The sequence below is a fragment of the Periophthalmus magnuspinnatus genome, chromosome 17 (genome assembly GCF_009829125.3).
Source record: "Periophthalmus magnuspinnatus isolate fPerMag1 chromosome 17, fPerMag1.2.pri, whole genome shotgun sequence".
NCBI lineage: Eukaryota > Metazoa > Chordata > Actinopteri > Gobiiformes > Gobiidae > Periophthalmus > Periophthalmus magnuspinnatus.
Window position 1 is genome coordinate 31085745 of NC_047142.1, and position 121896 is coordinate 31207640.

At 42.9% G+C, this 121896-nt stretch overlaps 4 protein-coding genes across 6 annotated transcripts; 1 reads left to right on the forward strand and 3 right to left on the reverse strand.

Annotated features, from left to right (window-relative positions):
* Positions 1-20312: 20312 nt before the first annotated feature.
* Positions 20313-41685, forward strand: pitrm1 (pitrilysin metallopeptidase 1). The gene is made up of 27 exons (XM_033982911.2): positions 20313-20495; positions 21503-21614; positions 21824-21930; positions 22285-22436; positions 23185-23299; positions 23519-23615; positions 24063-24223; positions 24650-24776; positions 26908-26996; positions 27151-27279; positions 28350-28463; positions 28568-28664; positions 29796-29930; positions 31193-31331; positions 32647-32763; positions 33698-33827; positions 34586-34706; positions 34984-35060; positions 35712-35877; positions 36533-36633; positions 36724-36844; positions 37167-37217; positions 37297-37409; positions 37886-38008; positions 38514-38659; positions 39452-39554; positions 40447-41685. Exons 1-27 carry the CDS (start codon positions 20455-20457, stop codon positions 40538-40540), a joined length of 3078 nt encoding a protein of 1025 aa, XP_033838802.2. The 5' UTR covers positions 20313-20454; the 3' UTR covers positions 40541-41685.
* A 2576-nt stretch (positions 41686-44261) lies between these two features.
* On the reverse strand, positions 44262-72979 carry LOC117385602 (ATP-dependent 6-phosphofructokinase, platelet type-like). Of its 3 annotated transcripts, XM_055228579.1 has the most exons (23): positions 72713-72979; positions 70151-70224; positions 69476-69553; positions 68365-68554; positions 67420-67585; positions 65938-65982; positions 65714-65822; positions 64637-64732; positions 63895-63987; positions 63370-63495; positions 63212-63276; positions 62821-62890; positions 60096-60242; positions 57849-57919; positions 57650-57737; positions 54498-54650; positions 51466-51618; positions 49244-49408; positions 48792-48853; positions 46803-46914; positions 44905-45004; positions 44701-44806; positions 44262-44587 (listed from the first exon to the last, which is right to left on the reverse strand). In XM_055228579.1, the coding sequence occupies exons 1-23, from the start codon at positions 72819-72821 to the stop codon at positions 44431-44433; spliced, it is 2535 nt and encodes an 844-aa protein (XP_055084554.1). In that variant the 5' UTR covers positions 72822-72979; the 3' UTR covers positions 44262-44430. The 3 variants fall into 3 exon arrangements, with proteins under 3 accessions (XP_055084554.1, XP_033838784.1, XP_055084552.1); XM_033982893.2 differs by lacking the exon at positions 51466-51618; XM_055228577.1 differs by lacking the exon at positions 51466-51618 and having other exon boundaries at positions 62815-62890.
* Positions 72980-76097: 3118 nt separating this feature from the next.
* LOC117385218 (nuclear receptor coactivator 2-like) lies at positions 76098-110781 on the reverse strand. Its single transcript, XM_033982488.2, has 22 exons — positions 110562-110781; positions 100971-101073; positions 100531-100703; positions 99262-99368; positions 98230-98407; positions 97426-97677; positions 95295-95537; positions 93467-93614; positions 92158-93116; positions 91586-91827; positions 87750-87942; positions 87185-87397; positions 86391-86606; positions 86118-86190; positions 85828-85984; positions 85207-85449; positions 84231-84308; positions 83855-84140; positions 82679-82898; positions 81830-81914; positions 81653-81727; positions 76098-79555 (listed from the first exon to the last, which is right to left on the reverse strand). The coding sequence occupies exons 2-22, from the start codon at positions 101054-101056 to the stop codon at positions 79544-79546; spliced, it is 4239 nt and encodes a 1412-aa protein (XP_033838379.1). The 5' UTR covers positions 101057-101073; positions 110562-110781; the 3' UTR covers positions 76098-79543.
* A 1613-nt stretch (positions 110782-112394) lies between these two features.
* Positions 112395-119476, reverse strand: lactb2 (lactamase, beta 2). Its single transcript, XM_033982489.2, has 7 exons — positions 119199-119476; positions 118936-119096; positions 118573-118693; positions 116806-116984; positions 115258-115403; positions 112731-112818; positions 112395-112629 (listed from the first exon to the last, which is right to left on the reverse strand). Exons 1-7 carry the CDS (start codon positions 119318-119320, stop codon positions 112586-112588), a joined length of 861 nt encoding a protein of 286 aa, XP_033838380.1. The 5' UTR covers positions 119321-119476; the 3' UTR covers positions 112395-112585.
* Between the last annotated feature and the right edge of the window lie 2420 nt (positions 119477-121896).

Genomic DNA, 121896 nt, shown 5'->3' on the forward strand with positions numbered 1-121896 from the left:
CTCAAGGGGGCCGGACCAGAAAACTCACAGCATAAATACTAGCAATAAGTAGAAACATTTGTGCAGAGAAACATGTAAAATATTTTTAGTTAAGAGAACTGTTCCTTTATAAAATATTAAGAACAACCTGAACCTGTCTCATTTTTGTGCAGTACAACTTAATACAGTACTTAAAAAAAAAAAAAAGATTTTATTAGAGCATGTGCAAAATAATACAGAAATGATTGGACCTCAACATTCTGCACATAAAAACAAAAACAAAAAAGATCCAGACCTAAAATCATCAGCATTTTACCTTTTTATTTTACCGGATTTAGTCATGCTTTGTTTTTGATCCAGAAACGTGGCATCTTTTTCGAAGATGATGCTATTTTGCTAGCAATCAGGAAAAAAAAAATAAAAAATTCAATTTTTGCTGAGTATATTTTTATTACAAATCAGCTGAGGGCCGGATCAAATCTGTAGGCGGGCCGGATCCGGCCCCCGGGCTGCATGATTGACACCCCTGTTTTAGAGGCTTGTGGATGTGAAATGGACGATCCAGATAGAGCAGTGGAGTGACTGGGGCAGTCAGGAGCCCCTGAGTTTATGAAACAACAGCAGCCAAGGAATAATGGAACCATTACAAACGTGTGGAGGAAAATTTGTCTGTTCTGGACCAACTCCACATCAGGGACATATAGCACATTTCTTCAGGAGAGACGTCTTGATTCACATCTGAGACGCTGTTCTAACGTAGGGCTGCTTTTAGGGGGATGTTTGTCACACATTAAGCTTTTAATACAGGTGCACCTGTCTGACCCGTGCACCTGTCTGACCCGTGCACCTGTCTGACCCGTGCACCTGTCTGACCCGTGCACCTGTCTGACCCGTACACTTGTCTGACCCGTGCACTTGTCTGACTCGTGCACCTGTCTGACCCGTGCACCTGTCTGACCCATGCACCTGTCTGATCTGTTCATCTGTCTGACCCGTGCACCTGTCTGACCCGTGCACCTGTCTGACCCGTGCACTTGTCTGACCCGTGCACTTGTCTGACCTGTGCACCTGTCTGCCCTGTGCACCTGTCTGACCTGTGCACCTGTCTGATCTGTTCATCTGTCTGACCCGTGCACCTGTCTGACCCGTGCACTTGTCTGACCCGTGCACTTGTCTGACCTGTGCACCTGTCTGCCCTGTGCACTTGTCTGACCTGTGCACCTGTCTGACCTGTGCAGCTGTCTGATCTGTGCACCTGTCTGACCCGTGCACCTGTCTGACCTGTGCACCTGTCTGACCTGTGCACTCTCATGAATGTACATTTTGTGAAGTAAGTGCATTACATATTTGTAGAGCTGCCATATGTCACCTATTATGGTTTGTAGATGCATTATAATAATATAGATATACAAGATAAATATAGATAATATACGGTGACTGAGAAGGACACATTTGTAAGGAAAGAGAAAATCCAGACCAATACTAATAGGTTTTGGATTAGTTTGACTCCAAAATAACTCAAATTATATGTCAGTAAGAAATAAATATAATTAAAACTGCAAGTATTGATAAATGGCCCTTGTAACCCTTGTGATGATGGGAGAGCAGTGAGAGGGCTGCCTGTCAACCTTGGCTTGAAATGTCATTCACTATGTCCAGTGTCACATTGGAAATAAATATTTATGGTCCATTTTAACTGCTGGAGAGACATTTTTGAAGATAAAATTTTAACTGACTGAAACTGATGTAAATGTTTTAAAAACGTTTGATCCCAGATATGTCTTGATGGGGCTGCCTTAGTTTGAGGTTAGGACAAGTTTGTTAAAGTACAAGGTCTAGATTTGTATATTTTGTCTGTATATTTTGATTGCCTGCCTTCACGTTGGAAATAGGGTGTGGTCCCAATAGAATCGTTTGCTCATAAAGAATGAGAGTACCAAATTTCATTGGATTATGACAAACAGATTTTTTTTTAAATTTACTTTTTTTTTTTTTTTACAAATGTAGATAAGGTGTGCTCTTCAGAATCATATAAAGGGCGTTTAACAACTTTTGACCCCAGATGTGTCCTGATGGTACTGCTTCACTTTGGAGTCTGTTAGATCAAAACCCATACTTACTTTACTTTTTACTTGCCTACACATAACAGTCACTACATGTTCTGTGTCCATGTTTAAAAAGAATTTGCTAAGCCTAACCCTAGTCACCTGAGAATCTTCAGTCTGCAGGTGGCGCTCTTTAGTCCAGAACATAGCATCTCCACTCCTAGGCTTTGGTGGAGGCTTTGGTGGAGGCTTTGGTGGAGGCTTTGGTGGAGGCTTTGGTGGAGGCTTTGGCCACTGGCAGCAGATTCAGAAGAGCTGTCTCTGAGGCCTGGTATTTCTGCAGGACAAACTCCTCCAGGTCTGAGTCTGACGACAGTAAGAGGAAAGACAGGACTGACCAGACTGAGCAGATGATTTTAACCCACACATCCATTTTTCTAGAGGTTTTTTCTTGTTGAAATATGAATCTTAGAGGACTGTGATGGTGACAGCAGGTTGACTCCAGACTCTGTGAAGGTCTGATGGACATGAAGCCAGAATCTCCTGCACACTCAGATGGATGAAGCAGTAGACTTTGTCCTGGTACACTCACAGAAGATCAGGTTTCCTTTCTGCAGCTGCTAAAAGGCCAGTTTTCCCACCATCTCCCTGGTCTCTGGAGTCCAGTGAAGGTCCAGCCCTGATCCCTGGTGAAGTCCAGGACAGAACAGAACCTCATCACACCTCATGCTCATGACTAATCAAACCCAAATGTATGTTTAATATTTTTGTGCAAAATATTCACACAAACTTCCTGCATCAAGGTCAGTTTTTTTTTAATTTTGTATTTTTCTCCCACATTTTATTTAGATTATTCCCACATTTTTCCCTTTACTTTTTAAAACGAGCATTTCTAACATTTTTTAGATGTTTATTTGTCACCAACTTTTACACCTTTTTAAATATTTTTCCTAAATTTCTCCTTTTTTTTCCTTTAATTTTGTTATAGTTTTTCTGCATGTTTTTTTTTTCTTTTTTTCCTATTGTTTGTATTATTGTATCTTTGGTAACAAGGAGTGGAAAGTTCATCTGCAAAGAAAGTCAGATTTGCGATACTTGAGTGAGTTGACAAAAACAAAGCCGACCTCTGAAGATGCGAGACTGCAAGTGGTGGTTCCTGTGTGTGGTTCCAAGATTGTTGTCATAGGTCTGTGGTCTGTTAAAAGAATAAAACTTCCTTCCAGACAAATATTGGTGGATCTTTCGCTCTCTAAAGATGATGCTAAATGCCTCTCGTTCCAGCTGAGCATAGTTAGACTCTGCCTTGTTTATTGTGCTTGAGACAATCGTATTCTTCTCGCCATTTGGAAACACATGTGAGATAACAGCACCCACTCCACAGGGTGACACGTCGCAGGCCAGCTGGATTGGAAGTGGAAGTTCAAGTGTGTGAGAACCTCTGATGTGTTGAGTGTGTTTTTGGCACTATAGAAAGCTTTTATCATTTGTCCATTTCCATTTCTTGTCTTGACATAGCAGTGATGCAAAGCTAGTTATAAAGTCACTGTCTTTGTACAAGCTGTGTGCAGGCCTTTTTCATCAATCACGTGTCCTCGGTACTCCACAGATGGTTTCAGGAACTCACATTACTCCTTGTGAACTCTGAGGCTGTACTGTCGTAGCCTTTGCAGTGTGGCATCCAGGTTGTGAAGATACTCTGTCACTTTCACCTTTTTTGTGTTTTTTTTTTTTTTTTTTGTCTAGGATGGCTTGTAGTTGTGATGAACAGATTAATTCAAAAACAATAATAAGTTACAAAGAAATAAATGGAATCTTGGTGTGAGAATCATGAACCAAATCTACAGTTGCAGTTACAATGAAGACACACGGAGGTGAGGAAACAGCCAGTCCCCAGTGTGAAAGGTGAAAGGCTGTTTTCCTTTGGATTTACCCCCAAAGAAAGAGCATCATCAAGATCAGAGACTCAAAACAGAAGAAACACCAAGTCCTGAAGCTCTACTGTGTCTGTGCTTCAGGAGATGTTCTACACTGGACCATCACTGAAGAACTGCAAACATTTGAAATCAATATTTATGTGAGCATCAGTGTAAGATGAGTGCTTTTATTCCCTTTCCCTTGATATCGAAGTCACATTTTGAGATAAAGTTACATTCAAACAGGCTCAACTCTGAAGATGTTTTGTGTTGTTTTTTATTGTGAGTGTCATAGCCCTGTGTGTGCAAAGACATGACCAGAGCACATCTATACAAGCCAAAGCTAAGACTATGTCCTGTTATTTCAGCTATGTCCTAACACTGACTCTAGTTTATTTACAACCAACATTTGAGCTTAGTGTTTTCACTTTCTAGAGCTCATTTCTCTGTTATATGGGCTTGTATTTGCCAATGAGCTGCTTTATAATTCTGTTTACTCTGAGTGACCTTATCTGTGCATTTGTTCATCTGTGTTTACCATTAGGAGGAACATAGATTAACATGAAAACAAGAAAAAATTAAGATGGCAGAACTTTTATTTGTGCCATAAAGGGGAAACATCAGTGTTGTAACAGCAAAGTACAAGAACAGTAGTAGAACTGAATCACACACCAACTAAGTCCAGGTCAGTGTAAAATGACTTGTGTTTGTTTAGTTTTGTCTTTATTTGAAGGGACAGTGTACAGAGACATTAAGATGATAAAAACAGAGATGTTCCACACCAGATTAGAGCTAAACAGTGAGTTTCCATCTGCAGTCCCTGATTTACACAAATCAATGATACATTGCAGTTACATTGAGTGAACAGTAAGCACAGTTCACACTGTCCACTGTCTGAGCCACACACACAGTATCACACATTAACAAAGTGAAGTATGAGCGATTTACAAACTCAGGAGATCCTCTTATAACAGACACATTAACCACTTGTACAGTTCACTGTTACATCAGTCCATAGATACAAAAACACAATATATCAGTGGTACACACATGTGGCAGTGTGAGGTACTGCACTCTCTTTATCAGCTGCACGTTTGGTTATTCCATTCACACTTTTTAAGATACATCCAAAATGTTGCATAGTTTGTTTGTCTTTTTAGTTCAGTCGGGAGATTGTTCCACTCCTTCAGTGCATTATAACAGAAGGCTGTTTGTGCAGATGAAGTTTTGTGTTTTGGTGTGATACACTGCCCCCTGGTGGAGGCATGTGTGGCTGTGTTTGTCACTACAGATGTGGCTTGAACAAAGAGGCTTGTTTGCTGCTCATTCAGAGATCTTAAATGACAGTAAAACTGTATGAAAAAAGGATTTCCCAAATAGATATATAATATACAATATCATAAAAAATGATGATAGTGTGACTTTGTTATTTGTATTTCAGTCTTGTATTATATCATGTTATTCCTATTCCTGCTCTGAAGATTTAAGCTGATCTTACAGTGTGTGGTTTAATTGATGAACGTACATCACCACCAGAGGGCAGTGGCACACGTCAAGTAAAAGTACTTTGTGAGAGTATTTCTGAAACATACTTTTACTTGTCTCCTGTTATTGACTAACTACTTTAATTCCTCTCAGTTTTGAAGAATCACAGGTGTGAGGCTAAAAAAAGAAAGAGTCAGAAGTCTCTCCTCAGATCCAGCACAGACACAGTCACCTTCAAACAGCACTCCAAACCCAGGAAACAGAGGCTCAGTGAAGGAGGAGCTGAAGGTGCGAAGGTGGAACAGTTCTCCATCTGAGCGGACCTCATAGAAGGACAGAGATCCAGTCTCAGAGTCCAGGAACACAGACACTCGACCTGAGTGACGTAAGGAGGAGAAAGAGGAGAAGGAGGAGGAGAGGGCTGTATGTCTGTTGTTGTGATAGAGAGAGTAACCTCCATCTAAGACCATCAGATTCCAGGACTGATCATTGCCTCCAAACCAACACTCCTCTCTCTCTCTCCTCTCCGTCTGATTCCTTTGTAACTCAGTGCTATTTCAGCACACCCCCTCCATTGCACCTCCCAGTAACAGCGCCCCCTCAGGCCAGTGCAGCTCAGGACCTGATAGTTATTTGTAAATCTGTCCTCATGATCTGGATACTGCTGCTCCTCTCTCACACAGGTCACTGTCTGTTTGTCCTCAGACAGTTTGAGTTTTCTGTGAGCTGTGTTTGGATCCAGAGAAAACTCACAGGAATCTGAGGACACAAACACATGACATCACTTCCTGTTCCTGTGAATCTGAAAAGTTGTATTTTCCTCACATTTTAAGCTGTAATAATGCATATGAAAGGCTATAGAGCAACTAGATGTTACGCAATTCCAGCAAACATCACCTAACTCCACACTGGTGTAAAGGAGAATGAACAAAGTTTATTGGAGTTTCAGAGATTGTGGCCAGGGCCTTGGATTTACAAAACTCCAGATTAATGAGAGAAGTGGATTTTTCTTTTGTAGGCCACAGTGGTTCCCTCTTATTCTCTGTCACAGACCTGGGTGTCCGTTTTGACCCTGACCTGGTTTGGTCCAGGAATCTCTTGAACCTCCGAGACTGGCCTCCAGCTGGGGCCCACAGTTAGGTTATGTTTTTATTTGCTTGTATTGTGCTTTTATTGTCTTTCTTATTCTGTAAAGCACTTTGTTTTATGTTGTGTACCACATGAAACAGTTTGAATAATTGGCTGCTGAGAAATGTCAACTGTAGAAAAACAGTTAAATCAATGATTTGTAGATGTTTATGACATTGACAAAAATGATTTATAATTTGTGGTCTGTAAACCATCTGCACATTAGTTAGAGCAGAGTTTTCAACCCTTTTCAGTCGTGACCCACATAATAACAACCAATGATGTTGATGAAAAATGTGTCCCTGCAAAATGGTAAAGTGGCCTTATGTCTAATGTTTGATTTTATTTTCAGGACATACACACATGGAAGCAATTGTTGGTACGCTTCAGTTAATGAAAGAAAAACTCACAATGGTCACAAAAATAACTAAAATCTGACAAAAATAATAATAAATAAAACTTCTATGAAATTTAACCAATTTTCAACCATCCTTGAACAGAATTATTTAAAAAAATAAACTCATGAAACAGACCTGGACAAAAATTATGGTACCCCTAGAACAGACTGAAAAAAATGTGACCAGAAGGACACATTAATCCAAGATATGTCCACTAATTCACATCACAGGTGTCTACAGTCTTGTAATCAGTCAGTGGGATTATATATAGGGCTACAGGTCGTCACTGTGCTGTTTGGTGACATGCACCACACTCAACATGGACCAGAGGAAGGAAAGAGTTTTCTCAGGAGATTAGAAAGAAAATTGTAGACAAGCATGTTAAAGGTAAAGGCTATAAGACCATCTCCAAGCAGCTTGATGTTCCTGTGACTACAGTTGCACATATTATTCAGAAATTTAAGATCCATGGGACTGTAGCCAACCTCCCTGGACATGGCCACAGGAGGAAAATTGATGACAAATCAAAGAGACGGATAATACGAATGGAAACAAAAGAGCCCAGAAAAGCTTCTGAAGAGATTAAAGGTGAACTTCAAGCTCAAGGAACATCAGTGTCAGATCACACCATCCATCAATGTTTGAGCCCAAGTGGACTTAATGGAGATGACCAAGGAGGACACCATTGAAAACAAATCATAAAAAAAAAAAAAAACAGATTGGAATTTGCTAAACTACATGTTGACAAGCCACAAAGCTTCTGGGAGAATGTCCTATGGACAGATGAGACAAAAATTGAACTTTTTGCCAAGGCACATCAGCTCTATGTTCACAGATGGAAAAATGAAGCATATCAAGAAAAGAACACTGTCCCTACTGTGAAACATGGAGGAGGCTCTGTTATGTTCTTTGCTGCATCTGGCACAGGGTGTCTTGAATCTGTGCAGGTACAACGAAATCTCAAGACTATCAAGGGATTCTAGAGAGAAATGTGCTGGCCAGTGTCAGAAAGCTTGGTCTCAGTGGCAGGTCATGGGTCTTGCAACAGGACAATGATCCAAAACACACAGATAAAAACACCCAAGAATGGCTAAGAGGAAAATATTGGACTATTCTAAAGTGGCCTTCTATGAGCCCTGACCTAAATCCTATTGAGCATCTTTGGAAGGAGCTGAAACATGCCGTCTGGAAAAGGCACCCTTCAAACCTGAGACAACTGGAGTAGTTTGCTCATGAGGAGTGGGACAAAACACCTGCTGAGAGGTACAGAAGTCTCATGGACAGTTACAGGAATCGTTTGATTGCAGTGATCGCCTCAAAAGGTGCAACAAAATATTATGTTAAGGGTACCATCATTTTTGTCCAGGCCTGTTTCATTTAGTATATATATATATATATATATATATATATATATATATATATATATATATATAAAACTGTTGAAGCATGGTTGAAAAGCAATGTATGACTTCCATTGGTTAAATTTCATTTAATTTTTATTTATTATTACTTTTGTCAGATTCAAGTCATTTCTGACCATTGTGAGTTTTTCTTTCATTAACCGATGGGTACCAACATTTTTGTCCACATGTGTAGGGCTGGTACATTAAGCTCATGTTAATCTGATTAGTTGCCAAACCTCCTTGTCAAAGCCTGATCTTGTCAGATCTCAGTCAGCAGGACTGGGTCTGGTTAGTACTTGGATGGGAGACCGCTGGGAATACCAGGTGCAACAGTGGGGCGCAAGTGGCAAAAATGGCCTAGTATTGCCTAGTATGAATATGGTGTATGAGTGTTGGTGGTGGCCGGAGGGTCTACCCCAGGGCAACTGGAGCTACCATAGTATTTTATCACTGAGTGTGGAGTGAATGAACAATGCACTCAATTATAAAGCAATGCTGAACATCTGGAAAAGCACTAAATAAGACTAATGCATTATTCACTGTTATTAGTTTTAAAATAAATCTTTGTTTAAATGTATTTGCCACTCCAAAAATGAACTTGCCGCAAATTTTCCCCTGCCAATGTAGTGTCCATTGCAAATTTAGTTGAGCTGGTGCAGGAGCTCTGTATATCCATGTTGTTCAAATCACTCACAGATTTTTCCTCTACAACTGTGAAGACTTGAAGCCTGATAAAGTTACATAATGTTAATGCCCTCATGAACTGAATGAAATACAGAGACTCACACTTCCTCAGACCTGGGACCATCCACTGTTCTCCAGCACGATCCAACCTGAAACACACAAGTCCAGTTTAGACCAGAGACCAAGACCTGGACCAAGCATGGACCAGAGACCCACTGAACCAGGACCCACACCTGAGAGACTGCAGGGGGCAGTGTGGGTCGTCCCGTAGAGCGGTCAGGAGCTCAGCTGAGGGTCCTGGATGGTTGTAGCTCAGGTCTAACTCTCTCAGATGGGAGGAGGCGGAGCTCAGAGCTGAGGCCAGAGCAGCCCCGCCCCTCTCTGTGACCAGACATCCAGACAACCTAGAGATACACAGGATTATACTCATATGGACAAAAGGGGCAGAGTGCATCTTACCTAAGAGTCTCCAAACTGCAGGCCACAAAGACTGAGGAGAGAGAGGAACATTAGACACTAGAACCATGACAAAAGAGTTTAAATACAGTCTGGACTCACAGGGCTTTGGTGGAGGCTTTGACCACTGGCAGCAGTTTCAGGAGAGCTGTCTCTGAGGCCTGGTATTTCCTCAGGTCAAACTCCTCCAGGTCTGAGTCTGAGGACAGTAAGAGTGATGGATTCAAAATATATATTCAAGTTATATGATGTTATCTCACTGTTCATTTTAAAGGTACTGTAGGTACTGTACTGTAACTGTAGTTACTATAATCATTATATTCATTTCAACTATGTAAACTATGTAATCTGCACTAATGTTTGTTCTTGTCATGATGTCAGTTTCCCTGTCCTCCCGTGCTCTCTCCCCCTCCCCTACCTGTGTGTCTGGAGCTGGGTGGAGTGCCTGACTCCTCCCGTGCACACCTGGGGTGCATCAGCCTAATCACCACCACCTGCTGCTGAGTACAAGAAGGCTTGGCAGTCTACACTCGGTGCCAGACCGTCCGCGTGTAAACGTGAATGTTTCTAGCTAAGCTTTGTTATTTGGTACTCTCCTGCAAATGCTCATTTGGATTTATGCACCCTCCAGATTCCTGCCTCCACTCGCCCAGCTCCTGCCGTCACGTTCCAGTCCCGGTATCGCCTCCTGCTCGTCTCGTCTCCGGCTCGTCTCGTCTCCTGCTCGTCTCGTCTCCTGCTCGTCTCGTCTCCTGCTCGTCTCGTCTCCTGTCCGGTCCTGGTCTCTGGTTTGTCGCCCGCTCCCCGCTCTGGTCTTCGTCTGCTCCGCCCGCCCTGGTACCGCACCTGCTTCTATCCCCGTTCTGGTCCTGTCCTGCCCGCCTCTACCTGCACCGCACCCGCCTGACCCGTCTCCCGCTCCCCGGTTCCTGTACCTGCTCTTGTGACCTGTTTAAAGACTGCATTTTCACCGCTGTAAATAAACACTGTTAAAACTGCTCTGGTCTGCATCCTTTGGTCCTATCCGCACCGTTACGACAGAACGGTCTGGCCACTATGGACCAAGCAGGCTCAGATCCGGACCAGACGCGCCGCCTCACGCACTCTCACCCCGAGGCGGTGCTGGGTCAGCATGAACAATCCATTCGAACTCTATTGGAGCTAAATCAGACATTGTCCCAGCAGGTGGCACAGCTTAACCACCAGGTGGCCGCGCTCCTCGTCACCCCGCCTGCTGCAGCCGGAGCGCCGCCACGCCTCCCGGAGCCGAGAGGCACGGATCCGGAGCCGTATGCTGGACAACCTCACCTCTGTCGCGGATTCCTGTTCCAGTGCGAGTTCATGTTCCAGCAATGCCCTTCTCGTTTCAGCTCGGGGGCCACCAAGATCCGATATATATGTGGATTACTCCGGGGCAGAGCTCTCCAGTGGGCAGAGGCGCGCCTAATGAAGACGTCTGTGGATAGCCTGGATTTTAATGAATTTGTGTCCACGTTTAAGCTGGTGTTTGACCACCCGCACTACCAGGACAATGCTGCCTCCCGGTTATTGACTCTCAGCCAGGGCTCCAGGACGGTAGCGGATTATTCCATTGAATTCTGGACACATGCGGCGGAGCTGGACTGGACGGACAGCGCGCTGCGGGCTGTGTTTGTGCGGGGCCTGAACGAGACTTTGAAAGATGAATTGGTTTCCCGGGACGAACCCCCCGACCTGCGGACCCTCATCTCCCTCACTCACCGTATAGACAACCGCCTACGGGCTCGTCGCCGAGAGAGACGCCGGTCACCGGTCCCGCCGGAGCCACGCGCTGCCCCGCCCCCGCCGGATGAGCCCATGCAACTCGACAGGACCCTTGTGTCGGCCGAGGAGCGTCAACGGAGGCGTCGTCTGGCCGGGGCTTGCCTCTACTGCGGTGAGCGCGGACATTATGTGGTCACTTGCCCGGTTCGGCCAAAAGGGGGGGCCCACCAGTAGCACTGGGAGTACTGGTGGGCGAGCAACACATCCTGGACTCTTCTAATAGACTGCGGCTCAGCGCCACCCTGTGCGTTCGCACAGAGACCTTATGCGTTTCCGCCCTTATCGACTCCGGGGCTGAGAGGGACTTTATTGATGCCCAAGTCGCGGAGCAGCTCGGGGTCTACCTGGAGCCCCTCGAACGCCCCTTAAATGCCCAGGGGCTCAATGGACGTTTTCTGGGGCACATCACTCACATCACAGAACCTGTCACCGTGATTCTGTCCGGCAACCACCAAGAGAACCGTCAGTTTCATGTCCTGTCCTCCTCCGCTTCTCCTCTGGTCCTTGGTTACCCCTGGCTACGCGCCCACAACCCTGTTTTCGATTGGGCCAGGGGCGGAGTTTCGGGCTGGAGTCCCGATTGCCACGCCAAGTGCCTTCGGTCCGCCCTCCCTCCGGCCGGGAGGTCCGTTCCTGTCGCTGATCCGTCCCCAGACACCCCCAATCTGTCCTCGGTGCCTGCTGAATATCACGACCTGGGGGAGGTTTTTAGCAAGAGCAAGGCCCTCTCTTTACCGCCCCACCGCCCATATGACTGCGCCATTGACCTCCTGCCGGGTGCCCCACTACCATCTAGCAGGCTATATAACCTGTCTAAACCTGAACGCGAGTCAATGGAGGACTATATCCGTGGGTCCCTGGCTGCCGGAATCATCCGCCCGTCCACTTCACCCGTGGGAGCGGGGTTCTTCTTTGTGGCTAAGAAGGACAAATCCCTGCGGCCTTGCATTGATTACCGGGGTCTGAACAATATAACTGTAAAGAATAAATACCCGCTTCCCTTACTGGACTCGGCATTTACGCCCCTCCACGGTGCGACCATCTTCTCCAAGTTGGATTTGCGGAATGCGTACCACCTGGTGCGCATCAGGGAGGGAGACGAATGGAAGACGGCCTTCAAGACACCCCTGGGACATTTCGAATACTTGGTTATGCCCTTCGGTCTCACCAACGCCCCTGCCGTATTCCAAGCCCTCATCAACGATGTGCTCCGTGATTTCCTTAACCGATTCGTCTTTGTTTACTTGGATGACATCTTGATTTTCTCGCGGTCCCCCCAGGAGCATCATCAGCACGTTCGCCAGGTTCTCCAGCGCCTCCTCGAGAATAAACTGTTCGTGAAAGCTGAGAAATGCGAGTTTCACGCAGAGGAGGTCAGCTTTTTGGGCTTCATTGTGGGGCGGGGCCAAGTAAGAGCTGACCCTGAAAAGATCCAGGCTGTCACTGAGTGGCCCGTTCCTACCAGCCGGAGACAGCTCCAGAGATTTATCGGCTTTGCCAATTTTTATAGACGTTTCATCCGGGATTTTAGTAGGGTTATCTCGCCCTTAACTAAACTCACCTCTCCTGCTTTGCAGTTTGCCTGGTCTCCTGAGGCGCAGACAGCCTTCGAGAAGCTTAAGAGACTATTTACCTCCGCTCCCATCCTGCACCAGCCCGACCCTTCACGGCAATTCATCGTGGAGGTCGACGCCTCCGACTCGGGAGTGGGGGCCGTGCTTTCGCAGAGGTTCGACCCCCACAACCGCCTCTGTCCCTGCGCCTTCTTTTCCCGGCGATTGTCCTCGGCCGAGGTCAATTATGACGTGGGGGATCGGGAGCTCCTTGCCGTAAAGCTGGCCTTGGAGGAGTGGCGCCACTGGCTCGAAGGGGCGGAGCAACCATTCATCGTCTGGACCGACCATAAAAACTTGGAGTACATCCAGTCCGCCAGGCGCCTCAATCCCCGTCAAGCTCGTTGGTCCCTCTTCTTCAGCCGCTTCAACTTTCTCCTCACCTACCGCCCCGGATCTCGGAACGTCAAACCCGATGCCCTCTCCCGCCAGTTCGCCCTGGAGGATAGCCCGGTCACCGCAGAAACAATTATTCCCTCCTCGTGTGTGGTGGCCGCGGTCCATTGGGATATCGAGGACACCGTCCGAGAGGCCCAGACCAACGACCCCGACCCAGGTAACGGCCCTCCAGGTAAACTGTTTGTTCCCGATTCTGTCCGGTCTCAGGTGCTCCAGTGGGTCCATGCCTCCCGTTTCGCCTGCCATCCTGGTGCCGGTCGCTCTCTCTCCCTCCTCAGGAGACGCTTCTGGTGGCCCACGATGGACACAGACACCCGGGCTTATGTCGCCGCCTGCCAGGTATGTGCTCGGGCCAAGGCCTCCCACTCACCCCCTTCTGGTCTCTTGCATCCTCTCCCAGTTCCTCGTCGCCCTTGGTCCCACATCGCCTTGGACTTCGTGACGGGCCTTCCCCCTTCCCAGGGGAACACGGTGGTTCTCACCATTGTGGACCGCTTCTCCAAGGCCGCCCATTTCGTTGCCCTGCCTAAGCTCCCCACAGCCAAAGAAACTGCCGACCAGCTGACCAGTCATGTCTTCCGACTCCACGGCATCCCGGTGGACATCGTGTCCGACAGAGGGACCCAATTCACCTCTCAGGTATGGCGGTCTTTCTGCGACGGTTTGGGGGCCACGGTTAGCCTCACGTCCGGGTTCCATCCACAATCTAATGGGCAGACGGAGCGGGCCAACCAAGACCTGGAGTCGGCCCTACGGTGCACAGCCTCCGCCAACCCCGCGACCTGGAGTACTCACCTGCCCTGGATAGAGTATGCTCACAACTCCCTCGTGAGTTCCGCCACTGGTATGTCCCCCTTCGAGGCATCGCTGGGATATCAACCCCCTCTCTTTCCCACGGAGGAGAGGGACCTCGCCGTCCCGTCTGTTCAGCGCCATCTCCAGCGCTGTCGCCGGATCTGGAAGAAGGCCAGGGCGGCCCTTCTTCGGGCTGGAGCGCGCACTAAGGCGACGGCCGATCGCCACCGTGTCCCGGCGCCCGTATACCAACCTGGCCAGATGGTTTGGCTCTCCGCCAAGACGGTCCCGCTGAAGACGGACTCCCGTAAGCTGTCCCCCCGATTCCTGGGACCGTTTAAGATCATGAGGATCATAAATCCATCGGCGGTGCGCCTCCAGTTACCCCCGTCTCTCCGGATTCATCCGACCTTTCACGTCTCCCAGGTTAAACCAGTCCGGACCAGCGACCTGTGCCCTCCGGCCGATCCCCCACCGCCCGCCCGAGTCATTGACGGCCACCCGGCGTTCACCGTCCGCCGCCTGATTGACGTTCGTCGCCGTGGTAGGGGCCTCCAGTACCTCGTCGATTGGGAGGGTTACGGTCCGGAGGAGCGATCCTGGGTGCCCAGGGCACGCATTCTGGACCCCGACATGGTGAGAGACTTCCACCGCGCTCATCCTGACAAGCCTGGGGGTCCACCAGGAGGTGGACCTTAGGGGGGGGGTACTGTCATGATGTCAGTTTCCCTGTCCTCCCGTGCTCTCTCCCCCTCCCCTACCTGTGTGTCTGGAGCTGGGTGGAGTGCCTGACTCCTCCCGTGCACACCTGGGGTGCATCAGCCTAATCACCACCACCTGCTGCTGAGTACAAGAAGGCTTGGCAGTCTACACTCGGTGCCAGACCGTCCGCGTGTAAACGTGAATGTTTCTAGCTAAGCTTTGTTATTTGGTACTCTCCTGCAAATGCTCATTTGGATTTATGCACCCTCCAGATTCCTGCCTCCACTCGCCCAGCTCCTGCCGTCACGTTCCAGTCCCGGTATCGCCTCCTGCTCGTCTCGTCTCCGGCTCGTCTCGTCTCCTGCTCGTCTCGTCTCCTGCTCGTCTCGTCTCCTGCTCGTCTCGTCTCCTGTCCGGTCCTGGTCTCTGGTTTGTCGCCCGCTCCCCGCTCTGGTCTTCGTCTGCTCCGCCCGCCCTGGTACCGCACCTGCTTCTATCCCCGTTCTGGTCCTGTCCTGCCCGCCTCTACCTGCACCGCACCCGCCTGACCCGTCTCCCGCTCCCCGGTTCCTGTACCTGCTCTTGTGACCTGTTTAAAGACTGCATTTTCACCGCTGTAAATAAACACTGTTAAAACTGCTCTGGTCTGCATCCTTTGGTCCTATCCGCACCGTTACGACAGTTCTTGAGTCTTGCAGAAGTTATCTTTTGAAAGTTGCAGGATCCCACGGGAAGAAGGTCACTCTGAATGTGTGAAACAGAAACATCTTGGGAATGACCTTTGGAGATGCGAAAACAAAATGTATTTCTCTGTGAATCTCGTCATATGTTTTTATTCTGCTTGCAAAGTATGTAAACTATGTCCCCCATCCCTTGAGAATGCATTTGTAACTAGGGTCCCTAACTAAATAAAAGGAGGAGAAAGACGGTGGAGACTTCAGAAAGGAGTGAGGTTGTAAACTGAAGGTTTTGCCTCCCCGCTCTTTCTCCTCAATATTGAGACAAAATAATCTCTCTTGTCTTCTCTTCTCTTTTGAACTGTAATATAGGTTAAAAAGGTGAACCTATCAAAGAGGAAGGACAGAGCTGCCCACAGAGCAGGAGAATTTAACCTAGAGATCTGTTCTCTCATGAGCTCTTGTATCTCCTTCAGCAGACTGTGGTTGTTCAGCTCATTCAGACAGTAGAGCAGGTTCAGGCGTCTCTCTGCAGACAGAGCCTCTTCATTCAACTTTTTTTGATATACTCTACTGTCTCCTGATTGGTCCGTTCACTTCTTCTCTGACTCAGCAGACCCTGCAGCAGGCTCTGATTGGTCGGCAGAGACAGTCCAAGGAGGAAGTGCAGGAACAGGTTCAGGTGTCTGTTTGAACTCTGTAAGGCCTGGTCCATAGCAGAGCAGTAGACGGTTTCCTCAGCCTCAGGACTCTCAGAGAAGTAAGGTGGTGTCAACAGATTCTCTCCAAAGCTGAAGAAGGTCTGATGGACGTGAAGAGCAGTCAGAAACTCCTGCACACTCAGATGGATGAAGCAGTAGACCTTGTCCTGGTACAGGCCTGGCTCCTCTCTAAAGACCTGTGTGAACATTCCAGAGTACACTGAGGCCGCTGCAGCGTCCAGCCCACACTCACTCAGGTCACACTCATTGAAGATCTCGTTTCCTTTCTGCAGCTGCTCAAAGGCCAGTTTTACCAAAGACAGCACCATCTCCCTGGTGTCTGGACTCCAGTGAAGGTCTGTTCCAGATCCCTGTTGATACTTGATGTTCTGGCCTGAACCACCAGGAAGTGGATGTACATCTGTGTGAGAGTCCGGGGCAGCTCTGGTTGTTCTGTTTGTTCCAGAAGTTTCTGTATAACTGTGTAACTGTGGCACATGATGGAGGCTGCGGATGCTCTTGATGTGGGAGATGACGGCTGTGGCCTGGTCTCTGAACCTTGTCCTGAAGTACTGCTCCTTCTGTGGGTTGGCAAACCCTCGTATTTCTGTCACCAAGGAGACACACTCATCAGGCATCGTGTTTATCCAGAAGTGAGCAGAGGGAAGCAGGCTCTCCCTGATGAGGTTTACCAGCAGCACATGCACTGAGGCAGACTCTGTAGGGTTGGTCAGGACACGAGTTCGGCTGAACTCCAGAGGAAGTCTGCACTCGTCCAGACCGTCAAAGATGAAGAGCACCTGGAGCTGTTGGAAGCTGCAGAGATTTTGGATGGACTGAAGAAGTGGTGCATCAGTCCCACCAGGCTGAACTGTGTGTCTCTGAGCACATTGAGATCTCTGAAAGTGAACGGGAACAGCAGCTGGAGGTCCTGGTTGGCTCTGCCTTCAGCCCAGTCCAGACTGAACTTATGAGTCAGCACTGTTTTCCCTACACCGGCCACGCCCTTTCTCAGCACTGTCTGGATTGGCTCTGGTCAATGTGGGTGGGCTTTAAAGAGGTCTTCACATGTGATGATGGTCTCTGAAGTGGCCGGTCTCCTGGAAGCACTCTCCTTATGTCTGACCTCATGTTCCTGGTTGACCTCTGAGGCTCCGCCCTCTCTGGGTCAGGGAGCGGAGTCTCCTGCTTTAGCCACACCCTCAAACACTTGGCTGAACCTCTGCCGCAGATTCCTCTTCAGTTTATCTTTACAAACTCCAACAGTGATTCCTGAATAAAGACATAAAATAGGATGTACACCAGGGAGAAAAAAAAAAGATCGCTCAGTAACACTGGCTGAAGAAGAGAGATGGAGATGTGGATGCTTATCTGGAAAGAGTCATGAACCAACTCAGAAAGCCCAAGAAGAAGAAGAAAAAGAAGAAGCCTGGATCGGGCTCACTGGCTTTTATGTTTAAATACTGAAACCCCTCACACTGAGACTGAGCCAGGTTTCAGTCCTGGTTTCAACTTGGTTTAGTCTGAGTTTGAATCTTGATTAAACCTTTACTTTAAGCCTAAATTTTATTAAATGAAGACTAAACAAGGGCTAGCACAGTGAAGAATGGTGACTTAAACAACAGCAAATACATTTCAAAATCTTTTTATTGATCACCAATCTAAAATGAGTAATTAATCAAATTTTGCAGCGACATGGCGTTCAACCAACATTGCTCACAGATCTTGAGGATTCTGAGTCTGAAGAGGCTGGAGGAACCCTGAAGGTGGATGTGCAGATGTTGGTGCAGAAGCAAACCACGTCCAGAGGAGGAGAAACAGGAGGAGCCAGGACTGTGGAGCTTCTCACACGTCCAAAATGAACATCTAATAAATAAACGTTTGAGCTGCACATACCTGTTGTACTGGTGATTTGATTTAGGCTTACAGGTAGAGACATTTTTCTGACAAGAATTATGATTGAGATTTGATTTGCAATTTCTGTTTTACAAAGAGCATTCTGTTCAGATTTCACATTTTACAAGACATATCAAACATTTACAGTTTCAGTGGAACTTCCAATCTTCTCTGTTTAACTTGCAGATTCTATGAAACTTAAACCAAAAAATAATGAGGTCACCTGTCAGTTTTCAACACTGGGTTGTGTTGATGTGAGATGAGTCATTAGAACAAAGAGTGTTTAGAACAAAGACAGTGGCATCAGATCAGAGCTGATCACCATTAGTTCTTATTTAAACCTGGTTTGGGAAAGTCTGGCCCATGTTTTAGTCTGGTATAGTCCTGGATTGTCCCAGTTTAGTCCTGGTGTTGTAATTATTTCATAGGAATGGGACAATATAGATTTTTTGAGCCAATATAATATCTAATGTTAATATTCTATACTCTATATTTCCAGTGTTTTTTCATGAGTCTGTTCAAAAAGACTCATGAGGACAAACTAGCTATGACTGACAGAATGGGGAATATCTGTATCTATCTATGTGGTACACACATGATGCACAAGGGAGGAAGCCCAGGTAGCACAGGTGTGAATCTGTTATGATGGGGAAAAAATCAAGTCAATAAAAGGAGTTATTTTTTTCATATCAATTTGGATTAATGCAGTAATTTCAGTGTCATGGATGTGATATGACACCCTATTGACCAACAAAATTTATAAGCATATTTTTAGGTAACTTGTATGTATTTAACAGCATTTACACCTATTACAAATATTACAATCATCTAGCATGATCATAAAATATAATACATTAGCCTGAAACTAAATAAAAGATACAAGTTACTCCATGCCCACAGAGCATGATGACTTTGCTGCTCCCTCTCTGCCTCTGACTCATCCGATTCTCCTGCATCTTCTTCCTCTCCTTCATCATCATCTTCACCTATCACAGGCTGATACTCCTCATTCTCATCCTTTTCCTCATCTGAAAGCTCCAAATCTGAATCTCCCTCTACTATCCAGTATGGAATCCTCTCTCCTTCACTTCTTTCACCTGCAACAATGTGCAGTCATTAAATACATTAAAATGGTCCTGGTGTCCACTACAGTTGACATTCATTAAATGTCTGTTATTTCAAAACAGAAGTAATGAAACTGTTTTCAGATGTAAAAATGTTGTTCTTAACATGTTTATGAACAAGAAAATATATAATTATCATGGTAAAAATAGCAATAGATAAAGAATATTTGACTTACTTCTCCTCTTTCCATAAAATGTTGTTGTTGGTATGGCAGCCATCTTGATAGAGGAAAACAGTTCCCAGCATGCAAACCCATCACATGACACATCACTGGAAAGCCCAGGATGTCCCCTACAGAATACTGTAGGACTTGGGAGGGTTACTCCAAACACTTAAGAAAGATACAGGTGAACAAAATGTCCATTGTAAAGGACACAAATGAATGGGCCGGGTCTCAGGAGGCTAGATGTGGCATGTGAAATCTGAGCTCATTGGACCAAAAACCTGGGAGGAGATACGTTTTGAAAACATGCAGCGAAAAAAATTGGCGAATTTTCGATTCAATATGGCCGACTTCCTTTCCACCCTAGGATTAGCTTTTTTGCTTGTCTCCATGAGCTCTATCACTGGTGTGAATTTCGTCGAGCTAGGGCCAAAAATGCGTGTCGGCTCCCAATTCATTTGAAAATTTTGAATTTTCTAGGTGGCGCTGTCGAGTCGGTGTGCGTGGGTCAATTTCGTGATGCATATTTTATCGCATATATTATGCATATTTTTTGCCAAGCCGGTCGATTTGATACCCCTATGTGAGACTTTTCGTCGACGTTCAGGGGGTGAAAATTGCGATCCCAGAGGGGGGGGGGACACAATGCCCCTCGCCAGAAGTGGCGTTGAGCAGGTCAAACCACAAACGACATTAAATGTCGCCATCTGTTGGAGAAAGTACTAAACTTCATATATGCAATATTTAATTCCATAATTGCAATGTAATCTAATTTAATTTAACCTTCTCTCCACATTCCATCGTTTTTGTCCACTAAGAAGAGAATTTTTTGGATAAACAATACTTCTCAACGTGTGGTTTAAAATTTGTGAAGGTCAATTCTTTCAGCCAATTATATCTATTCTACTCAGCCCTGTAACCAATCATAACGAAGAATGAGCCTGTGGGGGCGGGTCTTCCTGCGCAGTGCTTCCGGGTTCATTTCAAACACATGACTTTACCATTCCCCCGAAAATGTGTAATATTTGAGCTAAAAACTTTATAATATTATAATTTTATTTTGTAATTTAACTCGAAATAAAAGAAAACATGTGGCGACAGACGAAAACCGCGATCCACAAAGTCTTACGGTGAGTTTTAGCAGGTTTTTGAATGACAGAGTTAACATCAGAGATACAGAGGGATGGAATAGTCAGGACATATGCGAATTAAACATTAAAGTAACAATACAACAGGGTCAAACAGTAATATTGTTTGTCTATGTTTAGATGGAATAGTTTAATTTTATGAATGACAACATGAGTTCAGTGCACGTGGGGTGACATTGCAAATTGCAAAATACATAATAAAGGTCCTAAATTACACAAAATGTATTCTTGTGGACTTTTAGCCATATTATAATGCTGTTACCTCCTCAAAAATATATTTGGAGTTGTGTTTGACTTTTACTTGATATTTACACGTTTGAATAATCCTGCATTATTAGACTCTTCTTCAAAGCTCAAAATGTTTTTTGGTTTGGTTTTTTTTTTTTTATAAGGAAACCACATTATAACATAGCGTAATATGGGCCTTTTAAATTTACTTCAATGTAATGTCATTCTGTATTGGTTGTTGTCAGACTGTAGAATGCGGTGGAAAGGAAGGAAAATACACAGATGTTTTTTACCTGACCATTTCTGTTAGTCCTGGTTTAGTCCTGGTTTAGTTCTAGTTCAGTCCTGTTTCTGTACGGGTTCAGTCCTGGTTTAGACCTTATTTAGACCTGGTTTAGTCTTTGTTAAGCCCTGGTTTAGGCCTAGTTTAGTCTGAATTTAGAACTAGTTGGTACAAGTTTAGGTTTAGTCCTGGTTTAGACCTGGTTTATATAGTCTATGGCTTGTCCTGGGCTGCTGGCCCATAATCCCTGTTATATTTATCCTGCCGCACCACAACATCTGCAGATTAATAAAGCCACAGTTGGGTTTTAAATGGCCATAGTGATAGTGCAGTGTATTTGTCATATGCTTTTACTGTTTCAAAATAATCTCTTATAAATCAGTTTGAAATGAACAACATCACCTTTAAAATTATTTGGTACTATATTAAACTATTATTTGTAATACCTCTTTATTCACTGTTTTTATTGTGTTCCCAGATTAAATGTCCTCCATAGACACACATGCAGAGCACTGCAGAGCACCTCAGCTCCAGAGAGGGCGCTGCAGTACACGCCTGGACAGAACATTCATGGGTTCACCATCAAAGAGGTGCAGGAGTTTAAACTTTACATGTGTCTGTATGTGTCTCCATGGTTTCTTATTCTGTTAAAGCTTCTAGCCCTGTAGTTTAGACCTCTACAAACATGTTATGAAATGTCCCTGTATGTCAGATGCCCTCCCTGTGTGTCCGATGCCCTCTCTGTGTCTCCATGGGGTCTTATTCTGTGTAAAAGCTGTTAACATTGTTGGTATTTCAGGTGGTGTCTGTCCCGGACCTGTTTCTCACTGCGGTCAAACTCACTCACGATCAAACAGGAGCTCACTATCTGCACGCAGCCAGAGATGACTCCAACAATCTGTTCAGGTCAGGACCAACTCATTCTGTGTGTGTAGTTTGATGTGATGTAACTGCAGACAGTGAGTCTTGCAAAACCTTGGTAAGCCGACCCCTTTTTATGTTTTGTTTGGAGAGCCCATGTTGTGTTCAAATGTCTATTTAACCTTGGTGGAACAGTAAACGGTGCAAGTTAGAAGAATTTAGAATTGAGCATGATACCTCTTAAAACACTCACTATAGTTGGGTATCATTGATTAAAGATGCACTCTCTCTCCCTCTGCCCCCTCCCTCTTTCTCCCTCTCTCTCTTTTCTCTCTCTCTCTCTCCCTTCTTCTCTCCCCTCCATCTCCCCACCTCCCCCTCTCCCCTTCCCACTCTCAGTGTACAGTTCAGGACCACTCCCATGGACAGCACTGGGGTACCTCACATCCTGGAGCACACGGTTCTTTGTGGATCTCAGAGGTTTCCGGTTCGAGATCCGTTCTTTAAGATGCTGAACCGCTCCCTCTCCACGTTTATGAATGCCTTCACAGGTACCAGCAGTGTGTGGGATTCTCTGGACACTTTACCATAGGCTGTGTATGTCCATGGGTTTCAGAAGGAACAGAAATGTATTATTATTATTATTACATAGCACTTTTCCAGATAAAAAGTAGCTTTACAATTCTATGCATTATTCATTTACTTCTGCCAGTCTGTACCATCAGACCCTCCCACCAACACGCACACATCACATTCATACTAGGCAAAGTGGGTGAGGTGTCTTGCCTAAGGACACAACAGCACTTTTTTATTTTTAAATCAAGACTGTTGCCATATCGGTGAACTGAATAAGAGAAAATCCTCAACATGTTCACATCACAGAAAACTGAACCCCATAAATATACAGTCTGTGGATTTGCATATATTTATTTACATGTTGGTATTGCTAAAAATACCTTGAAAACATTTATTCTTAAATATGTTAATGTGGTTGCCTATCCAGAGATCTTACCTGTAACTTGGCCTAGTGGCATGACTTGGCTTTTCATGAATATTTAGTTTAATGCCATATTGCAAAATGTTCTAGTTCCAGGCAAAGGAAAATCATCTCTATGGAGACAAGCAGGTCCACTAGAAATGTTACTACAAATCTATGTTAATTTTGCCAGTTAATTATGTTTTGTTTCATTTTGTCTGCATAAATGATACAGAATCAGAAACTCGTCACATAATGGAGCTCTGTGTAAATGTGTCTTTGATGAGCAGATATTGATAGTCTGCTGCGTGTTTCCTCTGCAGCGAGCGACTACACCATGTATCCGTTCTCTACACAAAACTCCAAGGACTTCAAGAACCTTCTGTCCGTGTATCTGGACGCTGTGTTTTTCCCCTGTTTAAGAGAGCAGGACTTCTGGTAAAGCCAAGCATAGTCTTTTAAGTCCCTTCAGGCATAAATATGGTTAAATGTTTTTATTCTGAGCATTTCTGAGAATGTTTGGTGGTATCAGACAGAAGTATTGTATATATTGTATAAATAAGATGTGTAAATGTATATGCGTGTGCCTATTGTTAGGCAGGAGTATTGTTGAAATAATGTGTATATATACTTAGTTTTGTGTATCTTGTATTTCAGGCAGGAAGGCTGGAGGCTGGAGAATGAAGACCCCTCTAACCCAAAGTCTCCTCTGGTTTTTAAAGGAGTCGTCTTCAATGAAATGAAGGGAGCTTTTGTGAGTTACACGGACATATCTTACTAGTATCTTACTAGTACTACTACTACTACTATTACTATTGCCAGCAGTATAACTACAACTATTTCTTCTATCACTACTATTACATCCTAGGGGTGTAAAATATTATTTGGTTAGGGAAAAATAAGCCATAATACAACATATCTCACATTAACTTGACTTTTTCATTCATAAAGTGTGATTTGATTAAGCTGATCTTAGACAGAGTAATGCTGTTCTGTTCTATTTTCAGACCACAGTGTGAGGGGCATCACGTTTACATGCAAAGTTTCAGTCTATTTCAGAAAATTGTATTGATTCCAGAGGGCATATTTCCATGTTGTTTGGTCACGGGGCCAATAATCGTGAATAATCATACAATTGTGATTTTTTTTCCGCACGATAATCCCAAATTTGTCTGAAGACTCCTTTTGTTTCTATCTGCAGTCTGATAACGAGCGGTTGTACGCGCAGTACCTGCAGAATAAGCTGTTCCCCGACCACACATACTCTGTGGTGTCTGGAGGAGAGCCGCTGTGTATCCCAGATCTGACCTGGAACCAGCTCAAACAGTTCCATGCTACTCACTACCACCCAAGTAATGCCAGGTAATAACATACTAATAACACCCGGCAATGCATGGTAATAAAGAATAAAACTTAATTTCATATGTTTTACTCTAGTAATGCAGTTGCCAGGTGACTCAGTCCTTCCATTATATTTGAATTCAGAAGGGTCTGGCACTAGACTGTCCAATCACAGGCTCTTATTTGTGTCACATGTCTCTCCTCTGCTCAAACATCTCCTCTGAATATTCATGGTTTCGTAACATTCAGGACCAAATCTATAAATCTGTGAGACTGGATCCAGACCCATAACCTCTTTTATAAATATATAAAAATATATAAATATAATCACTTACATAAATGCACCTTTAAAATTGTTTACAAACTGAAAATATAATTATAATTTTGCTTTGGGGTCAGTTATTTGGTATTTTGGGGCTGGTTGTCACTGGTCAGTTTGTGTCATAGGTTCTTCACATACGGAGACCTGCCTCTGGAGCAGCACCTGCAGCAGATCCACCAGGAGGCGCTGTCCAAGTTTGAGCGAATCGACCCCAAAACAGAAGTGCCCCCCCAGCCGCATTGGCCCTACCCCGTGAGTCTTACTCACACAGATGACTTCATCTAAAGGAGTTACAAGAGCTAGGCTAGGGTTCTGACTTGCATCATGTGCTTTTATCTCAGAAAGTTTGGATTTTAGGGTGACCAGAAACAATCATTAAGTTTGCTCTTTAACAGCATTTTATGGTCCTATATTACACAGAATTGATTCTTGTGAGCTTTAAGCCTTTAGGCTTTTATTTATTTATTTATTTATAGCGGACAGTGCATGTTGACCAACAGTAACTGTTTAACATGCCAGAATTAGCCAAGAGGCTAGTTTTCATCTGTTGTCCGTTGCCATGATGTACAGATGGCTCCTTGCAAATTTAAATAATTTACAGAGGACACATAGAACAAAATAAAAATAAATGTGCATTTACAGGTGTGGTAAAAAGGTAGAAAAGCATTAAGTCTTGAGCAGTGAATCATAGCAAAGACAAGCGAAGTGAATCATAGCGAAGACAAACGAAATAATTAAAACAGACAGGTTATTAAAAACAGCATGCAATTAATAACAGTAAAAGATTATGTTAAAAAAGCACAAGAAAATAAACAGAGGGCCAATAAAAAGATTTGTTGAAGCAGAATTACAGAGGCGCACATGCAAGGGGACAAACACTAGATGGCAGCAGCAGGAGTTTGGTGTTGACGGTCTGATTTGTTAAAAGCCAACGTTTAAATTGAGACTTAAAAGAGTTGTATGTGGAGCTCTCCCTGATAGTTGTACAGATGCTGTTCCACCCTTTAGAAGCTCTAACAGAATAGGCTGATTGACCAAATGCTGTCTTTCTGAATGGAATCTCCTCTTGAGGCTCCTCTAGTGATGCGGGTTGAGCTTGATCTAAGGCTAACAAAGTCATTGAGCGGTGGAGGGGCGAGTCCATGTAAGATTTTATAAACAAAGCAGGCATCTGTGAATCTTATCAGATTCTCCCAACTTAAAATATTATATTTAAATAAAATGCTGCAGTGATGGATGTGGCGTGGTTTTTTGTCTAGAACTTTGAGTGTCTGTTTATACAGTGATTGTAGTGGTCTGAGTGTGGTATGGTTGGCCTGGGAGAAGCTCGTCAGGCAGTAAGTCAGGTGCGAGAAAATCATGGCGTGCATGTAAATATTGGCTGCTTGTGTGGACATAGAATTTCGGATGAATCTGAAATTTGATAAATTGAATTTGACCCTTTTGATGGTTTGTTTAACATGTGACTTAAAATTAATATGTGAGTCGATTACGATGCCAAGGTACTTACATTCTTCCACCAATTGGCTTTGTTGTCATTTAGTGGTAGTTTTCACCTTTTACCTTTTGTAGAAAAGAGATTGATAATTGCTGGAATTAAATGATTCGAGTGAAGGTGTGTGGAGTTTAAAAACACAGTGGAGTATTACCACATGACATCACAAGGTGGAACAGAGTGTTTTCTGTTTGAGAGAAGAACTCAGGCTAAATATGCAGGGTTTGTGTGTTAAACAAGTGTGAATGAAACAAACACAACTCCAGGTCTGTTTGTGAAGAGGAAATAACATTATACGACACTGGTCAGAGAATAGCGTAATATGGGCCCTTTAACAGACCTAGGTTAGTTAGAGTAAGCTCTGTTGTTGTTAGCCTACTCAAAAGCTCTTCAGCTTATAAGGTTGAGTTGGTAATTTGTTAAGCAGTTGTAGTGGCAGGTCTTTTTTATAAAGCAGATGAAATGGATAACTGATGTTAACCCTGTAAATGTAATAACCTTTAGTCAAAGAGCTCAAATGACAAATGAGCTTTTGCTTGTGTCCAAACGGCAGTTGACGATAGGACGTTTGCAGTCAGCTGAGTTCCCAAGATGTTTTCTGACTTGTACTGCGTTGAGGTGCATTTTTCCCCCCCAAAAAACCCCCCCAAAAAACAGAAATCATTTGGCACAAGGACATTTGAATGCAGCATCTGACTTAGAAACAGTCGAGTCCTGAGTTCTCCCAATCTAAGTGTTAAGTTCCTCTGAAAGTGTTTCTTATTTGAATATCTACATAAAAGATAGATGCACCTTCCTCCCAGAGTCCTCTGTGAGAAACGCTAATCTACTGTATTTAAACGACAGTGATTCTATCTTGACTTCTGTATGTTGTCTTTTTGTGTCCAGAGGGAGGCGCATGTGAGCTGTGGTCCTGATGCCCTGGCTCCAGATCAGACTCGACAGAACACTCTCTGTGTCAGCTTCCTCCTGCCAGAGTGAGGAGCTATTTTACAATAAAAACACAAAACATTCAACTAGTAGAAACAGGGCTGCAGCGATTCATCTACTCGTCATGACCAGTCACCTATAGAAATAATCATAGTCGTATTTTGTAATAATCAGGTAATATATCTGTTGTTTATGTTTCAGGATCACAGACTGTTTTGAAGGCTTCACTCTCAGTCTGCTGTCCTCGCTCATGGTCTCTGGTCCAAACTCTCCGTTTTACAAAGCGCTCATCGAACCCAAGATCGGAACAGACTTCTCCTCTGTCGTTGGGTACGGACTGTTATATATTACACAAGTGCTTTACTGTTATGTTCTTATATTTAGTATTTTTGTTGGTTTTGTATCCTGCAATTTATTCACCTGCACCACAACATCTGCAGATTATCTAGAGACATCTTAACTACAGCCTTGCCTCCATCTCAGTCTAACACTACAGGGATATAGGAGGATGGGAGAGCTTCTGACACACAGGTGTAGTGAGATTGAATGGCCTCTCACCAGGGCACCAAAATGTAGTATGAATGAATGGGCATAGGGCCACCAATTTAGTGGTTATATATATTTTTATTATGTGAGGGTTAAGTGTAGCGTCTAATGTTTTAATTTTGATTTGAATAAGTGGAGCACCAGGACTTCGAAAGTTCAACAAAAGATCTACTATCTCTCTCTCTCTTGTCTCTCGTCTTTCTGTATCTTTTCGTCTCTCTCTCATCTCTCTCTGAAGGTGGAATTCTTGATACAGGGGACCAATCATTTAACTCTAAAAATCACCTAAATACCAAAATTCTTTTGTGGTTTATTGGTAAAAAAAAAAAATCTAATAAAAAAAGGGAAAAAAGATAATTTCACCAGAATTTGCATGAAACCTTCTTCTTACTCTTCTTAGAGTAAACACTGTTATAATTGGGAGTACATATTAGATTTATTTTGTCTTCTAATGAATCTAAATGGAAAATTGTATCTCCCTTTTAAGTCTGCATATTCCACCACAAGGTTAAGTCTTACACAGGGCCAGACTGTGCAGCTCTCTGACCAGGAGGCAGTCTACAGAAGGCTCCTCTGGTCGCAGCTCTTGGTTCAGGTGGCAGTCTGCAGGCGGCTCCTCCCGCCGTAGGGGTGTAGCTCATAGAGCAGAATTGTAGCAAGTTAGACGGCAAGTTAGGAGCAAAAGATCCTGTTTATTTTAATCCTTTTGTAATGGTTGTAAACTTGGGAATGTGTTTTTTTCACTGCTGACAATCTCCAGATAGTTTTTTGGAACAAGTTCAGGTAGTATCATTACACGAGGATATAGGAGGATGGGAGGGCATCTGTTGTATTAATATTTGTTGTTTCCTCAGATATGATGGCAGCACCAGAGAGGCTTCGTTCAGTGTGGGTCTGCAGGGCATGTCTGAGCAGGACATGGAGAGAGTGAAGCACATCATAAACCAGACCATAGACCACATTATTCAGTCAGTTTGCAATTTCAATTAGTATTTTTTTCCATATGTTAAAATAAAGTTAAACATGGATAACTTATTATATATATATATATATATATAATCTTTTATTTCAGGGTTGGATTTGAGGAGGAGAGAATCGAGGCCTTGCTCCATAAAATCGAGATTCAGATGAAACACCAGTCGACCAACTTTGGACTGGCTCTGGCCTCGGTGAGTCCAGTGTTTTTAGTTCTTCAGAATTAGTTTAATGTAATACTGTATGTGTATATTGACTATTATGTGTCTGAAATGTTAGAGTTGATGGGCCTTAGTCCACTTAAAGTCAGTGTGTAACTTTTTGCTAAAAAATAGACTAAAATAAAAGCATATTTTTTCATTATGGGAGTTTATTGGACTGAAAAAAATGCATCCTTACGGTGAGCGGGCTTGCATCTCCACAAACCTAACTCCAAGTTTGTGGAGATGCAAACCTGGACTCAGGAATATCCATGGAAAAGTTGCTCCTTTGACTATAATCTTCCATGGAATCATGGATTTGACTTTCCACTCAGAAAGTTACATACTATTAGTTTAACCAAATAAAAATATTGTCTGTGAGTTCATCTGTTATTAAGTTACTAAGTGCACAGAATATCCAAAATTCTGGTTGAACTCTTGAATAAATTGTTATAGTTGGCCATAGCAACAGTGGTTCAGGTTGTACAGCTGTTGCTTCATAACATGAAAGCTGGTGGGACCCATAGACTGCATATATAAGTGACATAGCTAACCCGCTAGCCGTAGCATTCCAAATAGGAAGTGAGCATGGGCGTGCTTCCATTGACTCTGGCTCCAATTCATTTTCTGTTAAATAACAGTCCCTCCACTCTCCATAAATGCTCCTGTCAGGCTCATATTTTTTGTTTTAAAATGTTCGTATTAACCCTCTACATGACCCTGATGTTTTTATTTCGCTTTTGTGTCTGTAAATGAAGATATAAACATTAATAACACACAAATCAGACACCTTCTTTCCCCTAGGTCACTCCCACTAGCATTGATTGACAGCGTTGCTAAGCTCCTGCTCCCTTTTAAACCAGCGGTGTGGGCGGGAAGGAAGGTTACCTTCAACAGCCTCGCTCCGGATTACTTCTTTAGTTCCTATGATACTAGCGGACGGAATTCCTAATATGGAACTCGGCTTCAAATTGTCCCTTATAACTTCTATCCTCATTGAGCTTCATTTGACTGGAACCGAACTCTATGGGTGATGTCACACTCCTTAAGTCCACTTCTTTATACAGTCTATGGTGGGTAGTAGCAGTAGTAGTGCTAGTATTTAAATACTCCCCCTGTCTGCAGTACATAGCGTCCTCTTGGAACCATGATGGAGACCCAGTGGAGCTGCTGCAGATCAGTGACAGTGTGAACAGGTTCAAACAGGCTCTGAAGGACAACCCCCGATACCTGCAGGAGAAGGTCCAGGAATACTTTAAAGTAAGTCCTCCTCCGCATCCTCTGCTCCATCTGACACTCTCCTCTGCTCCATCTGACACTCTCCTCTGCTCCATCTGACACTCTCCTCTGCTCCATCTGACACTCTCCTCTGCTCCATCTGACACTCTCCTCTTCTCCATCTGACACTCTCCTCTGCTCCATCTGACACTCTCCTCTGCTCCATCTGACACTCTCCTCTGCTCCATCTGACACTCTCCTCTGCTCCATCTGACACTCTCCTCTGCTCCATCTGACACTCTCCTCTGCTCCATCTGACACTCTCCTCTGCTCCATCTGACACTCTCCTCTGCTCCATCTGACACTCTCCTCTGCTCCATCTGACACTCCCCTCTGCTCCATCTGACACTCTCCTCTGCTCCATCTGACACTCTTTTTTTTTTTTTTTTTTTTTTTTTTTTTTTGTTTATTTGAGCATTATAAAAAAACAAACAAAAAACAAAACAGTGTACACCCAGATCCCAAGTTTGTGCTCAAAAGGAGTAAGCCGAAGTAAAATACTTGTGTGCGCTTACCCCCCATATTTAACTAAATAACACCATTTAGATTACATTGCAGTGGCAAACCTTCACCAAACCTTCACCATCTGTGCGTGTGTATGTGTGTGTGTGTATGTATGTAGTGTGTACGTGTACAACATCCATACACATGCACACACACTCTCCTCTGCATCCTCTGCTCCATCTGACAATCTCCTCTGCTCCATCTGACCCTCTCCTCTTCTCCATCTGACACTCTCCTCTGCTCCATCTGACACTCTCCTCTGCTCCATATGACACTCTCCTCTGCTCCATCTGACCCTCTCCTCTTCTCCATCTGACACTCTCCTCTGCTCCATATGACACTCTCCTCTGCATCCTCTGCTCCATATGACACTCTCCTCTGCATCCTCTGCTCCATCTGACCCTCTCCTCTGCATCCTCTGCTCCATCTGACCCTCTCCTCTGCTTCATCTGACACTCCCCTCTGCTCCATCTGACCCTCTCCTCTTCTCCATCTGACACTCTCCTCTGCTCCATCTGACACTCTCCTCTGCATCCTCTGCTCCATCTGACCCTCTCCTCTGCTCCATCTGACCCTCTCCTCTGCTCCATCTGACCCTCTCCTCTGCTCCATCTGACCCTCTCCTCTGCTTCATCTGACACTCGCCGCTGCATCCTCTGCTCCATCTGACACTCTCCTCTGCATCCTCTGCTTCATCTGACACTCTCCTCTGCTTCACCTGACACTTGCCGCTGCTCCAGGATAATACCCACAGACTGACCCTGTCCATGAGTCCAGATGAGCAGTATCTGGATAAACAGGCTAAATCTGAGGAGGAGAAACTTCAGCAGAAGGTCCAGGTTCTGACAGAGGAGGACCGGAAGGAGATCTACGATAAAGGTGACGGAAACGAAAATAGAACTGCTGCTAAGCACTTATCCACTCTTAACCCAATCCATCATTGAACTCCATAACAACAATACATTTGAACTAACTATGAAAAAAAATATATGGACAAATATGGACATCAAAATCACATTCTTTTGTAAACAGAATAGAGACAGTGTAATCCCTCATTTGTCCAGGAGTGGTTTAATGTAAAGACATTCCAGCAGTGGTCAGCTGGACAGAGTTTTTGTGATCAAGACCTTTCAGCTTCAACCAGAAGGCATTTTACATTTGATGGAACTGGCCTGAAGCTCTGGGCTTTATCCTGACCTTTGGGAGTCCCCAAAGGGAGGAGTTTTAAAGTGAAACTGCCCTGCTCATGTTTACAGCTAACATCATTATGGGTCCTTATACCCCTGCCTCCCTTGTGTACTGACAGTCTCACCTTCAACATTGTTAAATACTTTACCAGTCAAAAGTTTGGACACACCTTCTTATTCAGTGTTTTTTTTCTCTTTATGTTTACCTGCATCTGCATTTTATATAAACATAGAAGACATCAAATATATAAAGTGAGATGTGTGGAATTATGTTCCAAGGGAATAAAAGTTAAATAAGTCAATACAATATTAAATACAATAAGCAATATATTTTATATTTTAAAATAAAATCCTCAGAGTTTCCACCCTTTTCTTTGTGGACAGTGCTGTAAACCTTTGTCCTTCTCTCTTAGCTTCATGATGAAGTCTCCTGAAATGGTCTTCACTTCACAGCTGTGTTGCATCAGGGTCAAGAAATGCCAAAAGTGCAAACCAGGGTTTAAAGCAAAGGGTGGCTATTTTGTATTTTATTTTTTAAATCTAAAACAAGCTGAGTTATTTTGTGTTTATTTTTTGTTTGCTACATCCCACATGCTCAAATCATATTTTTGATTACCATGTGATTGGCTTGTTGTGGTCTTTATCCTTGATCTTCTGTAAACAGCTGGTAGAATAAACCCCAGAACATCATTTCTGTTTATAGAGGCATTTTCTTTCTTCAGAAAATAGCTTCCTTCACCCCCCTGTAAACCAATTTTTCTCTCTGTAAAAATTTGCAACCTACCACCTTAAGGCTTAAGGCCAGTTCTGTCAAAATGTTCAGATGACCACTGTTGAAACAGTGTCTACATGTTAGAATGGAGTTTGAAGTGTAGGGATACACCGATCCAGGTTTTTCAGTTCCGATACCAATTTTCGATACTAGTACCAGTATCGGATTGGTGCATGCTCTGGTGTAGTCCTTTTTCTCCATACCAGCTCCTGTTTGACCTGTGTTTTTCTTCCAGGTCTGGAGCTGCTCTCTGCTCAGTCGGCCCCTCAGGACGCCTCGTGTCTCCCAGCTCTAAAAGTGTCAGACATCGACCCGGTCACCACAAGGACTCCGGTTCAAATCTCCTCTGTCGGTACGTCATTACAACTTTAGGCAACTTTGTTTATTATATACACTGTTTTATGGCTGAAAGATTGAAACATATTTAACCGCTTTATCTATTTTTTTCTGACAAGCGATTGTAATTTGTGATTTATTTTTAATAATTGGATTTTGTTCAGATTACAGGTACAGATACAGATCTTAGCCAAAGAAAAGAAATAATTTGAGAGGAGAGTTAAAGAAGCAGATTTTGTTAGGAAAGAAGATTCTTCTTTGAACAGGAATGGGGGCCTTAGACATCATCTATCTCTTATTTATAACTCCATCCTCAGACCTATAGCTAAACAAGGAAAACAACTGTGCTAGCCAGTGTGCTAATAGGTGCATCCATTATTAGTACCTATTGGGCTTGAATGATTATGCTAAATATGACTCAGGCACATTTCACATTTGGTGTAGCTCAATAGGGATAGCCGAACAGAAACTGTAAATAAACAGGCACGCTAGTTTCAATGTAGTTAGCTCCTCCCTTCAGACAGATATAAGGCAGAGTCCACCAATAATCTGAACAGAACTGAAGAAGCGGCTTGGATGAGCGCCTTCACTCCAACTTGGTTCAGGGTTCATATTTTAATCACGGCCAGAAGAGTTGGCAAAAAGACTGAATTTTGAACTGACAAACTAATGCGAGAATCACATTTCAGAACGTGTTGGTGCAGATCTAAACTACAGGGCTAGCAGTTTCTTTGCAGAATAAGACAATAGATTTTGTTGTTTGTAGAATAAATTATGGTACTTCAGAAGTGCAATCTTGAGATTTGCTAATTGCCAGTTTAATAAGATTCAGATTAATCCTGCAACCCTACTGTTTCATTTATTTTGAGCTACTGTGTCATAATAACTCGTATCACTAAAGCTTGTCGTTAACTCATCCTTTTCTCCCTGTGGCCTGTGCCTGCCTGTAGGGGGCGTGCCAGTGCAGTTGTGTGAGCAGCCCACTAATGGCCTGGTGTACTTCAGAGCTCTGTGTAACCTCAACACTCTGTCCGAAGACCTGCGCCCCCTAGTGCCCCTCTTCTGCTCCGTCATCACCAAGTATGGGCCCATATCTAATGTTGAGATGTTTGGGTCAAATGTTGTGGTTGTTATTTACCTGTATCTGAGATGTCGCTAGTCCAAAAATCCCTGTTTTTCCTGTGGACTTGTTTTTTTTATTATGTCCCTTTAGATCAATATTGCGATTTAAAATGTGCAAATTATTACATGATGATCTACAGGTGTCATAGATCATAACTATAGAGCAGACACAAGCACAACATGTTTACTTAAAATGTTTGTTTACCTGTAGAATGGGCTATAGCAGACTCAACAGATGGATTAGTTTATTACAATAAATTGTCAGCGCTTAGCACAGTCTGAATATGTTTTGGACAACAGTGGTTGTGGATATTCAGAGTAGCTCATGTTCCATGTGCACTGAAAACTGGTTGGGTCAAATTTTATTTTATTTAACCTTTATTTTACTAGGCAAAACATTAAGAACAAATTCTTATTTACAATGATGGCCTGGGCATGCCAGAGCAGCCAAGGGAAGGGGAGTTAACACAATTAGACTCACATCATTTCATTAAAATATAAAACAAACATTTACATCTGTCACTAAAACTCTCCTTTCGTATCATTAGTAAAACATTTACACATGTCTTTAAAAATTACCTTCAGTTTACATTTAAAAGCAGAAAGAGAAATGGAGGAGTCCAGTTTAAGTGAGCTTTGAGCCCTGCAGCTTGCCCTGCCTCACGTCACCTCTGCAGATGTGTGCAGGGGCTGATCTCATCTATGTTGTTCTGTAGGATGGGCTGTGGTTCGTTGGACTACAGACAGCAGGCTCAGGAGATGGAGCTGAGGACTGGAGGCATGTCTGTGTCTGCTCAGGTCATCCCCGACTCCTCCCACCTCGACATGTACGAGCAGGTACTGTGTTAGACACAGGGAGAACATGCAAAAAAAAAAAGTTGGAGTGGGTCTCCTCCAGGCACTGAAGTTTCCCCCATCATCCCAAAACATGCACAACAGGTCAAATCCTCCAGCTCACATAGTCCTGATCAAGACTATCTCAAGATCTGGAGATGGGTCCCACTGCTCCTGTCAGGTTTAACCCAGAGACTCTGAAGGATGGGTCAAATGCAGATGATTAATTTGTGTGTATTAGCATGCCCTGATCTTAACTGTATGTGCTCTGTGTGTCCAGGGGATGGTGCTGTCATCGTCGTGTCTGGAGAGAAACCTGCCGCACATGTTTGGCCTCTGGAGAGACGTCTTCAACAGGTGACCTCTTTAGATCACGTTATGTTATTTACTTAATTAGTATAGACACTTCGTGTTTATGCCCCAAATAAACAGTTTCTGTTTTAACTGTCTGTTTTTTATTTATTTTAAGTACAATTTGCCCCATGTTACTAAGCAATGGGAGATGTTATTGCTTAGCCTAGAATATTCCACAATTTGGCATTAATTGTAACTGCATGTATTAGATTACAGGTGTTTTTCATTCTCAAAAATATCTTGGAAAAACTTGTATTCATACTGTGAACAAGGTCTCCTCTCCACAGACCTGTAACTTGGCCTGGTGGGTCACCTGCTTGACTCCATGGAGATAGATACATTTTGGAAGATTCCAGGTAAAGCAGTCTTCATGGAGACAAGCATGTGGCAGAACCTCTGACAGAAATGTTATAGTGCAATTTGTTTCTATCCAGAGCGAGTGTGTGTCCTCAGAGCTCAGACGGGTGTGATTGAGGATCCTACAGAGGATTTCAGTCAAGATCCCAAGCTACAGTTTAAGAGTCCATCTTTACAATAATGAAAAGGGGAAAAGTCTTTAAACAACTAAATTATCTGATGATAATATGGATGTGTATAGTTATTTTCTTAGAGTAGCTCTCTCTTTAACTGTAAATGTTCTTCTGTGTGTCTCAGGCCTCACTTTGATAATGAGGAGCGGCTGCGTGTGCTGGTGATGATGTCTGCACAGGAGCTGGCCAATGGGATCTCATACTCGGGTCACATGTATGCCATGACCCGAGCTGCGCGCCATCTGACACCCGCAGGAGATCTGCACGAAACATTTGGGGGCATGGAGCAGGTACAGGACCTGGAATACACACGGACCACACACAGAGTACCCATGAAATACACATGGAATACTTTACTAAACTCTGTTTCAATTGGCTCACTTTGGCATATCTGTTAAGTGTCTGAAGTGAGACGTAATACCCCATTTGAGGGAAGTGGACCCTTGGGGGTGCTTGCTTTCGATCGTTTTAGCTTAAGGAGGAACTGTACACACAGCAGTGTGATTGGATGAGAGAGCATGCACACAAAAGACTGTAAAATACAGATATACAGGCATCATCATCAAAATCATAATTTCTTCTGCAACTTGTATGTTGAGCTGACATGCTTAGCAAAACAAAGCTAGCACATGTTAGCAGCAGCTGTTTCCTGCTTTTTGATGCAGGGCACTCTTATAAACACCAAACCCCCTGCATTACATTTACATGCTGTGTAGAGGTACAGAGAAGTGAAATAAATGCAGAAAAAGCTGACAATAAACCAAAAGTAGTTTAGTTCATGCTAGCTTTAGCCACCTCTCATAGCACCAATGGAATTGCTAAACGTCTTTTTGTGAATTGCTGCACCAAACTGACCCGCGCCAAGGCCCCGAGCGTACTGTGCCAGTGGAAAAGGGCTTATTTAGGCTTATTTAGTATTTAGTTATTTTATTTTTTAATCTCTAGGTGAAGTTCATGAAGAGGGTGGCCGAGATGCAAGACCTGAACCATGTGATCAGAACTCTGCCCCGACTCAAGAAGCACCTGTTTAACCCACACAACATGAGGTACTGAACCAGAACTGAACCAGGACTGAACCATGACAAGTTTTATATTTCCATAATAATTAACAATGCATTCGTAAATGTGTGTCCAAGATGTGCGATCAACGCCACTCCACAGAAGATGTCCGACTCTACTAAACACCTGGAGACTTTTCTGAAGGAGGTCTCAGGAAACAGGAAGGACCGAAAGCCTGTCAGACCCAACACCATCCTGGTACTGTACACATCTATAATAGAACGTTACCATACCATAACCATACTTCGGATAGATATGTTTTGTGCCATACTATGGAAGATTATAAGTTAAGAATTATATAAGGAACAACATTTCTATGGAAACAAATAGGAATAGGCCATCCTCCAGGCCAAATAAGAGTCAGTTATGTGGAGATACAAGTCTGCTCATAGTAAGGACACATGTTATACAAGACTATAAACACAACCAAAATGAAAAACCATGTTTTTTTCCTAGTCAATTTTTTCCCTAAAAAGTTGCAGACTGTGGCTGCGGTTTTAATCTTTTATTGTTTTAACAGAAACCCATCGACCCACGGCTCGAATCAGGACCCACCAAGACTCTCATAGACGTATATCCAGTATTAAATAATCATTCTTTATAATACCCACGTGTATTTTTACTAACCTCTTCTCTATTCTCATCTCCAGGACTCAAACTACCAACCCTGTCACATGAAGACTTTCTTCCAGATGCCCTTCCCTGTGAACTTTGTCAGTCAAAGCATTCGCACTGTTCCATTCACACATCAGGACTATGCCAGGTAAACAATCTTTTTTTTTACACACGGTAATGCCAGGTGAACACTACACACCTTTATCACCATGGTAACTGCAGGTGAACATGCCTCACTCTTAATGCTATGGCACACTTTTATAGTAATGAATAGATATAATATTGTTAGAGACTGACTCACTCTAAGCCATAAGATTCATATCGCAACAATTATCCCTTTTGAAGAGAATAATAGCATCACTTTCTGAAGCTGTTGCGAGAAAATAGTTTAACTTTGATTCATGTGGATAGGCCCAGTAATTACACTAATATTAACCATACACCAGGTCAACACACCTGCACCTGACAGTTACACAGTGAACTCCACCTGAGAGTTCTGACCTGTCTCCAGCTCAGGTTAAACTAGACGGACTCTACATTGTGCTGACACATGAACACAGCCTACGTTATGCTGTAGTATTTATTATGTAAATATAATGTATTGTTTTGTGTCTTGTGCTGTAGCCTGTCTGTTCTGGCGAGGATGATGACGGCCAAGTACCTTCACGGAGAGATCCGAGAGAAGGGCGGAGCTTATGGGGGTGGGGCAAGGATGGGGAGCGGGCTCTTCACATTCTACTCGTACAGGTATTTTATGAAATTCATTGTACTTTGTCTTCCAACATAGTTACTCTATAAACATTATCCATGGAAATTGATATGTTTTATGCATTAATGTGGAATATTATAGCCAAATGAACATATCCAATAAAACATCCATCATCTCTCTCTCTCTCCCTCCCTTCTTTACATACATGTATCTCTTTCTCTCTCTCTTAGGGGCAGTCAGTGCAGATCTTAACCTCGTTCCACAAATATTTCTTGTTTCTCTCCTTCTCCTAGTTTTGGCCCCGTGTCCCTCGCCTTAGGGACCCTCAGTCAGTCCAAACCTCAGCCCCATTCCACTGAGGAGCTAAAGCATTTTTAAGATGTGTCTCCTCCCTCTTCTTCACACATTCTTGTCTCTTTGTTTCTTTAGGGACTCTCAGTCAGTCGAGACATTAGCAGTGTCCCACAGAGGAGCAGACTGGACTAAAGCCACACTCTTCTCTCTCCATCTCATAGTCTTGTCTCTATGTCTCTCTCTCCTTAGGGACCCTCAGTCAGCTCAGACCTTAGCGGCGTTCCGCAGAGGTGTAGACTGGGCTAAAGCCGGACTTTTCTCTCAGCAGGACATCGACGAGGCCAAACTCTCCGTGTTCTCTGCCGTGGATGCTCCAGTGGCTCCTTCTGATAAAGGTGAGACACAAACATGAGCTGTGGCTGTACAAGGAGCTCCGGGAAGGAAAGAAGGAACCTGATTTGTCTGTTATTAATGTTCCTATCTACAGATTTACAGACACAATAGTGAAATAAAAATACCAGTGTAGATACCAGTCATGTAGAGCGGGTTAATACGAACATTTTAAGACCAAAATTATGAACTTGACAGCAGCAGTTACACAAAGAGGTGACGGTTTTTCAGCAGAAAGTGAATTGAAGACAGAGTCAAGACTATATATATAAATGCTCGATGTATATGCCCTTAGATAATTGTGGCTACAGGTAGTGGATAAAATATTGCAAAACTAGAGATCGACCGATATGTGTTTTTTCATGGCCGATGTTGATACTGATTGTTTAGAATCCAGAGCAACCGATGGTCGATAAACTGCTGACATTTTTGGGCCAATTTTAATTATTTTCCCCAGATGATGTAACTTAAGACTCCCTCCAAGCACGTTTTTACCACAGACCTATAAGAGAGCTGTAGTCACGTTTTGTGCAGTTGTCTCTCTGTATTAACGTGTCCATATAAAGCTTTGTGTGTATTTTGAAGGCAGCAGATCGTGTGATTTAAGGCGATAGCCCATACGCTAAAACATCCAAATATTGTTCCGATATATTGGCCAACTGATATATCTCTAATCCAAAGTCGCTCCGCTGACTTTATTACATAGCAGAGGTTTGTTTATGAGCTGGTCTTCCTGCTCAGGTGCCGGCACAGAGACCCTTTGAGACTCTGTGTTAATCCTGTTGTTTGTGTCTCAGGGATGAGTCTGTTTTTAAATGGAGTGACCGACGACATGAGGGACGCTCACAGACAGAGACTGTTCAGAGTGTCTCATCAAGACCTGTTGGACGTGGCCGAGAGGTACAAAACTAAACATATCAGGATTTTTCACATGATAAAGTACCGGTATGATAACTAAAAATCATTCATTTAAAGAGGAGGTATTCTGCTTTCTACCATGTTATAACATTGTTCCCTCATCAAAAACATGCCTGAAAAGGTTTTAGATGTCATTCTTGCATGTTTAGTGATCTCTCTGAAGCCCTAGTCGAACCCTCCTTATGGTTAGCTGTAAGATTCTGTGCATTTCTCTGCCCACAAGCCTACGTCACCCATGTTCCACACGACAATTTTTCACAAAAGCAGGATACAAAACTACACAGCAGCTCGATAAACCTGATGTTTGTGTTGTGATAGTGCTCTGAAGGTAGAGTGATTTAGCAGAGGGAGCAGAGGGAGGGAGGAAAAGTGAAAATTCTTAAACATGTTTACATATTATTTTGTGGGAATACAGCATTGTCAAAACAATTAAAGGTAACATGGTGATCTATATATGTTATGTGTTAGCATTTAATATAGAAGTGTAATACCCCCTTTTCTTAATAGTTTAGTTTGGAGGTTTATTGTTTTAGGGTTAGGGTTAGATATTGTTTATATTTTAATTTTAGGCCAGTGCAGTTTATCAGTGTTTCGTTCTAGCTCCATCAGGTTAAAGTTTTTATAATTTAGATTCAAATACAGAAACCTATTTGACAGTATATTTTGACCATATCTTTGTAGTAAAATAATTATTCAGTGTCTCTGTGAATGTAAATACTGCACTATATCTGACACAGAAGCACATGTGATCTTGTAAAATGACAGTTGCTCATGTAATATGCATATACTACATAAATAACATGGTAGTTCATCAGATAGACTCCCCATAACCATGACTCTGTTCACCATTATGCTGTTCTGTTGTTTTGTGCAGGTACTTGAGCGTGGGCCGGTGCACAGACGGAGCGGCCATTTTGGGTCCAGAGAATGAGGTCATCAGGAAAGACCCCTCCTGGATCATCAAATAATTGTAATAATAATAATGATGATGTTACTTACTGTTTAGTATTTAATATTTGAGGCGTTTTCAGTGGCCAAAACTCTGGTTTTGTTTCATTAAGAGTCGTGTTTTTTTGCTGCTCAAATCTCCACTCAAACAAAATGACTTCAATTGAGAATATTAATTAATTTCAAAGTGGATGACAGTGACTAAAGTGAATATGTGAGTATTTATATGAGTATTTTTTGGAGTATCCTGATAATGATATTAAGAAATTGAAAGCCATACGGAACATTCTCCATGGCTATAGATACGTTTTATGCCTTAAAAGGAACATTTTCATAGAAACAAACAGGAGGAGGCCCTTCTGCTTTTTTCTATATTTTGGCTAAAAAGTTACATGCTATGACTTTAAGATTCTACAAATGTGAAATGACTATAAAATTACCAACAGTAGTGCAAAGATCTCACTTTATACTCTGTCTGGACGTTTGCAACAACCACATTTTTTTGTTTTTGTTTTTTTTTTACAATTTATATCAGCTCTTTCTGTTACATTTTCTATTATGAATGATCTACATAATATTTAAATTTGTCATATCTTCAGAACAACAATAATCTGCCCACCTCTGGACAGTTCTGACCATTTCAATTTTACTTATATTATACTTTGAATTTAAACGTAAATCAGAGACTTGTTTTATAATGTCTCTGACTGTTTTGGCCCAGGGCAGCTGAGGTAACGAATTTGTGGAGTGAAATTATAATGACGTACTGCTGGAGGAAACTTGTCAAGGGTAATATTACAGTGTCTACTCTACAAATGTTAATTAAAGAGGGGGTACTATGCTAAATCAATTGTGTGTCTTTCTTCCAAGTTCTAATGTTGTTCCCTCATCAAAAACATGCGTAAAGAGGTTTTAGATGTCATCCATGCATGTTTGAGTAATTTAGCGATCTCTCCTGATTTCATTAGAGAGAAGCGCAATAAAAGGAAACCATGGTGATCTAAATACATTATGTTTTAGCAGTCGATATGCCATAGAAGTGAAATACCCCTCTTTAAGATTCTGAATTGAAGTCATTTTATTTCCTGTAGATATTAGTTTTTGCTGTTACTTTTGTGTAAATACTGTATGTACAATGTGCGATATTATATTGTGATACAAACCTGCTGTGTCTGTCCTTTTTGTGTCTTTATCTGAGTATGTGCTGATCAAACGCCAAACACGTCTCCACCTCCTTAGGTGTGGCTTTTATAAGACAAGTTTACAGTTTTTCATTTCAGCAGATAACACTTTTATTTAGTAGTAACAGTGGCCGCAGGTGTCGTAGTAGCACTAGCAGTAATAGTAGTTGAACTAGTAGTAGTAATAGTAGCACTAGCAGTGGTAGTAGTAGTAATGGCACTAGTAATGGTAGTAGTAGTAGTTATAGCACTAGTAGCATCACTGTAATGGTAGTAGTAGCACTAATTATAGCGACAGTAGTAGTAGTAATAGTACTAGCTATAGCGACAGTAGTAGTCGTAATAGCACCAGTAGTAGTAGTGTTAGTAATAGTAGCACTAGTAGTAGTAGTAGTAGTGTTAGTAATAGTACCACTAGTAGTAGTAGTAGTAATAGCACTAATTATAGCAACAGTAGTAGTAGTAATAGTACTAGTTATAGCGACAGTAGTAGTCATAATAGCACCAGTAGTAGTAGTAGTGTTAGTAAGAGTAGTACTAATAGTAGTAGTAGCAGTAGTTATAGCGACAGTAGTAGTAGTAGTAGCACTAATTATAGCGACAGTAGTAGTAGTAATAGTACTAGTTATAGCGACAGTAGTAGTCGTAATAGCACCAGTAGTAGTAGTGTTAGTAATAGTAGCACTAGTAGTAGTAGTAGTAGCACTAGTTATAGCGACAGTAGTAGTAGTAGTAATAGCACTAGTAGTAGCACTCGTAATGGTAGTAGTAGTAGCAGTAGAAGTACTTGTAATTGTTTTTCAGGATCAGTGCCTCCATAAACTTCATACTTTAGTCCAGTCACACATTAAACAAACAGCAGCCTCAGATTCTCCAGATACTTTTAATGGCGTGAGCACCAAACACAAGGTCCACAACAATCCCTTTGTTTGATAGAAATTTCAAGTGTCAGAATCTCTTTATATAGAGCTACATTTAAATATCACATCTGTCGTTACATATTCATCTTTATCAGTGCCATGGCTGCAGAAACACAAGTACTGCACACAAGTCAATAGTCACACAGATACAGACAGCCAAACGCACAAGGGTGTCACGAAAACAGCAATACAATCCAGAGCTCCCTGAAAACATGAAACTAATGATGTCATGGGTAAGTAGTAGTTTGATATGAGCAGTGTGGTAGTAACATAGTCCATTAGCTCCCTGTTTAAACTATAGGCAGGTTATGGCTTAAAGACACAGAAGCGATGGTTGGTACTTTGTTTGGCCTTAAAACTGTTCTTTCACAAACACATCAGATGCACCTGTCTGAGCTCATTACAGACAAAATAAGTTGAACAGGAAAAGTGAAGGGGAAATTATTTAAACATTAAAATGATTAGGAACTGTTCTAATCAACAAACATCAAGGAAATTAGTCTTTAATTTTATAATTTCAAAATTTGCTGAATATAATATTATGTACTTAAAGAGGAGGTATTTTATTTCTATGGGGTATTAACTGCACATAATATTAATATCATCGTGTTGCCTTATATTGTTTTGAAAATGCTATATTTGAGTTTTCCATCTCTCTGCTCCCCACGCTAAGTCACTACCCCATCAGAGCGCTATCAGAATACAATCTGCGTGCACCCGCTAATGAAACTACTGCACATCACATCAGGTTTGTCAAGTTGCTGTGTAGTTTTATACCATGTTTTTGTATATTTATGCAGAGTTGTCGTGCGGGAGCATGGGTGATGTAGGATTGTGGGCGGAGCCTTGTACAGAATCTTACAGCAAACCATAAGAAGGGTTTGAATAAAACATCGCAAATCTCTTCAGGGATGTTTTTGATCAGGGAACAACGTTATAACATGGTAGCAATCGGCAAAACATCTAATTTGCATAATACCCCCTCTTTAAAGGAACTGTATGTAAGATTTTGATTTTAAATTTCATGAACTTGACCTCTCCCCAGATACGAGGTGAGGAAACATGTTCAAATCAAATGAAGCTTTTACTGTTAACAATTATAATGCTGATTTATTCTTAATTACAAAAACATTGGACATGATGGCACATTTATTTATGTTATACTTTGGTGTTTTGGTTCAAGATGGTTATCCAATCAGAAAGCAGGATGAGCCTCACATGACTCTTATTTGTGTTGTCAAGTTTAATGCAGAAATCCAGTTGTTTTAACGGTCACTGCCTAAAATTAAATATAACAGACTTGTGGTGAATGAGTTGCTGCTTGCTTAAAATGACAAAATGATTACAGTAATTAATTAAAAGTGTTCAAACATACACAAAGTAACGAGTCTTCTCAAAATAACATAACTCCTGTTCAAATCCAAATGTCTAAAACAGAGAGAGACCCCTGGCTGTGAGAGGGGGCAGAAGGCAGTGTGGGCGGGGCAGTTTTCTTGGCTGAGGGTTCTTAGATTTTATATATATATATATATATATATATATATATATATATATATATATATATATATATATATATATATATATATATATATATATATATATATAAACTCTATTTTTATATATATAACTCAATTATTTTTGTCAAATAATTGTCAGGAAAATCCATAAACTCTTAATCTTTTTTGTTAGAAATTGAGCTCACAAATTTGTCATTTTAACTTTAAGCTAATCCCCTCAGTTTCAGATGGCGGCAGAGGTGTGGGTGTCCTTGGATCTGACCCGGGTCAAATGCTCCAGTAGGGGGTGGTCTCAGATGGCGGCAGAGGTGTGGGTGTCCTTGGGTCTGACCCGGGCCAAATGCTCTAGTTGACCCGAGTCGGAAACGTCGTAACTTGTTTTGTATTTGGCCAAAATCTTCATCAGGGGGCGGAGCTTCAGCCACCACTGCTCCTTAGGGATACGGTGACTACGGAGAGAGAGAGACAGGAGAGGATGTTTTTAGTAAGTGTAGTAAGTAAGTTTAGTTTAGTGTCTTTGCTTTTTGAATGTATTTTTTGTGGGTTTTCGAGAGTTCCTTACACAAAGTCGGTTTCCTTCTGCAGGTGAGACAGAGGTTGGAACACCAGAGCCCTGCGCCGCATCCCCAACAGACAAGCCGTGTCCTCTGAGTTGGCAAACACACGCCCTGAAAGAGATAAGAGAGTAAACAACCACTGAGAGGGCATCTGACACACAGGGAGGGCATCTGATACAGAGGGGGAATACAGGGGGCATCTGACTCACCTCCCTTGTAGGACTCCTGCAGGCTGCGGGTGATCCACTGCATGGCCTTAGCAGCGATTTTGGTGCTAAAGTTTCTGTCAAACGGAGACGGCGCGCCCCCCTGTGGACACAAACAGCATGAGCACCACAAGTGCTCCTTTGTGTTTTAAAGTGGACCTATTCTGTAAAATCGACTCTTCAGAGCCTTTCACATGTGCCTTGTTAAGAGAAACGTGTGAAGATACATTCATCGTGATAACTCTGTCTGTGGTTGTTACAATGCTATGAAAATTCACACAGATACAGGTTTTTAGACGTGTGAGTTTCATCCTGATCAGACCAATTTTGGCAACGTGAGACGTTTGTACTCTCCTGTATTCAAAATGTCATATTAAAAGGAAAACAAATCTGCAACTCGCTAATGCAGTGGTTCTTAACCTTGTTGGAGGTACTGAACCCCACCAGTTTCATATGCACATTCACCGAACCCTTGATTATTGAAAAATACATTTTTTTTTTTTTCAAATTCAAGACATATGTTTGTTTTACTGGTGCACAAAATGAATCGTGCATTAACATCACTGTGTTCAAAGAATAAAACCAATACAATGCATGAACTCACAACAAATTACATACATACCTTTTTACAAAGACGTGACCTTTTTAATACTACCACACTGAAATTATTTTAATTTTTAACCTGATGTACTTCAATAATGAACTTATTGTATTTATGCTATTTATCATTTTTAACATTTTAACACACACCCATCCATCCATCCATCCATTTTCTTCCGCTTATCCGGGGCCGGGTCGCGGGGGCAGCAGTCTAAGCAGGGACTCCCAGACTTCCCTCACCCCGGACACGTCCTCCAGCTCCTCCGACTGACTCACCAAACCCCTAGGGTTCGATCGAACCCAGGTTAAGAACCAGTGCGCTAATGTGATGTGCAGCTATCCACAGGGGGCGTCGACAACATGTGGGGCTTTGTTGTGATGATATTTACGGCGACATCAGCTCCCAGTCGCAGTTTTCTAACACAGAAGTCAGTGGATTTGTTTCTTTTATTAAGTCATTTTAGATCAATATTTAAAATGTGCAAATTATAACATAAGCGCCCTCTGCTGGTTTTTATGTGAATGTGTCTGAGCAGTTTGAACACCTTACTACAGAAACATGACCTTTAAAAGTCCTCGTCTAAACTCCACTGTTGGAGCCTCCAGCTGCTACAGAGTTTTTCAAAATAAGTCACGTTTGCACAATCTAAAAACAAAGAAACTCCTTTTATCAGCGGAAATAAAACTGGGTCAAATTGTTCATCAGCTCAAACACACCGCTGTGTCGCCTTAAGAGCGGAGGGCTCACTCACGCTTCACAGCAAGAAGATTCCGGTTTCCCTCATAAACCCAAACCATGTTCTAGCTCCAGATCTGGAGATGGTGAGGAGAGGACCCAGCAGCACGGTGGATTCATCAGATACATGGTAACTAATGACCACAAGACCTAACAGTTTTTAAAAATCTGTTTGTGAAACTTTATAAATGGCGATGTTATTAAAATATTTCAAATAGTCTTGTTTTAAACACTCTGGACTTAAAACCGTCGTGTTATGGACATTAGTTAGCATGTAACTGGTTGGCCTCCACAGTGTCTTATATTTGCCAAATATTTGAATTTTTTGAAAAGTGTATGGAAAAAATGTATGGACAAATTTCCCAAAGTGTACCTTAACCTCAACAGCTGCAGAATGTTGGGCCCTAGAGCAAGGCACTTGGATGTGCTTTGAGTGAATGGTGTTGGTTGGAGGTGCTACTGTCACACGCACCACATTCAAGGTGGTATGGCAATGTGGCAATGGCAAACAGTAGTAGTAGCAGTATTAGCAGCAGTAGTAGTAGTAGTAGTAGTAGTGTAGTACCTGCTGCATGTGGCCCAGAATGTTCTTGCGGCAGTCAAACACGCCCTTGCCTTCCTCGCTGTACAGCTGGTACATGAAGTCTGTGGTGAAGTTCTCGTTACAGTTTTCATTCCTAAAAATACACAAACATAACAGTGACATGAGCACATTGTAGAGTCCCTCTAGTTCAGGGGTGTCAAACACATTTTCACCAAGGGCCACATTAACAAAATGGCTGCCCTCAAAGGGCCAGATGTACTACTTTTTTAAATTGTTAATTAACTGTTTCTCTATTTATTACTTATTCAAATTACAAATATTACATATGCATTTACCTAGATGTAAAAAATATAGATGTGTAACTGCGTATCTCCTGACAAAATGACATTTTAATACCATGTTACTTTTTAATTTACCCCGTTTAATTTACCACATTTGGCCCCCGGGCCTTGAGTTTGACATATGTGCTCTAGTTTATCCTGAGCCGGAGACAGGTCAGAAGTGGAGTTTGCTATGTAACTGTCTGACTGCAGATGTGAATATCTCTGTACTGGACCTATCCACATGAAACACTGTTTTCTCTGTCAGTGTAAATAAACAAAAGTCAAATGATGTTGACACATTAGCTTCAGAAAGTTTTGCCATTATTCAAACCCAAAGGCGTGATTGTTGTCAGTTGAAAGGACTTTAAGCCATAAGGTTAATATGACCAGTACGGTAGCCCTTGTGTTCAGACCAAACCACAAGAAATTAGACGTACTTCATCAGCCCTTTCATCAGAACACATTGGTGTCAGAAGTGGGATATGACAAATTGTTTATTTTCTGAAGTGCTACTGTAAGTCATAACCCACACCAAAATAAGAGCAAAACAACAGCAGTTTCAACCCACTAGAGCCAGTCTCCAAAACACACTAGTAACCATAGACTGTATAAAGAAGTGAACTAAGTGAGTGTGATGTCACCCACAGTGTTCAGCTCCAGACAAATGAAGCTCATTGAGGCTCGCGGTTCTATGGAGCCAACTGCAAGTGTCATTGCAACCAAACAACCAATCCGGAGCCAGGCTGTTGAAGGCAACACCCCTTCCCGCCTGTACCACTGTTTTAGCAGGGAGTGGGCGCTTAGCAACAACATCAGTTTAACCTGTTGCTAACGATAGCGGGAGCGGCCTCAGGGAAAGAAGGCCCCTGATTTGCCTGTTATTAATGTTCATAGATCTTGATTTACAGACACAATAGAGAAATAAAAATATCAAGATCATGCAGAGCGGGTTAAGACAAACATTTTAACACCAAAATAATGAGGCTCATTGGTGCAGTTACAGAGAGAGGGATGACAATGGAGCCGGAAGCATGCCAATGCGCACTTCCTGTTTGGTATGCGCTAGCATGTCAGCTATGTCCGTTTATATTTACAGTCTGTGCCAGTAACCGACGAATACAACCTTTACATCAACATGTCGTTATAGCAACCAAGTGTCACATACAAAAGCAGTTACATTAACAACAACACTTAAACGAAAGCTGTCAGCTCTGAACTAAACACACAATATCAGATTATTACACAACAAAAGTTACACAGTGAACCTTTAATTGAATGTATCCTCCTCTAGGTAACCACACAGACACATTAGAAAATCATTGCCTAATTAAAGGTAGCTGATACTCCTATTACCATAATTAACAATATACTTTTAAATATATCAAAATCATAATCATACATAAAAGTTGCATTCACTCTTGTAGGTTTGTAGTTTCCATAGAGACGCAATAAAGTCCTTGTTTAATGCGTCTAAAATAAGGTGACTCACTGCAAAGTCACTGTCCACTCTGTCCTATTTATAATACTACATCCAACCACCGGCAGAGACCCAGATAGTAACGTGCTGCTTCAAACGCTGGCTAATCATGAACTACCAACAAATACATTCAAATACATAGATTGTCCTTATTCAAAGCAGACATCTGTTTAAAGTCCTGTTATGTTTAAATATGAGCCCGCTTCTCACCGCAGCACGATCCCTCGCTGTATACTCGTCTTCATCTTCTCCGTCAGATGCTCTACGTTTGCCTGAATAAACAAAAGCACAAAGACGAAGAGGAGAGGTGAGACGAGATGTACAAACACTCTCTCTCTCTCCATTTCTTATCTCAGTGTCTCTGTATCACCATCAGAGGGAGCTGTTGCACACACTGCAGTAGTCAGATTTTGGCCTGTACAAGCTTGTTTTTGAGGTGGGAAATGTGGTAAAAAAAAAAAAGAAAAATTGTAAAGTAAGAGTGCCATTACTTCAATCTAACATCACTTAAGTACAAGTAAAGTAGTGATCCAGGAAAGCAAGCCTCCAATAGGTTAGACTACTGTAACGGCCTGCTAAGACAACTGCAGTATAAAATGTGCTATATAAATAAACTTGGATTAAATTAGATTTATGGTTCATCCCTATGTGAAGTGCGCCACCTGCAGGTCGCGGATGTCAAACGGCTCCTCGTAGATGTAGACTGAGTCCGCGCCCGCCGCCAGACCGCCCACGGTTGCCAGGTAACCGCAGTACCCGCCCATGGTCTCGATGATGAAGACTCTGCGTTTGGTCCCACTTGCCGACTGCTTGATCCGATCACATGTCTGAGTAGGTCAAAGGTCAGGTCACAGGCAAAAAGCAGGTCAGAAGAATATACATGGGTCATTTTAAAGGTCCTATATTACGCAAAATTGACTCTTGTGGGATTTAACCCATGGTAATGCTGTTACTTCATTAAAAACCCTTTATTATGAGTCTATCCACGTGTCCAAACCTCAAAATGCTCTGTTCCACCATGTGATGTCATGAAGTGGTAGTTAATAGCTACCATTTACCTTTACTTCAGTAGAGATTGGCAATTCCAGGGCTAAAATTATCCAAATGATTCTAATGACGGTGTGTGGAGTTTAAAAACACAGTGGAGCACTTCCTGTATTACCACATGACATCACAAGGTGGAGCAGAGAGTTTCTATGTTCAGTACTCCTAGAAATATTTAGGCTTTGTGTGTTTTTAATCACTCAGAAGAATCAATTTTGTTGTCATATAGGACATTAAAATAATCAATCAAACATGCCCCAAACCACAGACCATGCAGCTGTTCATGCTTCAAGCTCAGCAAAATATTACATGTTAAAGCTTTATGAGATCCCTGGTAATACAATAACTTATATATGCATAAAGTTGATCTCTAACTGCACGTACACAGAACAGACACAGCACTGCAAACCCTATAATAAAAACCATAGCTATTTTACACGGAGCATGATATTGTGCTTAATGAAGTAGGTTTAATGTCAAATCAGGTGTGACTAGTTAATACTTTGCAGCTGATGTAATCAACATTCCCTGGGGGTGTGGTGCTAACTGTAGGTACTGCTCTGTCTGAAGCTCTGTAAGACTGTAATATGATCCTATAAATTTAATGCACTCTGAGCACAAAGGTTTAGTTTAGATGGAACTGCAACAGGCGAGTGGATTTTTACTGTTAAACAAGTTTGTCAGACATAACATCACAGTCACAAGCTAGCTAGCATTAGCCAATAGTTTTTCAGTTGGTCAGAGTTTTCAGACAATCTTAAAATGTTTTTGATTGTGTTTGCTAATGTGTGTATTGTGTCACCATGGTAACTGATGAACATTCCTCCATAGAGATACATGTAAAATACCCCCAGTGTGATGTCACTGTAAAGTATCAAAACAGCTAATGTTTTTTATACTTTTAGAACATCAAACCGGCCGTGGTTCACTTTAGCATTTTAATGATTTCAATTTTAATTTTACTTCTAGTTTTTCGTATTAAACACAATATCACGAGTCACCAGTATAAATTACATCACAGTAACTCCATAAAGCCATGCACAGGTCCAAGGACTGGCACCACACATGTAGCTGTGTTTCAGATTCATACAGACCTGGAAGGTGAGCAGAACTCCACCCGTGAGGCTAGAACTTTCACCTGACATGAAAACTATTGTGATGATGATTTGATTGTGACTATAGGTGCAGGACTAGATCATTTTGGTCTACACTACCAGTCAAAGGTTTGTTCACACTTTTCATTTAAACAGGGGGTATTCTGAAAAATCAGCTTTGTGGAGCTCCCACATGACATTTCTCCATAAATATACAAAAACATGATACAAAACTTCACAAACCTAATGGGACGTGCAGTAGTTTCATTCCCGGGATACATGCTGATTGTGTTTGATAGTGCTCTGAAGGGGGAGTGACTTAACACAGAGAGCAAAGGAAGGAGGAACTCAGAGTGAAATTTATAAAGCATGTTAATACACCGTTTTTGGTGACTACAGCATTTTCAAAACAATAAAATGAAACATGGTGATCTAAACATGTTATGTGTTAGCAGTTAATATCCCATAGAAGTAAAATACCCCCTCTTTAATGCTTTTTCTTTATTTCTCACTGAAGGCATCAAAACTACAAATGACGCATATGGGATGTAGTAAACATAAAAATCTGAAATAACTATTAATATATTTTCTCTTTGCTATAATTCCATATATCTTGCTTCAAATACAGTAGTGAACAAACAGACAGAACATGGTGTGGCCAAACTTTTGACTGGTCGTGTACATGTTTTAATTTTGTCTCTGATTTATATTTTAGTTTCATCTCTCTCTCCACTCTGGGGTCTTACCTGGACGATGGCGTTGAGGGCAGTGTCCGCGCCCAAGCACAGATCTGTCCCGGGGATGTTACTGCTGATGGTGAAGGGTAACATGCACATGGGAATACACAGCTCCTGGTACTGAGAGCGAGCCGCATACAACTGCAGCAGCGACTCAAAGGCCTGCACAGACACCGGGGGGCGCTACACTCAGAGAGGAGCGCCTGCACAGACACCGGGGGGCGCTACACTCAGAGAGGAGCGCCTGCACAGGCACCGGGGGGCGCTACACTCAGAGAGGAGCGCCTGCACAGACACCGGGTGGCGCTACACTCAGAGAGGAGCGCCTGCACAGACACCGGGGGCGCTACACTCAGAGAGGAGCGCCTGCACAGACACCGGGGGGTGCTGTACTCAGTGGAGAGCGCCCGTACAGACACCGGGGGGCGCTACACTCAGAGAGGAGCGCCCGTACAGACACCGGGGGGTGCTGTACTCAGTGGGGAGTGCCCGTACAGACACCAGGGGGCGCTATATTCAGAGACGAGCGCCCGCACAGACACAGGGGGGTGCTACACTTGGAGAAAAGCACCTGCATAGACACTGAGGGGCACTGCACTCAGAGAGGAGCACCTGTAGAGACACCAGGGGACGCTGCACTGAGAGGAGAGCGCCTGCACAGACACCGGGGCCCCTACACTCAGAGACGAGTGCGTGTACAGACACCAGGGGGCACTACACTCAGAGACGAGTGCCTGTAGAGACTCCAGGGGGCACTGTACTCAGAGGAGAGCACCTGTAGAGACACCAGGGGGTGCTACACTGCCTAGTACATGTACAACAGGTCAGGTCAGAGACAGGAGGGGGCGCTAGACTCTGAGATGGGCTGTAATAAGCTTCACTGCTTCATGTGCAGTGGGACATCGGCTGGACTCACCCAGTTTTTATTCATTTATAGAATAGAATAGATCACTAGACTTGAGCTCAGCTGTTCCGTTCCGCACTATCTGAAGCCCGCTGTGTTTGCCAAAGTAAATTCCCTATTAATTTTTCTCATTTTTTCCAAAAATGTTACGCTTTTTAAGAACTGAAAGGCATGACGGACACAAACAAGCTATATGGTATCTAATTTGTAAATAAAATTATAGGTCTTGTGGTCATTACTTAGCACATACCTGATTAGCCTCCAGCGCTTTTTAAATGCACAACTTTCAGAGGGCAGAGTTTTGTTATGATGGCAAAGGTAACAACAACTAACTATTTTGCTCATTTAGGACCTACATGGAAAAAATGAGTATATGTAATATTTAGAATTCAATGTTGTGAGCATAAAACAGCTTAGAGCTGTATCAATTTGTTGACCCCTCAAAAAATAGTCAAATGCTCAAGTCTGCTTCCAACTGTCTAATTAATGACCTGTTCTAGCATTGTTGCTGCTCTTGTCCTGTTGGTGGTGCTGTGTTGTAAACAGAGCCAAAATCCCCTTTAAGCTGTGCACATAGAAGCCTCAGCAGGTGTTATCAGCTGACAGGGGCTGGCTCTCTTCAGGCTTCCCATTGGCCGGGAGGGTTTGTGGGCGGGGCATAGAGGAGACAGGGGCGTGGTCATGACGGGACGGGGCGGGGCTGCTGTTTTTCCATTGGCTGATATGATTCGGCCTCGTGTTGACGTGTGGTGTGATTGGTGCCAGATCCTCAGAAACACAGCCACTTCACAGGGCAGACCACAGGGCGAGCGGAGTTGTGAAAAACACAGCATGCTGCTACTTACCTGACAACACCAAAACCAACCACTGAACCAACCAAACCAAACACCAAAACAACCTCAACAACAAGCAGTAAAGAAAACTTTGTACTGGAGTAAAAATACAAACATCTGGCTAAAAATGTACTCAGTAACAAGTACAGGGTTTAAAATGATGAGTATTAAGAATGAGTAACTTTTCAATACTGACAACAAGTAGCAAAGTAGTGATGGAAGAAGTACTCAAGTTTGTTACTTAAGTAAAAGTACAGATACTGGAGCAAAAATATATTCCAGTAAAAATATCACGTTAACAATCTACTTAAGTAAAAGTATTAAAGTACTTGTTTAAAAATGTACATAAAGAGTTAAATTTTCTTATAAAGCTTCAAATGTAGTGACTTTGATAAATATTTGAGCTGAATTTTGTTCTTAATCAATCGTTGTTGTTTTGTTTTTTTCTGTCTGTCTGTTTTTATTTGTATATTTTTGTTTGTTCAAATTATGAATGTGTTCAAAATAAACCTTCAGGCTTTTCAACAGGTCCCAAACTATAATAAAAAATACTTTTACTTTTCAGTCCTGTTCAAAAATGTAGTGGAGTAGAAAGTACAGATACTGCTCTCAAATGTAGTGAAGAAAAAGTAAAACGTATCCACTGTAAAATTTACTTAAGTAAAGTACAGATACCTATACTAATACTTTTACTTTGTTACGTTCCATCACTGTACTAAAGTATGTGTTGGTTGTACTTGTAAATGTTATATTGATTAATTGCAGTCCAACTTCAGTCAGCACATTTGAATTTACTCAAACCTAAGAGTAATTTTCAACACGAAACTTATTAGTATCCAGATATATTCCCCATGGAGGCTAAGTGCAGTGTTCTGTTATCAGGGCCCACACCACAGCAGAGGGGCCCTTCGTGATTCCATATAAACATGTGACAGGAACTCTACTTCTACTTGGTGATGGGAGATACCAGGGATTTTTGTTTCACTCCAAGTATCAAAGTAATACAATGACATGTATTCTGATATCAGTCCAATACTGATACCAATGGGCTTATTAAATTAAATATATATAGAGATAAAAAAAAGAAAATAGCATTTTTGGTGAAATTTTTGATAATTTTTGACATTTGTTCATGAGAATACTTCAGAATATGCATTTTTAAGTTTGTGTTGTCCTTGTGGTTATAACATTAGCCCTATTTACATTCTGCTTGTTGTGGAGGGGGCGTGGTCAGCAAGGCTCAGCTCTGATTGGTCGTTCACTCCCGCGCAGCGCTCTGATTGGCCGTTGCCCCTGTCACTCACATGTGTAATAGCGTTGAGGGCGGTGTCGGAGCCGATGCTCAGGTCGGACCCTGGAATGTTGTTGGATACGGTTGCCGGGACCATCACCATGGGAACGCAAAGCTCCTCGTGTGCGTCCCGAGCGGCGGCCAGCTCTGATAGGCCGACGTAGGCCTGGGTGCCATAGCGACGGGTTTAAAGGGAAGTTTAGAGCAGGTTTAACATGGGGTGTGACATGGGGGTTTAGAATGAGGCTTTATAATGGAGTTTATCATGGGGTCTTAAATGGAGAGAGATATTATGGAAAAGGGGGATAGGGGTGGGAGGAGGTGACATGGAGGACAGAGGAATGTCTAGAGAGGCTTCAATGTGTTTATTAAAGAAGCACTGTGTAACTTTTTAGGTGGTGGCTCTGAAAACATTTATTCTCAAGGGAAATGTTGTTTTGCCTGGAATGTTCCACAAAATGGTACGAAACTTAGCAACCTCCAAAAAGACTCCACCAAACTAAGTATTTTTGTGAATAAAAATGTCTGGGGTTGAATCAATGAAAGGTAGACACTAGAGATGCAGCTGATATCTCATTTTGGTTGATAAATTGCTGTAAAAAGACAATTAACTACTATTACTTCTACTACTACTACTACTACTACTGCTATTATAAAACTTGTTTTTTTCAACGCAATATCAGGTACAACAGATACTTAAAGACAAAGTATCTGTATCAGTACTGGAACAGAAAAGGGATTGGTGGATCTTTCATAAATACTGATACCAAAGTTTGGGACATTCCAGGTAAAGCAGGTGAAGGACCGTCCACCCTCCGCTAGAAAAGTGACATAGTGAAGCTTTAAAGATGAAGTGCTCCATTCAGAGGAAGGACAGAGCAGGGTCTCAGGCTCATGTTCACATTTGGCACTTTCAGATTAGCTCCTCCAGTCTGTTGCCCTGTCATTGTTTAAAGGTTCACTACGTAACTTTTCTGGCGCTTCTTGTCTCTATGAAGATGTTACACAGCATGGCATTAAACTTATCTGTTCGAGTTGCAGGTCAAATCTGTGGAGAAGTGACCACGCTTAAAGAATGTGTTTTCGTGATAATATATATGTTTAACTGAATAAATGCAAGGTAGATAGGTTTAATGCCATACTGTGGAACATTCTAGACAACGCAGCAAAGATCTTCAAACAGAAAAAGTGACGTAGTGCACCTTTAAATGTGTGTCCTTGAGATGGAGGACAGCTGATGGAACAAGCCTAACAACACTACACCTGCTGCTTCACTTCCTCTGCTGATCAGACCCAATGTTTACAGTAAACACAGAGAGAGGGGGAGGATTTAAAGGACAGGAAGAGGGAGAGAGAGAGAGGTAGGAGGAGGGGACAGACACAGAGAGAAAGAGGAATAAAGGACAGAGAGATGGACAGAAAGAGAGAGAGGAGAGAAAGATGATAGAGATGAAGAGGAAAGACATAGGAGGAGGGAAAAGAGATAAAGAGAGAGAAAAAGGGATAAAGGACAGAAAGAGGGACAGAGAGAGGGAGAGAGAAGGAGAGACAGACAGGTGGGGGAGAGGGACAGACAGAGAAAGACAGATAGGAGGAGGGAAAGAGAGAGAAAGACAGACAGAGGGGGAAGGAAAGAGGGGAGAGACGGGGACAGACAGAGAGAACAATAGAGAGAGGGAAGGAAAGAGAGGGGAGAGACGGGGACAGACAGAGAGAACAATAGAGAGAGAGGGAAGGAAAGAGAGGGGAGAGACGGGGACAGACAGAGAGAACAATAGAGAGAGAGGGAAGGAAAGAGAGGGGAGAGACGGGGACAGACAGAGAGAACAATAGAGAGAGAGGGAAGGAAAGAGAGGGGAGAGACGGGGACAGACAGAGAGAACAATAGAGAGAGAGGGAAGGAAAGAGAGGGGAGAGACAGGGAGAGAGACTGGGAGAAACAGAAAGAATAATAGAGGGAGAAAGAGAGAGGGAAGGAAAGAGGGGAGAGACAGGAAGAAGAGAGACAGGGACAGATAGAGAGAATGAGAGAGAGAGAGAGGGAAGGAAAGAGGGGAGAGACAGGGAGAGAGAGAGACAGGGGCAGATAGAGAGAATGATAAAGACAGAGAGAGAGGGGGAAGGAAAGAGGAGAGTGACAGGAAGAAGAGAGACAGGAACAGATAGAATGATAAAGAGAGAGAGAGACAGAAGAGGAGAGGAAGAGAGGAGAGACAGAGATAGAGCACATTTGGCTGTGGAGGGGGTGTCCGAGGAGGTCAGAGGGATGCATTATAGGAAACCCTCCCCCGTTTCAGATGGACTAGTAGGTATGGGTGGGTCCCATGTGGGAGGGGTCAGAGTGGGAGGGGTCAGGGGTCAGCATGGGCTTAGCCAATGGGAGAGAACCAAGGGTAAATGTAACAGAACTAAACACAACAGCCGTTTAACAGAAAGACAAATTATGAATGATGTGTATAATGTGAAATAAAAGAGTTAAACATCGACACTGATTTTAAAGACAAAAGACAACTGTCAGAGCTGAGATGAGTGATAATGATGGTAATGGATGAGTTTGTTTCCATAGTAACAGTAGCAACAGTAAGTTTTAAAATGTAACCTATTGGACCAGGTTTGGAGTTGAGGACATTTCACCTCCTGGATGAGATTATCTGAATTTACGCAATTTGTGTCCTTTAGCATAAATATGAATTATGACCAATATTGTGGAGTTAGATTTGGGTCAAAGCTGCGTTACCCGATTTTAAAACTGCAAAACAGAGGAAGTAGATGTCTAAAGCTACCATCTTTCTTTTTTTTTTCACCAGCACATGATAGACTCCCATCCTCTAGCCCCCTCCCCCCTCCTGTTACCTGGCTCCTCCCCCTCCCTTCACCTGGCGCCTTCCCCCTTCCCATCACCTGGCCATCTCCCGTTACCTGGCCCCCCTCCCCCCGCATGTCACCTGGCCGCCTCCTGTCCTCTGACCGCCACCCCCGTCCAGTCACCTGGCTCCTCCCCCTCCCTTCACCTGGTGCCATAGCACATTAGCGATGTCCATTTATTTATACCGTCTATGGTTCAGACTAACGCCCTGAGATGTGGGGAAATGTCTCCAAACCCAAACCTTTGTGACTACAGAGTGCTTCTAGTGGATGACTGGGGGATGACACCTATTTCTGTACCTCAAATCCTCCAATGACGAGCAGCGCATTGATGTTGTGAAGCTTCATCTGGTGTGCGATTTGAGCCAGATGCTTCCCTGGGAGAGTCCTGCAGGTTTAACACAAAAGATTGTTACATTTATATCAGGGTCGAACAAAATGCCAAAAAAAATGAATCACTGAAATTTGAAGTTTGTGATAAACAGGTCAGAGCTCTCACCTCTTGGTCCCCAGCAGAGAGCCTCCCTGACCGGTCCACCCCCCCACGTCGCCCCAGGTGATCTCTTTAATCTGAAAAACACAAAAGACCGACTTCAGTTCAGGGCAGGACAGATGTGGTGGCTTTGACTAGAATGTTCTTCACTATGGTATTAAATGTATGCATCTCCATGGAGACAAGCGGACAACTCCACCAGGTCAAATTACCGGTCAGACCTGTGGAGAGCAGTAGGAATCCATGTTTTTTGCAATAAAAAATACACTTATTATTTAATAAATGTAAAATAGAAATGTTTAATGCCATGCGGTGGAACATTTCAAGCAAAGCAATAACACCTTCATGGAAACGCAGGTGGCTGGACCCTAACCAGAAAAGAGAAGCTATGTTCTATTGTCTATCCACACCCCGCTGTAACCTTGTCCTGTTCCCTGAGGGGCTGGACAGGAGGTCGGGATTTAGCCAGAGTGGCATTCTATTCACCCGCCACCTGTGGGTGGATAGGAGGACAGAGCGGCGACTGAGGGCCTCAGCATTTTCCACGGCAACCACACCTCCTGCACAAAGGGGGACAAACCTGTCCAGCCTGTGCAGTGCAGACATCCTCTGTCCCGGTGTCTCTCTGTCCCATTATCTCCTCTGTCTCTCTGTCCCATTATCTCCTCTGTCCCCTTATCTCCTCCCTCCCTGTGTCTCTGTCCCTGTGTCTCTCTGTCCCCTTGTCTCCTCTGCCCCAGTGTCTCTCTGTCTGTGCGTTATTTCCAGAACCATTGTTTCTGGTTTTAGGGCTGTGTCCTGCTGAGAATAAACCTGCAGCTGTGTGCTCTTAGAAACACCTCTCAGATTGAGATGTGCTCTTTACACGACACTCACTGTCATCATGATACCACAACAGAATGTAAATATCTTTCAGTACTTTCAGTACTTTCTTTCATATTACTGTGTGATTTTATATTAGTTCTGAATACAGATCAAAACCAGTCTGACACAGGTCCTATCCTGTTATATCCATAGACTGTATATATAAATGGACATAGCTAAACTGCCAGCTGATGCATTTAAAGAGGAAGAGAGGGCACCATCCAGCTTCATCGGCTCCAGTTCACTTTCTATTGATAAAGCACCACCCCTCTCTCTGTAACTGCTGCTGTCAGGCTCAACATTTTGGTCTTAAATATTTGTATTAAGCCATTCTACATGATCCTGGTTGATTATGATTATTTTACTATTTTGTACCTAAATCAAGATATAAACATTAATAACAGACGAATCAAGCGCCTTCTTTACCCAAGGTCGCTCCAGCTATTCGTTCCTATAATTGCTAATTGCCTCAATTTGACTGGAGTCAAACACTTTGGGTGATACTTCACACTCTCTTAGTCTACTCCTATATATACCACCAGAAGTTGCTAAGGTGAGTACAGTCTATGTTTATAACATGAGTGTAGATGAAGAGGTGTGAGTCTGGGCCCTGGAGGGTGTCCGATAAAGTCCCAGAGACGTGAGGGAGTTCTGATGGGACAGGGAGGGGACAGGGCTTTGAGAAGGGGAGGGTGAGGCTGATGGTGGGGGGCTAAACCAGGTCTAAACCAGGATTTAATCAGGACCAAACCAGGATTAACCCAGGAAAAACAGGTCCAAGTTGATATCTATATGCTTCTGCGGTGTCAGAACGCTATTCCACTTCCACCATGAAAAGCATGAGAAAAGATTCTACACCTGTCCTTTAGGATGCACCTGCCCTTTAAGCACCTGTCTTGAATTCTGTAGTAGTCGGGTAAAGTATTTCTGCTGTAGTGTTTCTTGCAAGTACAGTGACAGGTGCAGCGACAGGTGCAATGACAGGTGCACCGACAAGTGCAGCAACAAGTGCAGTGACAGGTGCAGCGACAGGTGCAATGACAGGTGCAGCGACAAGTGCAGTGACAGGTGCAGCGACAGGTGCAATGACAGGTGCACCGACAAGTGCAGCGACAAGTGCAGTGACAGGTGCAGCGACAGGTGCAATGACAGGTGCAGTGACAAGTGCAGCAACAGGTGCAGTGACAGGTGCAATGACAGGTGCACCGACAAGTGCAGCGACAAGTGCAGTGACAGGTGCAGCGACAGGTGCAGTGACAGGTGCAGTGACAGGTGCAGCGACAGGTGCAGTGACAGGTGCAGTGACAGGTGCAGTGACAGGTGCAGCGACAGGTGCAGCGACAGGTGCAGCGACAGGTGCAGTGACAGGTGCAGTGACAGGTGGCGTACCTGTCCCTTGTAGAGTCCTTCGAAGCCGTCGCTCACTGCAAACATCTTGTGTCCTTCTGTGATTCCCACTCTGACGGCAGAGCGCACGGCGGCGTTCATCCCAGCGGCCGGAGCGCCCACGTTCAGGACCGCTACGTTAAAGTTACTCTGGAAAAAATAACAAATAAAAACAAATCATATCAAACAAAGAAACAAGAGACAAGCCCCGCCACGTTAAAGATATTCTGGAAAAGTCAAATATAATATGAAAGACAGAAAGAAAGAGAGACAGAAAGAAAGAAAGACAGAAAGTAACAAAGAAGAGAAGGAGTAAAGGAGAGAAGGAGAGGGGAGAAGGAGAGAGGGAGATGTACAGCATTTTCTCTGGGGCATCATTATGCTAATATCTCCTCAACACTAACACTTTTAAGATCTTTGTCATCAAGAAAACAAATGTGCACGGGTCAAGCAAAAATATTATGACCACCTAACCCAAGACTAAAGCAAACCAGGACTAAACCAAGACTAACCCAGAACTACACCAGGTCTAAAACAGGACTAAACCAGTACTAAACCAGGTCTAACCCAGAACTAAATCAGGGCTAAACCAGGACTAAACCAGCACTAAACCAGGTCTAACCCAGAACTAATCCAGAACTAAAACAGGACTAAAACAGGCCTCCCCCAGTATCAGTACCCAGGATGTGGGTAGTCATAATGTTCTGCTTGGTCCTTGTGCCTTTAAGCCATGCACCGAACAGCATTACACAGTTCATCTTCAAACAACCACGAGATTGTCCATAAAAACTCTTTGAAGCACAAAACCCGACAAAATACAGACTCAAAATAGGAGCATTTCAAATTCCCAACCGAGCGTTTCACAGCTGATCAACTGGCCAGAAAAGTGCAAGAAATTTCACCGTTTACAGAGCAGCACAAACGAGCTAAATGAACCAGAATGAAACAGTTACCGGGCTAAGTTATAGGTTAAAGGTGCACTGCGTAACCTGCTTGTCTCCATGGAGATGTGATTGTCTTGTAATATACCTGGAGTTGTGTTTTGTTTCATTCACACATGTTTGACACTTTATTATTAGTCTGTCTATATCTCCAAACCTCAAAATGCTCTGTCCCACCTTGTGATGTCATGAAGTGGTAGTTTTCAAGTTAACAGCTTAACGAAACACAACTCCAGGTCTGTTTGTGATGAGGAAACAACATTAGAACATAGATCTGAAAATAGCCTAAGCTGATCCCTTTAATGCAATACTACAGAACAATTTAGGCAAAACTTTAACATTCCCATGTAGACAGGCAGGTGAAAGCAGAAAAGTTACATAGCGCACCTTTACATTAGCAGTAGCTTTGAATAATTCCCCACAGTAGCAGGCAGGACATGCATTTCCAAACATGCAGAGCAACAACAAAAATACTTCTCTCAGAATTCTCATAATTTATCAAAAGTCAGATATAAATAAAAGTTGAGGTGCAGATGGTCCACAGTCCTCGATCTCCTCAGAACAAACAGGAGCAGCATGCCGCCATTTTACCTTTTTCTGAAGACGAAAGGTCACAAAAACCAGACACGGGGATTAGACAGTGATTCGGAGCTGCTGGGAAAATCTAAGAGCATCCCAGGACACAGACACAGACCAGAAACACACCAAACTCATTCAGACACCTGTGTGCTTAACAAAAGCATTATATTTACATATGTACATTTACATGATCAGTATAAATAACACAACTATTCAATCTGATTTTTGGTGCGTGTGTTTTTTGTTTGTTTGTTTTTAACTCCAAAATACCCTCTTTAATATTTTACTTTTGCCACATTATTTCATAATTGTCTTTGCCAAAACCTGCACAGCACTGAACAATCAGAGAGAAATTGATTTACTCAGATGGATCTGGCTCTGTTTACACGCACACCAAAGATCTGAGTGTTATCTGATTTCTAGAGTGATCAGATTATTGTCATGTGAACAGTTATGTTATTTTAGTCTGCACATGCTTATTACTTTTGGTTAGTAATAAGGATACTGCATTTACGTGTACATAGGATACTTAAAGAGGGGGTATGACGCTTCTGTGGGATATTATCTGCTAACACATAACATATTTAAATCACCGTGTTACCCTTTATTGTGTTAGGGTTGGAAAAGGGCCTGAGAGAGATTGCTAGATTACTCAAACATGGATGGATGACATAAAATCTCTTCAGGGTTGTTTTTGGTGAGGGAACAATATAATAACATGGTAGATAACAAAGTCCATTTAGCATAATACCTCCCCTTTAAAAAAAACTTGATCATGACGGAGATATGCACATAAATGCATTTAATGACTTTGCTGTTGCCATAACAACAAATACAATTTAACTTAATGTAATGAGCCAAAGCTGTTTTGAGGACTCAGGAGAGCATCCACCTGCAGACTCAGCTGTGTGTGTGTGAACAAAACAAACACGCCCACAGCAGCAACACTACAGGGGTCAGAGGTCGCTCTAACATTCTACTGCAGCAGAAATCCACCAAGCATCAAACTAGCCTTAAGAGGGCTTTAACTGCAAGCATTAGCCGCTAATCTGCTAACATCCCACCTGCTCCTCCCATTTGGAGCATCTGGGAAAGCAAAGTTGTTGTGAGTCAGCTGCACAAATCTAACAGATGTTTTAATGGGGTAAAAATGGTAAATATTGTAATTTTGAGTAACAAATAAAACAAAATCTTAAAAATACACTTACAGTTGGCAGTTCAGAGTCGGCTTTACGGGATGACAGCAGCCTGTAGGTTGTCAGGTTATTCTCAAAGCTCCTAAAACACACAAGGAGATAAATACAAGCATTCTCAGCTCCTCTGACCCTCTCCTCTGCACTGGCTACACTATAAATACATAAAACTCAATAGAAATAATACAAAATTAAATGAGCATTGATTTCTTGTGTCCCATGTCAAGTACAGCACACACACGCAGGCACACACATGTAAACGAGTGTCTGTGGGGCAGATGTGGGGCAGCGGTGATAACCACTCCAGTCATGTTTGCAGCCATTAAATGTTCTGCTACTAGTACTATTTCCCTTCTACTGTGATGCTAATGCTAATGCTAGTACAACTGCATATCAGAGTATGTACCTTCCCCGTAGTCGGACTGCCTCCTCAAACTTCTTCTCATCCATGGCCTTCTGCACCTCCTGAGTCTGAGCACAAGCAGGAGTAGGTCACCTTCACTGATCTATGTTTTTTATGATATTTATGGTTCTCATGGTTCTCATGGTTCTATAGACTCTTACCATCTGCACACACTCCATGAGGGGCAGTCTAACAGCCTGGTTCCCCACGAGAGACACCACACAGGCGGGTGTGTCTGCGGAGGCCTCCAGCAGAGCCAGGACGGCCTCCACGCCCATACGACTCGCCTGCAACATATACACATAGTTTAGTGCTTCACTTATTGATTCAGCAGAAATCTGCCATCTTCTTTCTTTAGTTTTTTTTTTCTTTCCTTTGTTTTTTTTGACACAGATGGACCATGCATGTCCCTGATTGGCTAATCCACCTGTCAATCACACCCATCTGAACTCGGAGAGAGTCACCAGTGACCAGTATCAAATAAGTGTGTATTCTGGATCTCAGGCAAATGTTTCCTTGCTCCTGGTTGGAACAACTGAACCACCTTTGAAGGTCAGTTGGGATTCATAGAACCATAGTTACATTTGTTTTGCGATAAGCTCAAATTTAAGAAAATCTAACCTAATTTTATTAAAATAGAAGTTTAAATAAGCTCTTCAGAAATAAAGAGTGAAAGTGTCTCTGACCAGGATGCGGTCGAAGGCAGATGGAGTCCCTCCTCTCTGCACATGTCCCAGGATGGTCACTCTGGTGTCGAACCCCAGACGAGTCACCACCATCTGAACACAACAAAAATTTATATCTGTCATATGTATATGTACAATATACTGTATATGCAATGAAAATATATGTAAAAATATCACACAGACAAACTCACAACCAGCTGAACACAAGTATTATTATCTATTACATTTAAGAACAAAATCTCATCAAATGTATGTAGAAATATCACACAGAGAGTCGCACAATCAGCCATTTGGAGAAGAGCAAAGACTAATACTACTACTCGGATTACTACTACAAATACGACTACAAATTCTACTATACTACATCAATAACTACAACTGCTACTGCTACTACCAGTACTAATGCAACCACTGATGAAAATACTTACTGTGCTTTAGACTTAGTCTCTAATGTCTTTCTTTTCCACTTAAATATTCTAAATACAATTTAAAAGACTTACAAACTAAAAGATTGCATAATATATGAATGTAAAGTCAACACTGGGACTAAACTGTGACTAAAACGGGACTAAACCAGGTCTAAATCAGGACTAAACTGGGCTCACAGCAGGGCAACGGCACACCTCCTGTCTGCTTCTCCAACCCAAAACTACAGCAGCGTCTCCCCTGACCCTGTATTAACTCAGATGCCCTGCCCCATGCTCCTGTGCAGATTTCCCATGATTCCTTGCTGCATACTCACATTCTTGATGTTGTCAGCGGTAATGGACTTGTTCTGTTGGTCGATGGCTCCCTCTGCGACGATGATGATGTTCAAACGTTTTTTATCAGCGCGGTTCTGTCAGAGGAGAAGAAGTTTAAGCACAAAGAAATGCTAATATCAGTCAGAAGAATATGAGCACCTCCTCTGCACAAAACCAGGTCTGAACAAGCTCTGAACCAGACCTGAACTAAGTGTTTTTATTTCATTATTTTTTCCCTTAAATCGAGATACCAATTTGGTGCCTGTTTTCCCCAAGGTTTCTCCTAGCATTAGTGTTGCTAAATGCCCGCCCCCTGCCAAAATCAGTGGTGTGGGCAGGAAGGAGCGTGTACCTTCAACAGCCTCACTCCTGATTGGCTCTTTGGTTTTGTGGTCGGATTTCCAAATATAGTCCCTGGTTTCAGATTAGCTGCTATAACTGCTAGCCTTAATGAGCTGCATTTGGTTGGAGCTGTTGTATGTCTGTTTGTGTGTGTATGTAGACAACGGTATGTTGTGTTTGTGTCTGAAAATGAATGTATGTGGCTGAATGTGGTTTTATGACTATAAGAATGGAGTTATATGCAACTGTATGTAAGAATGATTTTAGAGTGTAAATAATAACCTTGTTTTTATTCTATTGTATTTTATTTCCTACAGGTTGACATTTTACACCTGTCCCGGGACTATGGATGAAAAATAGCCCTCGGGCTAATTCTGGCATATTTACATGCAAATGTTTATTAATGTGCATTGTCCCTGAAATAAATAAATAAATAAATAAATAAATAAATAAAACACTATGGGTGATACCCTCAGTTCACTTCTATTATACAGTTTATGGGTTTAATGGAAGGTTTACAAATCAAAACATTACATCAACAAATATAAATAATGCATGCTTTCTTTTGATAGTTAAAAATGACCCAAACCAGCCAACCAATTAATGTAGCATGTGTTTTAAATATCTGTATAAAATATGTTTAAATATGTCTGTTGCATGTTGTGATCTGATCTAAAATCCAGCGATACAAAAGCGTTATTATTACTGCTTGTTTTTTGTTTATTTGTTTCTACCTCAGAGAGCTTCTGGCACATGCTGTCCTCCCAGCCGTCCTCAGGAGGCATCTCAGGGATGAAGACCCAGTCTGCTCCACAGGCCAGAGCGCTCACCAGGGCCAGGTATCTATATGTAAAATTATCAACAAAAACTTTATAGATGATATTTATTGTACTGAATATGATAAATATATATTAACCCCTGGCATTATATTTGTATAGATCAGATTCTATTCACATACCCACAGTGACGTCCCATGACCTCCAGCACAAACGTCCTCTGGTGACTGCAAAAACAAACCCACAATGAATATTAAAACGATGACACTTTAGTTTAATGTTCATTCTGTTTGTGCAGAACCTGTTCAGTCCCTTGTGTGTGCTACAAACATGTGTAGATGTGTTCAGAGGATGGTGGACCAGAGAGGACACACTTAATGATAAAACGTAATAATATTTGTATGTTGTTTGCTGTGTTGGTCTGCCTCACATCGTGTCTGCTGTTCCAAATCAATTAAACCACTTAGAAATACAAGACTTTAATGAGTTTAAACCGTCCTGACTTTGTGAAGCGTTCATGTTTGAATGTAATTTCCAGATCAAAAACTTCTCTGGAGTTGTGTTTTGTTTGATTCACACATGTTTCAGTAATTGGGTGAACTAGTTTCTCTTTTAAAGTGTTTGCTTTTCTCTGAAGTTTTTCAAACACACCTGCTGTGTAAGGTTCCTTTTAGGTTCAGATTCCTTGTTGCCCTGTTTTTTAGCTCTCTTAGAAAAACGGGACAACAGGGAATCTGAACCTAGAAGGAAAGGTGTAACTATTCTTTATACAGCGGTAATATGATATTCTGGTCTATTTCAAACCTACAAACACTTTCAGACAGAAACTGGTTCATCCAAAGGACAAAACCTCAAACCATAAACAAGGTAATGTGGTCTACTCCATTCACTGCAGTGAAGAGTGCAGGGAGAGTTGCATTGGAGAAACTAAACAGCTACTCCATAAGAGAATGTGCCAAAACTGTTGTGAGAGCTCCTCTGGACCCCAGTCTGCTGTTCATCGCCATCTCAAAGACATTAACCACTCCTTTGAAGACAGTGAATTTCAGATCTTAGTCAGAGAAAAGAAATGGTTTGAGAGAGGAGTTAAAGAAGCTATTTTTGTTAGGAAAGAGAATCCTCCCTTAAACAGGAATGGGGCCTGAGAGATAATCTCTCACAGATCTATGATTCCATCCTCATACCCAAAGCAAACAAAAAGAAACAAAAGAGAACAATACGAGGGCCATTAAAGGTTGAATAAGGTCGTTAAAGGCTGAAACTGGAGACAATAGCTGTTTACACTTTCAGTGTAGTTAGCTCCTCCTTCAGACAGATATAAGTCAGTGTCCAGCAATAATCTGACCAGAACTGAAGAAGCGGCTTGGATGAGCAGCAAAACAGATGTGTTGACAGATTTAAACTTCACCTTTTGCTATTTATGGAAACTGTTTCTGAGTGTTTTTGCGCTGCATGGTGTTAATAATGTGGCACATTCAACCTTATGCAGTTCATGTCACTCACTGCACTGCACATACGGCAGCTCTAAGCAGAAATACTAGTAGTTGTAGTAGCAGCAGTAGTAACTGTGCATGTAGCTGTAGTAATTACAGTAGTGATAGCAGTAGTAGTAATAGTAGTAGTGGCAGCAGCAGCAGTGGGAGTGGTAGTAGTAGTATCTGTACCTCTGTGCAGTAGTCATGATGGCGTCCACCACCTCGATGATGCGGTGCAGAGCAGAGTCGGTGCCGATGGTCATGTCTGTGCCACAGAAGTCATTATCGATGGAGCCCACCATGCCCACGATGTGAAGCACCGAGTTACTGTCCACTGCAGACTGATCTATCTGACCTGAGGGGGAGAGAAGGGGGAGGAAGAGAGACAAAGTCATAAATGATGGAACCTGCCATGCCCAACATAGTACGGTAGATTTTATAGCTTAAGTGGTGTCTGGGGGCCATCCTAGCTCCATACAGGGCCGGGACCTTCTTGCAGTGAAAGATGTATCCAGTCAGAGAGGGTAACTGGACACCTTGGCCTTTCAGAGACACTTACTTTACCTGTGTATTTAGGTTTTTGGTGACATTATGAAAAATGCATAATGCTGCTGTTTGACCTGACCTCAGCCTTCGATACTGTGGACCATCACATCCTGTCAAAAAGCCTGAGGGATGTGGTTGAACTGTCAGGGTCAGTTCAGTTTAGTTCTTCTTCATACTTATCTGGTCGAAGCGTCAGTGTTGCAGAAATTTAAAAAAAATGTCTATTTCAGCTGATTTGGTGTGTGGAGTTCCTCAGGGTTTTGTTTTGGGTCCTGTTCTATTATTGCTTTATGTAATCTCCTTGGCAAAGATCATCCAAAAAATCTCACATTTCCCCGAATCTGAAAGCTCTACACTGGCTGCCTCTCACAATTTAAACTGTTGGTTTTTAAGAGACTTGCAAGGTCAGAGCTATTATATTAGTCATCTGATCCAACCCTAGTAGTAGTGTCTGAACAGTAGCAGTAGTACCAGTTTTAGTAGTAGTAGTAGTAGTAGTAGTAGAAGTAGAAGTAGTAATAGTAGTAGTAACAACAGTGGTAGTAGCAGGAGTAGCAGTAGTAGTATTAGCAGTAGTAGTAGGAGTACCTTGCTCCCTCAGCTCCTGCAGCAGTCCGCTCCACTCCTCTCTGAACAGATTGGCTCCTGTCAGACTTCCGTCTCCTCCGATCACGCACAGGTTTGTGATGTTTCTCTGGACGAGGTTTAACGCTGCACGGAGACGTCCCTCGTGAGTGCGGAACTCTTTACAACGTGCACTGCCGATCACTGTCCCCCCCTGCAGGAAGGCATGGGAACAACAGCACATTCTTATGTAATTATTTTACTATATTTATATTTCATCCAGGAAGACCATAAAGGGCCCATATTATGCTGTTTTCTGATTTATTATGGGTTATAATGTAGTTTCCTCATCACAAACAGACCTGGAGATGTGTTTTGTTTGATTCACACATGTTTAACACACAAACCCTGCAGATTTAGGCTGAGTTCTTCTCTCAAACAGATAACAGTCAGTTCCAGCTTGTGATGTCATGTGGTAAAACAGGAAGTGCTCCACTGTGTTTTTAAACTTTATAGACCTTCACTAGAACTATTTGGATAATTTCAGCCCTGGAATTTCTCATCTCTGCTGAACTAAAGGTAAAAGGAGCGGTTAACTTGGAAAAACTACCACTTCATGACATCACAAGGTAGAACAGAGCATTTTGAGCTTTGGAGATGTAAACAGACTAATAATAAAGGGTTACTCAAACATGTGTGAATGAAACAAAACACAACTCTATCTTTTAGATGGGGTAGACATTCTAACATGACTTAAAGCTCACAATAATCAATTTTGCGTCATATTTTAAACCGACTTATAATTCTCTGACTGTATAAGCTTTGGTGCTTAGACCTTGGTAGAAAGATTCAAGATTTTATTGTCAGAATTATTGTCAAAATAACAAAATTACTTTTAGAGCATCAAACACTGCAGAGTTTTGATGTAAAGTACAATACAAGATATAAAATGAGTATTAGCAGACATGATCTATGTTGGAAATTCCAGTTCTTGGCTCCAGATTAGCCACTATAACTGCTAGCCTCGATTAGCTTCATTTGACTGAGTCCTCTTCTACATACATCTATGGTCCTCCCCAAGTCAAGGGGTCAAGTGCCCAAAACCAAAAGTTTTTTTTTTTTAATGCCATCGTACCACTTGTAACATGCTGGAGACGCTTTCCCATGATGCCTCTTGGATGTTGTCCCCTCCGTCCACCATCCCCTGGTAACCCTGAAAACTCACAAATAGACATGACGTGGCATTAGCAAAAGAAAACTACGTTGAATAGATTTGGAGTTTAGTATAAACCATTTCTGAACCTGTCTAATGGGATTTGTGTTGTTGAGAAGTGAGTCACATGATTCCTGTGCTCATTAAATATACCAATAATCAAAATAAAATGTGCCATTAAAACAACAGAAAACATATATTACAGATGCACTGACTTTAAAGCTTCAGTATGTAACTTTTCTGGTAGAGGGTTCGGCACCTGCATGTCAGCATGGAGATGTTAATGCTTTGCTAAGAATGTTTCATGAATGGCATTAACTTATTTCTCTTCATGGAGACAAGCAGGTAACATCATCAGGTCAACTTACAGGTCAGATCTGTGAAGAGGCGGACCAGCTCACAGTAAGAACAGATGTTGTCAAGGTATTTTTTGCACTCTAAACACTTATAATTTATGAAATGCAAGATAGAAGTCCCATACTGTGGAATATTTCAGGCAAAGCAATGACATCTCCATGGATGCAAGCAGGTAACAGACCACCACCAGAAAAGTTACACAGTCCACCTTTAAATGTGGTGAGTCTTCTGCTGTCTCACCTCATGGATGAAGTAGACTTTGGCCCCCACATAGAGCCCCATTCGGACCGCCGCCCGAACCGCTGCATTCATCCCTGAACAGACAAGAAAATGACAAGAAATAAACAAACAACAACAAACAAGTGAATAAACAAACAAACAATGAACAAGTAAACAAACATCAACAAACAAGAAAATAAACAACAACAAACAAGTAAACAAACAACAGCAAACAAGTACATAAACAACAGCAAACATGAGAGTTTTAACTCTGAAAGCACTTCTTTTATGGTCAAAATGTATTCATTATGTTTGATAACACGAAGTAGTAGTAGTAGTAGTAGTAGTAGTAGTAGTAGTGGTAGTAGTGGTGGTAGTTTATAGTTATTAGTAGTAGTATAGTTATTTTATAACCCATTGTTTGTTGTTTGAAAAAAACAGTTTTATGAAGCCCTGCAAAGTGACTTGGCTCTACAAAAATATATTGAATTGAATACTAATAATAGTAGTAGTAATTGTAGTAGTAGTAGTAGTAGTAGTAGTAGTAGTAGTAGTAGTAGTAGTAGTAGTAGTAGCAGCAGCAGCAGCAGTAGTAGCAGCAGTAATAGTAGTTGGCCAGTGTGCAATGCTCATGATGCAGTAATACTAGTTGGAAAATGGGTGATGGGTGTAGCAGGTGAATTTTTTTTATTTATTTACAGGTTGTAGTAGTTGTAATAGTACTTGTAGCAGTAGTAGAAGAGGGTAAGTAGTAGTAGTAAGTAGTAGTAATAGTCGTGACTACAAACTGAACTGGCTATTCTGGTTAGTGAGTGATTATTCACACCACTTTCACTGTGACCCCATGTTCCAGTTTAGAGCAGCAAACTCAAAATAATGAGACTAATTGATTATTTCCACAGTGATTGTTTGGTGCCACAGCAGAGTGAGCCAAGAGGAAAACCAGGAGAAGCCAGTGTCTATGTGAGAGCCAAAAGAACACACAAAACTAAACTAGTGATTTAAATATGCGTGATCCCATCTCACCCTCCCCTCTGCATCCTCTGCCTCCCTCCTCTGCTCACTCTGCTGTAACTGACCCTCTTCTCTGCATCCTCTGCTCCTCTACCTCTCTCCTTTGCTCCTGACCCTGACCCATCTGAGCAAAGCACTGTGACATGTGGCCTTTTCAGCGGCCCTCCTGAGAACACTGCGCGCCTCTGGCTGCTCTTTATTCGGTTACGTAACCCTCCATAAGACGCCCTCTGGAGACACAGCCGCTGACTCACAGTGTAATAATACATTACCCTACAACCCACTGCCATCCGGCCTATATCACATCTACTCCACCACTGACACGGGCTCATAACGGAACACATCGGACCATCAGGCATCCGATACGACTATTAATTGGTTGGTTTCAGGTGGTTTTCAGGTGACATCATGACATCTTATCGGTCTGTTCCACTGGTGCTAACGTGAGATGCGTCCCGGTAAAGTTAAAGCAGTTTTATGGTGTGTGAAGTACTGTTTCTTTCCCGTAAGGTGAGACAGAATCACAATCTACTGTCACATACTGCGCCAATCGACCTGCTCTGAACGGAGGTGACGTCAGGGCGCTGCGGTACGGTCAGTCCATGGATGCTCCACTGTCCCGGGATACGCCTATTAGAGGAGTCTGTTTTGAAATACGAGCTGGAGTGAGATATTGAGGCACTCAGCTAAAGTCAAGTCACGACTCCTTATAATGATGTAAACGCGCGCAATTCCTGTCCAAAACCTCATAAATTCTGCTGCTGCTGGTAATGAACTGATTTTACACTGCGTTGGTAAAGTTTGGATCCTTATTGATCAGACACTGTTGGTCGATTCTGGCAACATTTTAATGTCTCGTCAGATTCTGTCCTATCTTAAATTATCCGCGTTGTTTGCTGACTCTCTCCAAAGCAAACAAACTCAGCTGTCCACGCACACCTGACGTGAGAGCGTGAGAGCGTCAGGCGCGCGGGTCCTACACCACGTTGGCATCTCGTGCGTAACCAACGTACAGTGAATGGCATTAAATAATTCAGAGCGCCGCTGGATCACTTGTTGATAGAAGCGCTCTGATACGGGTTACGAGCTTCATTATCACACCCCAAATGGAGCAGAACCAGGCACGCGCGCTGGGAGTTATTTGGGGCAGTTGTACATGAAGGTTACGACCTTGCCAAAGCATCCGGACACAACACGAGACGGTGAATGGAGACAGACTGTTGCGTAACCGCATTTTAATCAATACAAACAAAAGCTGGGATTAAAAGAATAGAATGTGCAGAAATCTACAGGCCTGTGCGAAACAAATCAATCATGATCTGTGTGTGAGCTTTACGCGTAATGTTGGCTGCGTCTCTTTTTGGGAACATCTTGTCACTTGCTCCAAAATGCAGGCACATGTCTAATTATGTTAATAATAAATTTATTGCATGCGTAAAAGGACAGAATGTACATGTTTGGGACATTTGGCACCTTTGGCTCACTGTACCGCAGCAGACCACATGTATGTTATCCACACTTTACGCATCTTGTTAACGTGTTCATTAAAAGTCCACATTTGGCACGTACCTTGGGCATCTCCTCCGCTGGTGAGCACCGCAATGGATTTGCCTTCTCCGGATAAATTCTCGAAAAATTTCCTGGTGTCCTGGCGCTTCGGGGGGGCATTGTTGGCCATGTTTGGAGCGTCCTAGGCGGGGTGGAGGCAGTGCACAGCAGGTAGAGGAGCCGAGAGGAGCAGACGGACCAGAGGAGCACAAGAAGCCGAAGAGCGCCCACTGTCACTGGGCTCTGCAGCAGCGCACACGCCCCCCGCGCTGGACCACTCTGCGGAGATCGTGTGTGGACAAGGAGGCGGGACTACGACTTAGGGACAGACTAAACATTTCATTGAAAGCCCGTGGGATATTGCGTAATAAAACGTTTTGTGATCGTTTGTAAATTCAGTCTGTCTGTCAAGATTATATGATTCAAAAACTGAAAAATGATATAATGAAGATGAACTACGGGACTTTTTGGTGGAGAGATCAGCCACCTGCGTGTCTCCATGGAGATGACCTATAGCTTTGCTTGGTATGTTCCACAGTAATCACTGAGATAACAAACTTAACCCTCTGCAGAGACAAAAATATTTTTTGGCAATAAAAAACTCTCAAATTAAATGAAAGATACTTATTTTAATGCCACACTGTGGAATAATCCAGGCAAAACAACATCCCTTTCCTCATCCATATTAGCAGTGTGAACCCACCACCATTAAGTTGTGCGTTGCTACTACGATCTTAATATTAGACATGACTTACATAGAAACTTTGAGTGTTTGTCAAATTGCTGCAGTAAATCTTTATACTTTAAACATTTCTTGTACTTTTACAGTCTGTGAGAAATGTGGAGTATCTTGCCCAAGGACACAACATGAACTGATTGAGTTTGGAATAAAACTCTCATCTTTCGTCTAAATTCAGTCTTTTACTTCTCTATTATAAGTGACACTTAAGTGTCTCTGTCAGGCTGTCTGTGTCTTACAGCGCTGCCTCTTTTAGTAGAAATTAGATATGTAATCAAAAGTTGACATTGTTAAGACTCTAGAGTCTCTGCTGAGCCTGTTCTCCTGCTGCTCTGCTCACTGCCCATGGTCCTATAAGACACAACATGGACTCCTGTGAGATTTAAGTCATGTCCTAATGCTGTTACCTCAACAAAAATAGACCAGGAGTTGTGTTCTGTTTCATTCACATTTATTTGAATAATCCTTTATTATTAGTCTGTCTACATCTCCAAAGCTCAAAATGCTCTGTTCCACTTTGTGATGTCATCAAGAGGTAGTTTTCAAGTTAACGGCTCCTATTACCTTTAGTTCAGTAGAGATCGACAATTACAGAGCTGAAATTATCCAACTGAATCTAGTGAAGGTGTGTGGAGCTTAAAAACACAGTGGAGCACTTCCTGTATCACCACTTGATGACATCACAAGGTGGAACAAAGTGTTTTCTGTTTGAGTGAAGAACTCAGCCTAAATCTGCAGGGTTTGTGTGTTAAACATGTGTGAATGGAACAAAACACAACTCCAGTTTTTCTTCTCTTGTTTTCGATGAGGAAACAACATTAAAACAGATCAGAAAACAGAGTAATATGGGCCCTTTAATGGTCTTTGGTACAGAGACTATTGTTCCATAAATTCATTATTTATGCAGTTTTTTAAGGGATAATATGCCTGCCGTATACTTTTGATAACGTCAAATCCATGAGCTGCAGTGTGCCAAACCCGCCGGAGTGAGCGCTCTGTCTCCATTGGCCCCTCTCTGCTCTCCAGACGCAGCAGTTCTGACAGCTCCTCCACCAATCAGAGCCCCCTCATGCGCACTTTTAACCAACCCGCTCCTCACATTAAACCGGGCGCTCCAGGACCGTGCCTTTGTGAAAAGAGGAGAGAGTTTTGAAATGAGCCCAGATATTGACTTTTGGCACGATAGGTGGATTGGCCAAGGTGTTTTTACGCACCACGGCCTTGACTCTAGATACGCGCTATTGTACAAAGAGATATAAGGAAGTGATGCAACTGCACATAAGACAAAGGGGTTTGTTAAGACTTGCTTAAGAATTTTGGCGTCTTTCCAGCGACAGCGTGCGTCTCGTGAGTACAGCACGTTTGCACGTAGTTCACTCGGTCTGCCCTGGTGCCAGTCCAGACAGAACACGCCACTGCTCTGTCTCTTTCTCTGGTGGTTTAGAAGATATCTCCAAAAGACAGACCATTTATATTAGTGCATTCCTCCTTAAATCCATCTCTTGTATGTCCTATAAATATAAAAAAAAAAAAAAAAAGTAAAAGTATCGCATACTTAAGTAAAAGTATTTAAGCACTTCTTTAAAAATGTATGTAAAAAGTAAAATTATTTCGTGCAGAGTTTGAGAAAAAAGTAGTAGAAACAATTGACTTCATCGTTTTTAGCCGTTTTTATTTGTATATTTTTGTTTTGCTCAAATTATGAACCCTCAGCCTTTTCATCAGGTCTCACACAAGAATGAAAAATACTGAAAAAAATGTAGTAGAGTAGAAAGTACAGATACTGCTCTGAAATGTAGTGAAGTAAAAGTAAAAAGTATACACTTTAAAATGTACTTAAGTAACGTACAGATACCTAAAATGTTTACTTAAGTACTTTATTACTTTTACTCCGTTATGTTCCACCACTGATTGTGCATGTTTTAGGTCAATGGGGGACACCAGAGGAAACCCCCTCAGACACAGGAAGAACGTGCAAAGTCCATAGAGAAAGGCCTAACAGAGTCTGGGAATTGAACCCGAGACTTTATCTATCCTTGTTGCAACCTCCAGTTTGCCCAGGGGAGCTGGGTTTTTTTAAACATAGCTGGTCTCCCTTGGGTGCTGGTGGACGTCACTGGTTGGGGTCACCCACAGGTCACACAGCTGTAAACTTTCCTGGTAAATAAATAATCAAATCAGTCCACAAGCCGCTTACAGTAAGGATGAAGTGTTTATGTTTTTCAGTGCAATGCAACCAAAATAAAATAAAGCTTTTAGTCTATTTTTGTCTTAAAAGTTACATTTTGAAGCTTTAAAATAATTGTCATTCAGAGTTTTGATGTGCATTTTGATAACAGGGTGTTTTGTTTTTTGTTTTTTACATAAGAATAAACTATATTAATGAAGTAAATTAAAAAGTACTCTTCTGTGGTACTAGTCCTTAGTACCAGAAGCCTATTAGGATCATAATTCATGTTCACAAAAGTCCTGACATCTTAATAAGCATTAATAAAGAGGGAAGGGTTAAAAGTGACAGGCAAAACAAGGCCGTGCCCAATAGGACATTCAAATGGACCAAATAAACAGTAGAACACAGTATGAACGTTTGCAAATGAGCACTAGCCTTATTTTTGTGTAAGATCCAGTGTTTGGTCGAACAAAAACACGACTGACAAAAGGATATACTTTCATAAAAATATGTATTTACAGTGGATCATAAATTAACAGCAGTTATGGCAGAAGCGTCGCTCAGACTCTGTACAGCCGCAGCACTACATCATTATTCAAACATTTTATATTAAACCATTCACAAAATCAAATATGGCTACCGTAACCACAGCAACTGATCTGAAGAACAGAAGGAATGTAACATGGCGGAAAATCAGAAAAGTGAAATATCGTTACAAGTATGAGTGTTCCCCACAGACTTTAAAGACATATAAAGTCTACGGGGAATGCTCACAGACTGTATAAAGACATATATACAGTGTTCCCCATAGATTCTATATATCTTTATACAATATGGCGTTCCCCTGAGTCCAGAGTTAAAGGGACAGAAGTGGTGAATGAGATCGAAAAAAACAACATCAATGGACTAAACGTTTTATTTAGCCCAAAGATTTAAGTGGAGACACATCAAGGAAAACTTTCTTTTTGAAGTTTTATGTAAAACTAGAATATTTAACTAGATTTTCTAGATTCTCCTTTTCAAATTATCTATTTTTTAAATGATTTTGCGTGTAAGAATTTTATTATAATCATTACTAGCCAAATGTATTGTTTTTGTTTGTTTTGTATTATGTTTTTCATCTGTTTTTGAGAAAATACTAGATTTGCATCCAACAGTTTCTATTTTCCTGCAGTGTCTCTCCATGAGTGGTTTTAGAAATGGAACAGTGTGAAACTGACACAAAATGGCGGCTCTAAGGCATTAAGCTACATGTTTAGCATCTACAGCTAAAGCTAATCCAGTGTCGTTTTAAAGTACCTGAAATACATCACATTCACATCTGCGGCTAAAACGTCTTTGGAGGTTCTATAAGCACCTTGGATTAAAAAATCAAATATGAAATTTTCCAACAAAAATGTGTGATTTCAAATTTAAAATGCAGTCTAAAGAGTAGTTTATGTGAGTAAAGGAGGAGTAAGGTAGGTCAGGGAGGGCATCTGGCTAGAAATAAACCAAATGCCAAATTACAGATTGTAAAAATAGATTAAGGTGACCACAACACTAATGCTAATGCTAATGCTAATGCTACTTTCTGCAGCAAATATCTAAAATTCTTCTTCTTTCTTTTATCTCAGTTTTGCTAAAATGTGAGATTAGGTAGCACAGATCATCATTAGAATAAAGCTGTGGATTACTGAAGTGTACTGAACAGTGAAACAGTTTGGTCACTGGGATTTCGCTGGTGAGGCAGAAACGGAGCATTAGGATAAAAGCTCCTAACAATGTAAAAGTATAAGACTGAACTCTCTGTGTAACAATTAAGGATCTTTACCATAAAAACATGTCCACATGTTAAAATGACTTGAATTCAGAATAAGATACATTTCTTAATAGTTTTACATTTGAGTTATTTTGTTTTAAAAAGTCTATTTTTTTTAACTATATTTAATATTAGTAGTTTGATGTATCGTATTTTCCGGACTATAAGTCACACTTTTTCATAGTTTGTCCGTGGGTGCAACTTATATTTAGATGCGACTTATTTCTGAAATTATTAAAATATATCATTTCACATCTTCGTTATTGTCACACTGGCAACTGCACGCTGCCCCCTAAAAGAAAATCGTATTCTGCTCAGTCTGATGACAGAAGAGGAAGTGGTGCTTCATCTACTTTCCAAGTTGACGAAGTTCAGAAGCAACACCGAGGATGAAGAATTCAATGGATTTAGTGATTTGGAGTGAGATCCAGAGTAAACGTGTTCGCTTGTTTTTTATGCTTTATTACAGTCCAGAAAATACGGACTATAATTCATTTAGTACCTTGAGGTTTTTTTTTTACTTTTTAATTTAGTAGCATGATTTTTTTTACGTTTTAAAATGAAAATTGCCTTACTGTCAGGCAAAGTTGAAACAAAATTGAAGCAAATCACAAATATCTTGTAAAAACATAAAACCAAATGAATGTTAAAGAGGAGGTATTTTACTTCTGTGGGGTATTAACTTCTAACACATAACATATTTAGATTATCATGTTACCTTTTATTGTTTTGAAAATACTATAATCACAGAGCCTTTTTTTAGTATTATCATGTTTTATAAGTCTCCCCTCACTTTGCTCTAAGCGCTAAGTCACTCCTCCTTCAGAGCACTGTCATAGCACATCGTGCATCCCACTAATCAAACTACTGCACATCACATCAGGTTTGTGAAGCTGCTGTGTACAGTTTTGTATCATGTTTTTGTATATTTATGGAGAATAGTCGTGTGGGAGTGTGAGTGATGTAGACCTGTGGGCGGAGCCTTGTACAGAATCTTACAGTGAACCGTAAGGAGGGTTCGAATAAGGCCTGGAAGAGATCACTAAATTACTCATGCATGGATGACATCTTAAACCTCTTCAGGCATATTTCTGATGAGAGAACAACGTTAGAAGATGGCAGAAAGCTAAAAAGAATTAATTTAGCATAATACCCCCTCTTTAAACGTTACAAAAATCTGTTTTTGTGGAGTTTGATTGTCAAACTGCATTTTCTCTGTATTAGAAGTAATTTTGTGCTTTTCAGGTCAAGTATCTGTCAAAAGTGTCAATAAATATAAAATTATACATATATTTCCTTCAAAAATCAGTTCAAAATTACAGTGTGATCATCTGAGCATCTACAGCAAAAGCTCAAAATGATTAATATGAAAATCAAAAATGTGTCTCTTCATAGATTAAAAGCCTTCATGTATCATACAAAGAATCTATTTTCTTCAAAACTATAAATAAATGTATATATTTCTCATATTTTTCATATTGTCTTCTACAAAAGTACAGTTTGGGTCTCGTGGTTCGTGCCGTTCTTTGGCAGTTCTGGAGGAGTTCAGTTGTGGTTTTTAGGTCCTATGTTACGCAAAATTGAGCTTTGACCCATGTTATAATGTTGTTACCTCCTCAAAAACAGACCTGGAGTTGACTTTATTAGTCTGTCTACATCTTCAAAGCTCAAAGTTTTCAAGTTAACAACAACTTTTTATCTTTAGTTCAGTAGAGATTGGCAATTACAGGACTGGAATCATCAAAATGATTCTAGTGAAGGTGTGTGGAGTTTAAAAACACAGTGAAGCACTTCCTGTATCACCACATGACATCACAAGGTGGAACAGAGTGTTTTCAGTTTGAGAGAAGAGCTCAGTCTAAATATGCAGGGTTTGTGTGTTAAACATGTGTGAATGAAACAAAACACAACTCCAGGTCTGTTTGTGATAAGAAAACATTATAACACAGATCAGAAAACAGAGTAATATGGGCCCTTTAAAAGTTTTCATACATTCGATGAAAAAATATTTTGTTGTTGTTGCATAAAATCTCTGTCCTTTTTTCCTCCTCGATGAGTCGTTTCTTCCACAGTTTTTCTTTGTGCGCAGGTGTTTGAGGGAGAGATGGCTTCACGGTTCCACTTTCTGCAGCAAGTTCAGCATCAGCAGAAATTCTACAAAAAAAGCAACGTTTACAAGATTTATATTAAAACCATGAAATGTCCTTATGAATCACCTTTATGATTATTTGGATAAAAACGACACATCTCGTGACAGATCCTCATTCTACAGATACAGGCTTTTCCAATAGACAGAGAGAAACGTGGGTCAGTGTCTCCGGGTTAAACCTCAGGAGCAGTGGACCAGACCTGAGCCTGTTCCTGGTCAGAGAACCTGGCTGGAGGTTCCTATGTGTTTTAGCGGCTTTATTTTTTCCCCTGCACAAGGCCAGCCGAGACCTGCTTCTTAAACCTGTCCCAAAGCTCTAATCTTAACCAAACTAACTAAAACCAAAAACATGTCCCCCCTAACGTCGGTCTAATTGAGAAATGATATACTGTCAAAAATGGCATAACAGGTTGGAAAAGAAATGGCACTTAGACTGATGATGGTGAGTGGTGGTAGATACAAACAAAAAACAAAACAAGTGTGAAGTGTTAAGATCAAGACTGCATAAGGACTGGTTAGCCTGCAGAATACAAATCTGACTTGCCCTTGAGACAAAGTGAGATCTTAAACTGTCTGCCCTGATATGCAGCACCTGATCTGTCCATATGTGTACTCCAGCCAGCGCTCAGCAAATACTGTTATTGGTACACATAAGTACATTTAGATGAATATTAAGATTAAAATTATCCATATTTCTATACTATAGAGATAGATGGATATATCGGTTGGCCGATATTTGCAGTGATCAGCCTTAAATCTCCAGCACAGGCTGATATGTTGTCTGGGGGGACCAGCTGCCTGTAGAATACACATATAACTGTATTTGAACTTTGTATTTCACTATGAGGACACTGCAAAAAAAAACAAGAAAACACTCACAAAAGATTACAACCAAACTAGTCAACAAAGGCGTGAACAAACATAACTCAAATAGTCACTTTAGGCACCATGGGAACGGGGCTTAACACAGTTCAGCTTAAATAAAATCAACATCCATAGATGCATTTCCATTGGTTTATTCTAAGTTTTCAGGCAAACAGACAAGGCTGCATGTACAAGGGCCTCCTGCTGCCTCTCCTGGGAAAAACCATAGGTCCACCCAGGTGCACTCTGGTCAACCTGCACTGATCTTTATATTAACATATCAAATATATACTTTAACTTGAGTATATATTTGAGTTCAAGTGGAGGAGTTCAAGTATCTCGGGGTCTTGTTCACGAGTGAGGGAAGGATGGAGCGTGAGATTGACAGGCGGATCGGTGCAGCGCATGCAGTGATGCGGTCGCTGTATCGGTCCGTTGTGGTGAATAAGGAGCTGAGCCGGAAGGCGAAGCTCTCGATTTACCGGTCAATCTACGTTCCTACCCTCACCTATGGTCATGAGCTCTGGGTAAGACCGAAAGGACAAGGTCGCGGATACAAGCGGCTAAAATGGGCTTCCTCCGCAGAGTGGCCGGGCGCACCCTTAGGGATAGGGTGAGGAGCTCGGTCACACGGGAGGAGCTCGGAGTAGAGCCGCTGCTCCTACACGTCGAGAGGAACCAGCTGAGGTGGCTCGGGCATCTGCTCAGGATGCCTCCTGGACACCTCCCTAGGGAGGTGTTCTGGGCATGTCCCACCGGGAGGAGGCCCCGGGGAAGACCCAGGACACGCTGGAGGGACTATGTCTCTCTGGCCTGGGAACGTCTTGGGGTCCCACCGGAGGAGCTGGAGGATGTGTCTGGGGTGAGGGAAGTCTGGGAGTCCCTGCTTAGACTGCTGCCCCCGCGACCCAGCCTCGGATAAGCGGCAGAAAATGGATGGATGGATCAAATATATACAGCAAATATGCAAATAGGCAAAACTAAATTTTATTAATTTGACATAAACAAAAATAACAAACTAATCTTAGAATAAACAAAACAAGCAAATATCTCCTACAGCACAGTTCTCTTGTTTGTAGTGAAAATGAGCTGTGGGTGAGTTTGTCGTGAATTAAAATGATATAATTTGGGCAAAATAATCAAAACCGCCCCCACATATCGACCCAAAAATATCCGCAGAGTAAACTTATATCTGTCAGTCTTTACCAAATAAATACACAAGTGTAATTGTGACTCACTGAGGAGGGGTCTGTGTCTGGAGGGAGCATGTCCATCCCAGCCAACTGCTCCAGGATCAGACTGCTGTCGCTCACCTGGGACCGCACACAAACACACAAAAACACGTCATTGAACTGTGGGATTTAAACATAAAATGTAAAAATATAAAAACATAAATATAAGAGTGTGCTCCTCACCGGGTCGCCCACGCCGCTCATGTGCAAACCCGATTCCGAGTACATGAGGTTGGGTTGAGGGAAGGCAGATTGTCCCTGGTACAGACTGAACACAACCAGATCATCACAGGGATTACACAACTGAATCAACTTTTCTACATTTTAACCATGTTCTGTATTTGAGGCTTGACTGAGGTCTCCAAAAATATCTGTTTTCACCTACCCCCTATCCCCACCCCAAGCTCTCTCCTTATTGTAGTTCTTAGATAATAGAAAAATAGACAGTTTCATACAGAAATTTTAAAATTTTTAAAATTCTTTTCTAAAAGAGGTATCAAAGATATTTTAAATGGACCTGTATATTTAGGCTGAGTTCTTCTCTCAAACAGTAAATACTCTGTTCCACCTTGTGATGTCATGTGGTGATACAGAGTATCACCACATGAGTAAGTGCTTCACTGTGTTTTTTAACTCCACACAGCTTCACTAGAATCATTCGGATTATTTCAGACCTAGAATTGCCAATGTCTACTAAACAAAAGGTAAAAGGAACTGTTAACTTGAAAACTACCACTTCATGACATCACAGGGTGGAACAGAGCGTTTTGAGATGTAGACAAGACTAATAATAAAGTGCTACTCAAACATGTGTGAATGAAACAAAACACAACTCCAGGTGTGTTTTGGAGGATGTAACATGGTTTAAAGCTCACGGGGTCCATTTTGTGTAATATAGGACCTTTAAGCCTCAATCTTTGAACAAACAAAGAATGGCAATAAATCATTGTCAATAAATTCATTCCTTATTAATTCACTACAAAATTATTCATATGTGTGAGTATTTGTAGAAAAACACAGCTGTTTTCTCACTTGTTGCTGGAGATGTTGCTCTGACCCCAGCCGTTCATGTCTCCGCTGGGCTGGTGGTACCCGGGGGGCCCTGTGTGACTCTGGGTCTGGTTTTGGGTCGGGTTTTGGGCCGGGTTTTGGACCTGGTTTGGTTGGATCATGTTGGAGCTTTGGGCCTGCTGTCTGGGAGAGAGCAGAGGGCTGAAGCCAGAGGAGTCCTGCTGCTGTTGCTGGGGCATTCCTATAGGGGGCGACACAGAGGCGAGTGAGACAAGTGTCTAAAAAAACAATAGTCAAGTAAACTAATATTATAGGTGTAAGTTTAACTAATGCTACAGCTGCTACTGAGCCATTTGGACACATCTCTCATTGGCTGTATTACAATTGTGAGTTATTTTTTTAAATCTAGATTCAGTTCAACATGCACATTTTAAAACCATCCAGGTGCATTTAAAACTGAGAGACTGAAATCTAAACTTTAAACTAATCCAAGAATCCCATGCATTTCAGAACATGTTTGTAGAGGTGTAAGCTACAGGGTTAGCAACTTTTACACAGATGGAGGGCATCTGACACAGGGAGGGTTGGATTTTACAGAGGACAGGAGATTACCTAAGCTTGCTACCTAAGATGGATTGTCGTGACATTTGTAAGTTCACAAACTCACAACAATCCATCTTGACTCTCTGGTGGGACAGGCCATCCGCTGGTTGGCGACCAAATCAGAGAGCAGCAGTGTGCTTTTGGAGGAGCCAATGGCGCAGCACATATTAATCTGAGCCTTTTAGAGATTACCTAAAGAACTGCAGGATTTGTAATTAGCTAATTACAAACATTTAAATTAGTATTTTTTTTACTTAATTCAATTAATCTAACATGACCTGCATAGCTACTGCCAATACTGGTGATTAAAACTACTACCAACTAGCACTACCCCTTTACTGCTGCTGAGGGGTTAAGTGGGCAAAGTGTCTTGCCAAAAGACACAACAACTGCATTACCGGGGAGCAGGTTAGTGGCACAGTTTAGTGGAGAATGGACCTTGTCATGAATAAAAAATTTTCAGATGAACATTTGCAGATTTGTCTTTTGGAGTTTTCTTACAAAACATCAGAGTTCAAAACCAGAAGTTCTACTTATTCTGTAAATATAGTTTGATTCATTTGTGCTTTTATGATGTTGAGTCTTGAGTTCTACCTGAGCTGCCATAGAAGGCACTGTAGCCGGACATGGGCACGGGGGAGAGGGGAGGAGGGGAGGAGGCCAGCCCAGTACCGTAGCTGTTCCCTGGGTAGGGGTAGGACTGTGGCTGTGGGGGGGCTCCGGGGGCCAGCCGGGGGTTTGGGGGCCCAGATGGAATCGCTCCGCTGGGCATGCTCGACCCTCGCATCATGAGCGCCCTCTGGAGCTGCTGCCTCTGACGCAGGTGGTTACTCAGGAACTCGCGCTGTCTCTGAGCTAGCATCTGTGCATTTAGGCTGCCCTGGAGGAGAGACGGCAGAGGCTTCAAGTGAGGTTCATTTTGAATTGTCGTGAGCAAATAGTCACTCCGATGCACAAAGTTTCCTCTGACCTGGTTTGGGACGTTGGACCTCATTGGCATATTCATGTTGGACACTGCACTCATCTGGCTCCCCATTGGCTGACGGTTCTACGCAAAAGAATAAAAAAAAAAACAAGTTTAAAAGACAAATAAAACTGATTTTTATTTCATTATCAAAAGGTAGAATGAGGCTTAAGTAGATCAACACAACTTAACACTTACACCGGAACTGCAAATAAAACAATACAAAACATGAAATGACATTAAAGAAAACATAATGCTGTTTTCTGATATTTAGTGATATTAAACTAAAATCAAGTAATAATAGAAGCATTTCTGTAATAATCGCTCTAACTCCAGAGCAGTGGGAGGATAGCTGAAAACCAAGACTGATAAGTCAAACATGCATCAGTCAGATAAATACAGCTCTGTGTAAGACAAAGGGAAAAACATAAGAACAAATAAAACTCAGATTTTGCACAACATGTCTCCTTTAATGTAAGATTATGATTTTAAACTCCATAAACATGTATCCCCAGATACAAGGTAACCATGTTCAAATAACTTTTAGCTTTTATAGCTTTCAACATTGGACATTGTGGCTAAGTCATTTGTGATGTAATTTGGTGTTTTGGTTCTTTATCCAATCAGAAAGCAGAATGAGCCTCACATGACTCTTTCATTTGGGTTGCCAGTTTCAATGCTGAAATCCACTTGGTTTAAACCTAAAAGGCTTCTCTCTGATCTGAATGGCTGCAAGTGCTGGAGTTTAGGCAGTGACCAATTATCAGTCAGTGCTAGTGCAGCCTCTGCAGCTCAGTGAGTGAATTCTGGAGGTTCTTTGACATGAGGCCTGTCCATAAACTGAGAATGAGACACAGCTGTTTGTGTCTGTATCTGCAGGTTAAGGCTCTGGACTCACAGGCTACATTCAGTTCCTTTAAATTACATTCAATGACATCAGACTCTAGCACATTTTGAGAAAACTACTGTCATTGGCACTCACCAGTTGGGCCTGCAGTCTGTGTTGGAGCTGGAGCCTAAGATTATTTGGCTGGGGGCCCCCGGGCTGGTGAGGGGCCCCTGGTCTGTGTAGGGTCGGCCTCATCATGGGGGGGTAGCTAACTCGCTGCTGCCCCATGTGGCGGTGGTAGGAGGGGTCGTACTGTGGCTGGAGGTGTTGGCTATACTGAGGAGGCTTCAGTCCAGAGTCAGGACCTAAGAACTGGTCCTGGTCTGACATGGGACCCTGCAGAGACCAGAGAGGCGTCAGAGGGGGGCGCTATCATGAGCAAAAGATATAACTTCAAAAAAATCAACATTAAAATCAACAATAAATCATAAACAGCTTCGAAGTGAACAGCTCTGTTTTTTGTTAAATCCAACATTTCCTGTCTGTTCCCTAAAATGTTTCACCTGTTTGACCCTCACCTGTCTGACCCCTCAAGTGTTTCAACTTTCTGACCCTCACCTGTCTGTTCCCTAAAATGTCTCCCCCGTCTGACCCTGATCTGTCCAGCCCTCACCTGTTTATGTTTATTTATTAAATATGGGACAGTGCACATTGATCAACATGTGTTAGTACAGCATGTAAAAGTGCCAGAGTTAGCCATGCAGGCTGTCTCACCTGTCCGGCCAGTGAGGGAATCCCCAGCATCTTGTCGATCTCCTCCAGCCCTTCGAAGTCTTTGAGCACAGAGCAGAGCTGACTCAACAGCGCCCCCTCGTCCACGTGCGGGTCAGTGCAGCAGGGCATGGGCTCCTCGAGATGAGAGTATGAAGATCTGAAGCAAGACAAGTCAACAAGCATTCACCTCTGAGACAAGAACTGTAGATTGAACCAATTACAGTTTCAATTTAATTCAATTTAATTCATTCATTCAAGTGTAAAATCTAAACCATAGAAAATGACAGCACCTGCTTTGGTTGCCATAGTGATCCATCCCGCGCTCGGGCCACGGAGCTGTCTGATTGGGCGGCATTTCCATTTCTAATTGGACAAAAACATTTAAGGTTAAGATTAAGACCAGATTATGGTATACTTCATCATCCTCACAAGGACACATGTTATGGTCTTGTCCCATTATTATTGGGGAAATATATTCCAGGTGTTTTCACCTGGAATATATTACATCTATTACTTGAAACAAAACAAATACATAATGTTTTAAAGATAAATTAGCCACTCACCATTTCCCATCATCTGCATGTTGAGTCTGTTTGGTGCAACGCGATTGGCCAGCGCTGGGGTCATGTTTGGGGTCATTCTACTCTGGTGCATCCCCTGGTTCATCATGTGACCTGGGGCCCCTCCTACAGGTCCCTGGCTCATCATGTGACCGGGAGCGCCCCCTGCTGACCCCTGGGGACCCCAACCCGACTGCACCGGGCCAGGACTCATCATATCTGTGAAATACACCACATGTGATACTGTCAAATGGAGGTGAAGAGCAGGAAGGACATTCACCAAATTGAACCGGGAACCAAACTCCTAACAGTGAGTACGCACAGGTTTGGACACATTTTTATTGATGAGTTTTAGATTAAATAATCACTAAATACCATAATTATGTGTCTATACTGTTATACTGTTTTATGTCACTGTTAGCTGTTGTTTTATTCTGTATAATTCAACTGTAATGTAAATTGACTTTTGCATAGACCTTATTAAGAACTTTGTTAACTTTGCACAACTAAAAGGGCAGGTAGCAAAGAAATGTTATTATGACCAATGTTTTTAAGAGAGAATACATTTGTCTGCTCATCCAAGAGGCTTCTTCAGTTCTGGCCGGATACTGGTGAGGGTATAAGGGAAAGACCCTTATACCTGTCTGGAGGGAGCAACTAACTACATTGAAATTAACACACCCCAGTTGTTTGCAGTAAGGAGTATGTGTCATTAAGTTTACTGAACTACCCTTAAGTGTGAAAGGGTCAATACCCAATTATAAAAGTAATATACATTTTTTGTTTCCCTTAATTACCTTGGCAGCCCATGGCGGTCTGGTTGGCCATGCCTGTGTGCCCTCCCATCATGCTTTGCTGCTGCATCAGAGGGTAGGACCCCGCGTTGTTCCGATGCTGAGGAGGGAAGCTCCGTGGGAGGTTTGGAGCTGCAGCCATGTTGTTTTCCACAGACATGCTCCGGCCTATAGGGGGAGCTCTTCCCGGCGGTGCAGCTCTGGGGCCAGTGAAACCTGCAGTGACAGAAGAAGACAGATGAGAGGAGTTTGATTTGGCGCATTCTTATGACATCACAACATTATAACTGTCATTAGTTTAACACTGAGCTCATGGAGCTATTCAAATAACTGGACAGACTATTGCTAACTTAGAGCTGCTTTGAGTTGGATTAGTGGCCACTCATCGGTACTGCAGCAAAAAAAGTCCCCTCCTTTCACAACGTAATCACAAACTGCTTGTGTTCAGCTGACAGGGTTAGCTACAGCTTTTCAAAACGGTCAGATTTTTACCTATTTGAGATCATAAACTTTTTCTCAGCTCAAAATCACCCAGATCCTACACTACCCCCTGGGCCATGTGGGTTACCTGCAGGACTGATGGGGGGATATCCTCGGTGCTGCCCCCCAGAGGAGGAGATGTGCATGTGCAACAGCTCTCCAGAAGCTCCAGAGCCAGAGGACACAGAGGGGGCAGAGGCTCGAGGCTGAAGCCCACCAGGGAACGCCATCGGCTGGGTATTGCTCTGAAAGTCCTCCAGCAAGTCCTCCAGCTCACTCGACTGGACACAGACACAGAGACATCAGCTAAATGTACGATAGAATGGCACAACAAATCTGAACTTTAAACTAATACAAGTATCCCATGCATTTCAGAACATGTTTGTAGAGGTTTAAGCTACAGGGTTAACAGCTTTTACACAGAATAAGATCCAACAGAGACACAGGGAGACACAGAGAAAGGGCATCTGAAACACAGGGAGGGCATCTGACACACAGGGGCATGTTTATAGATGATTATTTAAACATTTTAAATAGTTAATTAATTGATAATGATTGAGTATTAAGACGGTCAAACGTTCTAATTTGCAAATTAATGTTTTTTCTATTGTTTTTCAAGTTTGTCAATTATTCTGGCTTGAAAAACAAACATTAATCTTGTCTAATGAAACATTTTTGGTTTCCAGTCTGGTGAGCTGAGGTCTCAAATATGGGGTAAGTGACATATTGATACGTAACATTATATACATGATAATAATAACTGGAATAATTTGGATGTTTTTTTTTATGTTATTCCCAATTGGGTGGAAACAACATGATTTACTGTGATAAACATGGGTCTAACATTTTATAAAGGGTTTGTTTATTTGTTCAGCCATTTTGAGCAGCCCTCTGTCTCCGTGTCTCTCTGTTGTGGTAATGGTGGGTCTGTTGACAGTGGACAGTCTCTTCCTGTGGTCATTACACTGATGAACTACGGCTAAAAATACACTCAGAGTGAATGAGCTCACGTGGTCACAGAGGAGAGAGGGATGGTGAGAGGGAAAGATAGAGAAAGAGAGGAAAAAGAGAGAGAGAGAGAGAGAGAGAGAGAGAGAGAGAGAGAGAGAGAGAGAGAGAGAGATGGGGCATAGACAGGGAAGAGAGAAGACCAGTGGAGAGAGAGGGGGAGGGAGAGAGGAAAGCTTCCATGTCAGACAAAATAAGACAAAATAAGAACTGTCAAAATGTCGTTCAAATTAAATAGCATTATCAGTGATTACATTTGCTTTTGATTATTTAAAATATTTTAAATGAATCAGATGCCCTAACGTGAGTGGACATTTCTTGGCCACAGTGTTTCCATTAAAACCTCTGCTCTGCACCAGCACAGTATTTGACTATTAAACATTTAGCCATTTACTTTCTTCTTCAGAATATTTGTTTATCTGACAATGTTAATAACATTTTTTTAATCTGTAAAGGGCTATGAAAATACACAGCCACAGCTGCCCTGGGGCAGACAGGATTGACACTGCCAATGTGCACTATCAGCCCCACCACCAACACTCACACATTCATGCTAGGCAATGTGAGTGAAGTGTCTTGTCTAAGGGCACAATCAGTTCACATGAAGGTAACTCAAAAACACTATTCTCACTCCTCTCACAGATCACAAACCCCCGGACTCACTTCCACCTCACCTCTATTCCTCAGAATTCTGCAATAACCTGGCTGCTTTCTTCACCACCAAAATTCAACTGATCCACCAGCAACTTAACCCCTCTGTTTCAAACCCACCTGTTTCATCTTCCGTTTCCCCAACGCACCTGCTATCTTCTTTCACCCTGCCCTCTCTCACCCAAATCTCCACTTTCATTCAGAACTCCAAATCCTCCACCTGTCAACTAGACCCTCTCCCTACTGTCCTCATCAAAACCTCCATCCCTGCACTGTCCCCTCTCATAACTGATATCATTCACTCCTCTCTCACCTCCGATACTGTTCCCTCCACCCTCAAAACTGCTGCCGTCACTCTGATACTCAAAAAACCCAGATCTGATCCCTCTGACCTCAATAACTTTCGCCCCATTTCAAACCTACCCTTCATTTCCAAACTCCTTGAGAAAACCGTTGCTGCCCACCTCCACACTCATCTTTCCTCCAATAACATCTACGAACAATTTCAATCTGGCTTCCGTCCCCTCCATAGCACTGAAACTGCCCTTTTGAAAATCACAAACGACCTCCTCCTCTCTGCTGACTCTGGTTCACTCTCCATCCTCCTCCTGCTAGACCTCAGTGCAGCATTTGACACCATTTCACACTCCATCCTCCTTGACAGACTTTCCTCCATTGGTGTCTCTGGTACTCCCCTCTCTTGGTTCCACTCCTACCTCTCAGATCGCTCTCAGTTTATTCAGCTCAAGTCATTCACCTCACACCCCTTCCCTGTCACATCAGGTGTTCCTCAGGGTTCTGTCCTCGGTCCTCTGCTCTTTCTAATCTATCTTCTCCCCCTTGGTTCTATCTTTAGAAAACATCACATTCACTTTCACTGTTACGTGGATGACACCCAGCTCTACATTTCCAGTAAAACCAACTCCACACTTCCACCCTCCTCCCTGACAGACTGCCTCACAGAAATACAAACCTGGTTCACCTCAAACTTCCTCAAACTTAACGGCAATAAAACAGAACTCCTACTCATTGGCACCAAATCCACCCTAAGCAAAATAAATCCTTTTTCCATATCTATTGATGGCTCCTCTATCTCCCCCTCCCCTCAGGTAAAGAGTCTGGGTGTCATCCTCGACACTTTCCTTCACCCCCCATATCAACAACATCACCCGGTCCGCCTACTTCCACCTCAGAAACATCCACCGCCTCTGTCCCTCACTCACCCCACACACCACCGCCATCCTCATCCATAGCCTGGTCACTTCCCGTATAGACTACTGCAACTCTCTTCTGTTTGGACTCCCACAAAAATCACTCCATAAACTCCAACTGGTCCAAAACTCAGCTGCCCGCATCATCACACACACACCCTCCCATCACCACATCACACCTGCACCAGCTCCACTGGCTCCCCATCACGCACCGCATACACTACAAAATCATACTCCTCACATACAAAGCTCTCCACAACCTGGCCCCTCCTGTCTGACCTCATTCACATCTCCACACCTGCCCGCTCCCTCCGCTCCTCCTCTTCCCTGCACCTCACTGTCCCTCCTGCCCGTCTTGTCACTATGGGGAGCAGAGCCTTCAGCTGCTCTGCTCCCCAGCTCTGGAACTCCCTCCCTCACGACCTCCGCAACACACACTCACTCTCACACTTCAAATCTAAACTCAAAACTCATCTGTTTAGAAAGGCCTTCTCACCCTGACCACTCTGACCATAACTGCACTGTCTTTTAATCTATATTTGCTTTAATCTATATTTGTTTTTAAATGTATTTTTAATCATTTTACACTGTTTTATTGTCTTGATGTACGGCGACCTTGAGAGCCTTGAAAGGCGCCTAACAAATAAAATGTATTATTATTATTATTACAACAGCAGTTTTTGACACCGCTGTCCACTGTGGCATCTGGTATTCCCAGCAGTCTCCAGTTCAGGTACTAACACGGCCTCACCTTGCTAACGTCTGAGATCTGACGAGATCAGGCTTTGACACAGAGGTCTGGCTAGTATCGTTGGAAATTGAAACTTAAATATCCCAAAGCAGATTGTAAACCACCCTTGTATATTTGAATATAAATTATAAAAAAATATTGAGTTTTCTTTGCTACATAATTCCACACATCTTACTATATATAACTGATGTCTTCTGTATGTATATAAAATGTAAAAAGTAGTAAACATAAAGAAAAAAAAAACACTAAACACTTTCGAAGCTTTCGACTGGTAAAGTATATTATACCCTGGTTGAGTCTCACCTGTGGTCCCACGTTAAAGCCCTGCTCCTGCCTCTCAGTCTTCACACTCATTCTGCCCACATCACTCGACTCCATCTTCAGTGCCTTGTCCAGGATGCCATTATCATCTCTGTCCAGCAGGTAGCGCAGCAGAGCATTGTCCTTCTTCTTTGGGCTCCCTGGTGCCTGCTCCTGTTTTCTGTCGCCCTCCGCTGCTGTCGGCTCACCTGGATCTGCAGCTGCACCTGTCGCACTCTCCTTACCTGCAGAGGTGGGCAGGTTACATTTACTTGAGTAACTTTTAACACAAATTGAAGTTTTCAGATCCCATACTGTTTGAGTAATATATTGTACAGTGTAACAGTACAATATATATAATAACAGTATTATATATATACAATACAACAGTACTTGAGTAAAAGATTGGTTACTCTTGGTTACTCTTGGTTATATTGGTTACTACCACTGTGAGTAAGTCTACAAGTCACAAAAGCTTTATGTTGACAATATAAAATAATTTGAACATTTGTGTTTCTTCAGCGCTCTATCAGATATGATTTAGTTTGTCTCATTTTTGTGTCTGTGCTCCTCACCTGTGGCCTCTGCGGTCAGCTTGGCCAGCTCCACGGGGGAGGAGCTGTTCTGGAGAAGTCTGTGCAGGATTTTGTGTTTTTCCTTCAGAGACGACGAATGGTTTCCCTGCCCTGCTCCTGGTCCCATGTCCCCCTCTTTACCCTGGTCTTCATCGGGCGAGCCTGGGTCCACAGCCTCCAGTTTACTGTTGGTGAGGAGCTGTAAAAGTTTGGTGTGACCTTTGGCATTTAAAAGTTGATTCGAGACACCTCCAAGCTCCTCCAGGTTTCCATCTAGATCATCTTTGGATCGCTCCTCGCTGGATTCGCTTCCAAGAAACAGATCGGATTCTAAACCCAATTTGGTAATGTTCGGAGGGCTTTGTGATGTGGACTTTTTCATTCTGGATTTTGATGAGCTCCCGACTGAAGATGGAGATTGTTGCGGTGAATTGTTTTTGCTGCTACAGTTGCTGCTGGCGACTAAACCCGGGCTTTTTCTGTGCGATGGAGGTGAGTTTGTGGAGGGGTGAGGCGCAGAGGAGACGTAGGGGCTGCCCAGCGACGGAGGAGGTGGAGAGGCAGAGGAGAGACCCCCGGGAGAGGAGCAGGAACTGGGGTGAGGAGCAGAGGAGCGGCCCCCAGGAGAGGAGCAGGAGCTGGGGTGAGGGGCAGAGGAGTGCCCCCCAGGAGAGGAGCAGGAGCTGGGGTGAGGAGCAGAAGAGCGACCCTGGGGAGAAGAGCAGGAACTGGGGTGAGTAGCAGAGGAGCGACCCAGGGGAGAGGAGCAGGAACTGGGGTGAGGGGCAGAGGAGCGCGCCTGGGGAGAAGAGCAGGAGCTGGGGTGAGGAGCAGAGGAGGCAGCCCCTGCATCTGGAGAAAGAGCAGAGGAAGCAGAGGAGCTCAGAGGAGACACAGGCTTCGGGACAACAGTAGGGGGCGCTGGTGTGTCAGATGTCAGGTCAGGCATGTTCTGCTCCCTGGAAACAGAAAAACAAAAACAGATACTAAATTGTGACTTGACAGCATCAGTATTACCTGTAGAGTGTTACCTTTGTAGGATGTATTACCTTTGTTGGGTGTGTTACCTCTGTAAGATCTGTCACGTCTGTAGGATGTGTTACCTCTGTATGGTGTGTTACTTCTCCGTAGGGTGTGTTACCTCTGTAGGGTGTTACCTCTGTAGGATGTGGTGTTACCTCTGTAGGGTGTTACCTCTGTAGGATGTGGTGTTACCTCTGCAGGGTGTTACCTATGTAGGATGTGTCACCTCTACAAAATGTGTCATCTCTGTAGGATGTGGTATTACCTCTGTAGGATGTGGTATTACCTTTGTAGGATGTGCAGGGACATATAGAGTTGTGGTTCGTTGGTAGCTGGAGATCGCACCAGTTTGCTCTTGGTGTGAGCAGAGACCAGGGTCCCATCAGACAGAGTGAAGCGGTACAGAGGGCTGAGGGCGTGGCCACAGTGGAGCACTGCAGAAACACAGGGACATCTTTAACTTTTATCACAAAATGCAAAGCCCCCGATTTTTCAGTTCCTTCACATTTGACAACTGTTGACCACACCTGTCAACACACACTGAACACCATGGGTTGCTTAAAAAGACTTTTGCACCACCTTTGCAGTGTTTTAAATAGGAGTTTTATCTGCAGATGACTTATAAAATGAGAGACACAGTGCAAGGCTGTGTTAGGTGGGCAAAAGTGCTGGTTGGAACAGGTTATAATGAGTTTTGTGAGAGATGAGAGTTTTCTGCACAGAAAGAAACAGGAGAGGAGGCAGTCTTCTGCAGAGTTGAACACAGGTGCTTTCCCTGCTTCTTCTCGTGTCTCTCCTCAAAGTCCATAGCAGTGTTTCTGTGGGTCACAGAACAGAGCTCGGTGTGTGTGCGCTCATAGAAAATAATGGAGGTGGCTCTTTTGCCACCTGTCAAAGCATTCCAGTGTGTGCGTTGGACAGGTCGGAATTCGCAGGTGGAGTTTGCTGTGTAACTGTCAGACTGCAGATGTGTTAACCTGGTTTGTGGTTAATATCTCTGTAATTACTGGATCTATCCACATGAAACTGGCACAAAGTTCAGTGTCTTCTTTGTCAGTATACATAAACAAAAGAGATTTTTTTTTTTCTCAAAAGCGGTGCCATTAGTCAACCCCATAGACGTGATTGTTGCCAGTTGAAAGGACTTTAAACCATAAGATTAATATGACAAGTTTGTGAAGTAAATCCCAAACAAATAATGAGAAGGTTCAACATTTGTGAATCATAAATTGGAATATTTCTTTCCTAATAAATTAATCTTTCAAAGAGTTATACAGGCCCCACCTCCATCTGAAATCATAACAAGTTCTAAAACATGAATGCAGCATAGCTCATTTTTCTCTCTAGTGCTCACATCACATTTTTTCAGCCTGGCATTTGACCATCATTGACATCCACACATATTTGAGTTTCAGAACTTCAATGACCTTCAAACATACCTACACTTTGGTTTCTGACCTTCATTGACCTTAATACATGTTTCAGTTTCATTTCAAACCTACAAACTCATTAAGACAGAAACTCCGTGCCACAAACAAAGCAATGTGGTCTACTCTATTTGGTGCAATGAAGACTGCAGTGAGCATTATATTGGAGAAACTAAACAGCCACTCCGTAAGAGAACGTACCAACACCATCACAAAAGCAGCTCGGGACCCCAGTCTGCTGTACATCTCCATCTCAAAGTCACTAACCACTCCTTTGAAGAGAGTGATGTACAGATCTTAACCAGAGAAAAGAAATGGATTGAGAGGTAGATAAAGAGGCAATTGTTGTTAGGAAAGAAAATCCTTTTTTGACCAGGATTGGGGGCCTCAGACATCATTTATCTCCTATTTATAACTCCATCCTCAGACCTAAATCAAAAGAATGAAAAGAATAGTGCTAGAGAGTATGCTAACAGGTGTGAGAGCAATCATTAGGGGCCTGAATGATTATGCTAAATATGACTCAGGCACATTTCACACTTAGGGTAGCTCAACTAACAGAAACTGTAAACAGTAGCACAGAAAGAGTGGCTTGGATGAGGAGCAAAACATCTTTACTCTAAAGCATTATGTCCAGTTGACAGATTTGAATTTATTTATTTACTATGTTTCAGTCTGGTTTCTGACCTTCTTGCTGGTGCTTCTTGGCGTAGGACACCTCTCCGTCCTTCTGCAGGTGGAAGCGTTGGATGCAGCGCCGGACCAGGTCCTCCCAGCCCGGCTTCATGGAGGCTCGGAGCAGACTTGTGTCCAGAGACGTGATCTTCCCCTGCAGGTCCTGTCTTGTGGTGAAGCTCTCATACGTGGAGCTCAAAGTTCGCTCTTTGACAGGGACTCTCCTCGCCACACAGATCAGACACGACTGGAAATCTGAGCACAAACAGAATATAAAAAGCCATTATATTAGTATAGACGTAGGATATAAGAGCTTATTTTTATAACGTATTCTGATACATGGTCCAAACAGAGTACTGTATGCTGAATACTTTTACAACGAGTTGCATTTAAATTATAGTGAAAAAACATGTCATACAAGCAGCTTTATTCTGTTGCACTGTTTGTTCTGCATTAATTTATGCCTAATTAGAGAAGGAAAAAATATAGATGCACACATTGCAAGGCCTGCTTTCTTTATTTTCACTACTAGTAATTGTTTTTATTTCTTCTTTAACAATATGTCGCACTTCAAAATGTGTTATCATGACAGCCCTAAAAGTATCTGAGCGGCAATGGTTGACTCATAAGAAGACTCATAAGAAGAACCAAAATCCACATAAAAACATGGATCTATCAAACGTCACAAACATGCTTAAAACTGCATAGATTTAAATGTACTTTTTGTTCCATGATAGCGGTATATATACGTCATAGGCATCCATAGATTTGTACAATGAAGATAGTTTGTTTAGTCTAGTCTTTAGTTGAATGTACAATGTGAACAATGTACAGAGACATTAAGCTCATAAAAACTTTACAATCAGTAAGAGCGATTCACACTGTCTCTGACCCAAACACACTCACACAATATCACACCTGTACAATACAATCACACACATCAACAAACATTAGGTATTTACAAAATCATGAGTTAGTTCATCTTATAAAAACCGTTGCAAGAGCAACTCGGGACCCCAATCTGCCGTGCATCTCCATCTTAAAGCCACTAACCACTCCTTTGAAGATAGTAAGGGACAGATCTTAGACAAAGAAAAGAAATGGTTTGAGAGGGGATTTAAAGAGGCCATTTTTGTTAGGAAAAACAATCCATCTTTGGGCCTTAGAAATCATCTCCACCCTCATGCTAATATGCTAATAGGTGTGAGAGCACCCATTACGGGCCTGAAAGATTATGCTAAATATAACTCAGGCACAGTCCACACACAGCTCAGTCCAAAGCATAAAAAAAAAAAAAAAAAAAGATTCCTAAACCAGTGTTACACACATTTCACAGTGTGTAGTACTGCATCTCATAATGCTCATATGTCTAGGGCTGCAGTCTACCAAAGAAATTCTTGGTTGACTAAATCTGTCCTGTGGATTGATTAATTAACTCAAAGGGGTCATGCAGTAGCAAAAGCTCTAAAACAATTAGCACAGAAACAACTGTGTAGGGAAAGAAGCTCTACTTTTTCTAGAAGTACTACTGGCATCTTAAAAAGTGAAAAGACAGATTAAAGTGTCCAGTCACTCCAAAACAGACAACACGCTCACTGCTCTCACTGTGGTCCATATATATCCTTATAACCAGGGATGGGAAGAGACACAGTTTCCGTTAGATGAGACATGACACGAGATTGAGTCCACGAGAATGAGACAAGATGAGACTTTGACATAGTTTATAATAAATCAATTGTGCATTTCAGTTCGCAATTTTGGCCTCATCACTTTTAAATTATTTTATATTTCTGTTATAGTTGTAGCACTGATTTTTGGATCTACACAGCTTCTCAAGAGGTGTAATTCGCCATTACTTAACCCCTTTTTTGTCCAATCCAAATGGGGAAAAAATCTCACCAAATAATTGTTCTCATGTCTGAACAATCTTGCAGCAATTTTGTCTTGCAAAATCTTGTGGCACGAGATCTTGTCCCATCCCTTCTTATAACTCTAATAAAATAATGAAAACTTTGGTTGACTAAAACACCATCGACTGATTAATCAACTACAGCCAAGACCAAACTGCCCCTAACAAAACTTAAAAGAATGTGTTCAAATAAAATGTCTAAAATCTGCACAAAATGAGATAAAAACACTGTACCTTCTCCTTCTTCTTTGATGGACTGGGGCTCAGACACAGCAAAGCACTGCAGCGTCTCATACTTCTGCTGCCCAGAGTCTGGTGCCTCCAGTGGGTGTGGAGGCTCCCAAGGGTTCTGAGGGTCCTGGGGGTCAGGGGTTGGTGCGACAGGTGTGGAAGGTGCAGAGGCTCCGTCACACTGGGGGTTGATCAGCATTCGACAGGTGAAGGTGCGGCTGTTACGACTGGAGGACTCACTGCAGCGATGGTTCACTACGAACATCGAGGAAAGGTGAGGATGTAGATACGGTTCATGGCTTTATTTTGTTAGATTAATTTAAATGGTGAATAAGACACTGACACAGGCACAGAATTTGATCGTATACAGCTGACCTATGTCAGTATTCTGGTGGCGGGTCTGTCACCAGTTTCCATGGAGATGTTATTGCTTTGCCTTGAATGTTCCACAGTACGGCATTAAACACATATATCTTTCATTTATTCAATTACAGGCATTTTCATAGCCAAAAACACTTGCTTTGCTGGAATAGTACAGTTCATTAGCTCTGGTCTCAGCCACTCTTGGGCAGCAGTGTCTTTTTAAGTACAGTATATTAATTATAATATTAGTTATGTTTTATGATAACTAAGATGTCTGAGGTCTGTTGTGATCAATCTGAGTGTCTATGGTCCAGTTTAGGAGTTGGATTTTCAACAAAAAGGTGAGAGTGGCTACTGCTAGCTAGCTTGTGACGTTTGAAATGTTATCTTAGTATGTTAGTATATTAACTCTTAGATTGTTACTGTATCTTAGTAGTGTCTCACCCAGGCTCTTGGGTAGCAAGTTCCTCACAAACTCCGCGTGGTCACCCACATGTAGAATGCTGTAGACACTGGAGCCCATCAGCGCCTCCTGCTGGTAGTGCAGATACTGACTCACATTCTCTGAGACAAAGACAATGTTCCCCTCCATGTTCACAACGAAGAAGAATCCATCCAGAGCCTGAGAGGGAACGCAGAACTCAAAACTCAGAACACAGAACAGAGCTCAAGGTGAATACATCTATTGTATTGTCTTTCAAAAGAACCTAAGTTGCTAATGAGATCTGAGGTAAGGGAAATGTTCTAGTTATGTTATAAAAAGGTCCCTCAGGTAAGGTACGCTTAAGCGTCCCTCTGTGTCCTCTGGATTTGACCCATCCTTCAGTGTCTCTGGGTTAAACCTGTCAGGAGCTGTAGGACCCATGTCCAGATCTTGAGCTAGTCTTGGTCAGGACTACTTTAGCTGCAGGATTTGACCCATTGTGTATGTTTTGGGGTGATGGGGGAACCCAGAGTACCTGGACAAACCCTCCCAGACACAGGGAGAGCATGCAAACTGCACATAGAAAGGCCCGGGAGTCGAACCAGGAAGCTTCTTGCTGTGAGATGTTAGTGCTAATTATCACCACTTACACCTAATAAAGTTAATTAATGCAAATTTACACAGACATATTTTATAGTATTTATTTAGCTAAAACAATATAAAACTCCTCTGCTCCATCTGACCCTCCCCTCTGCTCCATCTGACCCTCCCCTCTGCTCCATCTGACCCTCCCCTCTGCACCATCTGACCCTCCCCTCTGCATCCTCCACTCCAACTGACCCTCCCCTCTGCATCTTCTGCTCCATCTGACCCTCTCCTCTGTATCTGCTCTGTCTTCTTTCTTCTATAAATACTCTGTGCTCTTGTGTAATCTGGTTACCTGCAGTGCTTAAGTCTTGCTGGTTAAAGGGGTGGGGCAATCTGATTCAGTGGGAGGGGTCTGTTGATTGTAGGGGCGGTGCTTATGGGGCAAAGGAGCAGGGCTTACACACCTCAAGCATCATTGGTCCCAGAGCGTCTTTGTCGATGACAGTTTGTCCAGTGGATGAGATATCGGCCTTCTGCACCTCCTCTGTGTCCGCCTCCTCCAACACTTTCTCTAAAACACAACACAGAGGCAAAAAAGTCAAGTTTAACTGTAACTTCACCCACTCTCCCTCCTCTCTCCCCTTCCCCTTGCTCCCTCTTTCTCTCACTCCTTTACCCTGTTCCTCAGCCCCCCCTTCTCTCCCTCCTAGCTCAACTTTTTGGCTCTCTCCTGGCTCTCTCCTCCCTCTCTCTATCCCCCCTGTCTATCTTTCACCCTCTCCTTTTCCATCTCTGGTTTGCAATTCAAAGCTGAGATGGTCCCCTCTCTCACTTACTCCTCCTCCTCCCAATCTCTCTCCCTCTTTTCTCTCCTCCCCTTTTTACTCCCCATCTCCTCCGCACTAGTTTGCAATGCTTATTTGTGATGTCCTCCCCCAAACTTCCCTCCTCTCTCGCTTTACTACCCCCCTCCGTCTCTCTCCTCCTCCCTACCTCTCTGTCCCCTCTTTTCTCTTCTCTCTCTCTCTCTGACTGTCCCCCCCCCCGCCCCTTCTCCTCCGCTCTAGTTTTCAGGGCTAATTTGTGATGCCCTTCTCCAAATCTCTCTCCACTCTCTCCCTTTACTCTGCCCCTCTCTCCCTCCCTCTCTCCTCTCCTCCTCTGCTATAGTTTGCAGTGCTAATTTGGCAATCCCCCTCCTCTTTCCCCCTCTCTCTTCTTCCATCTCTCTCTCTCTCTCTCTCCCCCTCCTCCCCTCTCCCCTCCTCTCCGCTGAGCTGTGATGGTCACATAGTTTGCATTCCTCTGGGAGTCACAGGCCTGACCAGTCCCTGCCCTGCTCGTACAGTGAGGTGTTACTAACGAGCTCATGTCACCAGAGCAGAGGCACAACCAGAGGTGGGCAGAGGGGGCACTGTCAGGGAGCACCACCATGGCGTAGTGAGGGGGGCGCACCATCAGAGGTGGTTACATGTCTCTTTTGGAATCACATATTTGTCTGGTTTAAAGGTCCTATTTTACATGAAATTAACTTTTATGAGCTTTAATACATGTTATAACACTGTTACCTCAAAAACAGACCGGAATGAAACAAAACACAACTCCAGGTCTGTTTGTAATGAGGAAACAACATTGTAACAAAGATCAGAAAATAGTGTAATATGGGCCCTTTAGTGAGATGTTATAAGGTTAAGATTAGGATAGGCTGGAGAGGTGTGTAGTTCTTGCCGTACCCTGGTCCTTGATCTGTCGTATCCGTCTGACCGTCTCCTTCAGAATCACACATTTGTCGGGCTTCACGTTCAGGTCGTCCATGTCATTCATGTTTGCAAAGATCAGCTCAGCCAGCTCCTCGATGTATTTATTCTCCTGCTCACGATTCCTCCGTTCGGTGCTGCGCTTCGGGCTGAAGGAGGAGAGAGGGAGAGGAGAGAGGGACAGGAAAGGAGAGAGGAAAGGAGGTAAGGGGGGAGGAAGGGATGGAAGGAGATGGAAAGAAGAATACATATAAACGTGTGTGTGTGTGTGTATATATATATATATATATATATATATATATATATATATATATATATATACATAATGTGTGTGTGTGTGTGTGTGTGTGTGAGTGTTAGTGTGTCTGTGTGTGTGTGGTTAGTACAGTAGTGTAATAGACGTATGCCTGTTGTACCTGGGCCCCTGCAGCTCAGAGGGACAGTCCTTCCTCTTCAGGGACTCGGCCCCAAGAGGCTCTGGGCTCCGGCCTCCGCTGCTCATTGTCTTTCTAACGCCACCTGCAGGGAGAAAACAGGAGGCAGCATTAGCAGACTGACTGTGATTGGTCCTGGTTCAGTCCTGGTTCAGTCCTGGTTCAGTCCTGGTTCAGTCCTGGTTCAGTCCTGGTTCAGTCCTGGTTCAGTCCTGGTTCAGTCCTGGTTCAGTCCTGGTTCAGTGTGGTGTACTGTCAGAACAGGGCTGAAGATCAATAACATTGAGCTGCTCCTGACTCTGGAATCATCAATGACAAAAACTGCACAAAAATTTGTCATTTTCCAAAAACTTTTTAGGGCACAATTTGAGAAAAAATATCTCATGATATCTAATGGATTTTTAGACACACTTTGCAAAAAAATGTGTGACTTCATTTTAAATGTATTCAAATTGCTGTGACCAATGTGTTCCATGACGCGTTCATGCCTGACAGGAGCGACCTGCATTCGAACACCGGGGTTAAACTCCACTCTGTCACTGTTTAGACACGTTTACCACAGCTCAGTTTAAAGAGGAACTACAGGAGCAGAGCCAGAGGAGCAGACAAGAGCAGGGCCAGAGGAACAGAGCCAGAGGAGCAGACAAGAGCAGGGCCAGAGGAACAGAGCCAGAGGAGCAGACAAGAGCAGGGCCAGAGGAACAGAGCCAGAGGAGCAGACAGGAGCTGAGCCAGAGGAGCTGAGCCAGAGGAACAGACAGGAGCTGAGCCAGAGGAGCTGAGCCAGAGGAGCAGAGCAAGAGGAGCAGAGCAAGAGGAGCAGACAGGAGCTAAGCCAGAGGAGCAGAGCAAGAGGAGCAGAGCAAGAGGAGCAGACAAGAGCAGGGCCAGAGGAACAGAGCCAGAGGAGCAGACAGGAGCTGAGCCAGAGGAGCTGAGCCAGAGGAGCAGACAGGAGCTGAGCCAGAGGAGCTGAGCCAGAGGAGCAGAGCAAGAGGAGCAGAGCAAGAGGAGCAGAGCCAGAGGAGCAGAGCCAGAGGAGCAGATAGGAGCTAAGCCAGAGGAGCAGAGCAAGAGGAGCAGACAGGAGCTAAGCCAGAGGAGCAGAGCAAGAGGAGCAGAGCAAGAGGAGCAGAGCAAGAGGAGCAGAGCCAGAGGAGCAGATAGGAGCTAAGCCAGAGGAGCAGAGCAAGAGGAGCAGAGCAAGAGGAGCAGAGCAAGAGGAGCAGACAGGAGCTAAGCCAGAGGAGCAGAGCAAGAGGAGCAGAGCAAGAGGAGCAGAGCAAGAGGAGCAGAGCCAGAGGAGCAGATAGCAGCTAAGCCAGAGGAGCAGATCCAGAAGGGCAGACAGGAGCTGAGCCAGAGGAGCAGACAGGAGCTAAGGAAGAGGAGCAGATCCAGAGGAGCAGACAGGAGCTAAGGAAGAGGAGCAGATCCAGAGGAGCAGACAGGAGCTAAGGAAGAGGAGCAGATCCAGAGGAGCAGACAGGAGTTGAGCCAGAGGAGCAGAGCCACAGAGTCAGAGGAGCAGAGCCACAGAGTCAGAGGAGCAGAGCCAGAGGAGCAGAGCTAGAGGAGCAGATCTAGAGGACTACTAAAAGAAGAGTTAGTGTCATGACAGCACTTATTCCTGTAACTAACATTTCAAACTTGATTTTGATACTAAATAATAGACTCAATACTCCATAACAATTCCGATACCATGATGATGATAAAAACTCTCTTTCTTTAGACAGTAGAATGTGATTTTCAGCATTAAATGGTAGTAATATCTTTTCTATTACCATGTGTCTTATATCTGTGTAATCCCTCAGTGTGCAGTAGGTTCATAGTGGTCCATAGGTGTACACTAGTCTATGTGTCTTATACTTGTGAAAGATACAGCTCAGCATCATTCTAAAGCTGTTCAGGAAATGTTTGTTTCTGCCCTGTGAATGTGACTTTGAGAGTACTGATACCTGCTCAAATGAGTATATAGTTTCGACAATAGTTTTAGCGTTGACAAATGTCTGATTTCTCGAGGCGGTTGTCCAGTTATGGCTCTACATGAGTAAAAGCAGCATTGTTGTTTACGTGTTGCATGCTGGGTAAACTTGTGACACATAGTGAATTGTGGGTAAACAGGAGTTGACAGAGAGGATTGTGGGTAACCCTGAGGTGTGCATTTGTAGTTCTTTGTTGTAGTTTTTTGCTGACAGAGCAGAGTTCTATTCATCTGTGGTCCATTGACTCACAGAAAGAGAACATGACACAGGGTAAAGTCCACACAAACAATAATACTAGCAGTACAAATACACAAAGTACTAACGCAGTACAAATACACGGAAAAGTACTGCAAATGGGGCCAGCTACAGGGGTTTAACAATATTGATTATTCTGTAAAAAAAAATAAAAGGGTTCCCACTAACTTTCTAGAATGCACCATAAAGACAAAAATGTAGTAACACTTTGACATACTTGGTAAAATGTACAAGTACAATTTACAAGTATAATCGAGTTTGTAATGTATGTACGCAAAAGATATTGATAGTACTATGAATGAAAAGTGAAAGTACAAATTATAAACTATAAACAGCAACAAGATAAGAGATAAGTTGAGCCAGTTTACCTTTGGACAAACTCTGAGCCAGCACAAGTTCAGTAAGATATATGAGCAAGGAATACTTAAAGCTACAGTCCGTAACTTCCTGGAGGTGGTACGTCACCTGCGTGATTCCATACAAATGGAAAGTTAAAACCAGACTTCTGATACATTTTATACCATAATGTGGAATATTATAGCCAAGGGAACAAAATTTCCATGGAAACAAGCAGAAGGAGGAGTCAGGTTTATGGAGATGCACCTCTCCAAAGGCATTAACAGCACATTTCAGCACATGTATAATGGACTGTCAAAATATTGTTTGATTATCATCAGGATCGTACAAACAACATATTTAGCCAATATTAGACTAAATGTTACTCGAAGTGGAGGTCAGTGAACGCATCGCTGTGTAACTACCTGTACCAGTCCACTGTGTCATCCAAGGTGTTTACTCACAAAGGATTAAACTACAGACCATCAAGAGTCCCTCCCCCACCTGCTCTGACCCCTCCCACACAGAGGTAAGACTCTCCCGTGTCTGGTCTGACCCCGCCCACACACAGATAAGCCCCGCCTCTCACCCCTGTGCACTCTCACAGGTCGACAGTAAGCGCCTGTGATCTGCTGAGTCAAAGTGGAGGAGAGAGGCTGTGTTTTCAGAACCATGTTACAGAGCCACATGGAGAAACGTCTGCTTCACTGGGACCAAATACTGTTGTGTGAAGTCATGTGACCAGCTTGGCATTTTCATATATTGCATAATAATGATGCACACCCACGGTGTAGTAGTGACAAGTTATATTTCCTCTGTTATGACACCGTTATAATGACTGTGAATATAACAGGGATCATTAAAGCTACACTATGTAAAAAGTGAAAACAGTACTTACGAACATTCTCCATGGAGATAAATACGTTTTATGCCCTACTGTGGAAAACTGTAGCAAAACAAACAACATTTCCATGGAAACAAGGAGGAAGCTTGACGTTCCTGACATCTCATTGGTGTGTCCATATACTCTCTCTTTCCAAAACATCTACACCGATCTGAAAATGTAAACTCAGCTCACTAAAATGGAAGTGGACTTTGAAATGACTCTATAATGATCCAACCCTGAGCTGTGGGGCGCTTCTCTCTGTAGAAACACTGAGGCTCATGTTACCCCTGTGTCCAGCAGAGCGCCCCCTGCTGCTCGGACACAGATCTTCTCCTCACACACCTCCATCAGCTCCAGTCTCAGGTCCAGATTTAAAACAGTAAAACACATCACACAGCTAATGATACCAGCCTCAATTACACTTCAGTCCTCAAGTCTACGTGCCACCAGTCACGGCACATCCCAGCCTTGAGCACATTTCCACTGTGTCTCTGGGCAAGACACTTCACACACATCAGGTCATACTGTAGGAAGGGCATCTGGTGTAAATAAACTATAACGTTTTCTGCTGATGATACTGTCGGTTTTCTTCTCCAGCTGTTTAAACACGGCTCTGTTTGTGAAGATGAACTGAAGCCACGGGACTCGGCCCCAGGGCGGCTCGCCATAGAGAGGGAGGGGCCACAGACAGGGGGAGGGGTCACAGAGAGAGAGGGGGGGCTAAAAAGAAAGGAGGGGTGGCTAAAAAAGAGGGAGGAGCCACAGCAAAGGGAGGGGGCACAGACAGAGGGACTAAAGAGAGAGGGAGGGGCCACAGGGAGGGAGGGGGGACAGAAAGGGAGGGACTGCAGAAAGGAGGAGGTGTTACAGGGAGAGAGGGGGTAAAGAGAGAGGGAGGGGCTAGAGAGAGAGGGGGAGGCACCACAGAGAGATGGGTTAAAGAGAAAGGGAGGGGCTAAATAGAACAAGGCGCTAAAGAGAAGGAAGAGCCACAGAAAGGGACGGCCTGGGGGGGTCACAGAGAGGGAGGGGCTAAAGAGGGAGGGGTTACAGAGAGGGAGGGGCTAAAGAGGGAGGGGTTACAGAGAGGGAGGGGCTAAAGAGGGAGGGGTTACAGAGAGGGAGGGGCCACTCACCACGGGACAGATATGCAGCCACATTTGTGTCCATTTGCACCAGGGCAGCTGTGGCTACAGTCACTCACACCAATCAATGTGGAGTGGAAGGAAAAACCGTTAACCGAGCGTTAAACCAGAACAGCCCAGAGGTCAGAGGTCTGCCCTGTGCTGGATGAAACTGAGCTCGGGGCAATGCTCTGGGTGAGACAGAGCCAGAGGAGGAGCTCTGGATGAAGTTGAGGGTGAGACAGAGCCGCAGGAGGTGGAGTAGGGAAAATATTTAGGCTGTGTCCAGTGTCGCCCTCTGAGGAACAGACATGACCCAGCTGCAGCTGAACTGTTCAACAGCTCTGCAGCATTTTAAAGAAATTATCAAATCAAATCAAAAACGACTCAGGAACATGGTTTTGTTTCCAGTTTAAAGTTAAAGATAAAGTTACACTATCTCATTTTTCCAGTGGAATGTGGGCCACCTGCTTGTGTTCACAGAGATGTTCCACAGTAGGGCACTTGTATCTTGCATTTGCTCAGTTTCAGGTGTTTTAATTGCTAAAAACATTTGCCGAGAGGGGCCCCACCAGCCAAGAGGGGTCGAATGCAACAGCCTGAAAATATATAGTAATAATGATACAGCTTTGTGTAAGATGCCCTCCCATCCTCCTGTATCCCTGTAGTGTTAGACTGAGATGGAGGCAGGTCAAGTGTCTCTAGTTAATCTGCAGATGTTGTGGTGTCTCAGATGCCCTCCCAGATGTTGTGGTGTGGATGGACAAATACAGTTGTCAATGACAGAAATGATCATGGAAAAAAAAAAAAAACATTTGTGGATTTGACTAGTCTATTCCTTAGTATCAAAATCAAGTTTGAAATGGTAGTATTGAGACAACACTGCAGAATATTTACTCCGTCACATCACAGACCAGGACAGGACCAGGCGTCGTACCCCCAGTGCCTTACTCATGGGCACAGTGGTACACCTGCTCGGACGTGTGCAGTGAAAGCCTGTTATACTCTTAGCTTTATCCTGGGCTCTGTGTGGAGGGACTTAGCCGCTGACTCTGGTGCACACAGATTTAGCACTTTGTTATGTAACCCAATGGACTGCACTCACCATAGGGATATAGTGTAAAGGTATAGAACGCTGCGGAGTGGAGCGCCAGCCGGACTTCCGAAAGGCATTTTGTCTGGGGGTGTGTCTTAGCGTCCCATGTCAATCAAAGCTAACTCAGCTCAACTCAGCTTTATTTCTAAACCACTTACAAAACAACACAGTCCACCGTATTTGGAATTCTGACCACGAGTATCATAGCAACCGAAGAGCCAACCTGGAGCCAGGCTGTTGAAGGTAATGCCCCTTCTCCGCCAGTTTAGCAGGGAGTGGGCGCTTAGCAACACTGTCAATCAAATCTGTTGCTAACGCTAGTGGGAGTGACCTCAGAGAAAGAAGGCACCTGTTTTGTCTGTTATTAATGTTCATATCTTGATTTACAGACACTATTGGCGAAATTAAAATACCAGGATCACGTAGAGCGGGTTAATACGAACATTTACAGTCAAAATGATGAGTCTGACAGCAGCAGTTACAGAGAGAGGGGCCACAACTTTTCAATGGAAAGTGAATCGGAGCCAGAGTTGATGGAGCCGGAAGTGCACCCACAATCACTTCCTAATTAGAACACAGCGGCTAGCAAGTTATGTTCATTTTTGTATACAGTCTATGATTAAAATGAGTGGTATGATAAAAAAAAAGTCTTTAGGAGGGACTTAAAAACAGGGAGCGAGTCAGAGAGCATAACGTGCAGAAGGAGCCGATTCCACAGCCATGGAGCCGCCACTGCAAAGGCACCGTCACCTCTGTGTTTTGTCCTGGTTTTTGGAAAGAGCTTGATCAGACCTGAGTGCTCCAGAGGGGTGTGAGGTACAAGCAGGCGGGCAGGGGGTACTCAGGGCCTGGACCAAGACATTTAAAAACTAATGAAAGAATTTTAGAAACAAGGATGGGGGGATAGGAGGTCAGGTTAGCTAGCTGTGGCCGGGACAGTGAGGTTTGGCTGAGTCCAGTGTAAAGTGAATCGCAATAATCTAAACAAGAAGGAATAAAAGCACGGACTCAAATGTCAAAGTTGTGACAAGATAAAATCATTTTTCTCAACTGAAAAATGCTGAAGGGAGAGACAGACGAGAGAAAGACAGAAGAAAGACAGGAAAGACAGGGCAGGAAGAGAGGAGGAGGAGACAGAGAAGAGAAAGACAGGAGAGACAGAGGAGAGAAAGGAGAGAGAGAGGAGAGACAGAGGAGAAACAGAGGAGAGCAAGGAAAGAAAAAGAGGGGAGAGGAGGTGAGAGAGAGTGAGGGGGAGGAGAGAGAGTGAGGAGGAGGAGAGAGGAGGAGAGAGAGAGGAGAGAGAGGAAAGGAGGAGAGAGAGATAGTGAGGGGGAGGAGAGAGAGAGGAGGAGAAGAAAGGAGAGAGAGAGACAGAGGAAGAGGAGAGAGGAGGAGGAGAGAGAGCGTGAGGAGGAGGAAGACAGGAGAGACAGACTGAGGAGAGAGTGAGGAGGAGAAGAGAGGAGGAGAAGGGAGAGGAGAGACAAAGTAGAGAAAGGAGACAGCAGAGAGAGAAAAGCGAGAGAGATAAACATAGCTGACCGGGGCCTAAATCACGTGTCAAAGTGTCGTAACTGTCAAAGTTCAGTCTCTGTCGCACAAACACAAAGAGCAGAAAAAAAACACAACAACTACAACCTGATAAGAACTGTACAGGAGAGAGAGACAAGGAGGAAAAGAGAGGAGAGGGAGAGGAGGAGAAGAGAGAGAGAGAAAGGGGACAGGAGGCAGCCATGGATGTTATAAGTTGGTAACCCTATGGAGAGGGGGCATGTGTCATACCTGATGTGGCACTGTTGGATGTGTCACAGAGTGGAGCTGTTTCAGTTCATCATCAGAGAAACACAAATGACTTCTGCATTTGATCAAATGAGCCGCTTTAAGGTGACTTTTTTATAGAATAATATATCAGATTCAACTTCAAGAGTCTGGATTTAAAAAAAAAACAATGAAATTACACTCCACCTGCACAAAACTATAGAATAAAAGAGAGAAGGAGAGGAGGAGAAAGAGAGTGAGGAGGAGGAGAGAGGAGGAGAAGGGAGAGGAGGAGGAGTGGGGAGAGAAAGAAAAAGAGAGTGAGGAGGAGAGGAGAGGAGGGGAGAAGAGGAGTAGTAGTGGGAGGATGAGAAAGAGTGAAGAGGAGGAGCAGAGGGAAGAGGAGGAGAGAGTGAGAAGGAGAGAGAGCATGAGGAGGAGAGATAGAGCGTGAGGAGGCGAGGGAAGAGTAGAGAGAAACGTAGAGGGAAGAAAAGGAGAGAGGAGGAGAGGGTGAGGAGAGGACAGGAGGAGGAGAGAAAGGAGCAGAGGAGAGGAAAGAGAGGATGACAGGAAGAGAGGGGAAAGAGGAGGAGAGAGAGGAGCAGGAGAGATTAAAGGAGGGGCAAAAAGAGCAGAGGAAAAGGGGTGGGTAAGAGGAGGAGAGGAGAGGAAAAAGAAGGAGGGAGAGAAGAGACAGAAGGAGAGGAGGCAGCCACAGACCAGATAAGCTCTCTGTTGAAAAGACACGCAACACAAACTCTATACTACACTGAATATAACAATAACAGAGAGGAGAGGGAGAAAGAGGAGGAGATGAGGAGGGGAGGACAGAGAGAGAGAGAGGGTGAGAAAAAGAGGAGAGCGAAAAAAGGACATTCCAGCAAGTGAATTACACAACTCTGGTGAAACAGCAGAGTCGGCAAAAGCAACAGGACTTAACCCTTCACCAGCCAAAGACCAGCCAACGACCAGCCCAAGACCGGCCCACGGGAAAAGTGCCGAGTAATGACATTTTCCCCAGTTAAAACTCCAAACACTAAATCTAAAATATAAAAGAGCTGCTAAAACTAAAAAGCAAACAGTACAAAACCAGTCAACAGTTAAACAATAGAGACACTGTAGACACACGCACTTTTATCACTGATACAGACTCTGGATCAGACACAGCTGAACTGAGTCTTTCTCTTCTTAAATAACAGCATTTTGAGTCCGTGTGTTGAGCAGATAATTCTTGTAGGGCAAAAATAATAGCTCCATGGACAAAAATTAAGAAAAAATAAATAAATAATGTGTGTTAAGCTGCTCATAGTTCTGCTTCAGTGCCACTCAGACTAATGTTGACTGGTATTTTTTCGATTAAATTTATGTAATTTTTTATTTGTGTGCACAAAGGCAATCTGTCAAATTCATTTCTGTTTTTGTTGTAGTAACATGTAACAAAATATTATAGTTTATTTAAAGCTTTTACTTGATTTGATTTAATTTTGAAAGTGTGGACCGGAAGTCGCGCGCAGGTGTCATGGCCCTTTACGCACTCCGTTGAGGAAGTGTAAATAAAAACTCGGTGTTTTAGACAAATTCTCCCTAAAATGTTGACTTTTCCCTAGTGTCGTAAATAAAACCAACAAACAGCGCTGACTTTCATTTGAAACACGTAAAGGATGGTTTTAAAATGTCGACAAACGCGCGTAAAACAAGTTCTCCAGCCGCGCGCTCTAGAAGCTTCATAAGCCCATGAAACGGAAAGCAGGAAGGACTCGTCACACCAATGTTTTAAGCAATTTTAGAACCAATAATGTGCTTTTATTTCACTGTTTAAATGTGTCTTTCATTTTGAAGATTAAATAAACGCATTTTATTAATTTACTTCGTGAATGACAACCATTTTTTTTCAAGACGCAGCGATATTTGTGCGTAAATCTGCTTAACTGTGCACAACAACGTCCAAAATGTCACGAGTAAAGCGCAAATGTACAGTGCAAGGTGCAGGAGATTAGAAGAGCGGAAAAATGCAGATGGGGAATGCGCAAACACATAACAGAATAATAAAAAGGGGCTAAAATGGGGCAATAATTTCTAACGGTGCCGGGCAGCGGTTAAAACGAAGAAACTTAGAGAGGCACTTACCGGTAAGTGAAGCGACAGCAGGCGGCCATCAGTGCGCGGAGAGCGGGGAGAGACGCGGTGCTGCGACCGGGGGAAACAGCGGAGATGTCCCGGTGCAGAGGGGCAGTCAGCGGGACGGAGCGACAGCTGGAGCCGCCATGTTCCCGGTGCTGTGAGGCTGTTTATCCAGCTCGCTCTCCCCTCCTCCTCCTCCTCTACTCCGGCAGCGCTCAGCTCATTAGCGGAGCACACACGGAGAACACGGAGAGGAGGTCAGTGCGCTGGTACAGCAGGGGCGTGAGCGAGGAGGAGGCCGAGGGGAGAGGGGCCTTTCAGTGAGAGGCCCCCCAGCTCACAAACCGTCTTGATTTGGCCACTCTTCATAATTTATTACATCCTTTACTCTGTTGTAAACTCAAACTGAATTCTGTCAACTGGAAAAAAGCTTATAAATTGAATATGTTTGGCTGCTCATTTTTCTGAGTTGGTTTGGTGGGATAGTACTAGTGGTAAATATGTAGCATTGTTTTACGTCAGTAGTGGCATAGAAAAGAAAAGTACAAAAATACAAGTAACAGTGAGTTAAAACACAATTCTTCTATATCTGTCATCAATTCCATCTAAAACAGGGGTGTCAAACACATTTGCACCAAGGGTCACAGTAGCAAAATGGCTGCCCTCAAAGGGCCAGATGTACTACTTTTTAAAATTGTTAATTAACTGTTTCTGTATTTATTACTTATTCAGATTATAAATATTACATATGCATTTGCCTAGATGTAAAAAATATAGATGTGTAACTGCGTATCTCCTGATAATATGACATTTTAATACCATCATACTTTTTAACTTACCCTGTCAGGGGCCACATAAAATGATGTGGAGGGCCACATTTGGCCCCCGGGCCTTGAGTTTGACACATGTGATCTAAAATATACAGACAATTTACACAACTAAGGCTAGCAGCTTAAACGTTGATTAAACAAATTCATACATTATAGTTGCTAGGTAACATGTCTCTATGTATGTCATATCTGTGTACAACCAGGGAGTAAAACTATAAACTTCACCAAAATGACAAAACTAGAAAAAACAAGGCAAGATTTTCAGTCAAACCTTAAATTTATTGATGTTAAGAGAGTTGGTGAAATGAGTGGTCTAACCTCTCACATGCACTTTAAGAGTTTTGTTCAAATAGTTTGACACAGACCCTAACTGGACGTCTGGGGGATGACAAAGCTGAGCCACAAATACCGAACAAACTATATTTTTATATTTGCCCTCCACTTTATGAATCTGTTATTATAGTTTAAATTGTAATAAAGCAGTTATATTTTTAGACAAACAGCATAATGCAGTTATATAGTTGTAGGACAAGCAAAAGGCTCATAAAAGGCAAACTTTCAGATGCCCTGTTTATTTGGTAAAGGTTCTGTCTTTAGTTTTAACCTTAGAATGAGCTATTCTTTTTGTCAGATGAAGACAAAGTTTTTTTTCTTCCTCTTTTCTTCCTGTATCTTCCTCAGAAGGATCATGTGATGATGATGTATGTGCGTAATAATGTATACGCTCCCGTGTCACGATTTATGCTCCTTGGACCTCGTTTACAGACCTTGATGGCCTCTGTGATCCAGCTCTGGTATTTGTTGCTTTCAGCACAAATGACCCTGGCATTGTTCCAGTCCATAATGTGCCCTGTTTGTTATTTGGAGACTGACTAAATAAGCAGCATTACTCATGTAAACAGAAGGTAGGTTTTTAAAGAGACATGAAAACATTAGTACCTTTTACGCAGAGATATTGATGAAGGACAAAATGGATGGTGTGTTCTCTGACAAATCACATTTATTCCACTTTTTATTTTGTAAAATATATTTTTAGATTAAATTCTTGGATACTTTATTCACTAGGAGTTCACACAAAGTTATGGTTTTAATGGCACATTCTTTCATTTCTTGAATTTCAGACAAACGATCACACAGAAATATAAATTACTACCAAAATCTCATTTACATATTTAGCAGGTTAGATTCCTCATTAGACTTTCACAGGTTACTCTTCCATAAGGCGTTAGAGGAGAGTTCATTCACTGAGGAAAAAGACAAAGTTATTACACTTTATAAACATACATGATGACTCAAACTCAAATCAAACTCATAATATAATAATCCGTATGGGTATGTGCCGTACCCAGGCAGATCTTTCCCTCCTTCTGTAGCTTCTTCAGATGGTGCAGCAGGTTCACCTCTGCCGCTTTGTGCAGATACTCGGGAGTGTCCTAAATATGGAATCGGTCTTTAAAGGATTTCTTTAGCAAAACGGAAATATTAAAATGAAAGAGGTATGGTTGACAAAGTTGTGAGCTGGATAAGGTGGAATGCATCAGAATCTGAATTTTATTGCCATTGCCAGTGAACAAAGTTCACAAACTAGGAACTTGCTTTGTTTTTATGGTGCGACATTAAACCATGAATGAAAAGAAAACTTAAACAATGATAAAATAGAAATAAGGGCATGCATTAAAATAAGGTAAAAACAGACTATGAAAAATGTGTTATGTGCTATAACTGGCTTGTGGTACTACTAATACTAAAATACTACAATAGTAACTATACTATATACTACTACTACTACTACTACTACTACTACTACTACTACTACTACTACTACTACTACTACTACTACTACTACTACTACTACTACTACTACTACTACTACTACTACTACTACTACTACTACTACTACTACTACTACTACTCAGGGACCCATCTCCAGATCTTCAGCTAGTCTTGGGCTGTGTCCCAATTCACCAAATGCACCGTTAGAAGGTACCCTTCGAAGTACTCCCCATAAGTTTTGCTCGAAGCACCCAGCCGAGAATGTGTACTCCTCAGCGTAGCCGCCATCTTGCCGAAATGGGACAGGCCTATACCACGGACTGTACTTCCACCGGTGACTTTGCACGTACAATACGTAAGTTATTTTTAATTATTTAATAGAAGAAAAGTCAAGATGTTGTCGTTGCATCCGTTTCTTTCTGTTTAGATTGAATATCAATGGGCAAATATAACGTTCGAGGAGATTTTTTCCCAATTGTAGCTACTTCATAACTTTAATAAAATATACTTAGTGAAAACCTAATAACAGAGACAGAGGTAACCAAAATAATTTTTACATTCATAGTCTATAAACCAGAGAACACTGATTAGTTGTACTTAAAGTGGGACATTGCAGTTTAATGATTCGGTATTTGGGCCAGGTTTAATTTGATCTGTGACTAAACCACTTTAATACCAGTAGAGGGTGCTGTTTACCTTCTATGCCGTGCCAGTTCTTTTCATCTTATTATTGTAAAGTATTTTCTAGCAGCACTGCATCAAACTGGTATGTTGATTTACTAAGGTAAATGACACGTGCCACCAGGGGGCGCAGACCTATGGAATGCACCGAAACTCGTGAAGATGTGCAGACCACTCACACCCACACACACACCCCCACACACACCCACACACACACCCCCACACACACCCCCACACCCCCCCCCCACACACACACCCCCACACACCCACACACCCACACACACATCCACACACACACCCACCTTACCTGTGTGGAACTCATTAAACTCTTCTGACTTTATGTTTCAGTCTCTTGGTCTTTGACACTTACACCAGAAATGAACATTCTTACATTATTCTTATTATTGCAATAATAATTTCTAATGATAATAATGTATTCTTCTTCTTCTTCTTCTTCTTATTGCTTAGGAATAATTTCTTTATTCAATGCAACTCCCTCCTTTTTAATCATCAAACACACGGCCTGTACAGATCTTTATTCAGATTTAACAGTTTCATGTCGCACTGTTGTAGATGAGGTAAACCAGTACGAACATTTGAACGTGTATTGCATAGTATTTCATTTGATTTTTTTTAAGCATATCTTTTTAACTTTGTGCATGCCCTTATTTTTATTTGTATTTATTCAGTGTGTTTTATGTTGCACTTTTTCACCGAATCAAGTTCCTAGTTTGTGAACTGTGTTCACAGACTATGGCAATAAAAGTCTTCTGATTCTGATTCTGATAACGGACTCAATTTTCTTCTCTTTTTTGCATAGGCACAGTGCATGATGGGATATAGCAGTGCATGAAGTGTGCATGGACGCATGCTATGGTTACGGCCGATCTCCGTGGAAGCGCTGGAAACGCAGGGCATATTTGTCGGGCGCATTGAAATGTGACAGCCCTTGTTGCACTGGAATTTACATAACTGCCCTTCGACGCACACTTCCAATGTTGCATCTAAGGGCATTTTGGCGAATTGGGACACAGCCTTGGATGGCTAGTCTTGATCTTGAGCTAGCTGCAGGCTATTGTGCATGTTTTGGGTTGTGCATTTAGCTCAGACCTTTACCTCATACCTTTTTGTATCATGTACTGGTTTAGCATAAGCGTGTTGTGTAGAAAAAAGTTACCTCAGGCCTTGTGTTATGTAGTGGGTTAGCAATAGCCTGTTGTGTAGTTAGCTCAGACCTTGTAGACCTTCTTGTGTTATGTACTGGTTTAACATTAGCCTTTTGTGTGGCTCAGGTTAGCTCAGACATTATGTTAAATACTGGTTAAGCATTAGCCTGTTGTATAACTCAGGTTAGCTCAGACCTTGTGTTATGTACTGGTTTAGCATTAGCCTGTTGTGTAGCTCAGGTTAGCTCAGACCTTGTAGACCTCCTTGACAAGCTCCATTGAGGTGCTGCCCCTCTCTGCTCCTCTCACGGCCTCCAGGATCTGCTCCTCTCTCTGGTTTCTGTGAGCGATATACTGCTGGATCTTTGAGACAGCATCCTGCACCACCGGACCGTGACCTGGAGACCGACAGGGACCAGTCATAATTTGACTATTTATGAAAATTATTCTCCTTCACATTAGTACTGTACTTTATTGGAGTAACACGACTTAAAGTCTTTATTCATTCACTCCACATTCAAACAAGCTGATAATCTGTGCCATCTCCAACTACCAAACACTCACCACATTCATGATTGGATAATGTGGGTGAAGTCTCTTGTCCAAGAACACAGCAACAGCATGTACTCATCTCAAGGATTAAATAATCAACAAACCTCTGAGCCCATGACGCCCAGTAATACAATAATGCATATCCATGGAAATAAGTAGATAGGGTGAGGAGCTCAATCATACAGGAGGAGTAGAGCTGCTGCTCCTCCACCTCAAGAAGAGCCTGCTGAGGAGGCTCAGGCATCTGTTCCGAATGCCTCCAGGACGCCTCCCTGGGAGATGTTCCAGGAATATCCCACAGAAAAGAGACCTGGGGAACATCCAGGACACACTGGAGGGACTATGTCTCTCGGCTGGCCTGGGAACATCTTGGGGTCCCCCTGGAGGAGCTGGAGGGATTGTCAGGGTGAGGGAAGTCTGCTTAGACAGCTGCCCCAGTGACCCGAGCCTGGATAAGACGATGGATGGATGATATGATGAAAGGTACATAGACTTCCTGCTCAAAACACCCCTGACTTCATTTGCTAATCGGCATGCACTTTACTGACTTTGTACTTTGTGAACTTTGAATTTGAACCTGTAACAGAGAATTTTGACCCTTTTGTGTTCAGCAGTACCTCTAGAATTTTGTCCTCTGTTTAGAGCCTCTTTGTGTTAGATTTAACCTTAACATTCCTTTTAAATAAATTATAACTTTAGTTTTACAATTTCCATCTTGTTTTGTTACTTCCCCTTTTCCCTAGCTGAGCTGGGTCATAACACACTGTAACAAGCAGCAGATTTTCAATGTACTTGTTTATTGTAACCACCCCTGTGGTTATCCATCCATCAATTTTCTTCCGCTTATCCGGAGCCGGGTCAGCAGTCTAAGCAGGGACTCCCAAACTTCCCTCACCCCGGACACGTCTTCCAGCTCCTCCGGTGGGATCCCAAGGCGTTCCCAGGCCAGCCGAGAGACATAGTCCCTCCAGCGTGTCCTGGGTCTTCCCCGGGGCCTCCTCCCGGTGGGACATGCCCAGAACACCTCCCTAGGGAGGCGTCCCTGTGGTTAGGTTTTTGTAATCAGAAACACCTGTAATCAGGGCAGTCCTGTGTGATATCACATAGTACTTGAAATTGCAGAGGCCACTGGAACCAACATTCCAAAATGACTAGGAACAGTAACACATATACTGTTTAGTAGCAAAGAAAGTGTATTTAGTGTTTAGTTCCACTTTACATCTCTACCCCTGACAGAACTGTACGTACCAGGATAGATGAGTTGCGCCCCCTGTTGCATGAGAATGTTCAGACTCTTCATGTAATCATACAGATCTTCAAAGACCGCCGTGCCCTCTCCCAGGATACAGTCCCCAGAGAACAGCGCCCCCTCCTCCTCCAAGAGCAATGACATGTGGTCGTCTGTGTGTCCTGGAGTGTACAGCACCCTGATAAATCAACATACTGTTAAAGCAGACTATTCTGCAAAATGCACTTTTCAGAGCTTTTAACCATGTTATAGTTGTTTCCCCTCACAATTTACTCACCCAAACTTGTACTTGGAGTGATTTGTGCATGTTTAAGCAATCTTAAATTGCTTATTTTCAAGACGTCATATTGCCAATTAATCCCCGTTTTCACCACCCCAGTACGGTGTGTACATCATTCTCCAAATTTATTTTCTTAATCGGTGACACACAAAAGATTCAGCATCATTGTGTAGTCATTTTAGTACAAAGTTGTTATAGATCAATATTGCAATTTAAAATGTCAAAATTGATAATGATCCACATGTGTCATAGATTATAAGTGTAGAGCCAACACAAGTGCAATAGGTCTTCTTTAAAGGAATAAGCAGCACCCTGAGAAATAAACATACTGTTAAAGGAAATCACAAGACTACACCAAACGAGTTGACATGTCGACACATGTGAGGAGTTGTGTCACTGCGTGTGCCACTCTAAGAAAAGTCACATGACCAGTACATCCTGTGTCATTTGGTGTGGCTTGTGTCAGAGCACTGAAGCAGCTCATTTAGAGCGAGGAGTGTGAGCCTCAAGACTGTCTCTGTTCATCACCACAGAACCACAGAGAACAAGAAGATGGGCCTATTCTTCTGTGTGAGATCATTTTAATCCCAAAAGGAGCTCACTGCATTTCTGCTAAAAACAGCATGTTATTTTACTGTAATTTTCATATTCACCTCATCATGTTTCACTTATAGCCTACTTTATTGTACAATAGGCTGTTATTTCCTTTAATAACAAAAGACTGCATTACCTTCTTGGTCAGTTCTTTCATTTGTTGGATATTAGAACACATCTAGCACAAATTAATGTTGAAATGTCTGAATGAATGAGCCCTGCATTGTGTTAATGTTTCTGCATAGAAAGCAGTTACTTTTTAAACCACCAGATAGCGCTATAGAATGCACCAACGGTGTCAACACCAAGTCAACACTGTGCTGAAAATATGTCTCACACACACACACACACACACACACACGTTGATGCGTCATCTACCTATGACTACTACACCTGCACGGGAGTTCATACAAAAAATATTATTGATGCAGCAAAAAGTACTAAGACCAAATAGGAATTTGTGATGTAGATGATTCATACATAGATTCAAAAATACTGAATCTGGATTTTGATTAGTTTAGATGTATTTATTTAGTTTGCCTAGGATAACCTTAACTCACGAACCCAAACCCCATCTTCTGTTTGTCTAATTTTGAGTAATTTTGGTCCCAGGCAAAGCTCCTGCATCAGTTTAAATCTTTCTGAATGAGCAACACATCGGGAGCAGAACTAAGCATCTCAGCCTGGTGTAATATCGTGCTGGGGGTGTTCTACATCAATTCACACTGGGGGATTTGCCCTCTGGTTCAGACGTAGTTTAATGTAGGGAAACTCAGGAATGCAGATTTATTTTTAATTAATTCTTCTGTGGGCTAACCTAATAATAATAGTTTTACTGGCTGCCTGTGTCCGGTTGGATTTAGTTGGTTTCTGGGGGTAGAATTGTACTGACTTGAGAGTGGCGCCCTCCGTTCGGACCAAGTCTCCATCTTTTAAATAAGTGTAGTTCTTATTCCCCAATGATTCGTTAGAGCCGTCAGCACGAGGAAGTTTGCTCACTTTAACCCCAGAACCTGTAAAATAAAATATTCAGACAGAGCAGAGGAGAGGGTCAGAGTAACACAGGATCCAAAGGAGAAGGTCAGATGGAGTAGAGGATACACAGGGGAGGGTCAAAGTAGCAGAAGGGAGGGTCAGAGGAGCAGAGGATCCAGAAGGTGCAGAAGAGAGGGTCAAAGGAGTAGAGGATGCAGAGGGGAGGGTGAGAGGATGCAAATTGGAGGGTCAGAGGAGCTGAGGATGCAGAGGGTCAGACCTGTGATGTCTCTGCTGATGTCCTGCACTCCTCCTGTGTGGTCGTGGTGCCAGTGGGTCACGATGATCTCCTGGATGCTGCTACTGAACTGAAACAGAGCCTGCTTCAGGTTTGAGATGTACTCAGGGACAGAGGGCTCCCCCGTGTCTATGAGCACGCGCCTGCACAACACAGAGAGATCAGGAGTCCAACCTACAACCTCCTGACTGGGAGGAGGGGGCAGGTGCCCGCTGCCCCTCTCCTCTCTCAATAGTGTCCCTCACCTGTCCCCCGTCCCCACCAGGTAGGTGTTGGTCCCCTGCAGAGTCATGGGCCCCGGATTACAGCCCAGAACCCGCACGACCCGAGAGGACAGCTGCTCAATGCGCGGGATCACGGCGCTCATGGCTCGCGCTGGACCGGGACAGTGAACCGAAGACCCGGGACAGTGGAGAGAGGAGACACGGAGGCAAACGACCGGGTGCACGGACTAAACTCTGATAAAAACAGGTGCACATGTGGAGAGATCTGTGAAGGAATCCCGTGCGGAGAGAAGCCGGAAGAAGAGCGTAAACAGAGCGCCACGTGACCAATGTTTACATCCGTTTACCGACCCTACAAAATAAAACAAACTTCCACAATAAAAAAATAAAGATAAACTAAACAAGAATGAATGTATTTGCAGTGAGAAGTCGTTTAAAAGAGGGTTTAGATTCAGGGTTCACTTACAGATGCCGTTTTTGCTTTCAGTTTGTGGTATTATTTACACCATATGGCTTCTATACTCAAGATATTAGTGCAATGTGAGCTTATGAGCAGCAGGCGGCGCCATTGTCTCTGTGTGGATAGGACAGGGTCTTCCTAAACGTCACTCAGGCATTTTCAGTTTCACTTTCAGTATTTCGAATTCTGTTGGACCTCTCCCTGTAATACACACAGGCCCCGCCATGTTTGAAACAGGAGAAACTGGAGAAACAGTCCTCAAATATTTTATGAACTCTGTATTTTCTATATATATATTTTTGATTTGTAAAATCTCTCTCTTCCCCCCTCTCTCTGTGTGTCTCATTCTCACTCTTTTCTTTCTTTCTCTCTCTCTCTCTTTGTGTCTCATTCTCTCTTCTTTCTTTCTCTCTGTCTCTCTCTCTCTCTCTGTGTGCCTCACTCTCTCTCTCTTTCTTTCCCTCTCTCTCTCTCCTCTGTAATTACAGCGGAGCTGTGGTCTAATCTCCACCAGCTCTAATTCAATATAAATGTAAATGACTGGAGCAGAGTAGAGAGAGGGAGAGAGTGGAGGAGGGGGAGGAGGAGGGATAGTCAGAGTTGAAGGATGTTGGAGATCCTCTTGTTTGGGACGTCTGTCTCTCGGATTAGTCGTCTTCTCTCATCTCTCCCGTACTTTCTCTTCTCTCTCTCTCATACTGTCTCTCACCTTCTTTTCTCTTTTTTTCTCCCCCTTCTCTTTCCCTATTTTCTCCACCTCATCTCTCCCCCTTTCTTTCTCTCTCTCCCCCTCTGAGGGAGAGATGTCTCTCTGAGGGAGAGCAGAGGTGTGTAGTCTCAGTACTTTACCTGAGTTATTTTGTGAATTTAAAATTGTGTACTTCTCCGAGTAGAGTCCCATACTTTTACTCTTACTCGAGTAATATATAGTACAGTGTAACAGTACTGTTACTTGAGTAAAGTTGTGGTTCCTCTTCTCTCTGAGTCTACAGTGACTTAAACTTTATGTTACAATATGAAATGAGTTGAACATTTGTGTTTCTTGTGGCTCCTTCAGATGTGATTTAGTTTGGTTCATTTTTGTGTCTGTTGTCTGTGGAGTATTTCATGTTTTGTTCTTCACTTTATAAATCAGATGTTACGTCACAACAGACACTTAGTTTTCCCAAACGTGTTAAGTCTTACTTTAGTCATTTCTTACACCATTAGTTTGAAATGAAAGAAATATTCTGAAGTAACTTTACTCTTAGTTGAGTACAGTATTTGTGTACTTTGGGTTGGAGCAGGAGTATTCTGTCCATCCAGTGGTGGAAAGTGAGTACATCTGTAAACAGTGAACATGAGAACATTTACATGTAAAATATATTTAGCTACAAAACACTGAATACCTGCGGTAAAATTTGTTTTCATGCTAACACACACACACACACACACACACACACACACACACACACACACACACACACACACACACACACACACACACTCGCACACACACACACGCACGCCCACACACACACCCACACCCACACACACACACACACACATCCCACACCCACACCCCCCCACACACACACACCCCCCCCCCCCCCCCCACACACACACACATGAATGCTGTCGTGTCCTTGGGAAAGATGTAAAGCACTTTGTGTGCCTTGAACATGGAAAATCGTTTTACAGTTTCAATGTACAGGTCTCCATCTGAAACTATGACATCATGATGTACAGGCCCCGCCCTCCATCTGAAACTATGACATCATGATGTACAGGCCCCGCCCTCCATCTGAAACTATGACATCATGATGTACAGTCCCCGCCCTCCATCAGAAACTATGACATCATGATGTACAGGCCCCGCCCTCAATCTGAAACTATGACATCATGATGTACAGGCCCCGCCCTCCATCTGAAACATGAACAAACTATTGTCCAAGTTCACTCATCTCGTGAACGTTCAAGCTGTTTGTCCTGATTATTCGCAGTTTCCTCAGTTTCCTCTCTCCTCTTTCTCTCTCCTGTGCCCATATCTTCCCTCCCCCTTTTTTCCTCTTGTCCCTATCTCCGTCTTCCTTTCTTTCTTCTATTAATCTGTAGGTTTTATTCTTTTCCCTCTCTTCTCTGTCCCTGTCTCTCATTCTTGCTCATTCTCCTCTCTCCCTTTCTTTCTTATGCTCCCCTTCTCTCTTGTCTCCCTCTTTCTCCCCCCTTTATTTCTCTCCGCTCTCTCCCTTTCCTTCTCTCATCTCTCCCTTTCTTTCT

Coding starts and splice junctions, on each gene's coding strand:
- lactb2 (XM_033982489.2), bottom strand. CDS start 119,320: ATGAGCGCCGTGATCCCGCGCATTGAGCAGCTGTCCTCTCGGGTCGTG. Junction 119,097..119,198: donor CTGGTGGGGACGGGGGACAG/GTGAGGGACACT, acceptor TGTGTTGTGCAG/GCGCGTGCTCATAGACACGG. Junction 116,985..118,572: donor ACGGAGGGCGCCACTCTCAA/GTCAGTACAATT, acceptor TTGATTTATCAG/GGTGCTGTACACTCCAGGAC.
- LOC117385602 (XM_055228579.1), bottom strand. CDS start 72,821: ATGGCCAACAATGCCCCCCCGAAGCGCCAGGACACCAGGAAATTTTTC. Junction 64,733..65,713: donor TGTGCCAGAAGCTCTCTGAG/GTAGAAACAAAT, acceptor CTCCTCTGACAG/AACCGCGCTGATAAAAAACG. Junction 63,277..63,369: donor TCATGGAGTGTGTGCAGATG/GTAAGAGTCTAT, acceptor GCTTGTGCTCAG/ACTCAGGAGGTGCAGAAGGC.
- LOC117385218 (XM_033982488.2), bottom strand. CDS start 101,056: ATGAGCAGCGGAGGCCGGAGCCCAGAGCCTCTTGGGGCCGAGTCCCTG. Junction 95,538..97,425: donor CATCAAAGAAGAAGGAGAAG/GTACAGTGTTTT, acceptor GTTTGTGCTCAG/ATTTCCAGTCGTGTCTGATC. Junction 86,191..86,390: donor CATGCAGATGATGGGAAATG/GTGAGTGGCTAA, acceptor TTGTCCAATTAG/AAATGGAAATGCCGCCCAAT.
- pitrm1 (XM_033982911.2), top strand. CDS start 20,455: ATGTGGCGACAGACGAAAACCGCGATCCACAAAGTCTTACG. Junction 28,464..28,567: donor ACCATAGACCACATTATTCA/GTCAGTTTGCAA, acceptor CTTTTATTTCAG/GGTTGGATTTGAGGAGGAGA. Junction 29,931..31,192: donor AGGTCCAGGAATACTTTAAA/GTAAGTCCTCCT, acceptor CCGCTGCTCCAG/GATAATACCCACAGACTGAC.